The sequence below is a fragment of the Trachypithecus francoisi genome, unplaced genomic scaffold, assembly GCF_009764315.1.
Source record: "Trachypithecus francoisi isolate TF-2019V2 unplaced genomic scaffold, Tfra_2.0 Lachesis_group12, whole genome shotgun sequence".
In the NCBI taxonomy this organism is placed as follows: domain Eukaryota; kingdom Metazoa; phylum Chordata; class Mammalia; order Primates; family Cercopithecidae; genus Trachypithecus; species Trachypithecus francoisi.
Window position 1 is genome coordinate 12,616,106 of NW_022681457.1, and position 116,687 is coordinate 12,732,792.

Sequence of the window (116,687 nt, forward strand, 5' to 3'; positions counted from 1 at the left end):
TTGGGATAGTTAAGTCTTGTTGAATTGAATTGTTTATCACTATGTGATGCCCTTCTTTGCCTTTTTTGATCATTGTTGGTTTAAAGTCAGTTTTGTGTGAAATAGCAACCCCTGTTCTTTTTTTTTTCTGTTTGCTTGATCTTTCTCCATCCTTTTACTTTGTGCCTATGGGTGTCATTGCATGTGAGGTGTGTCTAATGTAAAGAGAGTATAGAGTTGGGTCTTATTTCTTTTTCCAACTTGCCACTTCGTGCCTTCTAAGCGGGGCATTTAGCCTATGTACATTCAAGGTCAATATTGGTAAGTGAGGATTTGATCCTGTCATTATGTTGTTAGCTGGTTGTTATGTGGACTTTATTGTATAGTTGGTTTGTAGTATCGGCAGGATATGTGCTTAAGGTGTTTCTGTGGTGGCAGATACTCATCTTTTGCTCCCAGGTTTAGCAATGTTTTAAGGACTTCTTGTAAGGCAAGTCTGGTAGTATCGAATTCCCTTAACATTTGTTTGTCTGAAAAATATTTTATTTATCCTTCACTTATGAAGTTTAGTTTGCTTGGGCATTAAATTCTTGGTTCAAATTTCTTTCTTTTAAAAATGCTGAGTATAGGCCCCCAGTCTCTTCCAGCTTGTAAAGTTTCTGAAAGGTCCACTGTTAGCCTGATGGGGTTCCCTTTGTAGGTAACCTGTCACTTCTCTCTAGCTGCCTTTAATATTTTTCTTTTGTATTGACCTTAGAGAATCTGATGACAGGCCGGGCGCGGTGGCTCAAGCCTGTAATCCCAGCACTTTGGGAGGCCGAGACGGGCGGATCACGAGGTCAGGAGATCGAGACCATCCTGGCTAATACGGCGAAACCCCGTCTCTACTAAAAAATACAAAAAACTAGCCGGGCGACGAGGCGGGCGCCTGTAGTCCCAGCTACTCGGGAGGCTGAGACAGGAGAATGGCGTGAACCCGGGAGGCGGAGCTTGCAGTGAGCTGAGAGCCGGCCACTGCACTCCAGCCTGGGCGGCAGAGCAAGACTCCGTCTCAAAAAAAAAAAAAAAAAAAAAAGAGAATCTGATGACTATGTGTCTTGGGGATGGTCACCTTGTATAAAATCATCTCACCTCACAGGGATTCTCTGAATGTCCTGAATTTGCATGTCAACCTCTCTAGTGTGGTTGGGGAAATGTTCATGGACAGTACCATCAAATATGTTTTCCAGGTTCCTTGTTGTCTCTCCATCTCTTTCTGGAATGCCAATGTGTTATATGTTTGGTCTTTTTATATATCCCATATCTTTTGTAGGTTTTATTCACTTTTGAAATTTTTTTTTCTTTATTTTTTTCTGCTGCATAGGTTCGAAGGAGTAGTGTTTGAGCTCTGAGATTATTTTCCAAGCTTGGTCTAGTCTGTTATTAGTGCTTCCGATTACATTATGAAATTGCAATTGCTGTAGTTAATTTCTTATTTCCAGAAGTTCAGTTTGACTCTTTTTCTTTCTTTCTTTCTTTCTTTTTTTTTGAGACAGGGTTTTGCTCTGTTGCACAGGCTGGAGTGCAGTGGCATGACCTTGGCTCACGGCAACCTCCATCTCCTGGGTCCGAGGGACTTGTGCCTCAGCCTCTCGAGTAGCTGGGATTACAGGTGCCTGCCACCACACCCAGTTAATTTCTATATTTATAGTAGAGATAGGGTTTCACCATGTTAGTCAGGCTAGTTTTGAACTCCTGACCTCAAGTGATCCACCCGCCTCAGCCTCCCAAAGTGCTGGGATTACAGGCATGAGCTACTGTGCCCGGCCCAGTTTGGTTCTTTCTTAATATGGTAATATTATATTTAAACGCTTGGATTGCTTTATTGGTTTCCTTAGATTTTCCCTTCCATGCCATCCAGACTCTGAATTCTGTCATTTCAGCCATTTAAGCGTGGTTACAAACCATCACTGGAGAGCTAGTGCAGTCGTTTGGAGACTTTTAGAGTTGCCAGAAATCTTGCACTGGTTCTTTCCCATCTGTGTGAGCTGATGTTCCTTGACTCTTTGAAGTTGCTGTCCTTTGGATGGGGCTTTCTGCTTTTATATTATTTGATGCCCTTGGGGGTTTTACTGTGGTATAAGTTGGGTTTAGTTGAATGGTTTCAATTATGGGTGCTTTCACAGGCCAAGGCTCAGCTGAGCACTCCTGAGCTGCATGCTGTAAACCTGGGGAGTGGGGACTAAGCCCTTGGTTTTGTTCTCTGGCTGCTTGAGGTGAAGCACCTGCTGTGCTGGAGGGGCTGAGGTGTTCTCTGTCTGCTGGCAAAAGTGCTCCAGCAGAACACTGTGGGGACTGCAGAGAATGCACTGTGGCTGGGAGATGGGGAGGCCACAAGCAAGTGTGCACACTGGGGCAGTGCAGGGGGGCTACCTGCAAGTGTGTGCCAATGGGGTGGCATGGCCGTGGTGTGGGTGAGTGCAGCACCATGGTGTGAGGGGTCCCGGCAATGCCTCCCATCTTTTTAAATTTCGTCTATTATTCCACTATTTCCATATGTATACATCATTTAGCTACCACTTATAAGTGATAACACGCAGTATTTGACTTTCTGTTTCTGAGTTATTTCACTTAAGAGAATGGCCCCCAGTTCCAGCCATGTTGCTGCAAAAGCCATGATTTTTTTTAAATGACTGAGTAGTATTCCATGGTGTGTGTATATAGATATCTATATATCACATTTTCTTTATCCAATCATCTGTCAATGGACACTTAGGTTGATTCTATGACTTTGCTACTGTGAATAGTGCTACACTAAGCATGTAAGTACATGCTTTTTGATATAATGGTTTATTTTCCTTTAAGTAGATACCCAATAGTGGAATTGCCAGATCAAATTACAGTTCTATTTTTAGTTATTTGATAAGTCTCCATACTGTTTTCCATAGAGGTTGTACTAATTTACATTCCCACCAATAGTGTATAAGCATTCCCTTTTCCCTGCATCCACACCATCTGTTGGTTTTTTACTTTTTTTTTTTTTTTTTTTTTTGAGACGGAGTCTCGCTCTGTCGCCCAGGCTGGAGTGCAGTGGCCGGATCTCAGCTCACTGCAAGCTCCGTCTCCCGGGTTTACGCCATTCCCCTGCCTCAGCCTCCCGAGTAGCTGGGACTACAGGCGCCCGCCACCTCGCCCGGCTAGTTTTTTTTTTTTTTTTTTTTTTGTATTTTTTAGTAGAGACGGGGTTTCACCGGGTTAGCCAGGATGGTCTCGATCTTCTGACCTCGTGATCCGCCCGACTCGGCCTCCCAAAGTGCTGGGATTACAGGCTTGAGCCACCGCGCCCGGCCTGGTTTTTTACTTTTTAATAATAGCCATTCTGATCAGGATAAGATGGCATCTCAGTGTGTTTATGTGGTGTTTTCTCTCATCATATCTCTCTATAACCTCAAACTCCTGAGCTCAAGCAATCCTCTTGTTTCAGCCTCCCACTGACCATTGTCTAGGACTACAGGTGTATGCCATCATGTCTTCCTCTTTTTTTTTTTTTTTATAGATATAAGTAAGATCTTACTATATTGCCCAGGCTGGTCTCAAACTCCTGACGTCAAGCAATTATTTTGTGTTGGCATCCCAAAGCACTGAGATTACATGAGCTACCTCCCTAAAAGAGGGAAAGTGAGGCAGAAATTCTGGGCCCAGCCCATGATCTGAATCGGGGCGAATATCCCCGCCTCCTGAACTCAATTTTCCTAAGCTAGAAAGGACCTTTCGACCCTCCGACTCGTGCCTGTAGTAAAACGGCGGCCCTAAGACGCCGCGGGGGTCTTTGTGCGCACTTACATGGAGTCCGCTGTACTTGGTGAGTTCCCACACGAGGTAGATGTGAGGGAAAAACTGCCTTACTCAGAAGGCGTCCTGCGGGCCTGGGCGGCGGAGGCGGGACTTCCGCTTCTTGCATGACGTCATCTCCGTGAACCGGATTGGCACTGAAACAGTGTGGGGCTTGGACCGCTCGGTGGGCGCGTCCAGAGGCCTGAGCAAGGAAGGGTAATGAGGCTGTTACGCCCCTTCTCCGCGTCTTGGCGGGAGGCTGACCCCCTACTTGTTCCCTAACGGGGTGTTCCGCCGGCTCCCGCCGGGGCCTAGGCCTCCACAGCCGCCCTCCGTCTCCACAGCCCCGACGCTGCGCCGGCTTTGTGCGCATTTTTCTCTGGGGAAACTGAGGCTCTGAGTGCGAAAGTCAGCCGAGGTCGCCCCACCCAGGATAGAGAAGGGTTGGGGTCGACTGAGCCGCGGCATTCCCGGGCCCCGCTAGGGCTGCAGGGTCCCAGGATGGCAGCCTCGGCGCAGGTGAGTGGACGAGGTCTCGGCCTTGCTGCTGCTCTGCTACTTCTGGAGGCCTCCTGGGCAGGCGGAAGCCAAGACAGCCACAGGATTTTTCTTTGTCGCCGTCGTTTATTTAAGAGAAGTGGCCATAGCTTGTCACTTCTTTTATCCGCAGTCTTGCAACAGTGTTGGCCTCCGACAGGTGCTCAGTCCTTGGTAGAAGGATGAATGATGCTTCCTTCTAGGGCTGTAATCACACTTCCCCTAAATCCAACCTCCTCTGTTGCCTGCCAGCCCCTACCCCATCCAGCTGGCCAACCACCCCTGACTTTGTCTCTCCATTTTTCCCTGGTCCTTTGCTGTTCAGAGTCACCAACCTGACCGTGCAGTCCTCTTCCATTTTCCAGCCTTTCTCTTTGCACTTCCCTTTACCTCGAACACTGCCCCTATAACTTCGCAGGGCCTCCCTCTCACATCCTTCTGGCCTCTGTCCAAATGTCACCTATTTGGAGGTGCCTTTTTTGGCAATTCCGGCTGAAGTGGTGCGTTACACACTTGCCCAGAATCTGGCATTTTTGTATAGGGAATCTGACGATATTTAAAAAGCTTGCTGTTTGAGTTTGTCTAGGATATTATGTGAACAAAGAGAAAAGAAGTAATTGCAAAGAGTGACAGCTGATCATCAAGAGTCCAATCATCAAGGCTAATTGGCAGGCATTATTTAACCCTCAGCTCATTTAATCCTGAACTCCTTAGAATTAGGTTCTTTTGTCATCACTGTTTTACACAAGAGCAGCTTGAGGCGCACATAGGTTCAATTACCTGCCTTACATCACTGTAGCTCTTAAATATCAGAAACTAACAACTGGTGTGTCTACTATCACAGCCTGTGTTTTTACCCTCTTCTTGACCCGCAATGGTTAGGGAGGCCTGGGATGACACCTAAAGTAAACTTTGCAAGGTGAGCAGGCCTCCTTCTAGCAGGTGGTCTTGGGCAATGGGAGTCATGGCATTTCATACTGGTGGAACTGTGTGGACTAAAAAAGAAAAAAAAATGGTATATTGGTGTTTTAAGGAGTCCGCAGGGGACCCATGTGGCTTCCGCAGTGGTTTCCTGAGTAGTTTTCTCCTATACTCTTGGGACACAAGATTTTGTGGTCTTTTGCTAGATGTGCCTTCCTCCTTAGCCAGGACAGTCATCATAGCCAGTCAGGGGCCCATGTTCTCATGGCTACAACCTGACTCTTGTTCCTTGCTCCTGAAGTACCCTGACCTCAGGGATACTTGCTGGTAGGACTCAAACAGGAAAAGGTAGTGATAGCTTGTTGTGGATTCTTCCTATGAGAATGGGCATCTGTGAGGCCCAGAAGTAGTCTCCAAGGAAGCAGATGCAGGTCCAGGCCCTGCCACCTTTGAGGCAGGTGCCACCACTTCAGGTGACTCTTCTGTGAGCTAGGTGATTATGACTATGCTGCTCTGCCCATGTCCATGAAAATATTTTCAAGTGGCTAATCCCAGCGCAGTGGCATGTGTCTGTAGTTCCAGCTTGGGAGGCTAAGGCAGGAGGATCATGAGTTCAAACCCAGCCTGGGCAAAATAGACCCTGTCTCAAAAAAAAAAAAAAAAAAAAAACCTGAAAATATTTTCAGGGTGGCTCAAATGGATGTATTTCAATGTTTCCCATCCTCATTAACTGTGCATTAACTTTGCTAATGAAGGAGTGTCAGGTTGCATGATGAGAATATAGACCATAGGGCCCTGGGTTCAAATTCTGTCTCTTCTGATAAGACATGTGACTTTGGGTAGACTAGTAGAGGTCCTGGACCTCAAGTCTCTGAGTGTGACGTGGAGATGATGGTGGTGAACTCAGGGGCTGTGGCCCTTTGCCTCAATGTTTCCTTTACAGCTTTTCTTCAGCTCTTTTGACTGTTCTTGGTGAAGTGGAAAACCTTGTTGTACTGACCTGGACATCAAGGCTCGGATAAATGAAATGAGATTTCCAAGGTCACATAACAGGCTTGTGTTGATTTCAGGAATTTGCTTTTAAACCTCAGGAGTCTGACTCCTGAGCTGGGGACTTTTAGTCACTTGACCATGGCATGTAAAGCCATTAGCATGAGGCAGGCTCACAGGCAGGATGGGTAAGACTCAGGTGCTGCTGTTGTTACTATTGCTGGTGTTATTGTTTGTTATTATTCTTTCCCATTCCTCTGATGTCCCAGAGCACTGACTGTCTGTGCCTCTCAGTCCACTTCGGATTGTCCTAACCTTATTTCTGTGTCAAGTGGCTTCCTGCATAGCCTCTCTCTCTTCACTGCTGTAATTTTTTTTTTTTTTTTTTTGAGACGGAGTCTTGCTCAGTCACCCAGGCTGGAGTGCGGTGGCACGATCTTGGCTCACTGCAAGCTCCTCCTTAGGGGTTCACGCCGTTCTCCTGCCTCAGCCTCCCGAGTAGCTGGGACTACAGGCGCCCGCCACTATGCCCGGCTAATTTTTTTTTGTATTTTTAGTAGAGATGGGGTTTCACCGTGTTAGCCAGCATGGTCTCGATCTCCTGACCTCATGATCTGCCCGCCTCGGCCTCCCAAAGTGCTGGGATTATAGGCGTGAGCCACCGCGCCTGGCCGACACTGCCGTAATTTGTTTTTTTTTTTTTTTTTTTTGAGACGGAGTCTTGCTCTGTCGCCCAGGCTGGAGTACAGTGGCCGGATCTCAGCTCACTGCAAGCTCCGCCTCCCGGGTTTACGCCATTCTCCTGCCTCAGCCTCCCGAGTAGCTGGGACTACAGGCGCCCGCCACCTCGCCCGGCTAGTTTTTTGTAATTTTTAGTAGAGACAGGGTTTCACCATGTTAGCCAGGATGGTCTCGATCTCCTGACCTCGTGATCCGCCCGTCTCGGCCTCCCAAAGTGCTGGGATTACAGGCTTGAGCCACCGCGCCCGGCCGACACTGCTGTAATTTATCCAAGGCAGTGTCCACATTCCCCTTATGCCTGGCACAGATCATGGCCCTCTGGAGATGCTTGGTGATTGAATTCTTGCATCACTGTGCATCTTTTGCAGTGCTGGAGTGACAAGTTCTAATTGTGTTCCACAGTTCCAAGGGAAATACTACTATCTCCGTTTAATTTTCCAGGTGTCTGTGACCTTTGAGGATGTGGCTGTGACATTCACCCAAGAGGAGTGGGGACAGTTGGATGCAGCCCAGAAAACCTTGTATCAGGAGGTGATGCTGGAGACCTGTGGGCTTCTCGTGTCTCTGGGTAAGGCCCCTTCTGGTCCAGTCCTCACTTAGGATTGAGTTGTCCTACTCATGTTCCCCTCTCTCCTCCACAGCCTACTTGTTCTGAGGCTTCTGGCAGCACACAGGGGTGTTCAGCATTTGCTCTGAGTGTAGCACTTGGGAGACCAGGGTCTGGTGTCCAGGAGTCCACTCCCATCTCCACTGCTTATGATCCTTGTGTTCCTGGGCAAGTTAAGGAATCTCCGTGCCTCAATTTTTCTCATGAATAAAAAGGGCCAGGCCAGCACGGTGGCTCACTCCTGTCATCCCAGCACTTTGGGAGGCCACGGCGGACAAATCAGGAGGTCAGGAGTTTGAGACAAGCCTGGGCAACATGGTGAAACCCCGTCTCTACTAAAAATACAAAAAATTAGCCGGGTGTGGTGGTGGGTGCCTGTCATCCCAGCTACTCGGGAGACTGAGGCAGGAGAATACCTTGAACCCAGGAGGCGGAGGTTGCAGTGAGCCAAGTGCGTCACTGCACTCCAGCCCGGGGGACAATGTGAGAGAGACTCCATCTGAAAAAAAAAAACACAAAAGGGGGTCCAATATAGTGTTTATTTCACAGGGCTAGTGTGAGGGCAAATGGTTCAGTACAGTGTGTGTGGTAGGAGGTTGGGTGCAGGTTAGCAATTGTGACCCTTGTTGCTGTCACTATTGTTACTACTCTCTAAATCACTGTCCTCATAATCAGCAGAATCACACTTGGACTCAGCATTTTTTGGAACAACTTTGTGTAGTTCTGTGGTTACATTGGCCAGATGCTTCTGATGACTCGACTGAGGTGTTCATTTTAGCTTGGCCATTCGCCGTTTCCCAGATTTTAGCAATCACTTTCTCTGCCTGAGCCTCGATTTCTTCATCTATAATGTGGTCCTGATTGCAGTACATTCTTAATGGGCATCCTGTGAAGAAATCCTAAAATAGAATTTTTCATGCAGGGCCCATAGGAGTAGCAATGTAGTGCTAAATAAATCCTAAAATAGAATTTTTCATGCAGGGCCCATAGGAGTAGCGATGTAAAAAAAAAGCCTTAGATCAGTGAAGGAACTTACCTTTCTCCTGAATGGAGATTCAGTATCTCAAATATGTTATTTCTTTTCTAAACTAATGCCTAAATTTAATTCAGTGTTTATAAAATACAATGCATTTAAATTGCTTGGCATATTCGCTAGGTTATAGTTACATTGTATAAATATCAGTTATTGACTTCCTATTAGGAGTAAAGTTCTGTGGCGGGGTGGCATATTGATTAAGGACTTGGATTCGAGAGCCACAGCAGGAAAGTCTCTCCAAGAAGTGACATTTGAGCTGAGACCCAAAGAGTGAGTTAATTAGAAGGAACAAGAGAGAGGAGCAAGTAGTATTCCAAGTAGGCAGGCCGGCGTGTGCAAAGGCCCTGAGGTGGTGGGGAGCATGATCCTAACAAAGCTGAAGGAAGGTCTGATTCCCCTTTTCCACTGCACTGTCATTGAACCCAGTGCCAGACACATAGCAAAAATGAGTGAACATTTGCTTAGAGATGACTGATGAATCCCACCTTGTGTTTTTGTGGGTCCTACTGCCTTGCCATTAACTTCTCTATAGAGTACTTATGTATTTTACCCCCTTATATTTTGAAAAGTTTTGGGCTATATGTGCAGATGAGCTCATACAGTCTTAACCCTGAAGGAAATATATATGTATATATATAATATATTTTTTTTTTTTTTTTTTTTTGAGGCGGAGTCTTGCTCTGTCCCCTGGGCTGGAGTGCAGTGGTGCGATCTTGGCTCACTGCAAGCTCCACCTCCTGGGTTCACGCCATTCTCCTGCCTCAGCCTCCTGAGTAGCTGGGACTACAGGCGCCCGCCACTGTGCCCGGCTAATTTTTTGTATTTTTAGTAGAGACGGGGTTTCACCGTGGTCTTGATCTCCTGACCTTGTGATCCGCCCGCCTCAGCCTCCCAAAGTGCTGGGATTACAGGCGTGAGCCACCGCGCCCGGCGGAAATGTATTATCTCACCGAATAAGCTTAGCGGTAAGGCTGGCTCCTGGGTTGGTGGGTGTCAAGCCAGTTGTCTTTCTTTGCTCCCTCTTTCTTTTTTATTTTTTGGAGATAGGGTCTCACTCTGTAACCCAGGCTGGAGTGCAGTGATGCGATCTCAGCTTATTGCAACCTCGGCCTTCTGGGCTCAAGTGATCCTCCCACCTCAGTCTGCTAAGTAGCTGAGACCACAGGTGCATGACACCACGTGCAGCTAATTTTTGCATTTTTAGTAGAGATGGGGTTTCACCATGTTGCCCAGGCTGGTCTCAGACTCCCCAAGTGTTGAGATTACAAACGTGAGCCCCTGTGCCCAGCCTTTTTGCTCTCTCCTCTTGGTAAGGTTTTTAGGCAGGTTCCCTCACAGAATTCCCATGATGCTGCATGGCAGCAGGAGTGGCAGCCTTCCTCATTTAGCCCTTCCTGGAATGAAGGCTTTCTCTCTCTTTGGAGTGGCTGGTATAGGTCACCTGCCTACCTCAGAGTACAGATGATCAGGGTTGCCATTTGCAAGATGATGGAGACCAGGGCTTTTCTACCTGCCATGGGGACTAATTATAAAATCCCTTCAGAAAATTTGTCTGAACAGGGTTGAGATTTTTGTAGGATGGAGATTAAAAGTAACTGGTACTGTCACACAGCCAACACTACTGCTTACAGTCTTTGGGGCCCAATGAGGATGGTTTTTTGTTGGTTTTTTTTGTTTTTTGTTTTTTTCTTTGAGGCGGAGTTTCGCTCTTGTTGCCCAGGCTGGAGTGCAGCGGCATGATCTCAGCTCACTGCAACCTCCGCCTCCCTGGTTCAGCCTCCCGAGTAGCTGGGATTACAGGCGCCCGCCACCACACCTGGCTAATTTTTTGTATTTTTAGTAGAGATGGGGTTTCACCATGTTGGTCAGGCTGATCTTGAACTCCTGACCTCAGGTGATCCACCTGCCTTGGCCTCCCAAAGTGCTGGGATTACAGGCATGACCCACTGTGCCCAGCCAGATGGCGTTTTTGTAGTTGTTTTATGGTCACGTTTAATATTTTCTTTGCTTAGCTGAGAATAGCTTCATTTCATGGTCTTCCCCATCCTGAAGTCCCAGATCAGATTGAGAGGTTTCTTTCTTCTAACCTAACTCCCTGTGTCCTCTTCCGTTCTCCATGCACAGGCTGTCCTTTGTTCAAACCAGAGCTGATCTACCAGTTGGATCGCAGAGAGGTGCTATGGATTGTTAAGAAAGACCTCTCCCAAAGCTCCTGTCCAGGTAGGAGCCAACAGCTGGGAAGGTGGGATCATGGCAGCTTGCACATGGAAAAGTGAACCCTGCCTCTGAATTTTGTGGGCAGTCTTATTGTGGTCTCTCTGGGTGCTTGGGATCCATGGAGCCTCTTTTTTTTGTTTTTTTTGCCTCAGACAGGATCTCACTCTCTCACTCAGGCTGGAGTACAGTGGTGTGATCATAGCTCACGGCAGCCTCAACCTCCTGGGCTCAAGGGATTCTCCCACCTCAGCCTCCCAGGTAGCTGAGACTACAGGCATGTGCACCATGCCTGGCTGAGGTTTTAAAATTTTTTATAGAGATGGTCTTGTTATGTTGCTGAGGTGGGTCTCAAACACCTGGGCTCAAGCTCTCCTTCTGCCTCAGCCTTGGAAAATGCTGAGCCACCAAGCCTGGCCTCTTTTTTTTTTTTTTTTTTTTTTGAGACGGAGTCTTGCTCTGTTGCCCAGGCCGGAGTGCAGTGGCGGATCTCAGCTCACTGCAAGCTCCGCCTCCCGGGTTCACGCCATTCTCCTGCCTCAGCCTCACGAGTAGCTGGGACTACAGGCGCCCACCACCTCACCCGGCTAGTTTTTTGTATTTTTTGTAGTAGAGACGGGGTTTCACCGTGTTAGCCAGGATGGTCTCGATGTCCTGACCTCGTGATCCGCCCGTCTCGGCCTCCCAAAGTGCTGGGATTACAGGCTTGAGCCACCGCGCCCGGCCGCCTGGCCTCTTACATCTTAAATTTAAGTACTTCCAAGTTAGGTCCCAGATGTATATACTTCACTAACCCATAATAAAAAAGTATGGCTAACATGTATTTATTTTTTACTCAGTGTCTTGCTCTCTGTCGAACATAGTATATGTAGTGTTTCACTTCATCTTCACTATAGTCCTATAAGGCAGACTCTATTTTTGGCCCATTTTTTTCCCCCCCCCGAGACGGAGTCTCTCACTGTTGCCCTGGCAGGAGTACGATGGCGCGATCTCGGCTCGCTACAACCTCCATCTCCCAGGTTCAAGTGATTCTGCTGCCTCAGCCTCCCAAGTAGCTGGGATTACAGGCATGTGCCACCACACCTGGCTAATTTTGTATTTTTAGTAGAGATGGGGTTTCTCCATTTTGGTCAGGCTGTTCTCAAACTCCTGACCTTAGGTGATCCACCCGCCTCAGCCTCCCAAAGTGCTGGGATTGCAGGCATGAGCCATCGTGCCCAGCATTATTTTCTCATTCAAGATCTACTCTAGGCTGGGCATGGCGACTTAATGCCTGTAATCCCAGCACTTTGGGAGGCTGAGGGTACTGTTTCATCTTCTTGTTCTCACTGAAATGCTGATCTTGTTTCTTCTTCTTCTTTTTTTTGAGATGGAGTCTTGCTCTGTTGCCCAAATTGAAGTGTAGTGGCACAGTCTCGGCTCACTGCAACCTCTGCCTTCCAGGTTCAAGTGATTCTCCTGCCTTAGCCTCCTGAGTAGCTGGGATTACAGGCGTGTGCCACCATGCCCAGCTAATTTTTGTATTTTTGGTACAGACAGGTTTCATCATGTTGGCCAGGCTGGTCTCGAACTCCTGACCTCAGGTGATCTGCCTGCCTTGGCCTCCCAAAGTGCTGGGATTACAGGCATGAAGCACTGTCCCTGGCCTTTGTTTCTTCTATAATGCCATCTCTAATCCTTTTTGTGTATTGTATTCCTTCCAGGTGACAACACAAAACCCAAGACCACAGAGCCTAGCTTTTTTCACCTGGCCTTGCCTGAGGAAGTCTTACTGCAGGAACGACTGACACAGGGAGTCTCAAAGGACTCCCAATTAGGGCAAGCCAAGGATCAAGATGGGCCATCTGAAATGCAAGAAGTCCACTCGAAAGTAGGGATAGACTCCCAGGGGGAGAAGCTCCTGGAGAAAATGAGTTCTGAACGTGATGGTTTGGGGTCAGGTGATGGTATATGTACAAGGATTACACAAAAACAAGTTTCAACAGAAGATGATCTCTATGAATGTGATTCACATGGACCAGTTACAGATTCCTTGATTCGTGAAGAGAAAAATTCCTATAAATGTGAGGAATGCGGGAAAGTGTTTAAAAAGAATTCCCTCCTTGTTCAGCATGAGCGGATTCACTCTCGAGTGAAGCCCTATGAATGCACAGAGTGTGGGAAGACCTTTAGCAAGAGCACTCATCTTCTTCAGCACCACATCATCCACACTGGGGAGAAGCCCTATAAGTGCATGGAGTGTGGAAAGGCTTTTAACCGCAGGTCACACCTCACACGGCACCAGCGGATTCACACCGGAGAGAAGCCTTACAAGTGCAGTGAATGCGGAAAGGCCTTCACCCACCGCTCCACGTTCGTCTTGCATAACAGGAGCCACACGGGAGAAAAACCCTTTGTGTGCAAAGAGTGTGGCAAAGCCTTTCGAGATAGACCAGGTTTCATTCGACACTACATCATCCACACGGGAGAGAAGCCCTACGAGTGCACTGAGTGTGGGAAGGCCTTCAACCGCCGGTCATACCTCACGTGGCACCAGCAGATTCACACTGGAGTGAAACCCTTCGAATGCAACGAGTGTGGAAAAGCCTTTTGTGAGAGTGCAGACCTCATTCAGCACCACATCATCCACACCGGGGAGAAGCCCTATAAGTGCATGGAGTGTGGGAAGGCCTTCAACCGCAGGTCACACCTCAAGCAGCACCAGCGGATTCACACTGGGGAGAAGCCTTATGAATGCAGTGAATGCGGAAAGGCCTTCACCCACTACTCCACTTTTGTCTTGCATAAAAGGACTCACACTGGAGAAAAACCCTATGAATGCAAAGAATGTGGAAAAGCCTTTAGTGATAGGGCAGACCTCATTCGCCACTTCAGCATCCACACTGGAGAGAAACCCTATGAGTGCGTGGAGTGTGGGAAGGCCTTCAACCGCAGCTCACACCTTACGAGGCACCAACAGATTCACACTGGAGAGAAACCCTATGAATGCATCCAGTGTGGGAAGGCCTTTTGCCGGAGCGCAAACCTTATTCGACACTCCATCATTCACACTGGAGAGAAGCCGTATGAATGCAGTGAGTGTGGAAAGGCTTTTAATCGCAGCTCCTCCCTCACACATCATCAACGGATTCATACTGGGAGAAAACCTACCATTGTGACAGATGTGGGAAGACCTTTTATGACTGCACAGACTTCAGTCAACATTCACAAATTTTTATTAGGAAAAGAGTTTTTGAATATCACCGCTGAAGAAAATCTGTGGTGAAAGGAACATCTTACCATCTGGCCATTCATACTGAAGAGAAACTTCATAAGCATCCTGTCTTTGAGAAAGCGTGTCATAGATTATCATTTGTCACCTGAACAATCATGTTAGAAATTGAACCAGCCTGGAGTCTTATTCTCCATCTGAGAATTCACCCATGAGAGAGACCCAGTGGTTACTATGCACTTAGGAAAACCTTCAGCCACATCTTTCTTCTTCGTTTACAGTGACATATTATCTCAGGGATATTTAAACAAAGGAGAAGGAGATATAGGGAAGAGGAATAAAACACAGCTTCTTTTAGACTTGTCTGACAAGCCTATGGCAATTTGTCATCCCTTTTTTATTTTATTTGGGAGAGGGAAATGTTTCAGAAACAAAAAATCTCATCCCCTTTATTTTTCCTCTTTGTACATTCACTGCTGCCCAGTGTCTGAACAGTTAGACGAATGGTTTGAAAACATTTGGTGAAAGCTTGCTTAGTCCTGCAACATTCTCCACTCTTGAGGTGTAGGAGCATACATCTTTATAAAAAATATGGAGGCGGCCGGGCGCGGTGGCTCAAGCCTGTAATCCCAGCACTTTGGGAGGCCGAGACGGGCGGATCACTAGGTCAGGAGATTGAGACCATCCTGGCTAACATGGTGAAACCCCGTCTCTACTAACAACTACAAAAAACTAGCCGGGCGACGTGGCGGCGCCTGTAGTCTCAGCTACTCGGGAGGCTGAGGCAGGAGAATGGTGTAAACCCGGGAGGCGGAGCTTGCAGTGAGCTGAGATCCGGCCACAGCACTCCAGCCTGGGTGACAGAGCGAGACTCCGTCTCAAAAAAAAAAAAAAAAAAAAAATGGAGGCTTGAGTTATGAAACACTTTTATAAGGAGATAAGGATGTACATATGTTTGGACACATTGTCCACTTCAGATGCTTGTTTAAAAAAAACTGTTTCACTGGATGTCTGTACCCAATACACATACTTTTTCTTGATGTGGGTTTACTTTTTTTTTTTTTTTTTTTTTTTTTTTTTTTAGTTTTCCTGGGATAGGGATGGTAGTGTAATTGTTCGTACACAGAGTAATCCTGGGCATCTTAGTTTTTTTCCTATGATTGTGGTTTCTCAGCTTCTTTACCTCTCCTTAGAGAGAGTTAGGTCCACCTCACTTTTCTAAAGGTCAGATTAAGGCCCCCCAAAAATATAGTATGTAGCTGAATGCATTTAAAAGATCGTAGTAAGCTCAGAAAAACACATAGAAGGAATGTCATTTTTAATATTTTTAAACAGTGTGTGAAAATTCTCTTTAACTGGAATTTTAACACGTAAGCCAGCATGCATATATGTAGGGATGTGTGACTTTCACAGTTGTCACCATGGACTTAGGCTTGATTAAAATGATATACATTTAGAGCATTTTGGAATTCCTTTTTGATAACATTTTTAAGACTAGATTTTGCCGGGCGCGGTGGCTCAAGCCTGTAATCCCAGCACTTTGGGAGGCCGAGACGGGCGGATCGCGAGGTCAGGAGATCAAGACCATCCTGGCTAACACGGTGAAACCCTGTCTCTACTAAAAAATACAAAAAACTAGCCGGGAATGGTGGCAGGCACCTGTAGTCCCAGCTACTCGGGAGGCTGAGGCAGGAGAATGGCCTAAACCCGGGAGGCGGAGCTTGCAGTGAGCTGAGATCCGGCCACTGCACTCCAGCCTGAGTGACAGAGCGAGACTCCGTCTAAAAAACAAAAAAAAAAAACTAGATTTTGAGCCACATGTGATAGTATTACCTCATATTAAAAATATATATTGTACAGTAGTAAAAATAATCATGTATTCACTTTGAACTCCTCAAAGCCTTATTTATTTATTTACTTACTTGGTTTAGGAGCAGAGGTTTAATAGGCAAAAGAAAGAGAAAGGAGGCCGGGTGCGGTGGCGGGCGCCTGTAGTCCCAGCTACTCGGGAGGCTGAGGCAGGAGAACGGCGTGAACCTGCGAGGCAGAGGTTGCAGTGAGTCGAGATCGCACCACTGCACTCCAGCCTGGGCGACAGAGCGAGACTCCGTCTCAAAAAAAAAAGAAAAAGGAGACTAGCTCTCTGCTATGAGAGAGAGGGGTGTCCTAGTGGGACTTCCCTCTTCAGAGCCTTTTTTTTTTTTTTTTTTTTTTTTGAGACGGAGTCTCACTCTATCGCCCAGGCTGGAGTGCAGTGGCCGGATCTCAGCTCACTGCAAGCTCCACCTCCCAGGTTTAGGCCATTCTCCTGCCTCAGCCTCCCGGGTAGCTGGGACTACAGGCACCCGCCACCTCGCCCGGCTAGTTTTTTTTTTTTTTTGTATTTTTTAGTAGAGACGGGGTTTCACCGTGTTAGCCAGGATGGTCTCGATCTCCTGACCTCGTGATCCGCCCGTCTCGACCTCCCAAAGTGCTGGGATTACAGGCTTGAGCCACCGCGCCCGGCTTCTTTTTTTTTTTTTTTTTGAGACAGTTTTGCTCTTGTTGCTCAGGCTGGAGTGCAATGGCACAATCTTGGCTCACTGCAACCTCTGCCTTCTGGGTTCAAGCAATTCTCCTGCCTCAGCTTCCTCGAGTAGCTGGCATTACAGGCATGTGCCACTACGCCCAGCTAATTTTTTATTTTTAGTAGAGATGGGGTTTCTCCATTTTGGTCAGGCTGGTCTCGAACTCCTGACAGGTAATCCACCTGCCTCGGCCTCCCAAAGTGCTGGGATTATAGGCGTGAGCCACCGTGCCCAACCCTCAGAGCCTTTTAATGACCACATGTATAGTTTTCTGTTGTAGGCAAAGCCATTTTGTATTGCATTAATTCATGTCATTATTTTGAAGACATCTCTTGGTCCTTTTTTTTTTTTTAATTGAGATGGAGTCTCGCTCTATTGCCCAGGCTGGAGTGCAGTGGTGAGATCTCAGCTCGCTGCAGCCTTTGCCTTCCGGGTTGAAGTGATTCTCCTGCCTCAGCCTCCCAGGTAGCTGGGACTATGGGTGCGTGCCACCACACCCAGCTAATTTTTTTTTTTTTTTTTTTTTTTTTTTTTTTTTTTTTTTGAGACGGAGTCTTGCTCTGTCGCCCGGTCTGGAGTGCAGTGGCCGGATCTCAGCTCACTGCAACCTCCGCCTCCCGACACCCAGCTAATTTTTGCATTTTTAGTAGAGATGGGGTTTCACCATGTTGGCCAGGATGGTCTCCATCTCTTGACCTTGTGATCTGCCTGCCTCAGCCTTCCAAAGTGTTGGGATTATAGGCGTGGGCCACTGCGCCCGGCCCTCCTTGTCCTTTTTATGTCATGTCTAAGAACTCCTCACCAGGTTTTAGGTCCTTAATATTTTCTATCGTATTTCCTCTTACAAATCTTATCTTCTGCATTTGAATCTGATCCATGTTAATTTTTGTATTACAGTATGAACTGAATTTTTTTAAGCTCCATTTGTTGAAAAGACTATTCTGCCTCTATTGAATTGCTTTTACACCTTAGCAAAAAGTTATTGGTCTATTTCTGGGTTCTCTATGTTATGCCACTGGTCTTTGAGCCTAAACCTATGCCAGTACCACGCTATTTTGATTACTGTTGCTAGCTAGTAAATTTTAAAATAGGGTAAACTTATTCCTCACTCTTTGTTCTTTTTAAAAATTGATTTGGGGCTGGGCGCGGTGGCTCATGCCTGTAATCTCAACACTTTCAGAGGCCGAGGTGGGCAGATCACATGAGGTCATAAGTTCAAGACCAGCCTGGCCAACATGGTGAAACCTCATCTCTTAAAAAAAAAATACAAAACCTAGCCAGGTAAGGTGGCAGGTGCCTGTAATCCCAGCTGCTTGGGAGGCTGAGGCAGAAGAATTGTTTGAACCCAGGAGGCGGAGGTTGCATTGAGCCGAGATGGTGCCACTGTGCTTCAGCCTGGGTGACAGAGCGAGACTCTTGTCTCAAAAAATAAAAATAAAAATTGATTTGGCTTTCATACCAATTTTTTCCTTTGGCTTTGCTTATATATTGCATGTTTGTCTCTACGAAATATGTTGCTGGGATTTTGATACAAATTACCTTAAATCTAAAGATCATTTTGGTGGGAATTGACATCTTGTTGAGTCTTGCAGTTCATGTATATGGTACGTCCCTCTGTTTATTGTGGTCCTTCTTATTTCATAAGTGTTTTGTAATTTTCAGCTTATAGATTATGGACATATTTTAAAAATCTAGACAGTTTCTTAGGGGGCCATTATATGTTGTATTGAGTTTTATTTTTATTTTTTATTTTTTTGAGACGGAGTCTCGCTCTGTCTGTCGCCCAGGCTGGAGTGCACTGGCGCAATCTCGGCTCCCTGCAAGCTCCGCCTCCCGGGTTCACGCCATTCTCCTGCCTCAGCCTCCCATGTAGCTGGGACTACAGGTGCCCGCCACCGCACCTGGCTAATTTTTTGTATTTTTAGTCGAGACGGGGTTTCACCAAAGTGTTAGCCAGGATGGTCTCGATCTCCTGACCTCGTGATCCGCCCGTCTCAGCCTCCCAAAGTGCTGGGATTACAGGCATGAGCCACCGCGCCCGGCCTGTATTGAGTTTTAAATTTCAGTTTGCACTTGGTACTTACAATTATAGAGAAATATATAAATTATAATTTTTATATGTATATTGTGACTTTACTGAAGTCAATAGTTCTAGCAACATTTTTTGATAGCTTTCTTAGGATTTTCTTTCTTATAAATATTAATGTTATTAGAAACATCTTATTTCTTATTTCTCTTTTTTTGAGACTCTTGCTTTGTCACCTAAGCTGGAGTACAGTGGTGCAATCTTGGCTCACTGCAACCTCTGCCTCTCGGGTTCAAGCACTTTTTACCCTCAGCCTCTCAAGTAGCTGGGATTACCGGCACACTCCACTATGCCCAACTAATTTTTGTATATTTTGTAGAGATGAGGTTTCACCATGTTGCCAAACTGGTCTCAAACTCCTGAGCTCAAGTGAGTCTCCTGCCTCAGCCTCCCAAAGTGCTGGAATTAGAGGCATGAGCCACCACTCCTGACCCAAACATCTTACTTCACCTTCCCAAGCTATATTACTTTTATTTCCTTTTCTTGTATTTATTGCACTAGCTGGAACTTCCAGTGTGATTTTGAATAGAAGTGGTGAAAGAGGATGTACTTGCCTTTTTCTTGATGTTTGGGAGAAAGCATTCCGTGTAGATGGTGAAGTATGATACCTGTAGACTTTTATGTACGTGTTCTTTAGAAAGTTTCCGGCCGGGCGCGGTGGCTCAAGCCTGTAATCCCAGCACTTTGGGAGGCCGAGACGGGCGGATCATGAGGTCAGGAGATCGAGACCATCCTGGCTAACACGGTGAAACCCCCGTCTCTACTAAAAAATACAAAAAAATTAGCCGGGCGAGGTGGCGGGCGCCTGTAGTCCCAGCTACTCGGGAGGCTGAGGCAGGAGAATGGCGTGAACCCGGGAGGCGGAGCTTGCAGTGAGCTGAGATCCGGCCACTGCACTCCAGCCTGGGCGGCAGAGCCAGACTCCGTCTCAAAAAAAAAAAAAAAAAAAAAAAAAGAAAGTTTCACTTCTGAGTTGCTGAGGGCTTTTATTGTGAATGGGCATTTAATTTGCCAAATGCTTTTCCCCCTTCAATTGATATGTTCATGTAATTTTTCTTCTTTAGCCTGTTAGGATGGATTGCTTTAACAGATTTTAGAATTTTTTGTTGTTTTTTTAAGACCACGTCTCACTCTTTCACCAAGGCTGGAGTGCAGTGGTGTAATCTCAGCTCACTGCAACCTCCGCCTCCCAGGTTCAAGTAATTCTCTTGCCTCAGCCTCCCAAGTAGCTGGAACTACAGGCGTGCACCACCACGCCCAGCTAATTTTTGTATTTTTAGTAGAGATGGGGTTTCACCATGTTCCAACCTCAAGGAATCCGCCCACCTCAGCCTCCCAAAGTACTGGAATTACAGGTGTGAGCCACCGTGCATGGCCGATTTTTGAATGTAGGCCAGCCTTGCACTCCTGGAATAAACCCCATCAGGTCATAGAATATAATTTTTTTTTTTTTTTTTTTTTGAGATGAAGTCTCCCTCCGTCACCCAGGCTGGAGTACAGTGGCACGATCTCAGCTCACTGCAACCTCTGCTTCCCAGGTTCAAGCAATTCTCCTGCTTCAGCCTCCCAAAGAGCTTGGACTGCAGTCACGTGCCACCACGCCTGGCTAATTGGAATATGATTTCTTTTAATTACAACATTCCATTTGCTAGTATTTTATTGAGAAATTTTGTATCTGAAATCATGAGTATTCCATCTGGCCAAATCATGTGGCTGGAATTTCCCCAAAAGTGGCAGAGGAGTTTCCGCAAGGGACTGTTTCAAAAAGTCCTGAGATAGGACCTGTTGGAATTCCAAAGAAAGGAGCATAAAACACCAGGGTAATCAGTTCAAATCATTTCTCGGAGGAACTTTCATATGGGGTTGGGGGGCTGCAATGTGTCCTTGTGTTGGACAGCAAACAAACAAAAAGCTCTACTTGTGTGTGTCTGCGATGAGAAGTTTGGGTTATAGAGAGTATATGAGGGCGTAAGGAACTTGGCTCAGATCCAGGACCAGTTTCTGCATGCTTAGCAACGTGTTTGATCTCTCAGTATTTCGGGCAACAACGTAACTTTGTCAGTGCCTGGGCATTCCAATCCCTAGCTTACATTTAAGCCTGCAGGGAAGACACACGCTTGGTCCCGGGTCACAGAGCTGTCGAGGCACCTTGCATTTTCTAGGTCAGGACACAGAAAGCAGGGGAGTTGGGGACCGCAACAATGAGCAATACTGGTCAGTAGTTGTATTTTTTTGTTTTCACTTTATCTGATTTTGGTGTTTGGACTAGTACTGGCCTCCCAAAATAAATTGAGAAGTTTTCCTGCAGTGCCACCCCCCTTTTATTTGCATGACATTTGGTAGAATTGGTGTCGTTTCCTTTAAGTATTTGGTAGAATTTTTCGGTGAAACCATTTAAGTCTGGAGGTTTCTCTTGTGGAAGATTTGAATTACATAGTCATTCAACTTAATAGGTACTCCAAGTATTTCATATGGGGTGGGTTTTGATAGATTATTCTTTTTGAGGAATTGTTTCATTTCATCTCAGTTTTCTAATTTAAATTTGTGGAATTATTTACTTGAAGCATTCCCTTATTATTCCCTTCACGACAGAAGGTTCTGTAGTTGTATCCTTTGTTTTATTCCTAATAGTGATTATGTGTCTTCTTTCTTTATCTTTGTTCATTTTAGATGTTTATAAATTTTATTGACTATTTCAAAGAACCAGTTTTCTGTGTCATTGATTTTCTATGTGTTCTGTCTTTGATTTCTATTCTGATCTTCATTATTTTCTTTTTCTGCTTGTTTTGGTTGTATATTGCTGTTTGTAGTTTCTTAAGGTGGGAGCTTAGATTATCATTACTTTATTCTAATGTAAGCATTTAGTTTTATAAGCTAAACTCAGCGCTGTTTGAGCTTCATCTTACATTTTACTATATTGTAATTATATTTTCATTCAGCTTCACTATTTCTTGATTCCATTTAAGGAATTATCTGTGACACATGGGTTATTTAGAAGTGTGCTCTTTCAGCCGGGCGCGGTGGCTCACGCCTGTAACCCCAGCACTTTGGCAGGCTAAGGCAGGCAGATCACGAGGTCAAGAGACAGAGACCATCCTGGCCAACATGGTGAAACCCCATCTCTACTAAAAATACAAAAATTAGCTGGGCGTGGTGGTGTGCTCCTGTAATCCCAGCTACTCGGAAGGCTGAGGCAGAAGAATCGCTTGAACCCGGGAGCTGAGATCGCACCACTGCACTCCAGCCTGGCGTGCAGTCTGCCTGGCGACAGAGCAAGATTCCGTCTCAAAAAAAAAAAAAAGAAAAGAAAAAGAAAGAAAAAAAGAAAAGTGTGCTCTTTCATTCCCAAGTATTTAAAATATTCCTGTTATCATTTTGTTATTTTAAGTTTCACATTTGGCCTGAGCACAAGCTCGTTTAATTTCAAAACATTTGTATTTGTTGACGTTTGTTTGGGGCCCATAAACAAGAAACCAATAAACAACATGCTTGTTGAGTATTCCACAGGTACTTGTAAAAAGGATGTATATTCTGGTGTTGTTTGGTAAAATATTCTGTGTTTATGGATCCTGTTGATTAATGATGTTATTCAGACTTTCTATATTTTCCTTATTTTTTGTCTAATATTTTGCTAAAAGAAGAATGTTAAAGTCTCCAACTGTAATTGTGGAATTCTTAATTTCTCCTTTCAATTCTATCACTTTTTGCTTCATATATTTGAATGTTCTCTTGTTTGGTGCATATGCATTTATGATTATTATATCTTCTTCATGCATCGACCCTCTTATCATTATGAAACTTTCCTCTTTGGCCGGGCGCGGTGGCTCAAGCCTGTAATCCCAGCACTTTGGGAGGCCGAGACGGGCGGATCACGAGGTCAGGAGATCGAGACCATCCTGGCTAACACCGTGAAACCCTGTCTCTACTAAAAATACAAAAAACTAGCCGGGCGACGTGGCGGGCGCCTGTAGTCCCAGCTACTCGGGAGGCTGAGGCAGGAGAATGGCTTAAACCCAGGAGGCGGAGCTTGCAGTGAGCTGAGATCCGGCCACTGCACTCCAGCCTGGGCGGCAGAGCGAGACTCCGTCTCAAAAAATAAAAATAAAAAAAAAAAAAAAAAAAAAAAAAAAGAAACTTTCCTCTTTGACCATTTTGATTTTCTGAGCTCTGAAGTTTATTTTCTCTTTTACTAATACAAGACATAACTGCTGCATTGTTAAAAGTAAACGTTTGAGGCACAGCGCGGTGGCTCACGTCTGTAATCCCAGCACTTTGGGAGGCCGAGGCGGGCGGATCACTAGATCAGGAGGTCGAGACCATCCTGGCTAACATAGTGAAACCCCGTCTCTACTAAAAATACAAAAAATTGGGCATGGTGGTGGGCGCCTGTAGTCCCAGCTACTCAGGAGGCTGAGGCAGGAGAATGGCATGAACTCGGGAGGTGGAGCTTGCAGTGAGCCAAGATGGTGCCACTGCACTCCAGCCTGGGCGACAGAGCAAGACCCCGTCTCAAAAAAAAAAAATTAATGTTTGCATGGCTTATCTTTGTCCATTTCTTTTATTTTCAACATGCCTACATCATTATATTTGCAGTAAATTTTATGTAGACAATATATAGTTGGGTCTTGCTCTTTTTCACTTTGAAAATCTCTCTTAGTTGGTATATTAAACCATTTATCTTTAAAGTGGCTCTTGATATGTTGCGCTAAATCTATCATTTTTTTCCTTTGTTTTTCTTTTTCTTTTTCTTTTTTTTTTTTCTTGAGACAGAGTCTTGCTCTGTTGCCCAGGCTCCAGTACAGTGGTGTGATCTTGGCTCGCTACAACCTCCACTTCCTGGGTTCAAGCAATTCTCCTGCCTCAGCCTCCTGAGTAGCTGGGATTACAGGCATGTGCCACCATGCCTGGCTAATTTTTGTATTTTTTAGTAGAGATGGGTTTCGCCATGTTCGCTAGGCAGTTCTCGAACTCTTGACCTCAGGTGATCTGCCCACCTCAGCCTCCCAAAGTGCTGGGTTTACAGGCGTGAGCCACCACGCCTGGCCTCTTTTTCCTTTTTTTTTTTTTTTTCTGTTTTGGTTTGGTTTGGTTTTGGGCATATTTTATTTTCTTGCCCTTTTTTGGATACCCTGTACAATTTTAAGAATTCAGTTTTTACTTGTCTGTAGTGTTTTTTAAATTCCTAATTTAACAGCAAGTTCATCTTTAATATAGTGGGTTTTTTTTTTAAGTGTATTTCTTGGTATAATTATTTTAGTGGTTACTTTATTAAAATGTATGTATGTAACTTAGTCACAATCTGCTGGTTGTCAACATTATAGCAATTTGAGTGATTTGTAGAAATGTTACTTTTATTAGATGTCTTTATACTCATTATTCTTTTTTTTTTTTTTTTTTTTTTGAGATGGAGTCTCGTTCTGTCACCGGCTGGAGCGCAGTGGTGCAATCTCAGCTCACTGCAACTTCCACCTCCCAGATTCAAGAGATTCTCCTGCCTCAACCTCCCAGTAACTGGGACTACAGGTGCTTGCCACCATGCCCAGCTAATTTTTGTATTTTTAGTAGAGATGGGGTTTCACCACGTTGGCCAGGATGGTCTTGATCGCCTGACCTCATGATCTGCCCACCTCGGCCTCCCAAAGTGCTGGGATTACAGGCGTGAGCCACTGCGCCCGGCCCCATTATTATTTTAATACAATTGTCTTAAGCGTTTATCCTCCACGTACTGAGCACCATATTGAATGATGTTATAATTTCTGCTTCTGTTGTCAAACCTATTCATTTGAAATCTCTAGTCCTATGTCATAATGTCAAACTTTGTTGAAAGGACAAGAATAGTCTCTTGGCCTGTATTTCTTACCCTTTCCATTGTTCTTCCATCTTGAAGCCTCCTTCTACCATTTTCTTTGCGTGTAGAGAACTTCCTGTAGCCATTCTTTCAGAATAAGTCTACCTGTGACAAATATTCTCTTTTTCTTTTATCTGAGAATATCTTTATTTATTGATTCTTGAAGGAAATTTTTTGTGTGGTATAGGATTCATGGTTGACAAGTCTTTTCTTTTGGAAAACTTGAAAAACATTGCAGCAATTCCTTGTGGCCTCTGGTTTTAAATGAGAAATCTGCTTCCGTTTGAACTGTTTTTCTCCTTTACTAATGTGTCATTTCTCTCTAGCTGCTTTTAAAATGTTTGTCTTTAGTCTTCAGAAATGCAATTATGATGTGCCCTGGTGTGGAATTTTTTTGTGTTTATCCTGTTTGGTGATTGTTCAGGTTTTCAAGTCTTTAGGTGTATGCCTTCTGCCAAATTTGGGAAATGTTTGGCCTTTATTTCTTCAAATATTTTTATTCCCACTCCCTTCCCCCTTTTTGCAACTCAGAAAAACTGAGTGAGGTCTTTATTTTAATTGTTCCAAATGTTAGGTCTCTATTTTAACTGTTCCAAATGTCCTTGAAGCTCTCTTCTTTTAAGTTTTGTGCTCTTGATCTGTCTTTGGAGAGGGCTGCAGGGAGTGGAGTGCTAACAACTCTCACTACTTGCCTTGAGATGACGTATCCTGGAAGTGAAAGTATAATGCCAACCGGCATTGCCTTGCACTGCCTCCTTCTGCCTTGCTACTAGGTGGGGGTGAGAGTTTGACTCTGCTGCTATGCAAAGGGAAGGAGCATGTACGCTTTTTTAATCAGGTTGCTTAAAAGTGGGCCAAAGGGGAGGTGGAGCTTTTAAACTGGCAACAGTCAAATGTCACCTATAAAAATGGAGTCAGAGGCCAGGCATGGTGGCTCACACCTGTAATCCCAGCACTTTGGGACACCAAGGAGGAAGGATTGCTTCAGGCCAGGAGTTCAAGACAAGCTTGGCCTGCTGGGCGCGGTGGCTCACGTCTGTAATCCCAGCACTTTGAGAGGCCGAGGCGAGCAGATCACGGGGTCAGGAGATCGAGACCATCCTGGCTAACATGGTGAAAACTCGTCTCTACTAAAAATACAAAAAAAAAATAAAAAATTAGCCGGGCATGGTGGCAGGCACCTGTAGTCCCAGCTACTCAGGAGGCTGAGGCAGGAGAATGACGTGAACCCGGGAGGTGGAGCTTGCAGTGAGTTGAGATCACGCCACTGCACTCCAGCCTGGGTGACAGAGCAAGACTCCATCTCAAAAAAAAAAAGAAGCTTGGCCAACATAGCAAAACTCTGTCTCTACTAAACTACAAAAACTTAGCTGGTCATGGTGGTGCGTGCCTGTAGTCCCAGCTACTCAGGAGGCTGAGGCACAAGAATCGCTTGAACCCAGAGGCAGAGGCTGCAGTGAGTCGAGAATGTGCCACTGCACTCCAGCGTGGGCGACAGAGTGAGACTCTGTCTTAAAAAAAAAAAAAAAAAATGGAATCCGACTCTTACACTTTTGGTTGGCTGAAAAATAGGGAAAAAAAACCTCAGCCTTATTTATAGACGGATCATCCTGATGTTTGGAGGAAGCTGCAAACAGACTGATACATCACAACCTGCCTTGAGTGGTTGTGATGTGGCCAGGGATGTAGAGAAATCCTCTCCGTGGCCTGAAGTTGGACCAGTACAAGTGGGCATTACCTTTGTGTTGGGAGAAGTGCCCTGAAGTAAAGATATATGTGTGCTTTTGTGGGAAATGGCTTGTCTCCTCGTTCGGAAGCATCGCAGATCAGTGACAAGTATATATAGAACAAGGGCACGAAATTACTGGAGCGGGCAAAGTGAATGGATATTTATGTCCCATGTCAGAGCCTATAAAAAGAAACCCACTGTAGAAGAGGGGAGGGGAACCTAGTAGTTAAGGTTAACCAGGCTCAGTCCTCAGCCATCCCAATCCTTGCACTCTAGGGATATAAACATAGTCACCAAGGTGTTAGGGATGGAGGGTTTTTTGTTTTTTTTGTTTGTTTGTTTTTGTTTTTGTTTTTTGAGACAGAGTCTCGCTCTGTCACCAGGCTGTAGTGCAATGGCACGATCTCAGCTCACTGCAACCTGTGATTACAGGTGTGAGCCACCGTGCCTGGCCACTCATAAAGTTTTATTGTGCCCGCTGTTCCATCTCACTGCCTCATTTTCATTCCTGTACATCCTGAGTTCATATCTCGATAAACTCCCTGTACTCCAGTAATCATCTCACAGTTTACTGCCATAGAATATCAAAAGTAAGAAATTATTTCTATTAATGAACACCCAATTTTCACACTTTCCCCTCTCACTGCTGTAGATTGTCACTTCATACTCATTTTCTGAAATATCTTCTCCCTCTTTTTGCCCCATTCTGTGGCACTCACCATGCAAAGCTCTAAACCTAGATTGAACATTAGCCCAACATTTTCTGAGGTGACCCAGGCTGTTTGGAAGTTCTGGGAAAAACCTTCACCCTACAGACCTCTCAGACCTCTTCCCATCCCTCAGTGAACTAAAATCTCTGGAGGATCCAGTTTCTCAGATGCCCAGTATTTTCTAGCCTTGTCATTGCCAGTTTTGAGGGGAAACCATTTATCCACACCGATTAAAGGAATGTCAGCTGAGGTTTTCTGTTAGTCTTCCTAAATTGTGGCAGCCAGTGTCTCCCCATGAGTTCCGTGCAAACCCCCACATGGCTCTGTACATCTTTCTCTTTGCAAAATTAATATTTGCAGTATATAAAATGATACGTCAGATGTATGGTTGTCTTTCCTAAATCTATACCCCCATCCCTATGTTTTCACTTACTATAAAGGAAGTTCAAATTTTGTATTATTTTCTTGCATGTTTTCTTATATATCATTCCTTTTTTTTTTTTTTTTTTTTTTGGACAGGTCTAGGGGAATATCTAAGGTGTAGTCTTGAATTATCTCTAAGTTTAAATATTCTATTAATTTTTTGCCTTTTTTATTTTTTTATTTATTTTTTATTTTTTGTTTTTATTTTTATTTATTTTTTTTGAGACGGAGTCTTTCTCTGTCGCCCGGGCTGGAGTGCAGTGGCCCGATCTCAGCTCACTGCAAGCTCCGCCTCCCGGGTTCACGCCATTCTCCTGTCTCAGCCTCCCGAGTAGCTGGGACTACAGGCGCCCGCCACCACGCCCAGCTAATTTTTTTGTATTTTTAGTAGAGACGGGGTTTCACCGTGTTAGCCGGGATGGTCTCGATCTCCTGACCTCGTGATCCGCCCGTCTCGGCCTCCCAAAGTGCTGGGATTACAGGCTTGAGCCACCGCGCCCGGCCCCAGAACTGTACCAATGTTATGGCTGCCTTTTTTGATATTATTACTGAGATAATGAATCTTAAAGCAGACTGGTTTGTTTAGAGATTTAACCCTTTATTCTCATTATACTAAAATTGTTTTATGTAATTTGAATTCATGTTTAAAACTGTAAAGTATGTTTTCCTGCTGATGTTTTCTCCCTTATTTCTATGTGTCAGATACAAATCTGCATTTTTTGTGTATTTGTGTTTAATAATTACAGGTATGTATTTTCTAGACTTCGACTTAATATATTTATATGACATTATACCTTAGATATGTAAGCTATGAACTAATTATTACTGTATATTTTTAACTCATCAAAAATTACTGCCTACTTATTCAATAATTTATTCCATGTTCTTTTCATGTGATAGCTAATGTATTTGGGCTTAAATGCATCTTCTTATTTTATGCTTATCTTTTCTTCAGTTTTGTTTCTTGTGCTTTCTTTTAAAAACATATAGATTATTAATATTAATTTTCCTTTTAATTTGGAATGTATACACTCATTTTGTTAGTCTTTAAGCTGAAAATGATTGCACATGTATTTAACACATCAGGGTATAGAGTTATTAATACCTTTACCCTCCTCTTGGATAATATAAGGCAGGTTATCATGTAGTGGTATTGAGGCATAGTAATTCTGTTGTTCTACTCAACAAGGGGATATTGTTCATGTTTTATACAGATAATGAATAATTGTATTGATCCACAGATGCATTCCTTATATCATGCAGATCTTTGTCCTAGAATCACTTTTCTTTTTTTTTTTTTTTTTTTTTTTGAGGCAGAGTCTCGCTCTGTCGCCCGGACTGGAGTGCAGTGGCCAGATCTCAGCTCACTGCAAGCTCCGCCTCCCGGGTTTACGCCATTCTCCTGCCTCAGCCTCCCGAGTAGCTGGGACTACAGGCGCCGGCCACCTCGCCCGGCTAGTTTTTGTATTTTTAGTAGAGACGGGGTTTCACCGTGTTAGCCGGGATGGTCTCGATCTCCTGACCTCGTGATCCGCCCGTCTCGGCCTCCCAAAGTGCTGGGATTACAGGCTTGAGCCACCACGCCCGGCCGGAATCACTTTTCTTTTGCCTTAAATTTAACCTTTCAGGTTACCTTTTTACCTAAAATTTTCATTTTTTACTTCATATGGTCTTATTTTATACTCTTTCTTGAAAAACACTATTGCTGTGGATAGAAATCTAAGTTTGCACTTATTTCTTCAGTAACTTCACTGTATCCTTCCACTACATCCATGAGTCACTATATACTGGATGTGAGTGGAGACAATTTATATTGTGACTATAGTTTTCCTGTGCTACAGAAACAAAATTTGAATCTGATGCAAAGGAAAATACACCCTAGAGATTGTAACAGTGATATGGGGTCAGTGATTGGAGGATACTGAGTTGTTGGAATAATGGAGTGACAGGGTAGAATGCATAGTAGAAATAATAAAATCTGTATCTGGTGAACAAATGGATGGATCGTGCCATGAATTGGCTAGATGCTAACTAATCACATTTTCATTTGTTTGTTTGTTTCTGAACACCTGGGGGAAAGCATGTTCCAGCTTTCCTTACACTTAATTTGGGGCCATGTGAGTGAGCTGTGGACAATGGAATATGGGCAGAAGTGATTATGAAATTGTGTCTTGGCCGGGCGCGGTGGCTCAAGCCTGTAATCCCAGCACTTTGGGAGGCCGAGACAGGAGGATCACGAGGTCAGGAGATCGAGACCATCCTGGCTAACATGGTGAAACCCCGTCTCTACTAAAAAATACAAAAAACTAGCCAGGCGAGGTGGTGGGTGCCTGTAGTCCCAGCTACTCGGGAGGCTGAGGCAGGAGAATGGCGTAAACCCAGGAGGCGGAGCTTGCAGTGAACTGAGATCCGGCCACTGCACTCCAGCCTGGGCCACAGAGCGAGACTCTGTCTCAAAAAAAAAAAAAAAAAAGAAATTGTGTCTTAATTGTGTTTTCATTCATGCAGCATTCTAGAGATATCTTCAGTGGTTCCCTTTTTCATACCTTCCCAAAATTTAGTGGTCCCATGGGAGCTGCAGGTTCAGGTGATGGGTTGATGGTGGTGTTTTGTTTTTGTTTTTGTTTTTGATACAGAGTTTTGCTCTTATCGCCCAGACTGGAATGCAATGGCACGATCTCAGCTCACTGAAACCTCCGCCTCCTGGGTTCAAGCAATTCTCCTGCCTCAGCCTCCCAAGTAGCTGGGATTACAGGGGCCCACTACCACTCCTGGCTAATTTTTGTATTTTTAGTAGGGACGGGGCTTCACCATGTTGGCCAGGCTGCTCTTGAACTCCTGACCTCAGGTGATCCACCCACCTCAGCCTCTCAAAGTGCTGGGATTACAGGCATGAGCCACTGTGCCCGGGGGTGATGGTGATTTTTTTTGTTGTTTGTTGTTTTTTTGTTTTTTTGCTTTTTTGGAGACAACAAGAGTTTCACGCTTGTTGCCCAGGCTGGAGTGCAATGGTGTGATCTCCACTCACCACAACCTCAGCCTCCCGGGTCCAAGCAATTCTCCTGCCTCAGCCTTCAGAGTAGCTGGGATTATAGGCGTATGCCACCACACCCAGCTAATTTTGTACTTTTAGTAGACACGGGGTTTCTCCATGTCTACATGTTGGTCACGCTGGTCTCAAACTCCCAACCTCAGGTGATCTGCCTGCCTCGGCCTCCCAAAGTGCTGGGATTAAAGCCATGAGCCACCACACCCAGCCGGTGATGTTTTGATGAGGACAGGACATTACCTATGTCTCTTAGTTTCAGGCACGACCCTCTCATAATCAAGTTTGTGATTGAATCTACTTGCCTTGAGTGCCAGAAGGAAGAACAAGAGGTAGAGAGGCAGGTTTTGGCTACTGTGAATTAAAGATGAATCAGGAAGTATCCTCTAAAGTCACAAACTTGAAACTGGATGAATTCTACCCTCCACTTAGGTCTGAGGGCAATTAGTCCTGCTATTTCCAAAATTTGAATATTCTTTGTAAAATTTTAGTATTACAGACAGGGTCTTGCTCTGTTGCTCAGGCTAGAGTACAGTGGCGGGATCATAGCTCGTAGCAGCTTTGAACTCCTAGACTCAAGCCATTCTCCTCAGCCTCCCGAGTAACTGGGACTACAGTCCCAAAATTTGAATCTTGTGGCCTGTAATAATGAGTCTCAAGTAGCATGCCTACCTATGGTTTTAGGAACACTTTTTCTGAACTGTTTAAGAAATAACCCAAATGTGTGCTTTCATGTAAAACCTTTAATCATACCTACGAGGCTAGCTGCTGAGTTAGGGTGTCATTGTATTTTATGTTTTGATAAATGCCAAGGATCCTGCTGAGGCTTAGCCTCCCACAGAGTATATGTGAAAGCATTTTGATGTTAATGCTAATGACAATAATAACAATAGTTCTTTTTAAAATTGAATACAGGCCGGGCGCGGTGGCTCAAGCCTGTAATCCCAGCACTTTGGGAGGCCGAGACGGGCGGATCACGAGGTCAGGAGATCGAGACCATCCTGGCTAACACAGTGAAACCCCGTCTCTACTAAAAATACAAAAAACTAGCTGGGCGAGGTGGTGGGCGCCTGTGGTCCCAGCTACTCGGGAGGCTGAGGCAGGAGAATGGCATAAACCTGGGAGGCGGAGCTTGCAGTGAGCTGAGATCCTGCCACTGCACTCCAGACCGGGCGACAGAGCGAGACTCCGTCTCAAAAAAAAAAAAAAAAAAAAATGAATACAATGTGATAACAGTTTTTATGTACATTCCTATGAGGAGCAAAGTAGTATTTCCCATTCTAGTCATGGTATTGTCACAGACGCTAAATCCCATCCCTAGAGTTCCTGATTCAGTAGGCCTGTGTCAGGCCATAGAGCCTGCATCTCTATCAAGTTCTCAGGTTATGAAGATGCTACTGGTCTAGGGACCACAACTTTGTAACCACTGAATTAAAGGCCCTTTTATTAATGTTACTGCCTGGCAGCTCCTGGAGCAAAAGACTGAATTTATTTTTCATTTTAAATCTTGGACCCCAGCTCTGGGAGAGGTGAAGGGGTGAGTCCAGGGCCACACAGGAAAATCAGGAACGAGTCTTCCCTGCCTCCAATATCCACAGAAATGTGAGTACTCTGAGGTAAGGACCCCTGTGGTTGGAACCCTGGAACTTTACTTCTACACTATTTCCTAGTGGTGCCACTTTACCCACAGAGAACCGAACAGGCACAAGCACATGGGAATATATGGGACTTTACCCAGAATTCCATTGCTTGCACTTTCTCACGAAAGTCTGAGCCAATGATAACTCAGGAGAGGGTCCTTTCCTGTGGTGTCAGGGAGGGACTTCCGGTTTCCCTTGGAAAGAACTTTCTATGGTTGTATTTTCCGCTCCGGCCACGTGGTCTGTACAGCTACTGCAAGATGCCCTCTCTGGGACGCTGGAGAAAGATCGAGAGCCCCAGCTCCGTCTCTGTCTCCCTGAGACTCAGCGTTCCAGACTGGCTCAGGTGGCCTGGCACCTCAGGTTTGCTGTGCGCCCTCCAGGAACATGCGTGCTCCGGTCCTGCATGGTCCCGCACCCACACTACGTTGCCATAGCCCCCCAAGCAGTGGCCTGAGCGTTGTACGCTTTTTTTTTTTTTTTTTTTTTTTTGGGATACGGAGCCTCACCGTGTCTCAGGGGCTGGAGTGCAGTGGCTGATCTCGGATCACTGCAATCTCCACCTCCAGGGTTCAAGCGATTCCCCTGCCTCAGCCTACCGAGTAGGTGCAACTACAGGTACGCACCACCATGCCCGGCTAATTTTTTGTATTTTAGTAGAGACAGGGTTTCACCATGTTGGCCAGGATGGTCTCAATCTCCTGACCTGATGATCCACCCACCTCCACCTCCCAAAGTGCTGGGATTATAGGCATGAGCCACTGCTCCCAGCCCCTTGTAAGCATTTTGCACTACTTTGTAGTGATGCTCAGAAGGCAACAAGCACCCTGAAGTGACCCCACCCAAGGTAGGGCTAGACTGGGTCCCCGGGGCTCTCCTTGTTGCCTGCCTTTCATGCTTGCATCTTCATGTTGGGTGGCCGGGTTGGTACTGATGAAGTCAGTGCAGGTGAATGGAGGGGAACCAGGGGCCTCACCTTCTCAGATTTTCTTGGTCTCTATCCTCTTCGTGGCAGGCAGTGGTGTCCTAAGACTTTACTGCTCTTTCTCCCTGTTCTTTGTATCAGTGTCTTTATATGGACTCATTTTTGGCCCAGGATCCTGAGCCCACGCGAAAAGATAAGTTCTCATTATTGGCAACAAATGGGTTAACCTGCAGGGAAGGGTGTCCTAGTCAGGGGAACAGGAGTGTGCGAATACTTGGAGATGAGACTGAGTTGAGAATGATCAAGATTTCCATGATACTTGTGGGAACAGAAAACAGTGGGGCAGAAGTCAGGCCTGAAATGGCAACCTAAGGAGCTAGGCCTTTCTTCTGAAAATTTGCATCAGGGCATTGAGGTGATTTTGAAACAGCCAGGTGGGAAGGAGTCCCCCAAAAACCTCCAACCAGCCTGCCCACTGGGGTGGAGCCTCGGGAAGTTCGCCATTTGCAGCAGGGAGAAGCCTGGCCCCTCCTCTTCCTGTGTGGAACCGGGGATTCAAACGGGGTGTGCGGGTGGAGCATGGGGGTCGGGGGAGAGGTGTGGGAGTGTGGGGGGAAGCACTTTAGCAAGGGACTCTGGCCCTGTGGAGAGTCCCCGTTTCCCCCTTTTCTTCCTTTTCACCCGATAAAACCCTGCTTTACTCATCCTTCAAACTGTCTGGGAGCCTAAATTTTTTTGATGGTGGGACAGACAAGGACCCCATCTTTAGCTGAACTAGGGAAAAGTCCTGTAACAATTTGTCAGATTGGCCACGTGTGGTGGCTCACGCCTATAATCCCAACACTTTGGGAGGCCAAGGCGGGCGGATCATCTGAGATCAGGAGTTTGAGACCAGCCTGGCCAACATGGTGAAACAGCGTCTCTACTTCAAAAAGAAAACCAAACAAACATTAGCCATGTGTGGTGGCCAGTGCCTGTAGTCCCTGAGGGAGGAGAATCACTTTGACCCGGTAGGTGGAGGTTGCAGTGAGCTGGGATCATGCCACTGTACTCCAGCCTAGGTGACAGAGCAAGACTCCATCACACACACACACACACACACACACACACACGGACACAAATTTCATAGATTACATACAATAGGTTCCTTCTGGATGCAGAGTTGAGACTAAAAGTTGATGGGGGAGACAGAGACCACGTAGGAGTATGAACTGACAGCCTTAAGGCTGTAGTACTGGGGGCTTATGGAAAAAGGTTGAGGTGAATGATTGTGCTTGGAAGCGTAGTCTGGACGAAACCAGAACTGGTGGACAGGAGACCATTTGGACTCTGCATGCCAGATCCATAGCTTAGATGACTGCCTGCCTGTCCGGTTCTGCTCTTGATTAGTTATAGTGATCACAGGGACATGAGGAAGGAGCACACACTTGTGGTGTCAAGGCCTTGTATTTTCTCTGAGTTGGGAGGCTGGGGAGGAGAGGGACCAGGGTATATGTGTGTGAGTGGATAGACTGTTGGTGCTCTATGGAGAGATGCTGCTTGTGAGCCCAGCTGTCTCCATCATGAAAAGGTCGTGTGACCTTTGAGGATGTGTTCATGTACTTCTGGGAGGGGTGGGAACTCTTTGACGAGGCTCAAAGACTCTGGCCCAGTGATGTGAAGCACTTTGCACTCGTAACCACACTGGGAAAACCCTGCTTTAGTTATCTGTTGCAACATGGAAAATTACCCCAAAGTTTAGTGGATTGACAAAACAGACATTTATTCTCTCAGTTTCTGTGAGTTAAGAATTAGGTACAATTGGCCGGGCGCGGTGGCTCAAGCCTGTAATCCCAGCACTTTGGGAGGCCGAGACGGGTGGATCACGAGGTCAGGAGATCGAGACCATCCTGGCTAACACGGTAAAACCCCATCTCTACTAAAAAAAATACAAAAAACTAGCCAGGTGTGGTGGCGGGCACCTGTAGTCCCAGCTACTCAGGAGGCTGAGGCAGGAGAATGGTGTGAACCCGGGAGGCGGAGCTTGCAGTGAGCTGAAGTGAGCTGAGATCCGGCCACTGCACTCCAGCCCAGGCGGCAGAGCGAGACTCCATCTCAAAAAAAAAAAAAAAGAATTAGGTACAACTTACTGGGGTACTTCTAGCTCAAGTTCTTTTCATGACTATATGGCCTAATTATCCTACAGGGCTGCTATCTCATCTGAAGGATAAGTGGACAAGCTTACACACATGAGGAGGAAGCTGTTGGACTGAATTAGTCAGTTCCCTGCTGGCAATTGGCAAGAAGCCTCCCTGAGATTCTTGTCTTGTTGTCTCTACCATAGGCAGGTCACCATCAGACATTTGGTTTTCACAAGAATGAACAAGAGACAGCATCCACGAGGAAGCTGGTATTTTTGTAATTTATTCTCATAAATGACTTCCTGTCACTTTTGCTATATTCTGTGCATTCTAAAAGAGTTGCAGGGTCTAGTCAAAACTCAACCGATAGGACTTAATAAGGGTATAGATATCGGGGCTTGGGTTTAATTCCTAATTTCCTGGGCTGGGTTTTGTTCTTCACTTTTTCCTCATGGACCAGCTGTCTCTGTCCAACGTTGTGTCGTGGCATGACTCCTTTCCCTGGTTTCCTAGAGTATGGGATATGAGTACCATGGCTGGGCACTGTGCATCACCTTCTCCTTCCCCTAAGCAGCCCCAATATTTACTGCCCTAAAACTTTGCAATGAAGGATTTGGGAGTCAGGAGTCTTGTAAAATATTCAACAGATTTCAGGGGGCTGGTCTGTCTTGGCTGGGTGAGCAGCTGCGCTCAGATTCTGCCTCCTTCCTCTAATAGTTGTTTTTTGAGACCTGATTGTTTGATGAATTGCAGCAACATTTTTCACAGAATTAGAAAAAACTATTCTAAAATTCACATGAAACCAAAAAAGAGCCCAAACAGGCTCTAAAGAATCCTAAGCAAAAAGAAGAAAGTTGAAGGCATCACGTTTTACCCAGCTTCAAACTGTACCAGACAGTGAGAGTCACCAAAACGGCATGGTACCGGAAACAAACAAACAAACAAACAAAAACCAGACACATAGACCAACGGAACAAACTAGAGAACCCAGAAATAAAGCTGCCTACAATCATCTGATTTTCAACAAAGTCAGCAAAAACAAACCATGGAGAAAGGACTCTCTATTTAATAAGTGCTGCTGGGATAACTGGCTAGCCATACGCAGAAGATTGCAACTGGATCCTTTCCTTCCACAATGTACAAAATTCAACTCAAGATGGAATAAAGACTTAAATGTAAAACCTAAAACTATTAAAAAAAAAAAAAACCTAGCATAAAACCTAGGAAAATACATTCCAAATATAGGCCCTGGTAATGATTTCATGATGGAGATGCCAAGAGCAATTGCAACAAAAGCAAAATAGACAAATGAGACCTGACTAAACTAAGGAGCTTCTACACAGCAAAATAAACCATCAACAAGTAAACAGACAACCTACTCAAGGGAAGAAAAAAATTGCAAACTGCGCCTCTGACAGTGGTCTCAGAATCTGTAAGGGAGTTAAACAAATTAACAAGCCAAAAACAACCCCATTAAAAATGGACAAAGGACATGAACAAACACTTTTCAAAAGAAGACAAACATGCAGCCAACAGGCATATGAAAAAAAAGTGGTTAACATCACTAATCGTTAGAGAAATGCAAATCAAAACCACAATGAAATGCTATCTCACACCAGTCAACATGGCTGTTAGAAAGTCACAAAATAGGCCAGGCATGGTAGCTCAAGCCTGTAATCCCAGCACTTTGGGAGGTCAAGGTGGGTGGATCACCTGAGGTCAGGAATTCGAGATCAGCCTGACTAATACGGAGAAATCCTGTTTCTACTAAACTACAAAATTAGCCAGGCAGGGTGGTGCATGCCTGTAATCCTAGCTACTTGGGAGGCTGAGGCATGAGAATCACTTGAACCCAGGAGGCAGAGGTTGCAGTGACCTGAGATTGTGCCATTGTACTCCAGCCTGGGCAACAAGAGCGAAACCCCATCTCAAAAAAAAAAAAAAAGAAAGAAAGTCAGAAAATAATAGATGTTGGAGAGATTGTTGAGAAAAGGGAATGCTTATACACTGCTGCTGGGAAAGTAAATTAGTTCAGCCATTGTGGAAAGCAGTTTGGAGGTTTCTCAAAGAACTTAAGACCTTCTGGCTGGGTGCGATGGCTCCCGCCTGTAATCCCAGCATTTTGGGAGGCCAAGGCAGGCTGATCACCTGAGGTCAGAAGTTCGAGACCAGCCTGGCTAACATGGTAAACCCCGTGTCTACTAAAAATACAAAAAAGTAGCCGGGCATGGTGGCGCCCACCTGTAATCCCAGCTACTTGGGAGGCTGAAGCAGGAGAATTACTTGAACCTGGGAGGCAGAGGTTGCAGTGAGCTGAGATCGCCACATTGCAAAAACAACAACAACAGCAACAAAACAAAAAACAGAACTTCCACTTGATTCAGCAATCCCATTACTAGGTATATACCCAAAAATATATAAATCTTTCTACCAAAAAGACACATGCACCTGTACATTTATTGCAGCATTATTCACAATAGCAAAGACATGGATCAACCTAGATACCCATCAACAGTGGAATGGATAAAGAAAATGAAGTACATATACACTATGGAATATTGCAGCAAGATGGATGCAGCTGGAGGCCATTACCCGAAATGAATTAATGCAGGAACAGAAAGACAAATACTGCATGTTCTCACTTATAAGTGAGAATACACATGGATTAAATATTAAGTACACATGGACACTAAGAAGGAAATAGTAGTCACTGAGGCCTACTTCAAGGTGGAGGGTGGGAGGAGGGTGAGTATTGAAAAACTACTTACTGGTATGTTCGTTACCTTGGTGACGAAATGGTCTGTACACCAAACCCCTGTGACTTGCAATTAACCTATGAAACAAACCTGCACATGTACCTGCAGAACCTAAAATAAACATGAGAAAGAAAAAAATAGATTTGTATATACTTTGTGATAGCAAGTGATAAAATAGACTAGTATCTACATATATTTTATGCATTCGTGACATCTGGCTTTTCTTAATGTTTTCCATATTTCTAGGTTACACAGTTCATCTGTGAATTTTTTCCAATTTTTCATATCTCCAAAATTTTTCCTACCTATCTGTTGAAAAAAATTATGTATGAGTGAACCCACACAGTTCAAACTTGTATCATGTAAGGGTCAACTGTAGTCATAAAATGGAAGAAAACACAGCAATGAAAACTACTGCTTCACATACACAGAAATAAAAATAAGACAAAAAACCCCACAACTACTAGTTCATGCAACAGCACCAGTGAATCTCATAGAAAAAGACATTGATGATAATATGTCAGATACATACTGTAGAGTTCTGTAGATAAGTCCAAAAATAAAAAAAAAACCAGGCAAATCTTATGCATGGTGATAAAGGACAGAATAATGGTTACCTCTTTTCAGGGCTGTTGAGAATTTTCTGCATCTTTGTATAAGTGGGGTTTATGTGGATGTTGATATGCAAATATTCATCAAATGCTGAACACTGACAGTTTGTCCATTTTATCTTGTTTAAATTACACATATGAAAAATAGATGAAAAGATATAGTAAATACCAATACACACACCCCAGATAATAAAAAGTAGAATTGGTAATATCAAAATTTTAAAACGCGACTCAGATTACAAATTCCATCTTATACTTTAGAGGAAACTTACCTAGAATTTTACTTTGCTCATTTTCTTTTTTCATTCATCGTTTGACACCTTACGTGAGTATCACTAATACTTTTTTTGTTTGATTTTGAAATTCATATGAATGGAATCATTCTCTTAGTGTGCTTTTCTTTGCTGTGGATTATTTTCAGTGTTTTTGAGGTACATTTATCATTTTTAATGATCATTCTTTATTTACTTATAGGATCTGTATTTAAAGTTATTACTGTCCTTATAAAATTGTATTAAAAAATCTCTAAAGAATATATTGTAGGTACAGTGGCTCACGCCTGTAATCCCAGCACTTTGGGAGGCCGGGGCAGGTGGATCACCTGAGGTCAGGAGTTCGAAACAAGCCTGGCTAACACAGTGAAAGCCCGCCTCTACTGAAAATACAAAAAATTAGCCGGGCATAGTGGCGGGCGCCTGTAGTCCCAGCTACTTGGGAGGCTGAGGCAGGAGAATGGTGTGAACCGAGGAGGCGGAGCTTGCAGTGAGCCGAGGTCACGCCAGTGCACTCCAGCCTGGGCGACAGAGCAAGACTCCATCTCCAAAATTAAAAAAAAGGATATATTGTAGTACCATTATTTGAAACTGTCTTTTGTGATGCATGAGTTATTCAATATCTTGTAACTTAATTTCCAAATGCTTCTTTTTATATTTTCCATGTATCTCTCTTATTGATTCATATCTTGATAGCATCCTATGTCTTATTTCACTCCATGTGAATTGAAGATACTTTTTAGTTATCTATATTGATAGTTCTGTAAATATTCAGTTGTACTAAATATAAGCATCCTATATTTGTATTTATTAGGCCAGAATTATCAATCTTAGCCTGAGAATTCACTGGAACTTTAACAATTTTATATTGGTTGTTTCTACTAATTGCTGAGATAACAGACATAAAAATGCTCAACATATTCATAGATTTATGTCTTTATCCTTTTAAAAATTGTTGCTTTAGGTAATACAAATCAGCATTATACATTACATACAGTTCAAAATATAATTTCTTTTTTGTTATTTTTATTTTTTATTTTTATTTTTTTTATTATACTTTAAGTTCTAGGGTACATGTGCATAACGTTTATATCATGTATAACACCCCAATGCAATCCCTCCCTCTCAAAATATAATTTCTTGGTGATCGTTTCTTTCTTTTTTCTTTGTTTTCTTTCTTTTTTTTTTTTTTTTTTTTTTTTCTTTGTTGAGATGGAGTTTAGCTCTTGTCACCCTGTCTGGAGTGCAATGGCATGACCTCTCAGCTCACTGCAACCTCCGCCTGCTGGTTTCAAGCTATTCTCTTGTCTCAGCCTCCTGAGTAGCTGGGACTACAGGTGCCTGCCACCACGCCTGGCTAATTTTGTATTTTTAGTGGAGACAGGGTTTCACCATGTTGGCCAGGCTGGTCTCGAACTCCTGATTCGCCTGCCTTGGCCTGCCAAAGTGCTGGGATTACAGGCATGAGCCACCGTGCTTGGCCAGCGATTGTTTCTTTAATACTGATACTTTCTGATATAAATTTTTATTTTCATGTGTTAATTCTTTGTTGTATGAAATATATTTTTCCCAAAGCTGTTTCATATGGTTTTCTAATATTATACTCTAGAAGTGTTTCTTGTATCCATACTACTGTTGGATTTTTTGTTTTGTTTTGTTTTTTTAGTGAGAGACAGTCTTACTGTGTCACCCAGGCTGGAGTACCGTGACACTATCAAAACTCTCTGCAGCCTTGGCTCAAGTCATCATCCTGGCTCAGCTCCTAGGTAGCTAGGATTACAGGCTTGTGCCACCACACCCTGCTATTACTTTTTTTTTTTTTTTTTTTTTTTTGGTAGAGATGGGGCCTGGCTACGTGGCTCAGGCTGATCTATTAATAGAATTCCTGACCTCAAGTAATTCTCTTGCTTCAGCCTCCCACAGTGCAGAAATTATAGGCATGAGCCACTGTGCCTGGCCTTTTGGAAAGTTTTAGCACATCAAAACTTACTAACTGCTAATTTGAGAATTTATTCCATACTCATTTCATGAGATAGCTGATATATTTGGGTTTATATACATCCTCTGGTTGTGTGTGTGTGTTTCTTTGCCTTACTCATTGTGTGTACTTTATTTTTTTAATGTTTTATTTCTTTACATTTCCATTTTTCTTCAAATTTGTAAGATATATACTCTGATTCAGTTAATGTTTAAGCTTTAAAACAGTTATTTAATACATTATAGAGTTAATGTCTTTGCTCTCCTCAAGAAATATAAGAAATTTGTACATTGGTTAATTTGCCCATATCAATTTATATACTATTGAGGATATGCATGGTAATTCCACCATTCTGTTTCCAAGAAGTAAGTATTAATCTTTTATTTTATTATTTATTTATTTATTTATTTTTATTTATTTATTTATTTTGAGATGGAGTCTCACTCTGTTGCCCAGGTTGGAGTGCAGTGGAGCAATCTCAGCTCACTGCAACCTCTGCTTCCCAGGTTCAAGTGATTCTCCTCCCTCAGCCTCCTGAGTAGCTGGGATTGCTGGCACACACCACCACGCCTGGCTAATTTTTGTACTTTTAGTAGAGACAGGGTTTCACCATGTTAGGCAGTCTGGTCTCGAACTCCTGAGCTTGTGATCCACCCACCTCGGCCTCCCAAAGTGCTGGGATTACAGGCGTGAGCCACCATGCCTGGCAGTATTAATATTTTATAAAGATCATGAGTGGTCTCTGGCCGGGCGCGGTGGCTCAAGCCTGTAATCCCAGCACTTTGGGAGGCCGAGACGGGCAGATCACGAGGTCAGGAGATCGAGACCATCCTAGCCAACACGGTGAAACCCGTCTCTACTAAAAAAATACAAAAAATTAGCCGGGCGTGGTGGGGGCGCCTGTAGTCCCAGCTACTCGGGAGGCGGAGGCGGGAGAAAGGCGGGAACCCGGGAGGCGGAGCTTGCAGTGAGCTGAGATCCGGCCACCGTGCTCCAGCCTGGGCGAAAGAGGGAGACTCCGTCTCAAAAAAAAAAAAAAAAAAAAAAAAGATGATGAGTGGTCTCATTAATCCATAGATGCACCCCTCTCAGATCCTCATTTCTTCTGTCATCACAGACCATTCACCTGGGATCACTTTCCTTCAACCTTAACAAAGATCTTTTTTTTTTTTTTTTGAGACGGAGTCTCGCTCTGTCGCGCAGGCTGGAGTGCAGTGGCCAGATCTCAGCTCACTGCAAGCTCCGCCTCCCGGGTTCACGCCATTCTCCTGCCTCAGCCTCCCGAGTAGCTGGGACTACAGGCGCCCGCCACCTCGCCCGGCTAGTTTTTTGTATTTTTTAGTAGAGACGGGGTTTCACTGTGTTCGCCAGGATGGTCTCGATCTCCTGACCTCGTGATCCGCCCGTCTCGGCCTCCCAAAGTGCTGGGATTACAGGCTTGAGCCACCGCACCCGGCCAACAAAGATCTTAAAAGTTTTATTTTATGCCAGTTATTTTTATCCATTAAATTTCTCATTTTGGGCTTTAAATAGTCTTATTTCAGTTTTTCTTAGTGCATTTGTTGTACATAGAAATCTGTTGGCAGTTATATCCGTAACTGCTTCAGTATGTTATTCCATTGTGTCCCTGACACCTAAATTTATATTGGCTTTGAGTGGAGACAGATAATTTATATTATACATATATAATTATGTATGTGTGTATATAAATTATGTATGTGTATGTATGTGTATATATAAATTATGTGTGTATATATTTTTCTTTAAATAAAATATGAATTATTTCTGTGTCATCTCATAAAATAAACCAGGTTATAAAATTTTAACTACCGTGACACCTAAGTGGACAGTGGAGTTAAAAACTATGAAGAGCAATTAGTCTTAATAGTTCTGTGTTTTGAATCATATGGCCTGTAAGAATGTGTCTTCTGGACCATACACCTACCTGTAGTTTATGAAACCCTCTTGCATGTGATTTTTTTCAATTAAATGAGTCTAGTGATATATAGCTGTGTTTTTGTGCAAAAATTATAACCATTACTGAGCCGGGCGCCATGGCTCACACTGTAATCCCAGCACTTTTGGAGGCCAAGGCTGGTGGATCACCTGAGGTCAGGAGTTCGAGTCCTGTCTGACCAACATGGAGAAACCCCATCTCTACTAAAAATAAAAAATTAGCCGGGCGCTGTGGTGTACGCTTGTAATCCCAGCTACTCAGGAGGCCGAGGCAGGAGAATCACTTGAACCTGGGAGGCCGAGGTTGCAGTGAGCCGAGATCACGCCATTGCACTTCAGCCTGGGCAACAAGAGCGAAACTCTGTCTCAAAAAAAAAAAAAAAAATTATAACTATTATCTATGATGCTACTTGATGAGTGAAGGAATGATTATACTTTTTTTGTTTTGTTTTTGTTTTTGAGACGGAGTCTTGCTCTGTCGCCCAGGCTGGAGTGCAGTGGCTCGATCTCACCTCACTGCAAGCTCTGTCTCCCGGGTTCACACCATTCTCCTGCCTCAGCCTCCCGAGTAACTGGGACTGCAGGTGCCCGCCACTACACCTGGCTAATTTTTTTTGTATTTTTAGTAGAGACGGGGTTTCACCGTGTTAGCCAGGTCGTCTCCATCTGTTGACCTCGTGATCCGCCCACCTCGGACTCCCAAAGTGCTGGGATTACAGGCGTGAGCCACCGCGCCTGGTTGTACTTTGGTTTTGTTTCGTTTTTTTCAAAATCACCACTGATCCTGAAAAGGTGGATCTTTGATTTATCTTTCTAAAACAGTGTGTGTGAGAACCTTGTGTTGAGCTTGTATGTATTTAGCACGATGTGCCAGGCCCAGCGTTAAGTACTTTTTACCTCACTTCCCATGTTTCCAATGAGGTTGGCTGTAGTATTTTTCATCTTACTGATTTTTGTTTGTTTGTTTGTTTGGCTAATGACTTTTAAAGACCTCCAGTTCTTGAACTTGAGCTAGGGTCCCATCCCCAGAGTTTATCAGAAGGTGTAGATTGGGTCCAAGAATTTACAGTTTTTATAAGTTAATAGTGAAGCTGATGCTGTAAAACCACGTATCAAATTGGGAATAAATGAATTAGAAGAGGCCATGTTACCTGCAAGCTCCTCCGCTTTTCACCATGAATAAAAATTTCCTGTGGCCTCACCAGAAGCAGATACCAGCACCATGCTTCCTGTGCAGCCAGCAGAAAGGTAGCAAATTACATCTCTTTTCTTTATATGTTAAAAAAAACTAGAAGGACATTCAATGTTTTACAAAAAGGCCCACAAACGAAATACAGACATTGTTCAATTTATTAATACGTTTCAATCTCCAAATCTGAGAGAGGTGAAGCAGGTCTCCCAGGGCCTCAGAAGCAGAAGGATTAAAGAATGGGTCCCTTGCTGGCGATTTCAGTGCCGTGGCCTTGTCCCAGGTGGCCATGGAAATCAGGGTGCATACCCTTTAAAAGCAGCTTTGGCCTCCGAAACACAGTTTTCACTCTTTCTTCCCTCCCAGCGCGACGCCTCTTGGCGGACATCCGGGAGAACCCGAAAGTCGCTCGTTGCCTGGTTGGATGCAGAGTACAAACTACATTACCCAGAAATCTGTGCCCAGCGTATTGGTAGCCGGAGTGCAGCCAATGACAGCCCAGAAACTGGGTGTTTCCTGCTGCTCGGGGAGGCGGGGCGAGACTTCTGGCGTCGCCGTCGTGACGTATTTTTCCTTTGCCCGGTCTGTGCATTCTGGTTGTGAAGGCTGAGTCCTAGATGGGGTCGGCTTTCTACTCGGGTCTCGCGGAACCTAGCAAGGAAAGACAGTGGAGGCTGCAGGACCTTCCTCCGCACTTTTGTTACAATCCATGACCCCTGTCGTGGGAAGGGCGGCCTCTCGCGGAGGTGTCTGCCGGGGCTGGGCTCTTACCGAGGCCTCCTGTACACACGCCCTCTTGCCCTTGTCTCCGCCGGAGGCAGCCGCCTTAGTCTTGTGAGCGTTTTTACACCGGATAGACTGAGACTCGCAGTGCTACACTCAGCCCGAGGGCGTCCAGCGCGGTGGAGGCGTGGGGTTTCGGCTGAGCCCACAGGGCACAGCCCGTTCACCCACTTCTCACGTTCGCCTGCTTCTCATGGCAGCGGCGGTGCTGATGGACCGGGCTCAGGTGAGTGGGGGAGTCCCTCAAGTGCACACCAGCCTGGTTGTGTGTCCTGCGATGTTCGCTGTCATCGCGCACTTGTCTTGACCACCCGGGAGGGTGGTCACTGTCGCATTATGTGGAGGGGTTCCGCCCCCCTTATCTATGGCATAAGGTGTGGAACGGACTCGAAGGCGCGGGGCAGTGCGTACAAATGCATGCATGAAGATGAGAATGAGTTTGGAGAGTTCCGGGAACCGTCTGTGCCTGGTGAGAACAGGGACTGGGGGTCAGAGGTGGGCCTGGAATGGCAGCCCGAGGAGCTGGTCCTCTCTTCTAAGGGTGCTGAGAGTCATGCAAGGTTTGGTACAGAGAAGGGAGGTCCTCTGACGCAGTTCTTAAAAGGCTCCCTCTGGCTGCAGGGTGGGTAGACTCGGGGGTATAGGATAGATGGGAAGATCAAGATGGAGTCTACTGAAATAGTCCAGGTGAGCTTTGATGGTGTGGGCCAGAGTGGTGGCAGCAGAGATTAGAGAAGGTATGGGTTTTATATGTAGTTTATAAGTAAAGCTGACCAGATTCTCTTATGAGACATAGTAATGATATCCTGGGATTCTTCACATGTCTCTCTTCACTTGAGACTGGGGGCGGTGAATGGAGGTCATTTCTAGTTTAGTGTCCTGAATCTGGGCCATGAGTTGTATGGAGTTATGTGGAGAAGTCACCACCTGGCGACCAATGGGATGAGTACTGGAAAAGTATATCAGACCCAGGAACAGGTACGCTCAAATGCTTGTAGGATTGAGTTGGGAGTGCTCAGGGAACCTCAGGTCTTAATTACCTTTGTTGGAAACAGATATCAGAGGAAGGAGTGAGGCAGGAATGGCTGGCTGAGGAGCTGGACCCCTGTCCTGAGTGTGGTAAAAGTCGTGGGAGATTTGGAGCAGAGGAGGGAGATGATCTGACTTGGATTTTAACAAGCTCTCTCTGGCTTTCAGGTTGAGAACAGACTGTGAGCACGAGGGAGGAGCTACTGCAGTAGTGTTGATAGTATCTGGTCTAGAGGGGTGGCTGTGGAAGTGAGAGAAGTTGGTAAATTTTCTGTTTGTTAAGTAGGGTGATTGGATTTTTTGATGTGAAGGGTGAATGAGAGAAGAGAGTTGTGGATGACCCTAAGGTTGGTTGGTTTTTGCTGTAGCTGGTAAAATTATGGAAATGCCATCAACTGAGATGGAGAAGTTGGCAGCAGGTATGATTTTTAGTGGTTATATCAGCAATTAGGTTTCGGTCATGTTTAGGTTAAGAGGTCTCTTGTCAGCCGGGCATGGTGGCTCACGTCTGTAATCCCAGCACTTTGGGAGGCCGAGGCGGGCGGATCACGAGGTCAGGAGATCGAGATCATCCTGGCTAACACGGTGAAACCCCGTCTCTACTAAAAAAAAAAAAAAAAAGAAAAGAAAAGAAATTAGCTGGGCATGGTGGCGGGCGCCTGTAGTCCCAGCTACTCAGGAGGCTGAGACAGGAGAATGGCATAAGTAAACCTGGGAGGCGGAGCTTGCAGTGAGCCTAGATCGCGCTACTGCACTCCAGCCTGGGTGACAGAGCAGTGAGACTCCATCTCAAAAAAAAAAAAAGAAAAAAAAAGAGATCTCAGTCAATATCTTAGTTGAGGCCTCAAGAAGACACACAGGATTTTAGTTCTGGGGAAGGGTTCTGTTGAAGAAGTTGAAAAAAATGGTGGCCAGTGTGTGGAGTGGGATGGGGTATCTTCAGGTCATGGTGGTAATGTTGTTATTGAGTAAGAAAGTTGAAACTGGAGACTGAGAGAAAACTGGGTCTGTTGCTTAGGCACCTGGGTGGCAGTGGTAGATAGTGTGAAGACACCAGCACTTCCTTGACACCGCATGCAGAGTGGGATGGGGGAGGAGAGATGTAATGGAGGTGCCTATGGCATGGACCAGTGGTGGTCGGGATCTCAGATGTGAGGAAGGTGTAGTCCAAAGAGTAATGTGCGCTTTGGGAGGAGTGTGAACTGATGGCCTTAAGAATCTAGTATAGGCAGCTTGTGGGAGAAGATGGAGCTGAAGTTTGGTTGTGTTTAGAGGCATTGTCTGGACAGCACCAGGAGAACTGGTTGGTAGGAGCGTGTTTGGGACCCTTCACGGCAGACCCAGGGTTGAGACAGCATCTGTCTGCACACTTGCCTGGTTCTGCTCTGGGCTGGACACCGTGGGGAGAGGGACATGAGGAGAGAGCCGACATAGTGGTGCCAAGGTCTGTATCTCCTCTTAGTTGGGAGGCTGGGGAGGCGAGGGACTAAAGGGTGGGTGTGTGAGTGCATAGACTAGGGAGGAGGGAGTTCTGGGGAGAGATGCTGCATGTGGACTCAACTGTACTCATCATGGCAGAGTTGTGTGACCTTCGAGGATGTGTTCGTGTACTTCTCTCGGGAGGAGTGGGAACTCCTTGAGGAGGCTCAGAGATTCCTGTACCGTGATGTGATGCTGGAGAACTTTGCACTTGTGGCCACACTAGGTAAGTCTGTGTTTTAGTTGTCTAATGCTACGTGGCAAATTATCCCAAAGCTTAGTAACTTCAAACAATAAAAATTAATTATCTCTCCAGTTTCAGTGCACTGGGAATCTGGTCAGAGCATTTTTTGTTGTTATTTTGAGGGTTTTTGTTTGTTTGTTTGTTTTTTAGACAGAGTCTCACTCTGTCACCCAGGCTACAGTGCAGGATTGTGATCGTGGTTCATTGCAGCCTTAAACTCTTGGGCTCAAGTGATCCCCCCACCTCAGCCTCCTGAGTAGCTGGTACTATAGGTGCATGCCACCACTCCCAGCTATTTGTACTTTTTGCAGAGATAAGGTCTTGCACCTCTTTGTCCTAGGTTCTCCCCTCATCCTCTGGATGACATTTCCTGGGGCCTGACGGTGCCAGGAATTACAGGAGCTGACGCAATCACTTCTTGTGGTGATTACAGGGCTGTCCTGGTACCTCCTCCTTGGAGAGTATTTTTTCTAAACAGTCTGTTTTCTCTGTGGAGTGGGCCTAGCTGCGCCACTCACCTGCACTCTGTTGGCTTTAGAGCTTTCATTTTCCCAGTCCCACGCAGTTGCCCAGTTGGAGAGGGGCAGAAAACCTTGGGTGCCTGACAGGGCAGACATCACTGCAGCCACAGTAAAGGAGACCTGCAGAGGGCCTGGCCGTGCTGAATGGGAGCTGGAAGAGGGTGTCTGTTACGGTTGGGTTCACATCGAACCTTCAGCTTATTTTGTGTTTGTCAATGTTTTGTCGCCAAGGCCCATAGTGATTCTTCACATCTACTTTTCTTTCCTCGTTCCTGGCACTCTCCCATTTGTCACTTGTCACCTGTCGTCCATCCTTCGGGTGTTTTCCCACGTTTCTGGCCTCCATGTCTCACTTCCTCTCTTCAACACCAGCTTACTTGAATGTGTTATGAGTTTTGCTCATTAAATAGTCCTTGAGAACTAGCTACTTACTCAGAGTCAGATTTTCCTGGGCATGGACACACCCATTTGCACAGAGCTCACCTGACACCAGCAGCCAAGGCCCTGCTGAAACCCTCTTGCAGAGAAATCAGCTAGAGGCTTAACCTCTCCTCCCTATCCTGTATGCCATTGTGTTTAGGTCTTTACCCCGTAGTTAGGGTTCCTCCATTCTGTGACCTGTATAGGCCCTGTACTGACAACCAACCCCTTCTTTACACTGCTCCTGGCTCTCTTGTCCTGCCAACAAGCCAGTGGACTCGCATTGGTGGTAGACACACATTTGTGATAGGGCTGCTGCCTCCCACCACAGTCAACATGCACTTCACCAGCATCGTTTTGCTTTCAGGTTTTTCGTGTGAAGCAGAAAATGAGGAGGCACCTTCTGAGCAGAGTGTTTCTGTAGAAGGAGTGTCACAGGTCAGGACTGCTGAGCCAGGTCTCTTCCAGAAAGCACACCCATGTGAGATGTGCGACCCACTCTTGAAAGACATTTTGCACCTGGCTGAACACCAGGGATCACACCCTACACAGAAACTGTGCACACGTGGGCCGTGTAGGAGAAGATTCTCATCCAGTGCAGACTTTTACCAGCACCAGAAGCAACATAATAGAGAGAATTGCTTCAGAGGGGATGATGGAGGGGCCTCATTTGTGAAGAGCTGTACAGTTTGCATGTTAGGGAGATCCTTTAGCTGCAGGGAAGAAGGGATGGACTTACCAGACAGCTCTGGCCTCTTCCAGCACCAGACCACTTACAATAGGGTGAGTCCATGGGGAAGGACTGAATGCATGGAGTCTTTCCCACACAGCTCCAGTCTCGGGCAACACCAAGGAGACTATGATGGACAGATGCTCCTCAGTTGTGGTGAAGAAGGAAAAGCCTTCCTGGACACCTTCACTCTTCTTGACAGCCAGATAACTCATCCTGAGGTGAGACCCTTTAGATGCCTACCATGTGGAAATGTGTTCAAGGAGAAATCAGCTCTTACTAATCACAAAAAAATCCACAGTGGAGAAACATCTCATGTGTGTAAGGAGTGTGGAAAAGCCTTCATTCACTTGCACCACCTAAAAATGCACCAGAAATTCCACACTGGGAAAAGACATTATACATGCAGCGAATGTGGGAAGGCCTTCAGCCGCAAGGACACACTTGTTCAGCACCAGAGAGTTCACACTGGAGAAAGATCTTATGATTGCAGTGAATGTGGAAAAGCCTACAGCAGAAGCTCCCACCTTGTTCAGCACCAGAGAATCCACACAGGAGAAAGGCCCTATAAGTGCAATGAATGTGGGAAAGCCTTTAGCCGTAAAGATACACTTGTTCAGCACCAGAGATTTCATACTGGAGAAAGGCCTTACGAGTGCAGTGAATGTGGAAAATTCTTTAGCCAAAGCTCCCACCTTATTGAACACTGGAGAATTCATACTGGGGCAAGGCCTTATGAATGCATAGAATGCGGAAAATTCTTTAGCCATAACTCTAGCCTCATTAAACATCGGAGAGTCCACACAGGAGCAAGGGCCTATGTGTGCAGCAAATGTGGGAAGGCCTTTGGCTGCAAAGACACACTTGTTCAGCACCAGATAATTCACACTGGAGCAAGGCCTTATGAGTGCAGTGAATGTGGGAAGGCCTTCAGCCGTAAAGACACACTTGTGCAACACCAAAAAATCCACACTGGAGAAAGGCCTTATGAGTGTGGTGAATGTGGCAAATTCTTCAGCCATAGCTCCAACCTTATTGTACACCAGAGAATTCACACTGGAGCAAAGCCTTATGAGTGCAATGAATGTGGGAAATGCTTTAGCCACAACTCCAGCCTTATTCTGCACCAGAGGGTTCACACAGGAGCAAGGCCTTATGTGTGCAGCGAATGTGGGAAGGCTTACATTAGCAGCTCCCACCTTGTTCAACACAAGAAAGTTCACACTGGAGCAAGACCTTATGAGTGCAGTGAATGTGGGAAATTCTTTAGCCGTAACTCTGGCCTCATTCTACACCAGAGGGTTCACACTGGAGAAAAGCCTTATGTATGCAGTGAATGTGGGAAAGCCTACAGCAGAAGCTCCCATCTTGTTCGTCACCAGAAAGCTCACACTGGAGAAAGACCTCATGAGTGCAACAGTTTTGGTGACCCTTTAGCTGCATCTCTTAAACTTGTTTAACACCAGAAAATTCACACAAAGAGAAAGGCCTTATGAATGCAGAAAATATGTCATCTTCTTGGTCATCCTCATAGGATTCACACCAGAGCAATGTTCTGTGAGTACCCTTTGTGAGAGAACCATCGGCTAGCGGATGAGCATCGTATATTCATTCCACCCTGGGGAGATGCCTGATAAGCACCACATACGTGGGAAGCTTTCATGAGGCGTGTTGCACTTTGTAACTGTCTAGGGTTCTCGATGGAATTATATCACTGCCAGTGCCTGTGGCGGAAGCCATCTTATTGCTACCAGCTGTGTGTATCAATCACTCCATTTTGCTCAGGGAAGGCAGACTTCCGTGCTTTCTTTCCTGTTCCCTGCAGATAATCATGAGTATTTTCAAGGACCGCCCCCCCCCCCACCTAACCCCCCACCATTGAGGGTCCTCATCTTTTCCCTCATGATTAAGTTCTGAGCAAACATGATCTAGCTCTGGCTAAAAGGACCTGAGCTAGGGTCTGCTGGGATTTCCTGACAAGATTTTGTCAGGAAACGTGATAGCTGTGACTTACTTGTCTTATTGCCAAATCGCCCAAATTTGGAACTGCTTGTCCCATGCTGCTCTGGTTTAGACAATGATAAAGGCCTGTTGTGGCAGCCTTTACTCTTGGGGATTTTGTTACTGTGTAGAGTAGATTGAGAAAAGAATTGGGTTCTGTCATGAAGGGAGTAACACCTTTTGTGGGCACCACCTTTATGTGCCTCAGAGGGGACCAAAGGATGGCAGAAGACAGCTCTCAGTCTAGTTTGACCTAATTTACACCATTGTCCTAGGCCTGCTGGAAAGACTAAAAAAAATTTTGTGCCTAACTTTGTGGCCTGGCTGCCAGGATTTCCTGTGAGCCCAATGAGGGCACAGTTGGTGTGAAAATCTCCTGTGCTTCTGGAAGCACCATAAGTTGGGTCCCTAAACTGTCACGTACTCCCCAGCACTGTTGAGGGATTGCTGTCTTCTGTACCTGTACAGGATCAAGTCCCTGATATCCAGAATCCCACAGGCAAGTGGCACTGACTGTAAGACCTCTAGGGCAATGTGAAAATCATGATTGGCACATAAACACTGAGATAATGGAGTGGGGATGACTGTGGCAAACCAAAGGAGACAAACATTCTAGAGGGGCATCCACAAATATTGGTGCAGTTATGATGGTGTGGGATGGGGGTGCATAGAAATTCTCAGTACCTTCAGACGTTTGTATCTCCTGTGGCCAAGGCCACTGTCAGAGGAAATAATCTAAATGTGGACTCCTGTGTCTCCCTGGGCAGTTGACCTTACAGCCATCACTGCACAGACAGGAACCTCAGCAGTGACAGAAGAGAGATCCAGGGATGGGTCTTCTCTGACCCAGCCAGCATCCCTAGTGACTGAGGTGGATACGGACTTCATTGCTCACCAATTTTTAGCAACATTGAGGCAGGGCTCACACTCCTAAATTGTAGGGAGAGGAGTATGGTAGAGCCAAAATAGTTGACATCTAATTTTCCTAGTGGAACAGTATATATAGATTTTAATGAGGAACATTTATTTAACAGCTTTATGGAGGTATGATTAACATGCAATAAACTGCATATATGTAAAGTGTAAAATGTGCTATGTGTCAGCATGTGTATACACCTATGAAACCACCACAGTCAAGATATCCAACACAACAAAAGATTGTCCCTTTATAATCCTCAGTCTTTCCTCATCTTGTTTTCCACAATTCACAAGCAACAGCAAGCATTTTCTATAATTTTATAAATGAAACCATATGGTGTGTACTTTTTAGGGGGTGGGGCTCTGACTTTTTCAGTAAACATAACTATTTTAAGGTTAATCCATTATCCTGTTGCATGAATCAATTGTTTACTCATTTGTATTGCTGAGTAGTATTTCATTGTATACCACAAGTTTTCTTTTTTGTCAACTTAATTGTTATGGATGTTTGGGTAACTTTCAGATTTTGGCTACTACAAATAAACCTCTGAAAATTCGTGTGCAAGTTATGGCTGAATGATATTCCGTTCTATAAATATACCTCAGTTTCTTTATCCATTTACTTATTGAAGGACAGTTGCTTTCAAGTTTTGGCAGTTATGAATAAACCTACTACATATTTGTATAGTTTTTCTGTAGACATGTTTTCAACTCATTTGGATACATGCCAAGGAGTGCAGTTTTCTCTGTCATATAGTATGTTTAGTCTTGTAAGAAACTGCCAGGCTATCCTCCAAAGTGGCTGTACCATTTTTATTTTATTATTTTTTTTTTGAGACAGAGTCTTGCTCTGTCGCCCAGCCTGGAGTGCAGTGGCATGATCTCGACTCACTGCAACCTCCACCTGTTTTAGTAGACACAGGTTTTTGCCACGTTGGCCAGGCTGGTCTCGAACTCCTGACCTCAAGTGATCACCCTCCTTGGCCTCCCAAAGTGCTGGGATAACAGGGGTGAGCCACTGTGACGGGCTGTGGCTGTACCATTTTTGCATCCAATTAACAATGAATGAACATTCCTCTTGCATCTCATCCTAGTCAGCATTTGGCATTTTCAGTATTTTGGATTTTAAAATGCCATTCAAATAGATGTGTAGTGGTATGCCACTGTTGCTTTAATTTGCAATTCCCTAATAACACACAATGAATATCTTCTTTTTTAAGGCAGGGTTTCTTTTTTAAAGGCAGGGTTGTTTTGTTTTGTTTTGTTTTGAAGTGTGCTGGGATTACAGGCATGAGTCACTGTGCCCAGCCTGACTGGGGTTTTTTTTATATGAGTTTCACACATCTGAGTAAGTGGCTTGCAGACAGAGAAGTTAACAACTTTGGCTGTCAGTTTGTACCTGTGATTTGTGAATACCAAAAAGACAAATACAGAATCTAAGAAGACACATAACAGTCCTGTATACACACAGCAGCTGGCAGCCCTATTCCCAGTGTGTCCCATGTACCTACCATTGACCTGAAACCCAGTTCATACATGCTAATTGAACATTTTGTAGAGCAGTAAATACACATCATCACACAGCTTCCCTATTCATTTTTATTTTTATTTTTTGAGATGGAGTCTTGCACTGTCACCCAGGCTGGAGTGCAGTGGCACTCTCTGCTCATTGCAACTTCCGCCTCCTGGGTTCAAGCAATTCTCCTGCCTCAGCCTCCCGAGTAGCTGGGATTACAGTCACCCACCACTATGCCTGGCTAATTTTTGTATTTTTAGCAGAGACAGCGTCTCACTATGTTGGCCAGGCTGGTCTTGAACTCCTAACCTCGTGATCTGCCCACCTCGGCCTCCCAAAGTGCTGGGATTACAGGCGTGAGCCACCGCACCTGGCCTTCATTTTTATTTTTTGACAAGTCTTTCCATTTATTATCTTTACTTATCCCTCCAAACAGTTAATAAGCAATGTTTTCAAGTATGAAAAAAGAATTATGGATAGGAGACAGAAGCATAATGTGTCCAAGGTTCCAGCACAGGCAGTCTCAACTTCATTCTTTGACTTCTCAGACTTTTGCTCAAACTTCACTGTAAGCTTGCATTTTCCCCCTTCACATGTCACAGATTTCTGTAGGACTATTTCTGTCACTTTTTTTGAATAGCAATCTAATCATTGTCAGTCCAAACTGCACCATCCTGTAAGTCCTCTGCCGTTTCACAGACCTTGGTCGGAGTGAAGCATTCCACGGAGTGAGGGCCTTGAGAAACATTCTGACCAACTGCCTGACTTTCTTATCACATCCTGCTGGAAAAAGGTCCAAGGGAGGTCACTATCACACCCTGCCGGAAAAAAGGCCAAACTGCCTCAGGAACATTTTATGAACATCCTTCAGCCGGGCGCAGTGGCTCATGCCTGTAATCCCAGCAATTTTGGAGGCCGCGGCGGGCGGATGGCCTGACTAACATGGTGAAACCCTATCTCTACTAAAAATACAAAAAAATTAGCTCGGCGTGGTAGCACGCACCTCTAAAGCCAGCTACTCAGGAGGCTAAAGCAGAAGAATCGCTTGAACTCCGGGAGGCGGAGATCGCAGTGGGCCGAGATCATGCCATTGCACTCAAGCCTGGGTGAAAAGAGCGAGACTCCTCAAAAAACAAACAAAAACCCCACCATCCTCCTGGGCAGCAAGCCATACCCTCCCACCGCCCCCACCCCACCCCACCGCACTCCACCCCCAGACCTATAATTGCCCCAGCCTGTAAGCGGTGGTGGGTTCTGGCAGTAAGCTAGTTCTCTCCATTGCAGGTCTTGTGCTGGACATAAAACCTGAATTCCTGTAGAGCTGCCAACTCTCTGCCTTTCTTTAACCCTCGCCTTCCCTTCAAAACCTAACAATCATTATTAATAGATTTCTGTAATTTTCATTTCACAAGTATTTTCACAATTTCAACTCCCTGTAAAACGATAACTCAGGCCGGGCGCGGTGGCTCAAGCCTGTAATCCCAGCACTTTGGGAGGCCGAGACGGGCGGATCACGAGGTCAGGAGATCGAGACCATCCTGGCTAACACGGTGAAACCCCGTCTCTACTAAAAAAATACAAAAAAAAATTAGCCGGGCGAGATGGCGGGCACCTGTAGTCCCAGCTACTCGGGAGGCTGAGGCGAGAGAATGGCGTAAAACCCGGGAGGCGGAGCTTGCAGTGAGCTGAGATCCGGCCACTGCACTCCAGCCTGGGCGACACAGCGAGACTCCGTCTCAACAAAAAAAAAAAAACAAAAAAACAAAAAAACAACAACAAAAAAAAAAAACGATAACTCACTTCTCAGGAAGGAGATAATCTTAGCCGGGCGTGGTGGCAGGCTCTCTAATCCCAGCTACTTGGGAGGCTGAGGCAGAATTGCTTGAACCCCGGAGGTGGAGGTTGCAGTGAGCCGAGATCGCGCCACTGCACTCCAGCCTGGGCGACAGAGTGAGACTCTGTGTTTTTATTGGGGATAATACGTGCCCTATGTACGTATGCTTCAACTGTGGAATGGCACAAAATGTCCTGTCAGGAAATGGCATGTATCAGTCACTCTCATTTTCAGATAGGATTGAGACTTTTAAAATAAATGTAAAGTATTTCAGACATGAATTAATAAGTATTAAATTTTTTTTTTCTTTTTTTTTGAGACCGAGTCTCGCTCTGTCGCCCAGGCTGGAGTCCAGTGGTGCCATCTCGGCTCACTGTAACCTCCGCCTCCCGGGTTCACGCCATTCTCCGCCCTCAGCCTCCCAAGTAGCTGGGACTACAGGCGCCCGCCACCATGACCGGCTTTTTTGCATTTTTAGTAGAGTCGGGGTTTCACCGTGTTAGCCAGGATGGACTCGAACTCCTGACCTTGTGATCTGCCCGCCTCGGCCTCCCAAAGTGCTGGGATTCCAGGCGTGAGCCACCGCGCCCGGCCAGTAATAAGTATTACTAGAATAAAAGCATTGCACTCTTGGTAGGAACGCAATCACTGACTGTACAGACAGTAATGATGTTTTCTTTTGGATCCAGAGGCACAGCTTCCCCCTTTCAATCTACGTCGATATCTCCTGTTATCTTCTGTGCAAATTCCCAGCCATGTAGTCTTTCTTTGTTTTCTTGGACCAAGCATATTGAAGCTTAATAAACAGAAGTCAAAGCTTCACTGTATGTGTATTTGAAAAGCAACATATGGCTGAGAGGCATGAATACAGAGTGCCTTTATGGTATGGGGTGTCTCTTTGGGGGGTGTAGCCGCTGGGAACTTGCTGTGCTTCACAATCCGATATCATAGGTCCCTCATATTTCTGTGAGTATCCTAGACCTTACTTCAAGAAAATCTGGTTATGTCGCCTTTAAGAGCAACCCAAGCCCCGTCCTGTTTTTGGCGTTACCAGCTCCCATGACGGTGCCACTGAGCCTCTACCCGCCATATAAAGCCTGACCAACGCTCTAAGGCAAGTCCAGAAGCGGGGTCAAAACTTCGTAACCCAGAAGACACTGCGGTTCTCGGAGGCGCAACAGGAAGGAATGTTTGCGTGCGTGCGTGCGTGCGTAAGTGCGTGAGCATCATAGGAGGGCAGGACTTCCGGCGTCCTCCGCGGAGGTTGATTTGGTTCTCTTTGGTATTTTCACTAGCTCCGGCCTTTGGCGCTCTATGACGTCACCGAAGTGACGGAGCGGAAAAGCGCGAGAAGCGGCTGGGTTCCCTCGGCGCGGAGGCGGTAGTGATACGGGCACAACTGACAGTGGCAGAGGCTCGGCTGATAAGGACTGGGGACGGCGGTGTCCTTGTCTTGCCTTTGTCGCTCCCGCCCCTCTCTTCCCTGGCTGGGCTGGCGGAGTCCGCGCCGAAGAACCTAAGGTGGGTGCCCCATCCCAGGCCCCCCAACTCCGCCCGACCCCTCCTTCCAGTGCTGAAGCCCACAGAAGGGGCCCTGCCGGTCAGGCCCCTTGTCCCGAAGAGGGTGGCGTTCCTGTGTGGGGTCCCCGTATCAGCTGGTTTGATGCAGCCTCAGAGCTCCCCTTCGGGGACCTCAGGTTCGGGGCATGGAGGCGCTGCCGAGTGGGCCGCGTCGGGGAGCCCGGAGTGCGTGTTGTTTCTACGGGAAAGAGAGGATTTTGTGAATTCTCTCTTGGAATGGCAACCTGAGCAGCCAGTAACCATGGAAGGTTGTCAAGGGAGGACCAGACGGAGGGGCAGGTACAGAGTTAGAACGAGCAGGGTGGGGAATTGACACGGAGAGACCGAGAAGAGGCCACTGCAGTGGATCCCAGAGACTGCACCAGAGCCATGGTAGAAGAGGGGCGATGTGATGGGATTCTGGATAGACCTGGAAGATAGAGCCAACAGGTTTCTCTGCTGTATCAGATGTGTCTGTGAGCAAAAATAGGGAGTGAAGGACCATTTTTTTTTTTTTTTTTTCTATTTTGCCTGAACATCTGAAAGAATGAAGTTGGGGAAATCAGCAGCATGAGGAGTAGGTTTCATGGAGAAGATCATGGGTTGCAATTTGGCCCTTGTCATTCTCAGGCGTCTCAAGTGGAAAATGTCACATGGGTAGGGGGACAGAAAGGTCTGGAGTCTACAGAAGAGAGCTGGTGTAGTTTCTTCAAAAGAATAGAGGGTGGACGCCAGGCGCGGTGGCTCAAGCCTGTAATCCCAGCACTTTGGGAGGCCGAGACGGGCGGATCACGAGGTCAGGAGATCGAGACCATCCTGGCTAACATGATGAAACCCCGTCTCTACTAAAAAATACAAAAAAAAACTAGCCGGGCGAGGTGGCGGGCGCCTGTAGTCCCAGCTACTCGGGAGGCTGAGGCAGGAGAATAGCGTGAACCCGGGAGGCGGAGCTTGCAGTGAGCCGAGATGGCGCCACTCACTCCAGCCTGGGCGACAGAGCGAGACTCCGTCTCAAAAAAAAAAAGAATAGAGGGTGGCTGGGCGCGGTGTCTCCCGCTGGTAATCCCAGCACTTTGGGAGGCCGAGGCGGGCGGATCACGAGGTCAGGCATTCAAGACCAGCCTGACCAACATGGTGAAACCCCATCTCTACTAAAAATACAAAAACTAGCCAGGCATGGTGGCGCGCGCCTGTCATCCCAGCTACTCGGGAGGTTGAGGCAGGAGAATTGCTTGAACCCGGGAAGTGGAGGTTGCAGTGAGCCAAGATCGCTCCACTGCACTCCATCCTGGGCGACAGAGCAAGATTCTGTGTCAAAAAAGATGCGGAACGCGGGTCTCTTCCGCGGAAACTGACATTGCGTTTCCGTTGTCGGCCTCCCGCTGCAGGAGCCATATATTGAAGACCATGTCTGGGAGCTTCTACTTTGTAATTGTTGGTCACCATGATAATCCAGTTTTTGAAATGGAGTTTTTGCCAGCTGGGAAGGCAGAATCCAAAGACGACCATCGTCATCTGAACCAGTTCATAGCTCATGCTGCTCTCGACCTCGTAGATGAGAACATGTGGCTGTCGAACAACATGTACTTGAAAACTGTGGACAAGTTCAACGAGTGGTTTGTGTCAGCATTTGTCACCGCGGGGCATATGAGGTTTATTATGCTTCATGACATAAGACAAGAAGATGGAATAAAGAACTTCTTTACTGATGTTTATGATTTATATATAAAGTTTTCAATGAATCCATTTTATGAACCCAATTCTCCTATTCGATCAAGCGCATTTGACAGAAAAGTTCAGTTTCTTGGGAAGAAACACCTTTTAAGCTGAATGCAGAAAATTCCAAAATAAATGATACCACCAGAGTGGTGTATACTCAGGAATGTGTACATTGTAAGCTACTTGATTAAATAGCCTGGAAAACTTTTGTGTATTCTCAGCTTATCTAAACTTAATGAAATTCCTTTTAAATTTAAAAATAGTACATTCTGTCTCATGTCACACATCAGTAGATCAATTGGTATTCCCTTGTGAACAGTGTTATTTATAAAGAGCTCGTTATCAAGAATAATGAATTTTTTTTTCTTTTCTTTTCTTTTTTTTTTTTTTTGAGAAGGAGTTTCGCTCTTGTTGCCCAGGCTGGAGTGCAGTGGCACGATCTCGGCTCACTGCACCCTCCACCTCCCGGGTTCAAGCAGTTCTTCTGCCTCAGCCTCCTGAGTAGCTGAGATTATGGGCTCCCACCACCATGCCTGGCTAATTTTTTTTTGTACCTTTAGTAGAGACGGGGTTTCGCCATGTTGATCAGGCTGGTCTTGAACTCCTGACCTCGTGATCTGCCTGCCTTGGCCTCCCAAAGTGCTGGGATTACAGGCGCGAGCCACCGCGCCTGGCCACGAAATATTTTTACTTAAAACTTGGAAATAAGCTTTTCTTTCCTTTTTTTTTTTTTTTTTTTTTTTTTTTGAGACGGAGTCTCGCTCTGTCGCCCGGACTGGAGTGCAGTGGCCGGATCTCAGCTCACTGCAAGCTCCGCCTTCCGGGTTCACGCCATTCTCCTGCCTCAGCCTCCCGAGTAGCTGGGACTACAGGCGCCCACCACCTCGCCCGGCTAGGTTTTGTATTTTTTTAGTAGAGACGGGGTTTCACCATTTTGGCCAGGATGGTCTTGATCTCCTGACCTTGTGATCCGCCCGTCTCGGCCTCCCAAAGTGCTGGGATTACAGGCTTGAGCCACCGCGCCCGGCTTTTTTTTTTTTTTTTTTAGATAGTCTTGCTCCTGTCATGCAGGCTGGAGTGCAGTGGCACGATCTTGGCTCACTGCAGCCTCCGCCTCCCGGGTTCAAGCAATTCTCCTTCTTCCCAAGTAGCTGGGATTACAGGCATATGCCTGGCTAATTTTTGTATTTTTAGTAGAGACGGGGTTTCGCCGTTTTGGCCAGGCTGGTCTTGAACTCCTGAACTCAGGTTATCTGCCCGCCTCAGTCTTCCAGAGTGCTGGGATTACAGGCGTGAGCCACTGCTCCTGGCTGGGAATAAGCTTTTGGCTTTCCCAATTCAGACAGGTTGATCATCTGTGTTTTTCTGAATGGAGTTTCGCTCTGTTGTCCAGGCTGGAGTGCAATGGCACTTGACTCACTACAACCTCCGCTTCCTGACTTCAAGCGATTCTCCTGCCTCAGCCTCCCAAAGTGCTGGGATTATAGGTGTGAGCCACCAAACCCAGCCCAGATAGGTTGATCTTAATGTAACAATCCAAAACAAATGTCATAGTCAAGATTTGGTAGCTAGATTTAAAACGAAAATATTCTGCAGTTGGGAGTGAAGTGTGTTAGCACATACGTCGACGTTATGCATTTAGAGATGTTATAAAAATGTATAGGCAGTATACACAGCACTACTCAAGAAGCCAAAGAAACACTTGTATAGTGCTATGTGTCACATGTCTGCTTCTGCCAGAGGGTAGGAATAGTGATCCTGCTATAATGTGAGAACCATGTTTGTAAAATAGGAGGCTGGGAGCAGTTCCAGGCCACAGTGAAGTCTGTTGCTTCTGTCACTTTATATTCTTATATTTCCTTTCCCTCAGACAGTAAACTGTTGATACCCGTACTTGTAAAAGTTGTAAGGCAATTTTTAGGATTGTTGTCAAAGAAAAGCTTGGATTACATTAACATTTGTACTCAGTCTTTTAGGCAGTACATCAGAGGGGGCTGGGAATTGTGTCTGTGTTCCTATGATAAGTAGATCTTACTGTACAATAGTAAATGTCCATTGAAAAGCAAGTAATACAACCTGTGCTAATTGGGAGCACTTGAACAATTTTGTTCCATTCTGAATAACTTTTGAGCAAGTAATTCTAAGCTTTGTCTTGTATCCTTGTGTGAAATTGCTACCATCATTTTCACCCTATTTGATTTCTTAAATAAAGATGTTTGTTCAAGAAAAAAAAAAAAAAAGAATAGAGGGTGTAGATTGAACTGGGCCCTGAGGATCCAATTTGGTAGGGAAGTCTGAATGTCATTGCCTGTGAGCTATGTGGTGAGGGAGCAGAGAGCTGATACTTGGGGTTCAGACCATAGGTGGAGCCATAAGCCAGACACTTACTTTAGAAAGGCACAGACCTGCCATAGGAAGGATTTTGTCCTCTGCCTAGAAAAAGGGAGGCATGGATGGAATAAGGAATGGGCTTGGGATGGAGACTAAGGTTTCAGATGGTTTATATTCTGCACCTATAGGCTTGACTGACCCTCAGGGCCACTCTTTTGTAGGAAAAGAAAAAAGTTATCCAGGCTAGTGGAGCAGCTGGGTTCTAAACTAGAGCACTGCGTTTTCCCCTTCTCCACATATCAAGGCAAGATTGGATGATCTGCCCCAGTCAAGGTCTCCCAGCAAGCTCCCCTCAGAGCCTTATTAACAGGCAGGCCTGGTTGCAGAGAGGACCAGTAGCTGACCTACCTGCTCAGCCCCTCCCTACAACTCATTAAGAATGTGTGAGGCCGGGTGTGGTGGCTCACACCTGCAATCCCAGCACTTTGGGAGGCTGAGGCGGGTGGATTACAAGGTCAGGAGATCGAGACCATCCTGGCTAACACAGTGAAACCCCGTCTCTATCAAAAATACAAAAAATTAGCCAGGCGTGGTGGCGGGCACCTGTAGTCCCAGCTATTCAGGAGGCTGAGGTGGGAGAATGGCGTGAACCCAGGAGGCAGAGCTTGCAGTGAGCCGAGATTGCACCACTGCACTCCAGCCTGGGCGACAGAGCGAGACTCTGTCTCTCAAAAAAAAAAAAAAAAAAAGTATGAAACACTTACTAGTATAAACACTAGCCAGTGTCCTTCTAAATGTGTACACATAGGTAGGCAGTTAGAAGTGAAACTACTCATTGAGCTAAATTCCTGCAAATACTACATAATTGATTTGACCCAAATTTGCCTATAATTATCAACATACCATGGAAAATTTTAGTATCATATCCTCTAAAATTTTAAAAGCTAAAAAATACATCTCAGTTTTTGAAATTCTACTACATCATTTACACTGAAAACATATAGTAAACCACTAGTCCAAGAACAGTGATAGCTGATACATAGGATGAGCTACCAGTGTTTGACACCGACCGGTAAGAGTCCTGTGGGGTGGGAGCCATTCTTACAACCTATTTACAGATGAGAGCACTGAAGCTCCAGCAGGTTCAGTTCTTTCTAGAGTCACAGTGCTGCTAAGAGCCAACACTGAAGTCTGAGAAGCTGAGTTTATACAGTCAACTTGAGATCAGTTTGCTTTAGGGTAAGGAAGAAGAGATGGTGGTCCAACTCTGCCTGTAGGATCTTCCCGTGGTTTCCCATTTCTCATGGTTTCCCTCTTCCCTCAGGGCCCCCTGGCGATGGCAGAGATGAACCCAGCACAGGTGAGTAGAGTGTTTTCTACCTTTCACCTACCAGTTATCTCATAGATGGTTTTGGCACCTCCATATAAAAAAAAGTGGTGTGCTGAGACTCTTTTTCTGTCTTTTTCCCTCTCTTATGTCTGAAAAGTGGGTGGTTCCACCAGTTCTAGTATCTTAAATTAGGTCTGGGATTTTTGTTTGATTATTTTAAGTTTATTGTGACACCTTACCTGGATGGCCCTGGATTACGTGGAGTGGTTCCCATTTTTGACAACTGACGTGGTAACATCTGTCAGAGTGTCATGGGCACAAGATTAAGAATGTTTCAATGTTTGGAGGAGAGACTGAACTGGATTTTTAGGGAACTCCAAGTGTCTGTTATCTCAGATAGGAATAGGGAGCAGAGTGGGAGGTGGTTAGAGACACACAAACATCAGGCCTGGAATCACAGCCTAGGTCCTGGGTCTCTAATCTAAGGGAGGTGGTAGATGGGGAAGATTTGAAGCAGAAGAGGGCAGTGATAGGACCCTAGCTTAAGGAACTTTCTTTGGCTTCTGAGGAGGACAGACTGTGGAGATGAGGGTAATGGCAGGGAGATCTGAGAGGATGTTCCTGCAGCAGTCTAGGTGGATGTTGGTGGTAACTTGTCAAGAGTAGTATTGGCGGCCGGGCGCAGTGACTCAAGCCTGTAATCCCAGCACTTTGTAAGGCCAAGACGGGCGGATCACGAGGTCAGGAGATCGAGACCTTCCTGGCTAACACGGTGAAACCCCGTCTCTACTTAAAAAAAATACAAAAACCTAGCCAGGCGAGGTGGCGGGCGCCTGTAGTCCCAGCTACTCCAGAGGCTGAGGCAGGAGAATGGCGTGAACCTGGGAGGCGGAGCTTGCAGTGAGTCGAGATTGCGCCACTGGACTCCAGCCTGGGCGACAGAGCGAGACTCCGTCTCAAAAAGAAAAGAGTAGTGTTGGCTTCAGGATGTGTTTTGAACTGGAGCTGCCCACATTTTATGATGTAGAGAGTGAGGCAGCTGGGGAGGTAGGATAGAAGGGGAATCTGGAGTGGCCCCATGGTTTTGTTTGGAATTATAGATGCTCCATCAGCTATGACAGGAGAAGTCAGCAGTACAAGGAATTTTCAGAGTGAGTATGAGGAGTCAGTGTTTGTTCAGGCCACAGATGTCTCAGAGACTGCTGGTGGAGGAGTTCAGGTTGGAGACGTCCACACCACGGTGGCTGTCGTATGGACCAGGATGAAGCCGTGGATTCAGTTTAGGTGACAGCATCTCTAGGTTATGGTGGCAGTGCTGTTTGACGATAGAGAATTGGAATGGGGCATGAGAACTGGGTCTCTTACTGGGTACTTGTGTGGTGGGGTGGGGGGAATCACTAGACAAATGAGGGAATGGAGTGTTTGTGGGGATAAGTGTATGTGAGATGGTGGGGTATAGGAGTGAGAAAGGCTTCTGAAGGAGAGTGGACATGATGGGGTTGATAGGGGGGTAATAGGGTGAGGTTGGAGAGTTGCTAAGCATCAGTTGGGATGAGGTGAGGATAGGAGTTGTATTAGTCCATTTTCATATTGCTACAAAGAACTACCTGAGACTGGGTAATTTATGAGGAAAAGAGGTTTAATTGACTCACAGTTCTTTTTTTGTTGTTTGTTTGTTTGTTTTTGAGATGTGGCCCAGTCTGGAGTGCAGTAGCACAATCTCAGCTCACTGCAATCTCTGCCTCCCAGGTTCAAGTGATCCTTCTGCCTCGGCCTCCTGAGTAGCTGGGACGACAGACTCACGCCACCACACCCAGCTAATTTTTGTATTTTTAGTAGACATGGGGTTTCACCATGTTGGCCAAGATGGTCTTGATCTCCTGACCTCATGATCCACCCTTCTCAGCCTCCCAAAGCGTTGGGATTACAGGCATGAGCCACTGTGCCTGACCCATAGTTATTTAGGCTTAACAGGAAGCGTAACTGGGAGGCCTCAGGAAACTTACAATCCTGTGTCCATGAGGCAGGACACAGCTGAGAGTATGTGAAGTCCTCACATGGTTTGTTTGGGCTGCTGATAGTGAACTGAGAAACAGGAGCATGTAGGGAACCTTCACAGCAAGGCTTTGGGCTGCCCCCGGTGCTAGGGGACTTTGGTGTCCTGGGGCAGGACTAGGAGTGAACTGGATGCTGAGCGTATTTGCCGTGCACCACCTGGTTTCCGTGTGCAGAGTGGCCTGTTAGGAGGTGAAGGAAATGTCTGTGGTGTGGGCTGGGAGGTGTCTGTGGAATTGACAGGAGTGGAGGTGTGAGAGATGGGATTGGAGTGCTGACCAAAGACTGATGTTTAGGCAGGAGAAGTATGAATGAAGGCCTCAGGCCCTGGCCCTGGTAGCTCAAGGGAGGAGGATGAGTCTGAGTTTGGTTGTCTTGGGAGGCAAGATCTGGGTGACTCCATGGACACTGGCTGGCGGGAGAGGATGGATCCCCCCATGGGAGTCCCACATTCCTTTTCTACCTTATCTTCCATCTGTTTCCTCTGTGCTGGACACGGTGGCCAATGTAAATATGGAGAGAAAAGTCACTTGTGCCACCTGGATGTTGTTTCTCTTCCACACTGGGAAGGTGTGGAGATTGAGGAAGGAATGGAGGTATAGGGGAGAGGGATGAGTTCCTGGAGAGAGAAATGTAGCAGTGACTGTACCCACTGGGTTTTTTCTTTCTCTCTTTTTTTCTTTTTCTTTCTTTTTTCCTTTTTTTTTTTTTTTTTTTTTTTTGAGATGGAGTCTCGCTCTGTTGCCCAGGCTGGAGTGCAGTGGCACAATCTTGGCTCACTGCAACCTGCACCTACTGGGTTCAAGCAATTCTGCCTTAACCTCCCAAGTAGCTAGGACTACAGGCATGTGCCGCCATGCCCAGCTAATTTTTGTATTTTTAGTAGAGATGGGATTTCACTGTGTTGGCCAGGCTGGTCTTGAGCTCCTGACCTCAGGTGATCTGCCCGCCTCAGCCTCCCAAAGGGCTGAGATTATAGGCATGATCCACTGTGCCTGGCCCCCATGGAGCTTTCATTTGTGGATGTGAGTGAGTGATGCCAGGGACAGGCCAATGACACTGAAAGAAGATATTTATTCCTTACATTTCCCTAAGGAGGGTGCACACCACATAACACAGGGCCACATGGTGAAGCACCAGATTTGGTCAGGAGAAAAATTGCCATGAGGAGAGTTTAGTTTAGTCCACAGATGCTCTTGGGGTTTCAAAGGGAAGCAAGGCAGGGCTGGGTGTCAGGATAGTTTGGCTAGTTTTAGTAATTCCAGGACACCTGGGCTATTGGGACTGTCCCTAGTTGAGCAGTACCTGTCCCTGGGTTGACTTAGAACATGGGAAATATTGGCTGGTTTGAGAAAGTTAGAGATGGAGGTGGTTCAGAACATGTGCCCAGGATGGTAGGGGAGATGGAAACACATTTGACTGTTAGTTTGCCCAGTGTTTAATGGGTGGTAAATATAAGTAGAAAATAAATAGAGAACGTAAGTAAATACAGCTTGAAAAGAAGCTGCTCATGTATTCATCTTTCCCAATTTGGCAGGGCCGTGTGGTCTTTGAGGACGTGGCCATATATTTCTCCCAGGAGGAGTGGGGGCACCTTGATGAGGCTCAGAGGTTGCTGTACCGCGATGTGATGCTGGAGAACTTGGCCTTGTTGTCCTCATTAGGTAAGGCCCTCACTCTTGCCCAGTGTCCTGGGTTGGGCTGTGTTGTCTCCTTTTACCTGAAGGTGGCGCTGCGTTTCCCACCGTGAGACCATGGGTGCTGCTGCTTTTCCTTGTTTCCTGACATATGTTCTATGAGTCAGGACTGGGCTGTGTGCTCTGTGCTCCCTTTTTCCTAGCAGCCCCATCCCCTGCTGCTCCGAGGCTTGCAAGAAAGGGCTCAGGATCCAGAAATGTTGAAGTTGACATAGAGACCCACTGGCCCTGTGTTCTCGTCAAATGCATGGGACCTCTGTGCTCTGTTGTTCCCTTGCTCTTGCCAATATTTCTTGGTGCCTTCTTGTTCCTGGAATTTCTGGCACTGACCTGATCACTAATTTGGTGAACCACTGGCTTGATTGTGCAGGATATAGAAATCTTCTGTGAAGTTCTGGTGATTATAGAATGTGCGATATCATCAGGTGGTCTCTCTGGGCGTGTGCTATCTTGTCTCTTTCTGTGTCTTTCCCCTAGGACTGGTCTCTTTCAGGTCTCACAGACTGTCACCTTAAGCAATGGGGAGGGCCCTGGTACCAAAGAGGGTGGATATTACTCCCTGAAGGGCTGTAGAGACTCAGAGGGACATGATCTTGGTTCCTGGGAGTTGGGAAAAGGTGTAATATCACAGGTTGGGTCATACCACACTAGGAACCTGTCCTGTGACCCCTGTTGTTTAGTTCAAGACCGGTTGCCACAACTCACTCTTCCTTTCCTTCCTGCATTGTCATTTCTACTCTGACTTGTAATCCCTGACTTCCACCTGTTACCTGTTCTCTTCGACTGCTCCCTTTGCAGTGCCCTCCAATGCATGACCTTTACTTGAGGTGAGGTCTGCATGTATTTGTCAGCAGTCCCTGAACACCATCTCCTCTGTCACAGTCAGATCTCTCTGGGTTTAGACACAGCCTTCTACACACTGCTCACTAGTCACTAGGAGCTGTGGCTTGTGGAAAGCCATTTGCAGAGAAGTGATTTGGAGACCCTCCATCTCCTCTCTGCACTGTACCCCTCTCTTGTGTTCTTACCTATCATCAGGGCTCTCCCATTATGGGTATTTGCCAGGTCCAGCTCTGCACAGCAGGCCTTCCTCTCATTGGCCTTCGTGTTTGTATTACTTCGTTCTCACTCTGCTATTAGGAAATACCCAAGACTGGGTAATTTCTAAAGGAAAGAGGTTAATTGACTCACAGGTCCCCATTGCTGGGGAGGCCTCAGGAAACTTACAATCATGGCAGAAGGCAAAGAAGAAGCAGGCATCTTCTTCACAGGGCGGCAAGACAAATGAATCCAAGCAGGGAAAATGCCAGACACGTAAAACCAGCAAATTTCGTGAGAATTTACTCAGTTTCGTGAGAACAGCATGGGGGAAACTGTTCCCATGATTCAGTTATGTCCACCTGGTCCCACCCTTGACACGTGGGGATTATTGGCATTCCAATTCAAGATGAGATTTGGGTGGGGACACAGAGCCTAACCACATTATTCCACCCCGGCCCCTCCCAAATTGTATGTACCTTTCACATTTCAACACCAATCCTGCCTTCCTAACAGTCCCCCAAAGTCTTTTTTTTTTTTTTTTTTTGAGACGGAGTCTCCCTCTGTCTCCCAGGCTGGAGCGCAGTGGCCGGATCTCAGCTCACTGCAAGCTCCGCCTCCTGGGTTCACGCCATTCTCCTGCCTCAGCCTCCCGAGTAGCTGGGACTACAGGCGCCACCACCTCGCCCGGCTAGTTTTTTGTAGTTTTTTAGTAGAGACGGGGTTTCACCGGGTTAGCCAGGATGGTCTCGATCTCCTGACCTCGCGATCCCCCCCTCTCGGCCTCCCAAAGTGCTAGGATTACAGGCTTGAGCCACCGCGCCCAGCCCCAAAGTCTTAATTCATTCCAGCATTAACCCAAAAGTCCAAGTCCAAAGTCTCATCTGAGACAAGGCAAGTCCCTTCTGCCTATGAGCCTGTCAAGTCAAAAGCAAGTTAGTTACTTCCAAGATATAATGGGGATACAGGCATTGGATAAATGTACCTATTCCTAATGGAAGAAATTGGCTAAAACAAAGTCTACAGGCCCCATGCAAGTCCAAAACCCAGCAAGGCAGTCACTGAATTTTAATGCTCTGAAATTATATCCTTTGACTCCCATCTCTCACATCCGGGCACACTGATGCAGTAGGTGGACAGCTCTGCCATTGTGGCTTTGCAGGGTAGAGACCCCCTCTCAGCTGCTCTCATGGGCTGGCATTGAATGTCTCTGGCTTTTTCAGGCACACGCTGCAAGCTGTTGGTGGATCTACCATTCTGGGGGCTGGAGGACAGTGACCCTCTTCTTATAGCTCCACTAGGCAGTGCCCCAGAAGGGAGTCTGTGTGGGGGCTCCGACCCCACATATCCCTTCCTGCAGTGCCCTAGCAGAGGTTCTCCTTGAGTTCCGCCCCTGCAGCAAACCTCTGCCTGGACATCCGGCATTTCCATACATCCTCTGAAATCTAGGTGGAGGTTCCTTCCCAAATATCAATTCATGACTTCTGTGTACCCACAGGCCCAACACCATGTGCAAGCCACCAAGGCTTGGGGCTTATACCCTCTGAAGCAATGGCTGGAGCTGTACCTTGCCCCTTTTAGCTATGGCTGGAGCTGAAGCAGCTGGGATGCAGGGCACCATGTCCCGAGGCTGCATAGAACAGGGGGACCTAGGGCCAGCAGCTGGGAGGCAGGGCTCCATGTCCTGAGGCTGCACTAAACAGCCTGGGCCAGGCCCACAAAACCATTTTTCCCTCCTAGGCCTCTGGGCCTATGATGGGAGGGGCTGCCAGGAAGGTCTCTGACAGGTGCTAGAGACATTTTCCCCATCATCTTGGTGATTAACATTCCGTGCCTTGTTACTTATGCAAATTTCTGCAGCAGCCTTGAATTTCTCCCCAGGAAATGGGTTTTTCTTTTCTATTGCATAGTCAGGCTGCAAAATTTCCAAACTTTTCTGCTTTGCTTCCTCTTGAACACTTTAGCACTTAGACATTTCTTTTGCCAGATACCCTAAATCATCTGTCTCAAATTCAAAGTTCCACAGATATCTAGGGCAGGGACAAGATGCTGCCCATCTCTTTGCTAAAGGATAGCAAGAGTCACCTTTACTCCAGTTCCGAACAAGTTCCTCATCTCCATCGAAGACCACCACAGCCTGGACTTCATGGCCCATATTGCTAAATCAGCATTTTGATCAAAGCCATTCATCAAGTCTCTAGGAAGTTCCAAACTTCCCCACATTCCCTGTCTTCTTCTGAGCCCTCCAAACTGTTCCAACCTCTGCCTGTTACCCAGTTCCAAAGTCACTTCCACATTTTCGGGTATCCTTACAGCAGTATTTCACTACCTCGGTACCAGTTTACTACATTTGTCCGTTCTCACACTGCTATTAAGAAATACCCTGGCTGGACGCGGTAGCTCACTCACTCCTGTAATCCCAGCACTTTGGGAGGCTGAGGTAGGTGGATCACCTGAGGTCAGGAGTTTGAGACCAGCCTGGCCAATATGGTGAAACCCCATCAGTACTAAAAATACAAAACTTAGCCGGGTATGGTGGCAGGTGCCTGTAATCCTAGCTACTCGGCAGGCTGAGGCAGGAGAATCACTTGAACCCAGGAGGTGGAGGTTGCAGTGAGCTGAGATCACGCCACTGCACTCCAGCCTGGGTGACAGAGCAAAACTGTCTCAAAAGAAATACCTGATATTTGGCCGGGCTTGGTGGCTCACGCCTATAATCCCAGCACCTTGGGAGGCTAAGGTGGACGGGTCACTTGAGGTCAGGAGTTCAGACCAGACTGGCCAACATGATGAAACCCCGTCTCTACTAAAAATAACAACAACAACAAAAATTAGCCGGGCATGGTGGCTCATAGCTGTTATCCCAGCTACTTGGGAGGCTGAGACAGGAGAATTGCTTGAACCCAGGAAGCGGAGGTTGCGATGAGCTGAGATCACGCCACTGCACTCCAGCCTGGGGGAAAGAATGAGAGTTCATCTAAAAAAAAAAAAAAAAAAAGAAATACCCGAGATTGGGTAATTTATAAAGGAAAGAGGTTGAATTGACTCATAGTTCTGCATGGTTGGGAGGTCTCAGGAGATTTACCATCATGGTAGAAGGCGAAGGAGAAGCAGGCACCTTCTTCACAGGATGGCAGGACGGAGTGAGTGCAAGCAGGGGAAATGCAAGATGCTTATAAAACCATTAGATCGTCCGGGCGCTGTGGCACATGCCTGTAATCCCAGCACTTTGGGAGGCCAAGGAGGGCGGATCACCTGAGGTCAAGAGTTCGAGACCAGCTTGGCAAACATGGTGAAACCCCCGTCTCTACTAAAAATGCAATAATTAGCCGGGTGTGGTGGCACACGCCTGTAATCCCAGCTCTTCAGGAAGCTGAGGCAGGAGAATCACTGGAACCCAGGAGGTAGAGGTTGCAGTTAGCAGAGATCGTGCCACTGCACTGCAGCCTGGGCGGCAGAGCAAGACTCAATCTCAAAATAAATAAATAAATAAAACCCATCAGATCTCAGGAGAACTCACGATCACGAGAACAGCCTGGGGGAACTGTCCCCATGATCTGGTTAGCTTCACCTGGTCCCACCCTTGGCACGTGGGGGTTATGGAGATTACAATTCAAGATGAGATCTGGGTGGGGATACAACGCCTAACCGTATTGTTCCCACACCAAACCGAGGGTGGGGCTGCTTATTCTCGCAGCCCAATAATGAGATGCAGTTGAACTGGGAAAAAAGAGTTTTTATTTCTGTAACCGGCTACGGGGAGAAGGCCTGGAAATTATTGCCAGACCAACTCAAAATTACAAAGTTTTCCAGAGCTTATATGCCTTCTAAGCTACTTGTCTACATGTAAGTGTGCATTCTTCTAAAGATGCAAGTGATCAACTTCTCTATAACCAAGATCTGAGTCCTGAAGACCTTCCTCTGGAGCCTCAGTAAATTTACTTCATCTAAATGGGTCCAGGTGCTGAAGTGATGACCCTTGTCTCCTTCTAAATCATGGAGGTTTGGGGAGTTTCTTTAGAACCCCAATAAACTTATTCGGGGAGGCCTGGGGAGTTTCTTCAGACCTCCAATAAAACGTATTTAAAACGTATTTAATCCTAAATGGGTCCTGTTAAGAATTCCTTCGTGATCTTGTCATCCTTCAAGGCCCAGGAAAGGCCTAGGCAAAACTCTTGGTGGACTTTTTTACACTCCAGCCTGTGCATGAGAGCACTGGCACTATCAGCCTTTAATCAACTTAACCAGTCAGTGCTGAAACTGTTGTCATGGAAGCCTGCCTGCTCAGCTGTTAGGGAGACCTGGCCTGCCACAGTACCAGGGTTCATGCCTGTCACCAATTCCGTGATCATTTTCTTTTTTTTTTTTTTTTTTTTTTGAGACGGAGTCTGGCTCTGCCGCCCAGGCTGGAGTGCAGTGGCCGGGTCTCAGCTCACTGCAAGCTCCGCCTCCTGGGTTTACGCCATTCTCCTGCCTCAGCCTCCCAAGCAGCTGGGACTACAGGCGCCCGCCATGTCGCCCGGCTAGTTTTTTGTATTTTTTTAGTAGAGACGGGGTTTCACCATGTTAGCCAGGATGGTCTCGATCTCCTGACCTCGTGATCCGCCCGTCTCGGCCTCCCAAAGTGCTGGGATTACAGGCTTGAGCCACCGCGCCCGGCCTCCGTGATCATTTTCATGGGGTGTCTGACTGACATTTGTGATGGGGTTGCCTCCGCTCATCACAGTCAACATGCACCTCACCAGCATTTTTATTCTTACAGGTTGTTGCCATGGAGCTGAGGATGAGGAGGCACCTTTAGAGCCATGTGTTTCCGTAGGAGTGTCACAGGTTATGGCTCCAAAGCCCTGTCTATCTACCCAGAAGACCCAGCCCTGTGAGACATGTAGCTCACTTCTGGAGGACATTCTGCGTCTGGCTGAGCATGACGGAACACACCCCAAGCAGGGACTGTACACGTGTCCAGCACATCTTCACCAGCACCAAAAGGAGCAGATTAGAGAGAAACTTTCCAGAGGGGATGGAGGAAGACCGACATTTGTGAAGAAGCACAGCGTTCACATGGCAGGGAAGACCTTCTTGTGCAGTGAATGTGGGAAAGCCTTTAGCCACAGACATAAACTTGCTGACCATCAGAAAATCCACACTGGAGAAAGACCTTATAAGTGCAGCAAATGTGGGATATTGTTTATGGAAAGGTCCACACTCAATAGACATCAGAGAACTCACATTGGAGAAAGGCCTTATGAGTGCAATGAATGTGGGAAGGCCTTTCTTTGTAAGTCTCACCTTGTTCGTCACCAGACAATCCACTCTGGAGAAAGGCCTTACGAGTGCAGTGAATGTGGGAAATTGTTTATGTGGAGTTCCACACTCATTACACATCAGAGGGTTCACACTGGAAAGAGGCCTTATGGTTGCAGTGAATGTGGGAAGTTCTTTAAGTGCAACTCGAACCTCTTTAGGCATTACAGAATTCATACAGGAAAAAGGTCTTATGGTTGCAGTGAATGTGGGAAATTCTTTATGGAAAGGTCTACACTCAGTAGACATCAGAGAGTTCACACTGGAGAAAGGCCTTATGAGTGCAGTGAATGTGGGAAATTCTTTAGCTTGAAATCTGTCCTCATTCAACACCAAAGAGTTCACACTGGAGAACGGCCTTATGAGTGCGGTGAATGTGGGAAGGCCTTCCTTACAAAGTCCCACCTCATTTGTCATCAGACAGTTCACGCTGCAGCAAAACAGTGCAGTGAATGTGGGAAATTCTTTAGGTATAACTCCACACTTCTCAGACATCAGAAAGTCCACACTGGATAAGGCCCTTATGAATGCAGTGGATGTGGGAAAGCCTTCAGTCGTCAACATATTGTGGCTGGACAGCAGGCACTACACACTGGAGAAAGACTGAGTGCCATGAATGTGGGTAATTATGTAGGTACAGTTCTCCAATCGCTATGTATCAGATAATTCACACCGCAGCAATGTGTGTTCAGCAAACTTGGGACATTATTTTGGTTTGACTCTCATCTCATTAGACAGGAGAGTTTACACTGAAGAAGAGTCTTTTCAATAAAGTAGAAAGTGGTAAAGATTCAACATGGAAGATGGTACTTATTGGGCTTCAGAATATCCACACTAGTGAAAGTCTTCTGAGTACGGCAAATGTGTGACATTATTTTGCTACTACTTTGCACTACTTAGACACCGGTAGTTCACACTGGAGAAAGGCCACATATGTGCCTTGAATGTAGCCAAGATGATGAACAACACCCAGAAATCTCTGGTTTAGCACTGAGAACTAGTATCATATGTTTTTTAAAAAATAATGGTAAAGTACATGCCACATCAAATTTGCCATCTTAACTGTTGTAATGTCCTGTTTAATACTTGAAGTACATTCACATTGTTGTGCAAATAATATCCTGAACTCTTTGTCTTGTAAAATGAAACTCTATAACCATTAAATAACAACTCATTCCCACATTTCTTCAGTCCTTGGTAACCACCATGCTAAAGTCATTATGAATCTGACTATTCTTGGTACTTTACAGAAGAAGAATCTTAGAGTGTTTTTCATTAATTTTTTTTTTTTTCACTTAGGATAATATCCTCAAATTTCAGCCATGTTTTAGCATGTGTCAGAAATTTTAAGGCTGAGCAATATTTCACTGTTGGCATTTGCCACATTTCCTTTATTTATGACATCTATTCATGGACACTTGGGTTACTTCTACCTCCGGCTATTGTGAATATTGCCCCTACAAGCATAAGGGCACAAATACCTCTTCGAGACCCTGCTTTCAGTTCTTATTGGGTATACCCAAAAGAGTGGAACCGCTGGATCTTGTGGTCATTCTAACTTTAATTCTCTGACGAACTGAGAAACTTTTCCATAAAACTTGTACCGTTTTACATTCCTAGCATTTCACAAAAGTCGTGATTTGTCCTCATTCTAATCCATAGAAGGCAACATTTCTAACAAGTTTCTAGGTGATTTTGTTGTTGCTGATGTAGGGACTACATTTTGAGAACTGCCCTATCCCATTTTTATAACAATGCAGATATTCTGTAAATACCCCTTGTTTCTATGTTCTATCCTGTGACCCTTTTCATTGTGTTAATTTTTCCCAATGTTTACAACCAGGAAATAGCTTGTCATCTTTAAAACAGAAATCTTTGCAAAATACCAATTGCATTCTGTAGCCCTTGGATCAGTTTCTCCCCCAATCTATGTAGATATTTAGTGGCGTATAATCTTGTGTGAGAATCCTCATGGTAAGAATACATTTTAGAGGATCTTAAGTAAGGTCACAAAATAACAGCAGTTTACCTGTGGACCTGCCCTCCACCCAGGCCATCCAGTCCCAACGACAGTGCTCTCATTGCTGCTTTCCAGGTGTGTACCTGTCATGGGGTGTGCATCCCGCTGACCATTCCTCTTAATGGGTTCTAGGCAGCAGATAGAATAGCTTAGATGCCAAAGCCATAGAACCTGCCAGGGGTTGTGTCATTTTGAAAATTATGCAAAATTCTAAATGATCTTTTTTTTTTTTTTTTTTGAGACGAAGTCTCGCTCTGTCGCCCAGGCTGGAGTGCAATGGCCAGATATCAGCTCACTGCAAGCTCTGCCTCCCGGGTTCATGCCATTCTCCTGCCTCAGCCTCCCGTGTAGCTGGGACTACAGGCGCCCGCCACCTCGCCCGGCTAGTTTTTTGTATTTTTAGTAGAGACGAGGTTTCACCGTGTTAGCCAGGATGGTCTTGATCTCCTGACCTCGTGATCCGCCCGTCTCGGCCTCCCAAAGTGCTGGGATTACAGGCTTGAGCCACCGCGCCCGGCCTCTAAATGATCTTAATGGCAGCAGTCCCTAACGTTGTTGGCACCAGGAACTGGCTTCATGGGAGACCACTTTTCCGTGGATGGTTTTGGAATGAAACTCTTCTACCTCAGATCATCAGGCATGAGTTAGATTCACATAAGGCCCACACCTAAGTCCCTCGCATGCACAGTTGAGAATAGGGTGTGCGCTCCTATGTCTAATGCCGCGGCTGATCAGGAGGTGGAGATAGCGGGAATGCTCGCTCCTGCTGTGCGGCACTGTGTGGCCTAGTTCCTGACAGGCCACGGACTGGTACAGTCTGTGGTTTGGGGGTTGAGGATCCCTGTTAAATGGGATTTGGGGAATTTTATTTGGGTTCTCTCTTTGACTATTCTATTGTCAAAGTTACTGCATCTAATTTTTCTAGAGTAAGCCAGGTTCTGTGTCACGTCATAGAGCCACATAAACAGCAAGGGGCGCTATTGTGAACTGTGCCTGCGAGGGATCTCGGTGTGCTCCTTATGTGAATCCGAGGTAAAATCAGAAAAAAATAAAAATTGAGCCTGTGAGGTTAGAAGCAAGACAGTCATGTTAGATTTCTGTCATTATTCATAGTTCTGCAAAGGTGGTTTCAGGTTCTGCATCAACCCAAATGTGCTCTTTCATCCAGCAGCATTTACAACCAAAGATGCAGTCAGGCGCGGTGGCTCAGGCCTGTAATCCCAGCACTTTCGGAGGCCGAGGCGGGCGGATCACGAGGTCAGGAGATTGAGACCGTCCTGGCTAACACTCACTCCAGCCTGGGCGACAGAGCGAGACTCCATCTCAAAAATAAAATAAAATTAAATAAATAAATAAAACCAAAGATGCTGTCCCTTAATTAGTTACTTTCACAGTCCATTTTAGTACTGGTTCCTCAGGAAACTATTTCAATCTATAAAAGTGAAACAGTTTCTTCACATTATAGTCTCTGGTTTGAATAGTTACTTGGTTGCTCTTCCCCACATTGACTACCTTCTTGGTAGCCATAGGTCTCAAAGGCATTTTCTGTTGTCCCTAAATGATTCTGCCCTTGGTAGGGGTGGCTTTTAGGCTGGCTGATGGCTTTCATTCAGATGGACAGAAATCTAAGCTTGATCTAGCATCAAGTCTGGACCCAGCACTCTCTCTTTTTTTTTTTTTTTTTTTAGCTATTATAGATAACAAAGGATTGAATAATTTGCTTTTGGCTTATTAGCTTGCATTTTCTTATGCATCCAGTGAACCAGAGATTGAATATTTTGCTTTTTGCCTATTAGTTTGCATTTTCTTATGCATCCAGTGTGCCAACTCCCTGGGAGTTGGATCCATCTCTAAATTTCCATGGTAACTTTTACCTTTAGTAACTGAGCACAGACAGCCACAGCTCCACACCATGTATGGACATTTGGCCACCGAGGAATCAAAGGTTTTTCATCCTCCACCCATTTTTAAATAGAGGATTATTCAAAAGTTAAACAAAAAACTTTACTATCTCTTACTAATATATGAAAATTGTGTTCAAAATAGAAAGTGAACTTCTACTTTTTTTTTTTTTGAGTGGTGTGATCTTGGCTCACTGCAACCTCCACCTCCCAGGTTCAAGTGATTCTCCTGCGGCAGCCCCCACATAGCTGGGATTACAGGCACACACCACCACGCCCCGCTAAGTTTTATATAAGTAGAGATGGGGTTTCTCCATGTTGGCCAGGCTGGTCTCGAACTACTGGCCTCAAGTGATTCACCCACCTCGGCCTCCCAAAGTTCTGAAATTGTAGGCTTGAGCCACTACGCCCAGTCTGAGATCTATTTACTTTTGTCTACATTATTTTACTTTCATTTTGAAACGATCTTTACATAACCCCTAAACCAGAGAGAACCCCCCCTTTTTTTTTTTTTTTTGAGAGAAGTCTCACTCTTGTCTCCCAGGCTTGAGTGCAAAGATGGCTTGATCTAGGCTCACTGTAACCTCCGCCTCCGGGTTCAAACAATTCTCCTGCCTCTGCCTCCCAAGCAACTGGGATTAAGGCACATACTACCACGCCCGACTAAGTTTTGTGTTTTTTTTTTTTCAGTAGAGACGGGGGTTTCACCAAGGTGGCCAGGCTCGTCTCGAACTCCTGACCTCAGGTGATCTGCCTGCCTCTGCCTCGCAAAGTGCTGGTATTACAGGTGTGAGCCACTGCGCCCGGCCCAGAATTACTTTTTCTTTAGCAAAAACCACATCTTCATTTTTTAAATATAAGCTTCTTCACCAAAAACACATAGTAAACATCATGGCGCTGGGCTGCACAATACTTTGATAGAGCACGTTGATGTAAAGACATTTTTCTAAGTGTTTAGAACATGCCTTTTATATCTAAACATGTAAGAAGTGAGTAGGCTCCTGTAAACAACTGCCACCAGCTGCCTCTGACACTGCAGCTCTTGCTTGTGACAGCCATTATGCACACCAAGGCCAAGTTCTTTCCCAGGACAAAGTAATCTCTGGTACCCCCAGAACCAATGATATCAGGTAATACACTACAAAAGAAGGCACAATTTTAGACCTGAGAGGAATCTGTCCTCTTAAAACTCTTGAGTGATATTTCCTCATCTGGTTAGTGTAGATAATAAGTTGGCTTCCTGAGCTGGTCAGTGCAGTAGTGGGCTAGAGTTCTGTTTTATATTTGGCTTGGCCATTGTTGATTTCTATAGTCAATTTCTTACATGTAAACAAGGAAGATATCTATAATATTGAGATTTCTTGGCCGGGCGTGGTGGCTCAAGCCTGTAATCCCAGCACTTTGGGAGGCCGAGACGGGCGGATCACGAGGTGGTCAGGAGATCGAGACCATCCTGGCTAACACGGTGAAATCCCGTCTCTACTAAAAAATACAAAAAAAAAAAAAAACTAGTCGGGCGTGGTGGCAGGCGCCTGTAGTCCCAGCTACTCAGGAGGCTGAGGCAGGAGAATGGCCTAAATCCGGGAGGCGGAGCTTGCAGTGAGCTGAGATCCGGCCACTGCACTCCAGCCCCCGCGACAGAGCGAGACTCCGCCTCAAAAAAAAAAAAAAAAGAAAGAAATAAAAGTAAAATTCTAAGCACCCCCTAACTAACTGAATGGATGCCCTCTTGACCATGAGAACCCTAGAATAACTTTGGAAGCTGAATTCACCACTATAGAGGAATGGGAAATCAGACACACCTCATTATATCCCCTACCTCACTACAATCATTAGGTTTTCTTCCCTAAGGGCTAAATAGAAATCAGCCTTTTCAGAAGACTACTAGCTTATCTTCCAAGGTACAGAACAGAGAGAAGATGAGATTATTCATTCCTTCATCCTTCTCTGAGACATCTGCTTTCTCTATTCCCTTTTCCCCTCACATGTTTATCTTATGTAAAATGTAGATTTACTGGGCACTAACTAAAGTTTCATATGTCTGTAATCAGTTGTCTCACTGCCAACCCCTCTTCCTTTTTAAGGAAAATGTGTAATACTAAAACTCCTAAGAACCTCTTTGGAAAAATCAGTCACAGATGCTTCTGTGACTTAACATTTTTCTGGATGTGCCTTTAGGCTGGTCCAGTAAACCTCCATGATTTGTGACTTATGCTTCAATCACTCATTTTGGTCATCACTCTCATTTTCAGATAGGATTGTGATTTTTTTTTTTTTTTTTTTTGAGACGGAGTCTTGCTCTGTCACCCAGGCTGGAGTGCAGTGGCCGGATCTCAGCTCACTGCAAGCTCCGCCTCCCGGGTTCACGCCATTCTCCTGCCTCAGCCTCCCGAGTAGCTGGGACTACAGGCGCCCGCCACCTCTCCCGGCTAGTTTTTTTGTATTTTTTTAGTAGAGATGGGGTTTCACCATGTTAGCCAGATTGGTCTCGATCTCCTGACCTCGTGATCCGCCCGTCTCGGCCTCCCAAAGTGCTGGGATTACAGGCTTGAGCCACCGCGCCCTGGTGGATTGTGATTCTTAAAATAAATGGAAAATGTATACCAGATATGAAGTAGTAAGTATTATTAGAATAAAAGCGTTGTACCCTTCATAGGAACACAATCGCTGACTCTACAGTTAGGTAAGATGTCTTCTCTTTGATCCAGAGGCATAGCTTCACCCTTTCACCCTACTTCAGTGCCTCCTGCCATCCTTCCTACAAATTCCAGTCCATAGCCCTAACTGTGTAGTCTGTCTTCTTCTGGACCAAACATATTGAGGCTTACTAAACAGACTCCAAAGCGTAACTGTGCCTGTATTTGAAAAGCAATAGTATGGCTGACAGGCATGAGTAGAGACAGAGTGCCTTTATGGTATGGGGTGTCTCTTTGGACGTGTAGTCATTGGGAATTAGCTGTGCTTAATAGAGTCTTAAATAATAAGTTGCTAACATTTCTGTAAATATTCTACACTACACTACAAAAAAAATACCGTGTGTTGCCTTTAAGAGCAAGCCAGGCCCCCTCCTGTCTTTGGAGTCGGGGACTCCGTTTCCCAGCTCCCCTGACAGTGCCACTGGGCCTTTATCTGCCATATAAGGACTGATCAACGCTCTAAGACAAGTCCGGAAGCGGTGTCGAAACTTCAGAACCCAGAAGACACTGCAGCTCTCGGCGGCACGACTTACCCAATAAAGGTTTAGAAGGTGACAGTTGCGTGCGTGCGTGCGCACCGTCGGGGGCGGGACTTCCGTCGTCCTCCTGGTGGTGGTCGTTCTGGTTCTCTCTGGTGTTTTGCTAGGTCCGGTCTATGGCGCTCTGTGACGTCACCGAAGTGACGGAGCGGAAAAGCGCGAGAAGCGGCTTGGGTCCCACCGCGGAGAGGCGGGAGTGAGTCAACTGACAGGCACTGGGGACAGTGGTGTCCTTGTCTTGCCTTTGTCGCCCCCGCCCCGCTCTTCCCTGACTGGGCTGGCGGAGGCCTTGCTGATGAACCCGACTGAGGTGGGTGCCCCGTCGCAGGCTCCCCCGCCTCCCAGTGCTGAAGCCCCTAGAAGGGGCCCTGCCGGTCAGGCCCCTTGTCCCGAAGAGAGGGGCGTTCCTGTGTGGGGTCCCCATATCAGCCGGTTTGATGCAGCCTCAGAGCTCCCTTCGGGGACCCCAGGTTCAGGGCATGGAGGCGCTGCCGAGTGGGCTGTGTGGGGGCGCCCGGGGTGTGTGTGGTTTCTGCGGGAAAGAGCGTTTTGTGAATTCTCGCTAGGAATGGCAGCCTAAGCAGCCAGTAACCATGGAAGGTTGTCGAGGGACGGACAGTTGGAGGGGGCAGGTCCAGAGTTCGAAGTTTCAAGTTAGGAAAACCAGGCTAGGAATGGACACAGGGAGACCGGCGAAAAGGCCCTGAGGCCACTGCAATAGACCCAGGAGAACTGTGGTTGGGGCTGGACCAGTGACAGGAGAGGGAGATGTGATGCGATTCTTCATAGGCCTGACGGATAGGGCCGGTAGGTTTTCCTGGTGCTTCAGTTATGTCTGAACAAAGGCAGTGAAGAGCCGTTTCAAGTGTTTTGTTTTGTTTTGTTTTGTTTTCTGTTTAAACGTTGGAAAGAATGGAGTTGGGGAAGTCAGTATAAAGAGCAGATTTCCGGGAGATCACAGGTTGGGTTTTGGACATGGTGGTTCTCACATGTCTCAAGATGGATATGTCACACAGGCAGGTGGACATAAAGGTGTGGAGTCTGAGGAAGGGGATTGGGTTGGCCATACCAGAGGGATGGAGGGCGTGGACTGGGCCGGAGCGTGGTCTGAGGATCAGATTGAGTAGGGAGGTCTCTGGGGTTTTCGTTTGTTTGCTTGCATAAGTTTAAGGAGTCAAGTGGAGTTTTGTTATATGGATATATTGCATAGTGGTGAAGTCTGGGCTTTTAATGTATCCATCGCCTGAATAATGTACATTGTATCCATTAAGTAATTTCTCATCACCCATTTTCGTCTCATCTTTCTACCTGTTTGGAGTCTCCAGTTCCTGTCGTTCCCCTCTGTGTCCATGTGTACACATTATTCAGCTTCCACTTATAAGTGAGAACATTTGATATTTGACTCTCCCCCCTCCCCGCCCCCGGGCAGAGTCTCGCTCTGTAGCCCAGGCTGGAGTGCAGTGGCGCGATCTCGGCTCACTGCAAGCTCCGCCTCCCAGGTTCACGCCATTCTTCTGGCTCAGCCTCCTCAGTAGCTGGGACTACAGGCACCCGCCACCACGCCCGGCTAATTTTTTGTATTTTTAGTAGAGGCGGGGTTTCACCATGTTAGCCAGGATGGTCTCGATCTCCTGACCTCATGATCTGCCCGTCTCGGCCTCCCAAAGTGCTGGGATTACAGGTGTGAGCCACCGCGCCCGGCCGGTATTTGACCCTCTGTTTTTTTTTTTTTTGTTGTTGTTGTTGAGACGGAGTCTCGCTCTGTCGCCCAGGCTGAAGTGCGGTGGCCGGATCTCAGCTCACTGCAAGCTCCGCCTCCCGGGTTCCCGCCATTCTCCTGCCTCAGCCTCCCGAGTAGCTGGGACTACAGGCACCCGCCACCTCGCCCGGCTAGTTTTTTGTATTTTTTAGTAGAGACGGGGTTTCACCGTGTTAGCCAGGATGGTCTCGATCTCCTGACCTCGTGATCCACCCGTCTCGGCCTCCCAAAGTGCTGGGATTACAGGCTTGAGCCACCGCGCCCGGCCGACCCTCTGTTTTTGAGTTGTTTCATTTAATAATGGCCTCCAGGGCCGGGCGCGGTGGCTCAAGCCTGTAATCCCAGCACTTTGGGAGGCCGAGGGGGGCGGATCACAAGGTCAGGAGATCGAGACCATCCTGGCTAACACGGTGAAACCCCGTCTCTACTAAAAAATACAAAAAAACTAGCCGGGCGAGGTGGCGGGCGCCTGTAGTCCCAGCTACTCGGGAGGCTGAGGCAGGAGAATGGCGTGAACCCGGGAGGCGGAGCTTGCAGTGAGCTGAGATCCGGCCACTGCACTCCAGCTTGGGCGACAGAGCGAGACTCCGTCTCAAAAAAAAAAAAAAAAAAAAAAAAAGAAAATAATGGCCTCCAGTGCCATCCACATTGCTGTAAAAGACACAGTTTCATTCGTGTGTGTGTGGCCCAGTGGTATTACCTTGTGTATCTATATGCCCCATTTTCTTTACCCAGTCATACTTTGATGGACAATTACGTTATTTTCCTATCTTTGCTATTGTGAATAGTGCTGTGATAAAAATACATGTATTTTTTTATATAATGATTTCTTTTCCTTTGAGTAGATGCCCAGTAGTGGGATTGGTGGATTTAATGGTAGTTGTATTTTCAGTTATTTGAAAAATCTTCATACTGTTTTCCATTGAGGTTGTACTTATTTACATTCTCACCAACAGTGTATAAGCGTTTTCTTTTCTCCATATCCTGGGCAACATCGGTTATTTTTTGACGTTTTAATGATAGCCATTCTTACTGGTGTAAGGAGATACTGTGGTTTTAATTTGAATTTGTCTGATGATTAATGATGTTGAGCATTTTTTTATATGTCTGTTTGCCATTTATATGTCTTTTTTTGAAAAATGTCTATTAATGTCCTATGCTTACTGTTGAGATTTTTTGTTGTTGTTTTGTTTGTTGTTGAGTTCTTTGTAAATTCTGGATATTAATACCCTGTCAGATGCATAGTTTGCAAATATTTCATCCCATTTTTCAGGTTGTGCATTCACTTGGTTGATTAGTCTTTTTGCTATGCAGAAGCTATGTAGTTTAATTAGGTCCTATCTGTCTACTTTTCTTTATGTTGTTTGTGCTTTTGAAGTCTTATTCATGAATTTTTTGCCTAGACCATGTCCAGAAGGGGTTTCCCTGGGTTTTCTTTTCGTATTTTTAGTTTCAGATCCTACATTTAAATCTTTAATTCATCTTGAGTTGATTTTTGTATATGGCGAGAGAAATTGGTCCAGATTCATTCTTCATCTGGCAATCCAGTTTTCCCAGCACCTTTTATTGAAAAGTGTGTCCTTTCCCTAGTGTACGCATTTGTTGCCTTTCTCAAAGATCAGTTGGCTGTAGATATGTGGCTTTATTTCTAGGAACTTTATTCTCTTCCACTGATCTATGTGTCTTATTTCTGCAGTCAAATGCTTTACCATTGAGCTATACTCCCTATGTGTCTATTTCTATACCATTATCATGCTATTTTGGTTACTACCAACTTGTAGTATAATTTGAAGTCAGATGGACTTAATTTGAGGAAAATCTTGGGGTTGTCATTTCAGGTGGGCTCTGTGGTGAGAGAGCAGAGGGCTGAGACTTGGGGGCCAGACCATTGGTGGCTCCACAGACATCATACTCTGTCCAGAAAGGCACAGACCTGGGATTCGGGATTGTATCTGTAAAAAGGGAGGCCTGGACTGGGTAAGCAGATAGCCTGGGATGGAGGCTGAGGTGTGAGGTGGTTTCAATTCTACATCTGCAGGCTTGGTTGACCCTCAGGGCCACTCTCTGTTGAACAAGAGAAATGTTATTGAGGCTGGTGGAGTAGCTGAGTTCCACACCAGAGCACTGCTTTTTCCCTTTCTCTACGTGTAAGGGCAAGAGGCGATCATCTGCTGCTCCAGCCAAGGTCTCCTGGCAAGCTCACTTTAGAAGATTCTGCAGCGGGTAGACCTGGTTGCAGAAAGGACCAGTACCTGACCTGCCTTCTCTTCCCCTCTCTATAACTCATTAACTTAATAATGTATGAAACACATACTGATTTAAACCCTAATTAGACAATATCTTTCTAAGTGTGTGCAAACAGGTAGGCAGTTAATAGTCAAATTATTAAGTTAAATTTCCAAAAGTGGCTCATAATTGGTTTGATGTTAATTTATCTCATTTGCTTTCCGTGGAAAAATTTAATATCACATCCTCTAAAATCTTAAGCTAAAAACATACATGAAAACTTCAAAACCCCACAATTTCATTTGTATTGAACACATGTACAAAAGCATTAATTCGTGGACCTTAGCAGCTGATATATGGTATATGCTACTGATGTTTGATACTAACATGAGCCCTGTGAGGGGGCAGCTATTCTTACAATCTATTTACAGATGGGGACACTGAAGCTCAGGTGGGTTCAGTTCTTTTCCATGGTCACAGAGCTGCAGCGCTGAGGCCTGAGGAACTTTATGCAATGAATTGAGATCAGTTTGCTCCCAGGCAGAGCAGAAGAGGTGGTGGTCCATCTCAGCCTGTAGGATCCTTCCATGGCTGTCCGTTTCTCATGGCCTTTCTCTTCCCTCAGGGCCCCCTAGTGATGGCAGAACCGGACCCTACACAGGTGAGTAGAGTGCTTCCTACCATCCACCCACTCCGGTTATCTCCCAGATGGTTTTGGCAGGTGCCAGAACCTCTTTTCCTGTCTTTCTCTTATGTCTGAAGAGTGGATGCTTTCACCAGTTTCAGTATTATAAGTTGGGTGCTGGGTTACATGGACTGGTCCCCATTTTTGAGAATTGATCTGATAAGATATGTTAGGGCCTCCTGGGCACAGGATTCAGAATGTTTCAATGTTTGGAGGAGAGACTGAGCTGGATTGTTGGGCAACTGCAAGTATCTGTTACATCTGGTAGGAATAGGAAGCAGAGTGGGAGGTGGCTAGAGACACACAAACATCAGGCCTGGAATGACAGCCTAGGTCCTGGGTCTCTAATCTAAGGGAAGTGGGAGATGGGGAAGATTTAAAGCAAAAGAGGTAGTGATAGGACCCTAGTTTAAGGACTTCCTTTGGCTTCTGAGTGGAGGACAGACTGGAGGTGAGGGTAATGGCAGGGAGATCTGAGAGGATGCTCCTGCAGAAGTCTAGGTAGATGTTGGTGGTGGCTTGTCAAGAGTGGTCATAGCTTCAGTTTTAACTAGAGCTGCCCACATTTTATGATGTAGAGAGTGAGGGAGCTAGGGAGGTGGGATGGAAGGAGAATCAGGAGTGGCCCTGTGGTTTTTGTTTTGGAAGCATAGATACTCCATCAGCTAAAATGGGAGAAGTCAGCAGTAGAAGGAATTTTCAGAGTGAGTATGAGGAGTCAGTGTTTGTTCAGGCCACAGATGTCTCAGAGACTCCTGGTGGAGGAGTTCAGGTTGGAGACGTCCACACCACGGTGGCTGTCATATGCACTAGGATGAAGCCGTGGATTCAGTTTAGGTGACAGCGTCTCTAGGTTATGGTGGCAGTGCTGTTTGATGATAGAGAATTGGAATGGGGCATGAGAACTGGGTCTTTTACAGGGTACCTGTGCGGTGAGGGGGAATCACTAGATAAATGAGGGAATGGAGTGTTTGTGGGGATGAGTGTATGTGAGATGGTGGAGTATAGGAGTGAGAAAGGCTTCTGAAGGAGAGTGGACATGATGGGGTTGCTGAGGTGGGTAATACAGTGAGGTTGGAGAGTTGCTAAGCATCAGTTGGGATGAGGTGAGGATGGGAGTTGTATTAGTCCGTTTCCATACTGCTATAAAGAACTACCTGAGACTGGGTAATTTATGAAGAAAAGAGGTTTAATTGACTCACAGCTCTTCAGGCTTAACAGGAAGCATAACAGGGAGGCCTCAGGAAACTTACAATCCTGGCGGAAGGTGAAGGGGAAGCACGGCACATCTTCCCATGGTGGGGCAGGAGAGACGGAGAGAATGAAGGGGGGGAGACACACACTTTTAAACGAGCAGACCTCGTGAGAACTTACTGTCATGAGGAAGGCAAGGGGAAATCCGCCCTTGTGATCCAGTCACCTCCCACCAGGTCCCTCCCCTGACATGTGGGGATCACAATTCGACATGAGATTTGGGTGGGGACACAGAGCCAAACCATATCAGGAGTGGAAATGTGGAGGTCAGTGCAGCTGGGCTTGGAATGAGGTTTTGGTGGGGAGTGATTTTCCTGGGTGTGAGCCAGAGTGTGCCATGAGGCAGGACACAGCTGAGAGTATGTGAAGTCCTCACATGGTTTGTTTGAGCAGCTGACAGTGAAGTGAGAAACAGGAGCATGTAGGGAACCTTCAAAGCAGGACTTTGGGCTGCCCCCGGTGCTAGGGGACTTTGGTGTCCTGGGGCAGGACTGGGAGTGAACTGGATGCTGAGCGTATTTGCCGTGCACCACCTGGTTTCCATGTGCAGAGTGGCCTGTTAGGAGGTGAAGGAAATGCCTGTGGTGTGGGCTGGGAGGTGTCTGTGGAATTGACAGGAGTGGAGGTGTGAGAGATGGGATTGGAGTGCTGACCAAAGACTGATGTTTAGGCAGGAGGAGTGTGAATGGAGGCCCTAGGCCCTGGCCCTGGTAGCTCAAGGGAGGAGGATGAGTCTGAGTTTGGTTGTCTTGGGAGGCAAGATCTGGGTGACTCCATGGACACTGGCTGGCGGGAGAGGATGGATCCCCCCATGGGAGGCCCACATCCTAGATGGTGCTTTTCTACCTTGTCCTTCATGTGTTTTCTTTGTGTGCTAGACACGGTGGCCCATGGAAATGGGGAGAGAAAAGTCACTCATGCCACCTGGATGTTGTTTCTCTTCCACACTGGGAGGGTGTGGAGGAGATTGAGCAAGGAATGGAGGTATAGGGGAGAGGGATGAGATCCTGGAGAGAGAAATGTAGCAGTCATTTCACCCATAGGGTTTTAATTTATGGATGTGAGTGAGTGATGCCAGGGACAGGCCAATGACACTGAAAGAAGATATTTATTCCTTGCATTTCCCTAAGGAGGGTGCATACCACATAACACAGGGCCACATGGTGAGGCCCCAGATTTGGTCAGGAGGAAAATTGGAGTGAGGGGAAAATTTAGTTTAGTCCACAGACGCTGTTGGGGTTCCCAAGGGAAACAAGGCAGGGCCGGGTGTCAGGATAGTTTGGCTAGTTTTAGTAATTCCAGGACACCTGGGCTATTGGGACTGTCCCTACTTGAGCAGTACCTGTCCCTGGGTTGACTTAGAACATGGGAAATATTGGCTGGTTTGAGAAAGTTAGAGATGGAGGTGGTTCAGAATATGTGCCCAGGATGGTAGGGGAGGTGGAAACACATTTGACTGTTAGTTTGGCCCTGTGTTTAATGGGTGGTAAATATAAGTAGAAAATAAATAGAGAACGTAAGTAAATACAGCTTGAAAAGAAGCTGCTCATGTATTCATCTTTCCCAATTTGGCAGGGCCGTGTGGTCTTTGAGGACGTGGCCATATATTTCTCCCAGGAGGAGTGGGGGCACCTTGATGAGGCTCAGAGGTTGCTGTACCGCGATGTGATGCTGGAGAATTTGGCCCTGTTGTCCTCACTAGGTAATGCCCTCACTCTTGCCCAGTGTCCCGGTTTGGGCTGTGTTACCCTTTTTACCCAAAGGTGGTGCTGTGTTTCCCACAGTGAGACCGTGGGTGCTGCTTCTTTCCCTGTTTCTTGGCATATATGCTGTGGGAGGCAGGGCTGGGCTGTGTGTTCTAGACCCCCTTTTTCCGAGCGTCCCCATCCCTGCTGCTCTGAAGCTTACATGAAAGGGCTCAGGAACCCAAAATGTTGAATTTTGCATAGAGACCCCACCAGCCTTGTCTGTCCCTGATCAGGTTACTCTGTCCAAACACATGAGACCTATGTTCTGTTGTCCCCTTTCTCTCGCTGCTATTTCTTGGTGCCTTCCTGTGCTTGGAATTTCAGGCACCGCCCTGGTCACTAATTTTGGGGACTACTGAGTTAATTGTGCAGGACAGAGGACTCTTGTGTGAAGTTCTTAGGATTGTAGAATGTGGGATGCCATGGGCTCGATCTCTCTGGGCATGTGCTGTTTACTCTTTGTCTCTTTCTTTCTGTTAGAGAGGGCCCTAGGCACCTGAGACGGTGGCTAGTACTTCAACAACGGCATTAGAGGCTCAGGGACATGGTCCTGGTGCCTGGGAGTTGGGAAAAGGGCTGATGTCACAGCTGGGGTCAGATCACCCTGGGAACCTGTCCTGTGCTCACCATTGTTTGCTGTCAGGGCCACTGGCCTACCTTTTCTTCCCCATTATCATTTCTAGTATGATTGCTGGCCCCTGCACCTCCAATGCCCCACAGTCTGTACTTCTGGGGCCACCACCCCTCACCCATTCTTTTCCACTGCTCCCTTTGAATGCCTGCCAACGCATGACCTGTATTTAAGGTCGCGTGAAGTCTGCATGTATTCCTGAACACCAGCTCCTCTGTCACAGTCTGATCTCTCTGGGTTTGGAGAGAACCTTCTACACACTGCTTTCCAGTCTCCAGCAACCATGGCCTGTTGATGGCTGTGTGCAGAGGAGTTAGTTGGAGATCCTGCCTTCTCTCTCTGTACCATGTCCCTCCTTTGTATGCTTACCATCATCAGGGCTCTCCCATTATGGGCCCTCACCAGGCCCAGTCCTGCATAGTGGACCCTCCTCTCACTGGCCTTCATGTCTATGATGTCCCCAGTCCCACGGCCTTATTTGTGTGTGTGCCTGACACACATTTGTGATGGAGCCGCCTTCTCCACCAGAGTCAGCATGCACTTCACCCGCATTTCTGTTCTGACAGGTTGTTGGCATGGAGCTGAGGATGAAGAGGCACCTTCGCAGCAAGGTTTTTCTGTAGGAGTGCCAGAGGTTACAACTTCAAAGTCCTGTCTGTCCACCCAGAAGGTCCACCCTAGTGAGACATGTGGCCCACCCTTGAAAGACATTCTGTGCCTGGTTGAGCACAGTGGAATTCATCCTGAACAAGACATATATATTTGTGAAGCAGAGCTTTTTCAGCACCCAAAGCAGCAACTTGGACAGAATCTTTCCAGAGGGGAGGATTGGGTACCTTCATTTGGGAAGAACCACAGAGTTCACATGGCAGAAGAGGTCTTCACGTGCATGGAGGGCTGGAAGGACTTACCAGCCACCTCATGCCTTCTCCAGCACCAGGGCCCTCAAAGTGAGTGGAAGCCATACAGGGGCACAGAGGACAGAGAAGCCTTTCATTCTGGACAAAATGATTACAAATGTAGTGAATGTGGGAAAACCTTCACCTGTAGCTATTCCCTTGTTGAGCACCAGAAAATCCACACAGGAGAAAGGTCTTATGAATGTACCAAATGTGGGAAATTCTTTAAGTACAGTGCCAATTTCATGAAACATCAGACAGTTCACACTAGCGAAAGGACTTACGAGTGCAGAGAATGTGGAAAATCCTTTATGTACAACTACCGACTCATGAGACATAAGCGAGTTCACACTGGAGAAAGGCCTTATGAGTGCAGCACATGCGGGAAATTCTTTCGGTACAGCTCCACATTTGTTAGACATCAGAGAGTTCACACTGGAGAAAGGCCGTATGAGTGCAGGGAATGTGGGAAATTCTTTATGGACAGCTCCACACTCATTAAACATCAGAGAGTTCACACCGGAGAAAGACCTTATAAGTGCAATGACTGTGGGAAGTTTTTTAGGTATATCTCTACACTCATTAGACATCAGAGAATTCACACTGGAGAAAGGCCTTATGAGTGCAGTGTATGTGGGGAATTGTTTAGGTACAACTCCAGCCTCGTTAAACATTGGAGAAATCACACTGGAGAAAGGCCTTACAAATGCAGTGAATGTGGGAAATCATTTAGGTACCACTGCAGACTCATTAGACACCAAAGAGTCCACACGGGAGAAAGGCCTTATGAGTGCAGCGAATGCGGGAAATTCTTTCGTTACAACTCCAACCTCATTAAACATTGGAGAAATCACACTGGAGAAAGGCCTTATGAGTGCAGAGAGTGTGGGAAAGCCTTTAGCCACAAGCATATCCTTGTCGAGCACCAGAAAATCCACAGTGGAGAAAGACCTTATGAGTGCAGCGAATGCCAGAAGGCCTTTATTAGAAAGTCTCACCTGGTTCATCACCAGAAAATCCACAGTGAAGAGAGGCTTGTGTGCTCCATGAATGTGGGGAATTCTTTAGCTAAAACTCCAACCTCATTAAACATCAGAGATTTCACAATGGAGAAAGTTTACCATTGACTATTGTAATTGGGTAGTAATGTGATATAAATTCCACATTTTTATGCAACTAATCTCCAGAACATTTTTCCTCTTGCAAAAAAAATAAAATGCTGGACCCATTAACAACAACTCATTCCCCTTCCCTACTTCCCCAGAAATGTCTCAACTATATTTCTATACTCTATGTCTATGAATTTGATATCTATTGGTACCTCATATAAGTGGATTCATACAGTATTTATCTTTTGAGACTGGCTTATTTCACTTAGGATAAGGTCTTCACGGTTCACCCACGTTGTATAATGTGTCAGAATATCCTTCCTTTTTTAGGTGAAAAAATATTCTGTGCTATTTGTATACTACATTTATTTATCCAGTCATCTGTTAATGGATGCTTGGGTTACTTCCACCTTTTGCCTATTGAAATAATGCTGCTATGAAGATGAGTGTACAATTGTCTATTCAAGATTCTACCTTCAATTCTTGTTGAGTATATACTCAGAAATGGTAGTGCTGGATCATATAGGATTTCTTTTTTTTTTTTTTTTTTTGAGACGGAGTCTTGCTCTGTCACCCAGGCTGGAGTGCAGTGGTGTGATCTCGGCTCACTGCCAGGTCCGCCTCCCAGGTTCACGCCATTCTCCTGCCTCAGCCTCCTGAGTAGCTGGGACTACAGGTGCCTGCCACCACGCCTGGCTAATTTTTTTTGTATTTTTAGTAGAGACGGGGTTTCACCATGTTAGCCAGGATGGTCACGATCTCCTGACCTTGTGATCCACCTGCCTTGGCCTCCCAAAGTGCTGGGATTACAAGCGTGAACCACCGCGCCTGGCCAGGATTTCTACTTTTAATATTTTTTGAGAAAATTTTTTCCGTAGTACCTGTGCCATTGTACATTCCTACCAGCAGTGCACAAGGATTGCAATCTATATATATCCTCACCAACATTGTTCATTTTCTATTTCTGTTTTTTGGGTTTTTTTGTTGTGCCTTTTGTTTTGGATAGCAGCTATCCTGTTGGGTGTGAGGTGGAATCTCATAGTGTCTTTCATTTTTATTTTGTGTCTTTCGTTTTTATTTTGTGAATGATTAACGATGTTGAGGATCTTTTCATGTGCTTGTTAGGCCTTTGTGTATCTTTAAAAATATTCAAGTCTTTTTTTCCATTTTTAATGGGACTATTTGCTTTTTGTTGAGTTGTAGAAATTCTTTATACATTCTGGATATTAACTCCGTACCAAGTATATGCTTTTGACATATTACCTCCCAGTCCATAGGTTGCTTTTTTGCTCTGTTGATTGTGTCCTTTGATGAAATTTTAAATTTTGATGTACTGTTGACTCTCTCTGTCTCTGGGTTCTGTATTCATGGATCGAAGCAACCATGGGTCAAAAGTATTTGGAGCATCCATGGATTGCACTGATCATTAATCAAAAATATTTGGAAAACGGGTAGTTGGATCTGTACTAATCACGAACAGACATTTTTTCTTGTCATTATTCCCCAAACCATATATTATAAATATTTACATAGCATTTACATTGTATTAGATATTATAAATAACCTAGTGATTATATAGGAAGATGTGTGTAGGTTATATGCCAACATTATGCCTGTTTATGTGAGGGACCTCTTGAGCATCAGATGATTTTGGTATCCACAAGGGGTCCTGGAATCAGTCCCCCACGGACACCAAGGGATGACTATAGTCCAGTTTATCTATTTTTACCTGTTACCTGGGCTTTTGATGTCCCGTATATATATATATATGTATATGTATAAATTAGTATCAAATCCAATGCCAAGCATTTTCCCTATGTTTTAATCTAAGAATTTTATATTTGTAGGTCTTACACTTAGGTCTTTTTTTTTTTTTTCTTTTGGAGACAGAGTCTTGTTCTGTCACCAGGCTGGAGTGCAGTAGTGGAATCTCAGCTCACTGCAACCTCCACCTCCTGGGTTCAAGCCATCACCCCACCTAAGCCTCCCTAGTAGCTTGGATTACAAGTGTATGCCACCACACCTGGCTAATTTTTGTATTTTTAGTAGAGATGGGGTTTCGCCATGTTGGCCAAGCTGTTCCTAAACTTCTGGCCTTAAGTGATCCCCCCACCTTGGCCTCCTAAATTGCTGGGATTATAGGCAGGAGCAGTAATGCACTATGCCTGGCTACATTGAGATCTTTAATCCACTTGGGGTTCATTTTTGCATATGGTTTAAGGCAAAAGTCCACTTCATGTGGCTATCCAGTTTTCCAAGCACCATTTGTTGAAAAGAGCATCTTTCCTCTGTTGAGTAGTCTTGGCACACTTGTCAAAATCATTTGTCCGTATGTGCCATGGTTTATATGTGGATTCTCTATTGTATTGGTCATATGTCTGTCTTTATGTCAGTACCACACATTTTAGGTATGTGTGTGAGACTCCGTTTTGAGGACAAGGCTAGTGAGCTTTCACACTCCAGACTGCTGTATTCCAGCCCAAATTATTCAAATTAGCCAATCCCTGGGGAACATGGAAAACATAGCTAATGCAATCCCCTTGCCTTCCCTGAGTTGTCCCCTGCAGCCTCAGGTTGCTGTTACTCTGTCTCAGATGCATCCCTCTGTGGGACCTTACCCAAGTTCTCTCATTCTTAGCTATAGGTAATAAATAGTTCTGATTTTGTGTATCCAAGTGACATTGGGTTGTTTCTTGCTATGAGAAAAACCCAGAAAGGTATTATGAGTCTAGTGAATGTTGGAAGGTCTTTAGCCATTAGCCTAATCTCATTTCGTGCAGCGCGTTCACCCTAGAGAAAAATAGAAGTGAAGGCAATGTGATCGTTCCTTGTTAACATAATAACTCGGTAGAGCAATGCTTTGGAGATTAGTTTTTTAGGGAGAGAGCCAGCAGTTGAGCCTCCTGCATCTAAACACCCACACTAGGGATATTGTCTATACCGCCAGATATATGGGAAGATTTTGTGAACTGTGTTGCTCTTTTCAACTTGACTGGGGCCTTTGCCAGAGTTATGTCCCTGCCAGGGCCAATTAAAAAAGTCATCTCTTTTCTACCAACTGGCAAAGAGCCATGGTGTGTAGCACTTTAGTCACATTAAAATGCAGTTATGGCAGCATGCTGTGTTCTCTATCTGAAGAATTCACTAGTCACTTGAACACTTTGGAGGCCTCACCCCCTCTCCTATGATTGATTAGGGCATAGACATCAGCCTTGGACAGAAGACATGGACTGGCTTTGGCAGGCAGATTGCAGAAATTTCCTTTCTCCAGGGGAAAGTATTGGTTATCTCATTGATAGTGGTAGGACGCAGATAAATTCCTAGGCAGACTAAGGATGGGTCCCTGGTGAAACCCAAACTTCAAGCCAAAGACAGTTTAAAGCCTGAAAATTGAGCTGCCAGTTCCAAGTCCATGACTGGAGAGAGAACTTCCTCAATGCCTTTTAGCCAATCGAATGGTGCTTTTTCCAGGCCCACCCATGGACCAATCAGTATGCAGTCCCCATTCTGAGCCCATAAAAACCCTGGACCCAGCTGCACACTGGGCTACCCACTTTCGGGTCCCCTCTTGTTGAGAGCTTTTCTGCCACTCAATAAAGGTCCCTGCCTGGTTCACTCTCTGGTGTCCACATAACGTCATTCTTCTTGGTTGTGGGACAAGAACTCAGAAACTGCCAAATGGCGGGTGTGAAAGGAGCTGTAACACTGTAGCCCTCCTGCCTTCCACCAGGCCCAGGCAGCCACCCCATGTGACAGGAAGCAGTGGCAGCAGGGCCAGGCCAGCCCACGCAGGGTGGCAGGACCAAACCAGCTGTGCCACACCCCCATTCACTGAAGTGTGTGGAAGGTAGGAATGGACAAGCTGTAACACAAATCAGCTGTAATGCTTCCTTGGGGCTCAGACCTTGGGATTCCCTGAGCAAAAGCTGTAACACCCCTTGGGGCTCTGTGGTTGCTGGCTTCTCTGAGTTTTTGGGCGCTACTGTGTCCCCCTTGTCCAGACACCAGCTCCCAAGGCAGAAGCCGGTCGCAGCACGCCTGGACCAGCTGTAGGCCAAGCACAGAGCCATAATGGGCACAGGATCCGGCTGGTAGCATGAGCCAAGCACAGCCTGCCGGACTGAGTGGGTGGAGTGAGCCCAGCAGGCCAAGCGATGTCTGGGCAGAGATGCTTCGGCCATGGAGGTTTCTGGCTGGTGAAGTGGCGCCGAAAGTATCCTGTGTCATCATGACACTTGGGATGGAATTTTCCAACCTGCCAGTCACCCACACTGTGAACTCCTTCTCACCCCTAATGCACACACATACCCTGGTTGGTTTTGTGATAATAAAGGTCATGTTGTTTAAGCTACCTTAACTCTTGGAAATCTAGTCACTGTCTGCAGTGGGTTTTGAACAGAATTGATCTCTGCTAGAATAAAAGCATGAATGTTTTTTCTGTGGGACCTTTAGTTTGTGAGCTCCAGAGGGAGGAGTAGGAAGCAAAAGCTCCGCTGTCATGCAGATTGGGACCAATGTGCACTGCCATGAGAAGCCTCCTGGGAAAGTCTGAAGGACTTCTGCACAAAATCTCAAGCCCCGAGTACAAAGATTATTTGTATTCAAAAGAGTACAATTTGAGGAGAAAACAGTTGCCTTGATGTTTAAGGCATTGGGCAACAGTATGCACTGGGTATCCCTACACAGATTTCCCAGATTTCCCCTGCACTGAGGAGGGATAGCTGTCTCTTGTGACCTGCTGGGAGCTATGTGTCCTGAAGGAAAACACTATCTAGGTGTATGTTCCTGGCTGTTGACCTTTAGGGCCAGATGGAAGGCATATTCTTTTTTTTTTTTTAGATGGAGTCTCGCTCTGTTGCCCAGGCTGGAGTACAGTGGGATGATCTCGGCTCACTGCAACCTTGCTTCCTAGGTTCAAGCAATTCTCCTGCCTCAGCCTCCCGAGTAGCTGGGACTATAGTTGCACACCACCACCCCCGGCTAATTTTTGTACTTTTATTAGAGACAGGGTTTCACCATATTGGCTAGGCTAGTCTCGAACTCCTGACCTCGTGATCCGCCCACCTCAGTTTCCCAAAGTGCCAGGATTACAGGTGTGAGTGACTGCGCCCAGCCAGAAGCCATATTCCATAATAAATAGTGGGCCGGGCGCGGTGGCTCAAGCCTGTAATCCCAGCACTTTGGGAGGCTGAGACAGTTGGATCACGAGATCAGGAGATTGAGACCATACTGGCTAACATGGTGAAACCCCATCTCTACTAAAAAATACAAAAAACTAGCCGGGCAAGGTGGCGGGTGCCTGTAGTCCCAGCTACTCGGGAGGCTGAGGCAGGAGAATGGCTTAAACCCGGGAGGCGGAGCTTGCAGTGAGCTGAGATCCGGCCACTGCACTCCAGCCTGGACGACAGAGCGAGACTCCATCTCAATAAATTAATAAATAAATAAATAAATAATAAATAAATAAATAGTGGTTGGATTAATAGGACATGGGAGAGACTGCAGTACCACTGTCCTTTCTAAAGGAGCACTCACAAATGTCCCAGTAACTATGGCTATGTGGGGTGGGGTATTACAGGAATTCCAAAGACCTAAGGACCTGTGTACCTCCTGTAGCCAAGGTCAATGTCAGAGCAACTAATTCAATGATTTTATGAATTCCTGTAGCCTCCCCGGGCTATAAGTTTCAAACCGTAGTTGCACCATCTACCTAGGGATGGGCCTTGAACCTTCCCTAAAGATAAAAAGCCCACAGAGCCTGCGCTGCCCCAGCACCTGTGTGGTGGGACATCTTCCTTGTTTCAAGCTAAATGAGTGCTTTGCTGTTCTGCTGAAGTGTGTCATGTCATGCCTGGTGAATTAATAAATCTATCCTCTGTAACTGACAGCGTTCTTCCACTGTGGAACAAGAGGGTTGTGTATAGGTTGTGTGTAACTAACTGGGAGTTAATTAAACCTTTTTACTTTAAAAATTACTCAGTCTTGGGCCAGGCACTGTGGCTCATGCCTGTCATCCCAGCACTTTGGGAGGCCAAGGCAAGCAGATCACGAGGTCAGAAGATCGAGACCATCCTGGCTAACACAGTGAAACCCCGTCTCTACTAAAAATACAAAAATTAGTTGGGCGTGGTCGTGGGCGCCTGTAGTCCCAGCTACTCAGGAGGCTGAGGCAGGAGAATGGCGTGAACCCAGGAAGAGGAGGTTGCAGTGAGCCAAGATCGCACCATTACATTCCAGCCTGGGCGACAGAGTGAGATTCCGCCTCAAAAAAAAAAAAAAAAAAAAAAAAAAAAAAGTTACTCAGTCTCAGGCAGTTCTTTATAGCAGTATGGAAATAGATGAATACAGGTATGTTGAAGTGTTTTGGCTGCCTTTGCCCCTGTGGTGAACACTGGTATCTGAACTGTGGGAGAGCACCCCTGCAAAGCCAAATACTGGTGTGGGCAACAATTTGGTGACTTCTTGAGGGCATTACATTAGACTACCAACTCGTGCTGCACTGCTTGCTCCCCCAGGAACAAGGGGCAGTGGTGGAGTACCATACTTGGGGTGCAGCTGTTGGGGGACTGTTTCCTGCCTAGAGAACCTCAGTCCTGGCCAGGTGCGGTGGCTCACGCCTGTAATCCCAGTACTTTAGGAGGCTGAGGCGGGCGGATCACGAGGTCAGGAGTTCAAGACCAGCCTGGCCAACATGGTCAAACCCCGTCTCTACTAAAAATACAAAAAGTAGCTAGGCAAGATGCCACACACCTGTAATCCCAGCTACTTGGGAGGCTAAGGCAGGAGAATCACTTGAACCCAAGAGGCAGAGATTTCAGTGAACCGAGATCATGCCACTGCACTCCAGCCTGGGCAACAGAGCGAGTCTCCATTTCAAAAAAAACAAAAGCAAAAACAAAAAATCCACCTCAGTCCTTGTGTCTCTACATAATGATCAGACTGTTAACAGTCTGATCTCTCTGTCTTTCCCCACATATGAGAGTCCCCAAAGACATTCCATGGTGCCCACTCAGACTGTGGGAGCTGCACAGGGCTGGCTGGACCCAGGGTGGCTGCAAGGTTGCCAGTGGTCCAGCCCTTAGGGAGTGCTGCTCCAGAGGGATAGTGCAGCATACCAAGATAGCACTTCTTGGGACAAAGAAAACCAGAGCCCGTACTTTCCAGTGCCCAAATACCTCCCTTTTGCAGGCTGTGAGAGAGGCGCTGCCTCCAGCAAAGATGTGAGCACAGTGATCAGCTCTGTAAGGGAGGAGTGTAGTTCCGTCCCAGCAGCCAAGTGGCCCCAGTGCTCAGGCCCAGATGTGGAGAGGGAGACGTCTCCCCACTCTGCCCACTGCTACAGACATCACTGTGACTGTCCCTGTTAGGTTTTGAAGGGAAGGCGAGGGTTAAAGAAAGACATAGAGGCTGGGTGTGGTGGCTCACGCCTGTAATCCCAGCATCTGTGGAGGCTGAGGCGGGGCGGATCATGAGGTCAGGAGATCTAGACCATCCTGGTTAACACGATGATACCCCATCTCTACGCAAAAAAAAAAAAAAAAGGGCCGGGCGCGGTGGCTCAAGCCTGTAATCCCAGCACTTTGGGAGGCCAAGACGGGCGGATCACGAGGTCAGGAGATCGAGACCATCGTGGCTAACCCGGTGAAACCCTGTCTCTACTAAAAAATACAAAAAACTAGCCGGGCAAGGTGGCGGGCCCCTGTAGTCCCAGCTACTCGGGAGGCTGAGGCAGGAGAATGGCATAAACCCGGGAGGCGGAGCTTGCAGTGAGCTGAGATCCGGCCATTGCACTCCAGCCTGGGCGACAGAGCCAGACTCCGTCTCAAAAAAAAAAAAAAAAAAAAAAGACACAGAGAGGGCAAGTTGGCTCAACAGCAGCACCAGTTTATTGCAAGAACCTGCAGAGGGGGACCAGCTTAGTGCTGGAGCCCACTGTCACTTACAGGCTGGGGTAAAGAGGGGTCTGGGCAGGAGAGGTCTGGGTGGTATGGATTGCTGCCCAGCAGGTATTGATAAGCATGTTTCTTGGGCCTTTGCACAGCAGTATGTGATAAAGAAGTCAGGCGGTTGGGCAGGATGTTACTCGTGGCCCAAGCCCTTGTGGAATATTTCACTCTCATCAGGGTCTGTGAAGTGGCAGGGGGTTTACAAAATGGTGCGGCTTGGGCTGACATGCTTGCCTTTTACTTTAGTATAAAGGACACTGTTGACTATCTGGCTGCTTCCTGCTGAACAGGGGTGCTGTCATCAGAGTTTGGATTTTGAAGCAGTGGGCATCTGGCTTCACAGCTGCTTTCCTGGAGGCACTGATACCAGACTTGGTGGACGAGAAGGATGGTATTAACATGTTTCTGGGTGGTTGTTTGGACAAGGGAGTTCAACCTTCAAGAGATAAAGTGGGATATAAAATGTGCATGAGCCAATTGTTACTATTAGGAGGAGGAAGATTAGGGGCTTTAAGCAAGGGGCAACCTGCTATATTGGTGCCCAGTGTAGCAGAGATGCTTAGTCCTGTAAACAGGGGAGTGAAGCGTACAGCCTGCTTGGTGTGTGTAAAGTAGGAAATAGGGATGACTAAAGGAACCTGAATGGTTTGGTTGTTAGGCAAAATGTTAATGTCTGGAGATGGAAACACTAAGGTGCACATTCCTGACCAACTTGTCGGTAGGCAAAGATAAGGGTTTTAGGCCGGGCGCGGTGGCTCATGCCTGTAATCCCAGCACTTTGGGAGGCCGAGGTGGATGGATCATGAGGTCAGGAGATCAAGACCAGCCTGGCCAATATGTTGAAACCCTGTCTCTACTAAAAATACAAAAATTAGCCGGATGCGGTGGCGGGTGCCTGTAGTCCCAGCTGCTCTAGGGGCTGAGGCAGGAGAATCACTTGAACCCGGGAGGTGGAGCTTGCAGTGAGCCGAGATCGCACCATTACACTCCAACCTGGGCGACAGAGCGAGACTCCGTCTCAAAAAAAAAAAAAAAAAAGGAGTTTGTGCCACACAGAAAGAAAAGACGAGGGGTTGACAAGCAAAAGGTTGTAAGTGAAGCCAGCGAGCCATGAGAAGGTGGAGGAGGTGGGGAGGGCTGTTTGGTTTTGGAGAAAGAGGAAGAAATGGGCTTTTGTTGACTAATAGCCATTGTGGTCCTGACAGGGCAGAAGGATAAAGGTTGCAGTTGGGGGAACTTTTTGCATATTTTTTCCAAGGAGTGCCCTTAAGTTGAATACAAGGAGAGTGGTGCTGGCAGAGAGGGGAAAGGTTGGTAACGAGTGAGGGTAGGATTACAAAGGGATGGGGAAATCTGTCCAAGAAAGGCACCATGGGCTGGTTTAGGGTAGGTTTGGCTGAGACATAAAAGGGCCAAGAATACAAGTAAATTTGGGGTAGATATAGGATCCCCATGGGTGCTTTATGAAATTGGATTTGTAACATATTTAGTTTAGAGATTACCAGGTGAAGGAGGGTGACAACCCTGCATGTGACGGTATGGGTGAATTTGATGGATTGGGGGAGAAAGGTGTTTAGCTGAGCAAAATTCTAAACAGGTTTTGGGGATGGATTGGTTGAGTAGGTGAGATACAGGTTTGTTTTTGACTGGGTCCACGTGCATGGGTTAACAGCAAGAGATGTGAACTACTGGATTTGTGTGAGAAATTGAAGTGGGCTATTCAGGGACTTAGGGAAGGGATGCCAGAAAAGATCTGAAACAAGGTTTGAGATAAAAGATTTGAAATTGGAGGTGGAGTGTTAAGGACAAGGGCCTCCTGGATTTGCAACTTTTGGAATTTTTTTTAAGCACAGCAAGGTTGGTCCTGTGAGAAAGGAAGAATATTTCTGGGGTAAGAAAATGTTTGGATGTGGGTCTGGTGCTGGTTTTAGTTTGGAATAGTGAGTGTGGAGAGGATGTTAGCTTTGCCACCATGGTAGTCGCTAGGGTAACCTGGTGAGGACCCGTCCACTTAGGCTGGAGAGGGGAGGAGTCTGTGATCCAGACTCAGTCTCATGGTTGTAGGGGCAGGAAAAAGTATTTGGAGAATGGACTTTCAGGCTTGGGCAGGTAAGTGTTAGCGTACTGTCTTATTAGATGTTGAGTGAGGAGTAATGCCGGCCAAGTGTCCCGTATAGAAGGTAGGGAGATACAGGGAGATTCTGGAGGAAACAAGGACATCCACACATGAGTTAAAATGGGCTTAGGCTGAGGGGCTTGCAGGGAATGGCTTGTAAACACATGAGGACCAATGGGAAAAGTGAATCAGAGCGAGGACCAATGGGAAAAGTGAATTACGGGCCATTTGACCTCTTAGGGAGAGTTTGGCCAGTTGTTGCTTTAAAAGGGCATTGGCCTGTTCAACTTTTCCAGAAGATTGGAGGTGGTAAGGGATATGGAAGTCCCATTTAATGTTTAGAGCTTTTGCCGGCTGTTAGTTAACCTGTGAAACAAATGCTGACCTGTTGTCTGACGGGATGGAAGGGGGAGTTGAAACTGGGGAATAATACGGGTGAGGAGAACAGAAGTGATGATGTATGCCTTTTCGGTGGCGGTAGGAAGAGCTTTTCTTCATTCAGAGAATGTGTTTCCTATGGTCAGAAAGTACTGGACTTGTTTTATGGGAAGCATGTGGGTGAAGCTGATTTGCTACGTCTGTCCTGGTGTCTTTGGTGTGTGGGGAGAGGAGGTGGTCTGAGAGCTCCCTGAGGGGAATTCTGAGTGCAAATGGAACATGCCTTAGTAATACCTTTGAGACTGGCAGCCATGGTGGGAGAATGTATCTAAGGTTTTGTTGTTGTTGTTGTTGTTGTTGTTTGTTTGTTTGTTTTTGAGATGGAGTCTTGCTCTATCACTCAGGTTGGAGTGTAGTGGTACAATCTTGGCTCACTGCAATCTCTGCCTCCCCGGTTGAAGCAATTCTCCTGCTTCAGCCTCCTGAGTAGCTAGAACTACAGGCACACACCACCATGCCCAGCTAATTTTTGTAGTTTTTGTAGAGACGGGTTTCACCATGTGGGCCAGGATGGTCTCGATCTCCTGACTTTGTGATCCGCCCGCCTCGGCCTCCCAAAGTGCTAGGATTACAGGCGTGAGCCACCGTGCCTGGCCAAGGGTGGCTTTATCCACGCCAACTAGGAGTTATTATATGGTCTCATTTCTGTTTGTGGAAATTATCTGATAATCCCAATTGGGGTTAGTTCTGGGGACAGCTAAGGTTCCTGTTGCGTTATGAGCAGCATCTTGTTGGTGAAGCATCATGCAACATCATGCTGTCCGCATGGGCCTGTCCAGATATGTTCCCTGTCCTCCAGGGTGAGGGAGGAGGAGAGGAAAACATAAATGTCATGCCGGGTAAGGTCATAAGATTGAGTGACATAGAGAAATTCCTTGTGGAAGGAGGTGGGATTTGTGAAAAAGGAGCCAGATCTCTTTTCAAGGTGGGAGAGGCTGGCTGGGGAGAAAGGAACATGAACTTGGACTATGCCTTGGGCCCCCAGGACTTCCCTCAAGAGGAGAACTTTGGAGGCCCTTTGGGCGTGTGTCTGGTGTTCAGTGGAAGGGGGCTGGATACGAGATTGGGTATGACGGGGAGAAGGAAGGGAAGATGGAAGACAGGGATAAGGGGGTATGTGAGCCGAAGGGGGAGGAGGAGGAGATGGTGGTGGAAGTTGGGCTAGTGGGGTGGTTTCATCAGTGGGATCAAAATCGGAGGAGGAGGGCTTGTCTGGAAGGGGAGGCATTTTGGCAGGTTTCTCATTTAAGAGCAGAATCTGTAAGGTGAACAGGACCTACAGAGGGAAGGGCACAAACTAAGGCAGGCAAAAGCCTGGATGTCGGGTACCTTGGACCACTTGTCATTACATTGGAGGAAATTTTCTAAATCATGTTAAATTGGAATTTGACTGTTTTGTTTTCCGGCCGTTGACTATTATTGTCCAGTTTACATTGGGGGCTAGGCCACATTTCAAAGGAACATAAGGTGTTTGGTTTTAATGGAGTTTGCCAAGCCTAAGGCTCAGAGGTCTTGGATGTTTATACTGGGGCCAGGCCCCGTTACAGAGGAAAATAAGGTGTTCGGTTTTAATGAAATCCAGGAAGCCTAGGGCTTGGAGGTTCAGGATGAGACATGTGAGAGGGGTGTTTGGAGGGGTTTTGAGGAGGCTTTTCTCATATTGGGGGCCGGGAGGGCCAAAAACATAGAGGAGGGGAGTGAGCACCCCGATTCCAACCGCGAGAAGGGAAGTGGAGGAGCCGGGGCGTCCTCACAGCTCTTTGTGTTCCCTCGGGGCTGCAGTGGCTAGAGCGTGAGCGTTCTGAGGGCATCCGCAGAGAAGGCAGGCCGGGGTCATCCAGCGGTGATCAGGGAGTCCTCTTACCCTCAGGGGCTGCAGCGTCTGGGGCGTGAGCATTCAGAGGGCATTCCCGGAGAAGGCAGGCCAGGGTCATCCAGTGGTGATCAGGGAGTCCTCTTACCCTCAGGGGCTGCAGCGTCTGGGGCGTGAGCATTCAGAGGGCATTCCCGGAGAAGGCAGGCCAGGGTCATCCAGTGGTGATCAGGGAGTCCTCTTACCCAGCGCTGGGATGTTCTGGCGAACAGGCAGCAGATGGCGCTGGCAGGCAGGAGATGGCTGAAGTGGGCACAGTAGGTTTTTAGGCCTAACCTCAGTGTCCTAGGAGGACTGCTCAGGTGTTTCACATGGTGAACTAGGTTGTGCAATCTCTGGGGCATTTTAAAAGTTTATTTTGCAATGGAGAAAGGGATGTTTAGAATTTTTGTCTCCTACAGATTAAAGGTAGAGTATGGGGAAAAAATCAAGCAAAACTAGGAGTTTAAAGAAAAGGAGAGAGAAGAAAACGAAATGAAGATACAACAATACAGAAAGAACGGAGGAGAAAATTTTATTTATATTTAATACCTATGATGTGACATGCCCAGAGTTAGGAGCATTCATAAGCACCATCTCATATTATCCTCCAACCAAGCTACTCATGTCAGAAAAAATTAAAATTAACAAAGGTCAACAGGGAGTAAGAAATAGAAAATGGAAAGAAAACAATTTTAGACAGAGACCCGCAAAATGATCTCAGAATTCACCCTCCGATAAGTCTTTCTTTGATCCCAGAGTGCACAAAATGTTACATGAAAAACAAATTAATATAATTAGATGTAAATTTCAAGCTTTCTATTTCGTAAAGATTATAAGTCAAAATTGAGTGAGTTCAGGGACTCAGAGAAGACATTTGAAATATCTAAGTGAGCCCAGTTTTACGGTTTTAGGCACGCAAGTTTTAGATTTTTTTGCTTTTTTCTTGAGACAGGATCTCACTCTTTCACCCAGGATGGAGTGCAGTGGCATGATCTTCACTCACAGCAGCCTCCACCTCTCAGGTTCAAGCAATCCTCCCACTTCAGCCTTCCCAGTAGCCGGGACTACAAGTGCACACTACCATGCCTGGATAATTTTTAACTTTTTGGTATATATATATTCAAAGATATGTGGCCTGTCACCAAGTATTAGATGGATGTTTGGGCCAGGCGAGGTGGCTCATGCCTGTAATCCCAGCACTTTGGGAGACTGAGGCAGGTGGATCATCTGAGGCCAGGAGTTCAAGACCAGCCTGGCCAACATGGTGAAACCCCATCTCTACTAAAAGTACAACAATCAGCCAGGTGTGGTGGCCATGCCTGTAATCCCAGCTACTTAGGAGGCTGAAGCAGGAGAACCACTTGAACCTGGGAGGTGGAGGTTGCAGTGAGCTGAGATTGTGCCATTGCACTCCAGCCTGGGTGACAGAGAGAGACTCTGTCTAAAAAAAAAAAAAAAAGGTTTGTGTAATTTCTCCTGGTAAATATCTAGAAATAAATTGTAGGACGGTAGGGATGTATTGTTGGTAAATGATTAACATAATTTTAATTTTCAATTTTTTCAGAGACAGGGATCTCATTATATTGCCCAAACTGGTTTTGAACTCATGAACTCAAGTAATCCTCCCGTCTTAGCTTCCATGTAGCTGGCACTGCTGAGCAGCTTTAACTCTTCCAGACCTTCAGTTGGGTGGTTTTCTCTTCCTTTCCTTTCCTTCTTTTTCTCTCCGTCCTTCCTTCTTTTTGTAATTTGATAAACCAAATTTCAAGACTTTGGCCAAAATACAGTCTTCTCCTTTACTGAACATCTCAGTGCTCCATTTTATTTTTCCCTCACCAATTCTGCAGGAGAGATCACAAGACTATGTCCCTGTCTTTATTTGTAGGGGTATGATTTTCAGCTAACATAGCCACTAAGTGATTTAATTTACAATTATAGTGGTAGAAAAATAGCTCTGACTTCTGAGGTTTTGTAATTTATTGTAAAAAGCTGAATACAGGACATTTAAAGTGACCTGACAAAGTCAATACAGGACTGAGGACTAATTCATTAAATATGTCTTACATGTCTTATAGGATCACAGACAGCTGGCAACCCTATTCCTGATGTGTCCCATGCACTTAGTATTGTACCTGGCATCTAATGAGTGTTCATCAAACATGTTAGAGTAATAAATACGACAGCACAGTTTCCCTATTCAGTTTTACTTTTCTGGTAACTCTCTCTTTTTTTTTTTTTTTTGAGGCGGAGTCTCGCTGTGTCGCCCAGACTGGAGTGCAGTGGCGCAATCTCGGCTCACTGCAAGCTCCGCCTCCCGGGTTCACACCATTCTCCTGCCTCAGCCTCTGGAGTAGCTGGGACTACAGGCACCCGCCACCTCGCCCGGCTAGTTTTTTGTATTTTTAGTAGAGACGGGGTTTCACCGTGTTAGCCAGGATGGTCTCGATCTCCTGACCTCGTGATCCGCCCGTCTCGGCCTCCCAAAGTGCTGGGATTACAGGCTTGAGCCACCGCGCCCGGCCACTTTTCTGGTAACTCTTTTAATGTATAGTCTTTACCTCTCCCTTCAAGCTGTTAATGCACCATGTTTTCAAGCTTGAAAAAGAATCAGATTTTGGACACCAAATTTGAGTGTGTCCAAAGTTCTAGGACAACCTTAGCTTTTTTCCTCCTATCACAAATATATTTCTCTATAACTATTTTTGCCAGTTTCTTTGGATAACTACATAATCATCATTAATAGTTTCAATAATAGCCATTTCACAAGAGTTATTCAGAGACAATTTCAACTCCCTGGGCAGACACTGTTAATACAATTTCAGGCGAAATGATAAATCACTTTCCAGTAATGAGATGAGATCATGCATTCCCAAACCTTTATCTCAGGAGTAAGATGCTTTCTTTGCACAAGGGCTTTGACTGGTGGAAGGCCACACTATTCTGGCAGATAATGGTAGATAAGTCACTTTTCCTTTTCAGTTAGGTTTCAGTTTCTTAAAATAAGTGGAAAATATCTCAGATATAAAGTAATAAGTATCATGTGAATAAAGTGTTGCTGGGTAGGCTGAAAGACAGTAACTGATTATTCAGAAAGGAAAGATATTCCTCCTCAAACTCCCCATCATGCCATGTCTGGGTCTTTTCTTGTCCCAGCAGAGCACACTGAAGATCATAAAACAGTCTCCAGAGCTTCGTTCTGTGTGTATTTGGCAAGCACAAAAGAGCTGATCGCTATGCGTGGAAGATCAGTTCATTATGGTTGGCCATGTTCCTTCGGACGTTCGTCCTTTGGGAACTTGCTGTGCTTTACAGAATCTGAAAGGACAGGTCTCTGAAACATTTCTCTGACTTGTTCTAGACTGCATTCCGGGAAAATCTGGATGCTTGCCGTTTATAAGCCAGTGAAGCCCCTCCACGCCCTTGGAGCCCCGTAACTGCATCTCTCAACACCTCTGGAGGATCCTCCTGGCTTTCATCCTGAACACGAGTTACCTAGGTTCACAGGTGGAGCAGGCAGCGGCGTGGGAACTACATTACCCAAAAGACACAGCGGCGGACACAAGCAGCGAGTGTAGCCAATGAAGGCCTAGCAGAGAGGCGTCTACGTGGGTTCGCAATGCATGTGGGCGGGACTTCCTGCAACGCCCCATGGTGTTGTCAATATGGCTGAGTTGGGATCTGTTCACCCTCAGGCTGAGTCCAGACTGAGGTGAAAGAGCGGAAAAACGCGAGAAAAGGTTTCCCCGTTGTACAGAGGCTAGAGTGAGGCTTGACCGACTCGGTTGTAGGCGTCGGTGCCTTCGTCAGCGTCCAGGTCACCGCCGCTCCCGCCCCTCTCTTCCCTGGCTGTGCTGGCGGAGGCCGCGCCGATGAACCTGACTGAGGTGGGTGCCGCGTCCCAGGGCGCCCCGCCAGACCCCTCCTCCGAGTGCCGAAGCCCCGATGAGGGGCCCTGCAGGTCAGGGCCCTGTGTCCCAAAGAGAGGGGCGTTCTCGTGTGGGGTACCGGTGTCCGCGGTGCTGTGAGGCGGGGGAGCTCCCGTCAGGGACCTGCACTTGCGAGGCTTAGAGGCGCTGCAGAGCGGGCGGCACTGGGGATCCCGAGCGTCTTTGTCTCCACGGAGCTGAGGGTGAGGCGGAGTCTCTGAAAGCCGTAGAAGGCTGTGCAGGAAGGATTATGCCCAGAGGTAGACGTTTAAAGTTGGGGAAAACAGGATGTTAAAGTAGGACAAGGGGACCGCTGAGGAGACCCGTTGAGTTATGGTAGGGATGGGCCAGAGGAGTTGCAGTAGAGGGGAAGTGTGATGAGATTCTGGGTGGATCTGAGAGAGACAGTCGACAGGATTTCCTGGTGCATCAAATATAGCAGTGAGGGTAGTGAAGAGTCTATTCCATGGGTTTTATTTTCGCCTGAAAATCTGATAGAATGGAGTTGGAGAAATCGGCTTAAGGAGCAGGTTTCAGAGAGGATTACAAGTTGCATTTTAGAGGACTGAGTTTTGGAAGGCAGGTCATGGTTGGGTCCATAAGCCTGACACTCCCTTTAGAAAGGCACAGACCTGTCATAGGAAGGATTCTGGCCCGTGTCTGCAAAAACGGAGTTCTGAATGGGTTAAGGAACTGGCCTAGGCTGGAGACTGAGGTGTGAGGTGGTTTAGATTTCGGCACCTGCAGACCCAGCAGACCCCCAGGCCCACTCTGTGGAACAACAGGAAGGTCATCGAGACTAGTGGGGAAATTGGGTCCAGACGTGGGTAGGGCTTTCTCACATCTAGTCAAGGGCCTCCAGCGATCTTCCAGCAACTGAATTTGTAGCAGGCAGGCCTGGTTGCTGATGGAACCAGGAACTGACCTGCTTGCTTATCCTCTCCCTACAACTTATTTATTTATGAATGTATAAAACATTTCTTTAACCACTAATGAACCAATATTCTTCTAAATATCTACACATAGGTCGGCAGTTAGAAATGAATGTAATCAATAGTTAAATTTATTCACTTAATAGTTGTTGAATGTTAATTTTTTTTTTCTTTTTTTTTTCTTTTTGAGACGGAGTCTCGCTCTGTCGCCAGGCTGGAGTGCAGTGGCACGGTCTCGGCTCACTGCAACCTCGCCTCCCAGGTTCAAGCGATTCTCCTACCTCAGCCTCCCTAGTAACTGGGATTACAGGCATGCGCCACCATGCCACCTAATTTTTGTATTTTTAGTAGACAAGGTTTCAGCATGGTTGGCCAGGATGGTCTTGATCTCTTGACCTCGTGATCCGCCCACCTCGGCCTCCCAAAGTACTGGGATTACAGGCGTGAGCCACCGCACCCGGCTGAATGTTAATTTTTCTATTTGCTTGCAGTGGAAAGTTTTATGTATCACATTTGCTTAACACTGTAAGAAGTGGGAAAAATACGCACCCAAAATTTCAAAACCCTTCCATGTCATTTGTGCTGAAAACATGTACAAAATATTTAATCCAGTAGAAAGAAATTGCTGATGCATAGTGTGTACTACTTATGTTTGGTGCCAATATAAGCCCTCTTAGTTGGCAGTCCTTTTAATCTCTATTTTACACATAAGGGCACTGAGACTCAAGGAAGTTCAATCCTCGTCAAGACTCTGAACGCTGAGGACTTACTGTGTAGCCTGAGATAACTTTGCTCTAGTTGCAGGGCCAGAGGTGGTTGTACAGTCAGCCTGTAGGATGCTGCAATGCTGTCTTAATCCTCATGGCCTGCCTCTTCCCACAGGGTTCATAGCAGTGGCAGCAATGCTTATGGATGCTGGACAGGTGAGTGGCGAGTGTTTCCAGCTTTCACCCATCCCAGATGGTTTCAGCATGCTGATATAGGGAATAGTGTTATCCTGAGACTGTTCACCTTTTCTTCTTTCTCCCTTGGGTCCAAGGAGAGCCTGTAGTTTCATCAGACATGGGTTCCAAACTCAGTCCCTGGTTATATAGAGTGGTTCTAGTTCTCACAACTGATGGTTTGAGATTTGGCAGGACATCTCAAACACAGGATCCAGAATGTTCAAATGCTTGGTGGTGACACTTAGATGGGATGCTTAGAGAACTGTAGCTTAATGTTCTAGCTGGCAAGGATAAGGAGCACAGCAGCAGGGCAGGAGGTCGGGGCAGGCAGGGATCAGGCATGGAATGGCACCCTGAGGTTGTCTAGGTTTTGGTTTTTGTTTTGTTTTGTTTTTGAGACAGAGTCTCGCTCTGTCGCCAGACTGGAGTGCAGTGGCGCAATCTCGGTACACTACAACCTCCGTCTCCCGGGTTCAAGCAATTCTCCTGCCTCAGCCTTCTGAGTAGCTGGGATTGTAGGCATGAGCCAACACACCCGGCTAATTTTTGTATTTTTAGTAGAGACAGGGTTTCACCATGTTGGCCAGGCTGGTCTCGAACTCATGGCCTCAAGAGATATGCCTGCCTCAGCCTCCCAAAGTGCTGGGATTACAGGTGTGAGCCACCGTGCCCGGTGGTTCTAGGTCTTTAATCTGAGGGGGGTAGTAGCTAGGGAAGGTTTGAGAAAGAAAAAATAGGTCATTTGTCCGGGCGCGGTGGCTCAAGCCTGTAATCCCAGCACTTTGGGAGGCCGAGACGGGCGGATCACGAGGTCAGGAGATCGAGACCATCCTGGCTAACACAGTGAAACCCCGTCTCTACTAAAAAATACAAAAAATTAACCGGGCGAGGTGGCGGGCGCCTATAGTCCCAGCTACTCGGGAGGCTGAGGCAGGAGAATGGCGTAAACCCGGGAGGCAGAGCTTGCAGTGAGCTGAGATCCGGCCACTGCACTCCAGCCTGGGCGACAGAGGGAGACTCCGTCTCAAAAAAAAAAAAAAAAAATAGGTCATTTGGCCTAGATTCTAAGAGGCTTCCTCTGCCTGCAGAATGGGGGACAGAGTGAGGGTTAGGGAAGAACCAAGGATACCTGGGTGAGAATTCCTGCCACAGTCCAGTGGAGGTTAGTGGTGGCTGGACACGAGTGGTGGCTGTGGAGCTGGAAGGGGTGGGTGGCTTCTGTAGGTTTTGATCTAGAGCAGCTCACATTTTTTGATGTACAGAGCAAGGAAGCTGGGGAGGTAGGATGCAAGAGGGAGTCAGGGATGGCCCCATAGTTTTGGCCTTGTTGAGAAGATTGGATGTTCCAGCAACTAAGATGTGGTAAATTTTGTAGTAGGGGGAGTTTAATAGAGCATATGAAGAACCAGGTTTGGGCCAAGTCAAAAATGTTCCAGAAACTCGTGTAGAGGTGCCAGGAACACACAGAAATGGAGTTCACTGGAGGTGTTCAGGATGGAGACGTCTACTACATGATAGCTGGTGTGTACACCATGGTAAATCTATGGGTCAGATTTAGGAAGAGACATCTTTAGATTCTGGAGGCAGTGCTATTAGGGAGAAGGAAGGGGAAGAAGGAAGAGGCTGAGGACTGGATCTTTCTATTGGGCACCTGGATAGTGTTGCTGGGCATCACAAAGACAGATGAGGGAGTGGATGGACTGAGGATACGTGTGTGTGTATTTGTGTGTTTATGTTGGGGACGGCCTTTGGAAAATAAGAGGCTTTTGACGGGAGAGGGCATATAAGATGGATGGTGAGGCGTCTCCACAAAAGAGGTGAGATGGTAATGAGGTCTGGGAAGGGCTTTTTACCCTGTTATGGACTCAACAGGGTTTTGTGGCAAGTCTTAGTTATACCGGGGTAGTTTCACGTGAACTCTGAGACTATTTTGGCAGATGATGGGATCAGCTAGAAGCATTGCTAGGCCTGGGGTGGGGATGGAGTTGGGGAGGTCAGTGTATCTGGGCTTTGGATTAGAGCTGGGGGATAGAGAAAGTCGTGACTGCTTGTGGGACAGCATATACATGTAGAAGTGGGAGACAGCCAAGATCTGGAACTCAAAGGAGGTGTGCAGGAATATGTGGGTTTGGAAAGCCCAGGTCAAAGCAAGAAACAGGACTGGGTTCAGAGACCTTCAAAGCAATGTTTCCTAAACATTGCCTTCTGGTCAGTCCAGGGACAAATAGGATTCTGGTTGCATTTGTCATGCACCGCAGGATTTCATGTGCAGAGTGGTATGGTAGCAGGCTATGGAAATAATCCCGGTTGGGCTGTGGTGGTTGTTAGTGTTGGAAGAGTGGAGGTGTTGGATACATGCGGAAAGTGCCATCCAAAGCATGAGTAGAGGAGCATGAATAGATGGTTCCACCTCTGGCACTGGGCACTTAGGAGGGTGAGTCCAAGTTTGGTTATCTGAGAGGCAAGATCTGGGTGACTCTAGGGAAATTGAGTGACAAAAGAAAGGTAGGCCCCCATGTGCCAAGTGTTTTGTTTTGTTTGTTTTGTTTTGTTTTGTTTTGTTTTGTTTTTTGAGATGGAGTCTCGCTCTGTCGCCCAGGCTGGAGTGCAGTGGTGCGATCTCGGCTCACTGCAACCTCCGCCTCCCAGGTTCAAGCAATTCTCCTGCCTCAACCTCCTGAGTAGCTGGGATGACAGGTGCCTGCCATCATGCCTGGCTAATTTTTGTGTTTGTAGTAGAGACGGGGTTTCACCATCTTGGCCAGGCTGATCTTGAACTCCTGACCTCATGATCCACCTGCCTCGGCCTCCCAAAGTCCTGGGATTACAGACATGAGCCACCATGCCCGGCCATGTGCTGGGTTTTGATGGCGCTTTTCAGTCTCTCCCCACTCATCTTTGTTCTGTGCTGGAGTCAGTGGTCCGTGGCAGTGAGGGGAGAGCAAGTACAGGCGCCACGAAGACCTGGTGCCTCTTCCTCATTGAGAAGTGGGTGGAGGCCGAGCAGGGGATGGATGTGTGTGGATGTGGTGAGGAGCACTGAAGGTCCTGGAGACGGAAGTGTATCAGTGTATCAGTGATCGTACCCAGAGGATACAATCTTGTTCAATCTATGAACCAGAGTGAGTGAGTACAGAAAAGCCAATGACATTGGAATAATTTTTTTCTTCGATTGGTGAGAAATCGTATCTGGATGAAATGATTTTTATTCCTTTAATTTCCTGAGTGCAGGGGGCATGCCACACAGCCTAAAGCCACAGAGGAAATCACGGATTTGGTCAGGTGGCAGATGCACAATTGAAGGGAAAGCATACATCAGAGGCTTTATTGGGGTTTTGACTGGAAAGGCGTTCAGGGGAGAGTGAAGAGCTTAAGACTGGGTGCTTTGCATGGTTTTGGCAGCCTTGGGTATAGGGACTATCCCTCCTTTTGTGGTACAAGCCTTGTGTTGATTTAGGGCAGGAGAAATAATCATGTGTGATTGTTAGATAGGAAGCAATTCAGACTATGGGATCTGAATTATAAGAAAAATGTTAAAACGCTGGTTGTTATTTTGGTCCTCTGATTCTTAGATTTCAAGTAGATAAATACAGATCTAAGGAAACAGAATAAGAAGTTGCTCGTGGGTCGGGCACGGTGGCTCATGCCTGTAATCCTAGCACTTTGGGAGGCTGAGGCAGACAGATCACGAGGTCAGGAATTCTAGACCAGCCTGAACAACATGGTGAAACCCCGTCTCTATAAAAGTACAAAAATTAGCCAGGTATGGTGATGCGTGCCTGTAATCCCAGCTACTCAGGAGGCTGAGGCAGGAGAATTGCTTGAACCCGGGAGTCAGAGCTTGCAATGAGCCGAGATCGCACCACTGCACTCCAGCCTGGCGACACAGCGAGACTCCATCTCAAAAAATAAAAGTTGCTCATGGACTAAACTGTCATAATTTTGGCAGGATTGTATGGTTTTTGAGGACGTGGCCATACATTTTTCCCAGGAGGAGTGGGGGATTCTTAATGACGTTCAGAGACACCTGCACAGCGATGTGATGCTGGAGAACTTTGCACTTTTGTCATCAGTAGGTAAGGCCCTGACACCTGCGTCAGTGTCTTGTGCTGGGCAATGTTTTTTCACTTTTTTCCTTGGCAGCTCTGTCTCACACCAGATCATGGATGCTGCATCCTCTCCTAGTTTCCCAGCATATGTGTTGTGGCAGCCACAGCTGGGCTGTGTGATCTGTATCAGTTTTCCTTAAGAAGCTTAGCTCTTGTCACTCTGAAACCTTATGAGGCTCAAAAGTCAGAAGTCTTCAGGTTTCTCAAGAATATCCTAATGACCTTGCCTGTCCCTGGTTAGTTTGCTCTGTCCAAATGCATGACGCTTTTCTCTGTGCAAGGCTTTCTCCATTCTTTTTGCCGACATACCTGGGGGATACCCTGTGTCGGGAATTTCAGGGACCTACCTGGTCACTGCTTGTGAGAACTGGGCTTATTCCACTAGAAGTTCTGGTAACTTTAGAATGCAGCATGTCCTGGGCTTATTGCTCTGTGTACTGTGTACATGCTGTCCCCTCCCTTTCGTTGTCCTTCCCCTAGCTTGGCTAACGCCACACCTAGATAGTTGCTTACCTTGAGCAAGGTAGAGGTCTGTGGGTGCCTGACAGAGTGGACGTTACTCCATTGATGACAAGAGATGCTCCAAAGGACTTGACCCTAGTGGATGGGAGCTCGGAAGGGGTGTGATGACAGGGCTGGGTTCACATCACACTGGGAATCAATCCAGTTTGATGCCCCTGCCAGTGGCCACACCACATGTCTCTCTTTTCTTCCCTATTGTGATTTCTTTTTTGACTTTCATCTCCTGGCTCCCACCTCTGACCTTACCTCTTTAGCCTCCACCTCTCACCTGTTCCCTTTTTTTTTTTTTTGAGATGGAGTTTAGCTCCTGTTGCCCAGGCTGGAGTGCAATGGCACACGCGATCTTGACTCAGTGCAACCTCCGCCTCCTGGGTTCAAGCGATTCTCCTGCCTCAGCATCTCAAATAGATGGGATTACAGGCATGCGCCACCACGCCTGGCTAATTTTGTATTTTTAGTAGAGATGGTGTTTCTCCATGTTGGTCAGGCTGGTCTCGAAGCCCCGACCTCAGCTGATCCGCCCTCCTTGGCCTCCCAAAGTTCTGGGGTTATAGGTGTGAGCCACCGCACCCAGCCACCTGTTGCCTTCTACTGTTCCCTTGGTAGTGCCCTCCAACATGTGACCTGTACTTAAGGTGTTGTGAGTTGTGGATGTATACTTCAGTCGTCCCTGAACACCAGCTCCACTGTCACATCAGATCTCTCTGGGTCTGGACACAGCCTTCCACACATGGTTCACCAGCAGCTATGGCCTGTTGAAAGCCATTTACTGAGGAGTAACTTGGGGACTCCACTTCTGTGCTCTTCACTGTGCACCCTATGTTGTTCCCTATCATCAGGACTTTCGTTATGGGTTTCTGTCAGGCCCGGTTCCGCCCAGAAGGCTTTCCTCTCACTGGCTTTAGTGTCCCGTGCCTATCACCAATCTCGTGGTCTTATTTGTGAGTTGGTCTGACAGACATTTGTTCAGGGGCTGCCTCCTCCCTCCAAAGTCAACATGCACTTCACCAACATTTCTGTTCCTAGGTTGTTGGCATGGAGCCAAGGATGAGGAGGCACCTTTGAAGCAGTGTGCTTCTGTAGGTGTGTCACAGATCACAACTCTAAAGCCAGCTTTGTGCACCCAGAAGGCCCAGCCCTGTGAGGCATGTAGCTCACTTCTGAAGGACATCCTGCGCCTGGCTGAGCATGACGGAACACACCCCAAGCATACAGCTGAGCTTTACCTGCACCAGAAGGAGCATTTTAGAGAGAAGCTCACCCGAAGGGATGAAGGGAGGCCTTCGCTTGTGAATGACAGTGTTCACCTGGCAAAGAGGAACTTCACATGCATGCAGGGTGGCAAGGATTTTACTGGTGATTCAGCTCTTCAACAACAGGCTCTTCCCAGTGGGTGGAAGCCACACAGGGAGACGCATGGTGTGGAGGCCTTTCAAAGTGGACAGAATGATTATAGCTGCAGCCAATGTGGAAAAGACTTTTGCCACCAGCATATGCTGTTTGAGCACCAGAAAAGCCACACAGAGGAAAGGCCTTATGAGTGCAGTGAATGTGGCAAATTTTTTAGGTACAACTGCGACCTTATTAAACATCAGCGAAATCATACTGGAGAAAGGCCTTATAAGTGTAGTGAATGTGGAAAAGCCTTCAGCCTCAAATATAATGTTGTTCAACACCAGAAAATTCACACTGGAGAAAGGCCTTATGAGTGCAGTGAATGTGGGAAAGCTTTCCTTAGAAAGTCTCACCTACTTCAGCACCAGAGGATTCACACCAGGCCAAGGCCTTATCTGTGTAGTGAATGTGGGAAGGCTTTCCTTACACAGGCTCACCTTGTTGGTCACCAGAAAATTCATACTGGAGAACGGCCTTATGGATGCAATGAATGTGGGAAATACTTTATGTACAGTTCAGCACTCATTAGACATCAGAAAGTTCACACTGGAGAAAGGCCTTTTTATTGCTGTGAATGTGGGAAATTCTTTATGGACAGCTGCACACTCATTATTCACCAGAGAGTTCATACTGGAGAAAAACCTTATGAATGCAACGAATGTGGGAAATTCTTTAGATACCGTTCCACACTCATTAGACATCAGAAAGTTCACACTGGAGAAAAGCCTTATGAGTGTAGTGAATGTGGGAAATTCTTTATGGACACTTCCACACTCATTATTCATCAGAGAGTTCACACTGGAGAAAAGCCTTATGAATGCAGCGAATGTGGGAAGTTCTTTAGGTATTGCTTCACACTGAATAGACATCAGAGAGTTCACTCTGGAGAGAGGCCTTATGAATGCAGTGAATGTGGCAAATTCTTTGTGGACAGCTGTACACTGAAGAGTCATCAGAGAGTTCACACTGGAGAAAGACCTTTTGAATGCAGCATTTGTGGAAAATCCTTTAGGTGTCGCTCCACACTTGATACACACCAGAGAATTCACACTGGTGAAAGGCCTTATGAGTGTAGTGAATGTGGTAAATTCTTTAGGCACAACTCAAATCATATTAGACATCGGAGAAATCACTTTGGAGAAAGGTCTTTTGAGTGCACTGAGTGTGGGAGAGTTTTTAGCCAAAATTCCCACCTCATTCGGCATCAAAAAGTTCACACTAGGGAAAGAACTTTTAAATGCAGCAAATGTGGGAAATTTTTTATGGACAGCTCCACGCTCATTAGTCATCAGAGAGTTCATACTGGAGAAAAGCCTTATGAATGCAGTGAATGTGGGAAGGTCTTTAGATACAACTCCAGCCTCATTAAACATCGGAGAATTCACACTGGAGAGAGACCTTATCAGTGTAGTGAATGTGGGAGAGTCTTTAACCAAAATTCTCATCTCATTCAGCACCAGAAAGTTCACACCAGATAAAGAATGTGTATATAAAGCAGATATGGAAAGACTTCACACAGAAATCTACTCTGATTTAGCACTGGAACCTATGTTTTTAAAAAAGTATTCTCGTAGAATACAGATAACATAAAATCTAACATCATAACCATGTTAAAGTGTATAGTTCAGTACTGTTAGTCATCCACATTGTGCAATGAATAGAAGTCTTTTCAATTTATGAAACTAAGTCTATACTTTTTAAAACCTTATTCCCCAGTCCACCCAGCCTCTTGACAAGCACCACTCTCTATGAATTTTACTAGTCTGGGTACCTCATATAAGAAAACTTAAGTTTTGGTCTTGTGGATTATTTTGTGGCTTATTTTGCTTAACGTTATATTTTTAAGGTTTCATGTTCTAATCCATTAGAATTTCCATCTTTTTAAAGGCTGAATAAAATTCTGTTACAGTCATGTGTTGCTTAACAAAGGGGAAGTGTCCTGAGAAAAGTGTTATTAGGTGATTTTCTTTCTGTTTTTGGAGGGGGAGTGGGTTTGTCAATGCCTAGGCTATATGGTATATCCTATAGCACCTTGCTACAAACTTGTACAGCATATTACTGTGCTGAATACTGTAGGCTGTTGGAACACGTGGTAATTCTTTTTAAGTATATCTAAACAGAAAAGCTACAGTGAAAATACAGTATAAAAGAAAAAATGATAGACATACAGAGAACTTACCATGAATGGAACTTACGGTACTGAAAGTTGCTCTGGGTGAGTCAGTGAGTGGTGAGTGAATGTGAAGGCCTAGGTTGTTACTGTGCTGTAGACTTTATAAACACTGTATGCTTAGACAACACTACATTTTTATTTTTATTTTTATTTTTGAGACAGAATCTTGCTCTGTTGCCCAGGCTGGAGTGCAGTGGTGCTGTCTTGGCTTCCTGCAACCTTCACCTCCTGGTTCAAGCAATTCTGCCTCAGCTTCCCAAGTATCTGGGATTACAGGCATGCGCCACCACTGTGCTCCGCTAATTTTTTTATTTTTAGTAGAGAACGGGGTCTTACAATGTTGGCCAGACTGGTCTCAAACTCCTAACCTCAAGTGAGCCACTTGCTTTGGCCTCCCAAAGTGCTGGGATTACAGGCATGAGCCACTGTGCCCGACTGGACAAATTAAAATTT

General features: G+C 46.2%; 6 protein-coding genes and 1 long non-coding RNA gene across 17 annotated transcripts; 6 read left to right on the forward strand and 1 right to left on the reverse strand.

Annotated features, from left to right (window-relative positions):
• The first annotated feature begins 3,921 nt into the window (after nt 1-3,921).
• On the forward strand, nt 3,922-14,642 carry ZNF543 (zinc finger protein 543). Of its 3 annotated transcripts, none has more exons than XM_033224608.1 (4): nt 3,922-4,311; nt 7,423-7,549; nt 10,749-10,844; nt 12,542-14,642. In XM_033224608.1, exons 1-4 carry the CDS (start codon nt 4,294-4,296, stop codon nt 14,101-14,103), a joined length of 1,803 nt encoding a protein of 600 aa, XP_033080499.1. In that variant the 5' UTR covers nt 3,922-4,293; the 3' UTR covers nt 14,104-14,642. The 3 variants fall into 3 exon arrangements, with proteins under 3 accessions (XP_033080499.1, XP_033080501.1, XP_033080500.1); XM_033224609.1 differs by having other exon boundaries at nt 3,938-4,008; XM_033224610.1 differs by lacking the exon at nt 7,423-7,549.
• A 29,794-nt stretch (nt 14,643-44,436) lies between these two features.
• Nucleotides 44,437-52,595, forward strand: ZNF304 (zinc finger protein 304). Of its 3 annotated transcripts, none has more exons than XM_033224612.1 (4): nt 44,438-44,914; nt 45,886-45,966; nt 47,296-47,422; nt 48,749-52,595. In XM_033224612.1, exons 3-4 carry the CDS (start codon nt 47,389-47,391, stop codon nt 50,569-50,571), a joined length of 1,857 nt encoding a protein of 618 aa, XP_033080503.1. In that variant the 5' UTR covers nt 44,438-44,914; nt 45,886-45,966; nt 47,296-47,388; the 3' UTR covers nt 50,572-52,595. The 3 variants fall into 3 exon arrangements, with proteins under 3 accessions (XP_033080502.1, XP_033080503.1, XP_033080505.1); XM_033224614.1 differs by lacking the exon at nt 45,886-45,966 and adding an exon at nt 47,981-48,134 and having other exon boundaries at nt 44,439-44,914; XM_033224611.1 differs by lacking the exon at nt 45,886-45,966 and having other exon boundaries at nt 44,437-44,914.
• A 4,051-nt stretch (nt 52,596-56,646) lies between these two features.
• On the forward strand, nt 56,647-58,820 carry TRAPPC2B (trafficking protein particle complex 2B). Its single transcript, XM_033224620.1, has 2 exons — nt 56,647-56,901; nt 58,329-58,820. The coding sequence occupies exon 2, from the start codon at nt 58,348-58,350 to the stop codon at nt 58,768-58,770; it is 423 nt and encodes a 140-aa protein (XP_033080511.1). The 5' UTR covers nt 56,647-56,901; nt 58,329-58,347; the 3' UTR covers nt 58,771-58,820.
• Nucleotides 56,727-74,648, forward strand: ZNF547 (zinc finger protein 547). Of its 3 annotated transcripts, none has more exons than XM_033224618.1 (4): nt 56,727-56,901; nt 62,315-62,350; nt 65,913-66,039; nt 71,873-74,297. In XM_033224618.1, the coding sequence occupies exons 2-4, from the start codon at nt 62,327-62,329 to the stop codon at nt 72,928-72,930; spliced, it is 1,209 nt and encodes a 402-aa protein (XP_033080509.1). In that variant the 5' UTR covers nt 56,727-56,901; nt 62,315-62,326; the 3' UTR covers nt 72,931-74,297. The 3 variants fall into 3 exon arrangements, with proteins under 3 accessions (XP_033080509.1, XP_033080510.1, XP_033080508.1); XM_033224617.1 differs by lacking the exon at nt 56,727-56,901 and adding an exon at nt 58,707-58,833 and having other exon boundaries at nt 71,873-74,648; XM_033224619.1 differs by lacking the exon at nt 65,913-66,039 and having other exon boundaries at nt 56,818-56,901; nt 71,873-74,648.
• LOC117091813 lies at nt 60,513-88,455 on the reverse strand. Its single transcript, XR_004440537.1, has 4 exons — nt 88,344-88,455; nt 67,605-67,615; nt 66,183-66,186; nt 60,513-60,524 (listed from the first exon to the last, which is right to left on the reverse strand). It is a non-coding gene; the product is annotated as an uncharacterized LOC117091813 (long non-coding RNA).
• On the forward strand, nt 79,621-90,004 carry ZNF548 (zinc finger protein 548). Of its 2 annotated transcripts, none has more exons than XM_033224615.1 (4): nt 79,621-79,880; nt 84,181-84,216; nt 87,070-87,196; nt 88,440-90,004. In XM_033224615.1, the coding sequence occupies exons 1-4, from the start codon at nt 79,866-79,868 to the stop codon at nt 89,897-89,899; spliced, it is 1,638 nt and encodes a 545-aa protein (XP_033080506.1). In that variant the 5' UTR covers nt 79,621-79,865; the 3' UTR covers nt 89,900-90,004. The 2 variants fall into 2 exon arrangements, with proteins under 2 accessions (XP_033080506.1, XP_033080507.1); XM_033224616.1 differs by lacking the exon at nt 79,621-79,880 and adding an exon at nt 82,660-83,306.
• Nucleotides 90,005-105,852: 15,848 nt separating this feature from the next.
• LOC117091814 (zinc finger protein 17) lies at nt 105,853-115,987 on the forward strand. 4 transcript variants are annotated; one of them, XM_033224622.1, is made up of 4 exons: nt 105,853-106,191; nt 107,974-108,014; nt 111,985-112,111; nt 113,693-115,987. In XM_033224622.1, exons 1-4 carry the CDS (start codon nt 106,176-106,178, stop codon nt 115,537-115,539), a joined length of 2,031 nt encoding a protein of 676 aa, XP_033080513.1. In that variant the 5' UTR covers nt 105,853-106,175; the 3' UTR covers nt 115,540-115,987. The 4 variants fall into 4 exon arrangements, with proteins under 4 accessions (XP_033080513.1, XP_033080516.1, XP_033080515.1 ...); XM_033224623.1 differs by having other exon boundaries at nt 105,854-106,117; XM_033224625.1 differs by lacking the exon at nt 111,985-112,111.
• Nucleotides 115,988-116,687: the final 700 nt, after the last annotated feature.

Coding starts and splice junctions, on each gene's coding strand:
- ZNF543 (XM_033224608.1), top strand. Junction 7,550..10,748: donor TGGGCTTCTCGTGTCTCTGG/GTAAGGCCCCTT, acceptor CTCCATGCACAG/GCTGTCCTTTGTTCAAACCA. Junction 10,845..12,541: donor CTCCCAAAGCTCCTGTCCAG/GTAGGAGCCAAC, acceptor TATTCCTTCCAG/GTGACAACACAAAACCCAAG.
- TRAPPC2B (XM_033224620.1), top strand. CDS start 58,348: ATGTCTGGGAGCTTCTACTTTGTAATTGTTGGTCACCATGATAATCCA.
- ZNF304 (XM_033224611.1), top strand. CDS start 44,882: ATGGCAGCGGCGGTGCTGATGGACCGGGCTCAG. Junction 44,915..47,295: donor TGCTGATGGACCGGGCTCAG/GTGAGTGGGGGA, acceptor TCATCATGGCAG/AGTTGTGTGACCTTCGAGGA. Junction 47,423..48,748: donor TGCACTTGTGGCCACACTAG/GTAAGTCTGTGT, acceptor TTTTGCTTTCAG/GTTTTTCGTGTGAAGCAGAA.
- ZNF547 (XM_033224617.1), top strand. CDS start 58,792: ATGATACCACCAGAGTGGTGTATACTCAGGAATGTGTACATT. Junction 62,351..65,912: donor CAGAGATGAACCCAGCACAG/GTGAGTAGAGTG, acceptor CCAATTTGGCAG/GGCCGTGTGGTCTTTGAGGA. Junction 66,040..71,872: donor GGCCTTGTTGTCCTCATTAG/GTAAGGCCCTCA, acceptor TTATTCTTACAG/GTTGTTGCCATGGAGCTGAG.
- LOC117091814 (XM_033224622.1), top strand. Junction 108,015..111,984: donor TGCTTATGGATGCTGGACAG/GTGAGTGGCGAG, acceptor TAATTTTGGCAG/GATTGTATGGTTTTTGAGGA. Junction 112,112..113,692: donor TGCACTTTTGTCATCAGTAG/GTAAGGCCCTGA, acceptor TTCTGTTCCTAG/GTTGTTGGCATGGAGCCAAG.
- ZNF548 (XM_033224615.1), top strand. Junction 84,217..87,069: donor CAGAACCGGACCCTACACAG/GTGAGTAGAGTG, acceptor CCAATTTGGCAG/GGCCGTGTGGTCTTTGAGGA. Junction 87,197..88,439: donor GGCCCTGTTGTCCTCACTAG/GTAATGCCCTCA, acceptor CTGTTCTGACAG/GTTGTTGGCATGGAGCTGAG.